The 144,179-nt window shown below is 34.6% G+C and overlaps 3 protein-coding genes and 1 non-coding gene across 4 annotated transcripts in view; 2 read left to right on the forward strand and 2 right to left on the reverse strand.

Moving 5' to 3' along the window:
• Positions 1-27,555: 27,555 nt before the first annotated feature.
• On the forward strand, positions 27,556-33,730 carry LOC138694681 (uncharacterized). The gene is made up of 7 exons (XM_069818659.1): positions 27,556-27,870; positions 29,919-30,104; positions 30,247-30,355; positions 30,725-30,858; positions 31,568-31,672; positions 31,772-31,940; positions 33,360-33,730. The coding sequence occupies exons 1-7, from the start codon at positions 27,556-27,558 to the stop codon at positions 33,482-33,484; spliced, it is 1,143 nt and encodes a 380-aa protein (XP_069674760.1). The 3' UTR covers positions 33,485-33,730.
• A 2,212-nt stretch (positions 33,731-35,942) lies between these two features.
• On the reverse strand, positions 35,943-116,108 carry LOC138695196 (uncharacterized). Its single transcript, XM_069819655.1, has 26 exons — positions 115,751-116,108; positions 115,464-115,586; positions 107,405-107,635; positions 103,138-103,244; positions 101,943-102,033; positions 99,244-99,432; positions 98,464-98,533; positions 93,038-93,164; positions 88,723-88,786; positions 85,520-85,629; positions 83,965-84,033; positions 79,736-79,904; positions 78,853-79,032; positions 76,617-76,774; positions 72,185-72,380; positions 63,898-64,004; positions 57,203-57,293; positions 54,298-54,483; positions 53,829-53,898; positions 51,249-51,375; positions 47,555-47,633; positions 41,686-41,795; positions 41,326-41,394; positions 40,415-40,583; positions 38,408-38,587; positions 35,943-36,188 (listed from the first exon to the last, which is right to left on the reverse strand). The coding sequence occupies exons 3-26, from the start codon at positions 107,592-107,594 to the stop codon at positions 36,028-36,030; spliced, it is 3,069 nt and encodes a 1,022-aa protein (XP_069675756.1). The 5' UTR covers positions 107,595-107,635; positions 115,464-115,586; positions 115,751-116,108; the 3' UTR covers positions 35,943-36,027.
• Positions 116,109-127,946: 11,838 nt separating this feature from the next.
• Positions 127,947-144,179, forward strand: part of LOC138695197 (ionotropic receptor 40a-like) — a 17,655-nt gene continuing 1,422 nt past the window's right edge. Inside the window, exons 1-5 of the mRNA XM_069819656.1 lie at positions 127,947-128,082; positions 134,198-134,287; positions 135,506-135,727; positions 139,652-139,856; positions 142,435-142,646. Coding sequence (XP_069675757.1) covers positions 127,947-128,082; positions 134,198-134,287; positions 135,506-135,727; positions 139,652-139,856; positions 142,435-142,646 — 865 coding nt within the window. The remainder of the gene's footprint in view (positions 128,083-134,197; positions 134,288-135,505; positions 135,728-139,651; positions 139,857-142,434; positions 142,647-144,179) is intronic.
• TRNAN-AUU (transfer RNA asparagine (anticodon AUU)) lies at positions 143,664-143,736 on the reverse strand. The gene has a single exon. It is a non-coding gene; the product is annotated as a tRNA-Asn (tRNA).

Here is a 144,179-nt window from a genome sequence, read left to right on the forward strand (position 1 = left end):
ATTTTTATAGTTAGACTTGAAAGCATCATTACAAACTTAATTTGTGACTAAATTCATTTGATACAAATTGAAATTCATTATGCTTAATATTCAGTGCGTTTAAAATTACTTAAACATGTAAACTTGTTCAGATATAGAAATACATGCATCCTTCTTTGGCGAAACAGGATAATTATAACCAGTGATGCATTTGACTGTTAATAGGTTGCAACCAGAATCCTATTGTAGTAAAGTTTCATTAGTTGAAAAGTTTTTCGAATTCACTTTTAAATGATCCTTTTATTTTATTGATATAACACAAATTTTATTTTTCTAGGAGGAATGTCTTTGGTGTGGAATAGCTTCAAATGTTACGCCTGCATTGGTGTCATTGCGGTCTGCTTGGACTTCGCTCAAGAACTGTTATGTTAGTCGTATGTCAACTTGATGGAGCCAATTATCTGCTTTAATAGGTAGGAACAAATATGCACAACTTTACATAGTCGTAGTAAATTTGGTTTATTCTGCCGGTAGTAATTCTTAAATTACTGTTGTGAACCATAATGCCAGACAAGCGAAGGAAATTTTACTTTCTATAATTCACTACTAGTAGTTTAGTACTATTGGTAGGATGTTTCGGCAAGATTCCATTAGCAATTAATCATGCAAAATACAGCATTTTGATGAAAAGAATGCAGAATTGTTTCAATTTACAATGGATAACAAAATGCAGTAATGCATTTACTAGTGTAAGGGAGAATTCGAAAGAACCTTGAAAAGTACTATAAACTTAGTTTATAAGTTGGGCATTTCGTTTGAAATATTAATAATTAGTCTTAAGTTTGAGTCTGGCATAAAAATTCCTAGTTGGCCGTATTTTTCACTTTCATGCTTCTTATAATCTTTTACGATTGAAATTCAACATCGGTGTAATTTCAATAGGTAAATAAGAATTGACTTTTGAGTAAAAAAAAAAATGTTGCCATTTAATTTTGAATTGATGGCACTTCTTCATATGAAGATTTGCAAACTGTTGGAGACTTGTGTAAAGTGAAATTTGTAAATTGGTCAGGATTACAAACGTTTTCTTTGACTTGAAATTTAGTTCATAATGCACTTATATTATGAGGCACTATATCTCGCTTGATATATCGGAGGAAAACCAATTTTGTATAAGTCTGAAGTCTGATTAGTGGCATATGTAGCTATGAGGGAAAGAAACTGGCCACCCTACCTCATTGGCTCCTTGTCTATTTGCCTCGTGAATGATGCCTTATTGGTATTACTTATTAATGCGTAAAGGGAAATAAGGAATAAAGTAAGGAATGTATATAATTAAACTTTCTTTCCAGAAATCTGTAACCTTCATCTTCACCAGTCCATGTTGAGTGGGCATAGCTATTCAAAGAAAATGTATCATTGCAAAAGAGGTGCAGCTTAGCCGCACGACTGGACCACTCTCCGTACGCTGCAGACTGCTTGAAACTCCTAGCCTAGATGGAATATCTTGGAAGACCGTTCGCAGTCTGATTTTCCTGGTGTACTTTACTCTTCAGTACAGTTGCGACGTGGATTCAGCTCAATGTATCGCGTGAAATATCGGAAGTTTTCTTTTTCTCTCGGGCCATTACTGACGAGACTTCCGCCGATGAACAATGAATTATAACTTGCTCTTTGAAGAAGTACGTTATTGTGAAGTTGCTAGGCTTTACAGAATTGTTGTGAACTTGTATTTCAATAAACCACTAATATCCTGAAAAAATTTTGTTATTAATACATTTCATGTCATTGTGTTGTAACCTTGCAACTAGTTTCCTTAAATTCCTGGAACAACGTAGTTATATAAGCATTAGTTTCTATAGAGTGAATCTGTTACATAGACATTTTGTGGAAGTCTACATTAATTTGTTTCAAGGATTATAAGAACCAGAATTGTACAGTAATGTTAGTGTAAATCCCCACAAATACTGTGTTGTACAATTTTCACTTTATTTTAGCTTTTACAACATTGTATTTAATATTAATACTACACGTATTTATTTTACTTGAAGTGTGAAGAAATTCGGATAGAATTTTTTTTTAAATTCATTCGGCTTCCTTAGGGATTCTTTTTAAGAGATTCGTAGCTGCGTAGACGTCAGCAATTGATGTGCCTATTTTTTTTATTAAATATTTGTTACAATGTTGTAAGTTAGTTTAGCGGGTCTACACGGGTCAACTTTTGGAGATAAATTTAATTAGTGTAAAAATTGTTGGGATAATCCTACTATAGTACAAACTCGAACATATTTATACTGTATTTAAAATTCATGATTATAGTATTGAATAAAAGTAAATGCATAATTCTAATGTTTTTTTTAGTGTTAATAGGTATGCTCCAATTAATACGCTCAAAATGCTTAAGTTCCCCGGTTACTTTAGATACTCAATTATCGAAACTCGAATAAGAGATTTGTCTATACTGATGTATGATGAAACTTGTTACCAGTTAATTACTAATATTACAATGGTTTTTTTCCTATGTGGAAACGGGTTAACATAATTTAGGCGAACAACCTATAGCGAGCAGCTTTTGTCTAAGAGACTCTGTAAGGATACATTATGGACAATTACCTAAATTTTAGGCTACACTTTTATTCTTTTATACAATTGGTAGCTTACAATATGTCTATTATGGATTAAGATGTCATAAGTTGATTCGAAAGAGGAACAGTCCTATTTTTGTATAATGCTACAAGTAACTTTTCTTTCTTGTTTTCCATTGAAAATATTCCTGAAATTTATTATTGGTCAACACGAATGCTTCTAGTATTAAATCTTAGCACTGGCGAGTTCATTAATAGTTCTCCATTTATGCACCACCTAGACCAGTAATAAAATAATTGCATATCGTATTTAAATCAGGGCGCATCGCGAGAAGTTTATAATTGTCATTATTTTATAACTATATTTTATTATTACTGGGATAAAGCCCGAAAAGACTCTCTTCAAGGAGTAGTCTGTAAACCACATACTAGGGAGACAGTAGTAGATATGTAGTCTAATTTTGACATACAATATAATTTTCTTATCGAATTACAACTTTCATGGACATGCTCCATTATGCAATAAGTTAAAAACCTTTACAGTACCGATATGTACTTGATTCTTTCGGCAAAAAAAAAAAAAAAAAAAAAAAACTCCCATAGTCGTTTTCCTGGTATGTGAACTCTCACAATGAATATTTTCAAGACGATTTAAATATGAATTTACACTGAATTCCATATTATCAGAACAAGAGCTCTCCGTATAACACGCATAATTAGAATCACAGTCACGGAGACTTCAATGCAGCATAGAAAATAAACTGATCAGCAAACATTACCAGAATTACTGTCGACGGAGGGTGTAACTCTATGTAGGCTTAAGTGCGCAGGTTAGTACTTTAGTAAAGTGGGTGATCAAATTATTAGGGACACATGGTGTGGTCTGTGATTATTGGTCATGGAACTGGTCACCTGTATTTTGTTCAAGGATTAATGAGAATATCAATACATAAAGGTTCTGAAGGAACGGCTTCTTTCACAAGTCCGAGAATGGTTTCTAGATGGCGATTTTGTGTTCATGCACGACCCTGCGCCCTGTTACAAGGCAAATAAGGTGATCAAATTCCTGCCTGACAAAACTAGGGTTCTAGATTGGCCTGGTAACTCTCCGGACTTTAATCCGTTTGAAAATATTTGGGAGCTAATGAAGAGGCAAGTTCATTCAGAAATTACTACAAATAAACAATTTTTAGTAGAAAAACTTAACAATGTGTGGCATCACGGCCAAGAAATTAAAAACAACTGTATCCAATACATTTCTAGTATGCCAAATAGAGTTAAAGCTGTAATTGCTGCAAAGGGATGTGTGACAAAATATGAGTTTTCTTGTTTATTTCATTCCATATTCATTATTACACAATTAAATTCAAATTTTTTCAAATTCAAATTTATTTACAATTTACATTTGAAATGAATGTGTAATAATATTGTTTATAAAACACTATTTAGAGTAATAGATATCACATGAAAGTTTTATTGGGGTATTTCAACGCTAAAGTAGGATAGGAGGATATTTTTAAACCAACAATTGGAAAAGAGAGCCTACACGTAAGTAGTAATGACAATGGAGTTAGGTTAGTCAACTTTGCCACATCAAAAATTTAATTGTCAAGAGTACAACATTCCCCCATAAGGATATACATAAATATACTTGGACTTCTCCAGACGGAATGACACACAACCAGATAGATCACATCTTGATAGATAAAAGAAGGCACACTAGTATAGTAGACATTCGAACTTTCAGGGGGGCAGACTGTAATTCTGACCATTATTTGATAATTGGAGAATTAAGAGAAAGACTATCAGTAGCCAAGCGAGTAGAGCAACAAGCATAATATTAGTAGATTCAATATTTTGAAATTAAAGGACGAGGAAACTAAGCAACGTTATCAGGCTGAAATTTCAAATAGGTTTGCTGCTTTAGCAACTTCCGACGAAGGTAAGAAAGAGATAGATATTAATAGCGTGTGGGACAATATCCGAGATAATATCAAAATTGCAGCTGAGCAGAGCATAGGTTATCATGAAACTAAGAAAAAGAAACCATGGTTTAATGGAGATTGTTCCATTGCAGTCGATAGAAGGAAACAGGCAAAATTGAAATTCTTACAGGATCCAATTGAGGAGAATAGAGATAATTATTTCAATGAAAGACGGGAAGCAAGTCGTACACTTAGGAATAAAAAGAGAGATTACTTGAAGGAAAAACTGAATGAGATAGAAACAAATGGTAAGAATAAAAATATTCGAGATTTATATAAGGGTATAAAGGAATTTAAAAATGGATATCAGGCAAGGGTAAACGTGATCAAGGATGAGAATGGTGACTGGCTTGCAGACTCTCATTCAATCCTTAAAAGATGGAAAAACTATTTTGGGCAACTACTAAATATACATAGGCCAAGTAGAAATGATCGGGACGAAATTCAAATACAAACTGCTGAGCCATTTATACCGGAACCCACACTTTCTGAAGTCGAAATTGCGATAGAAAATCAGAAAAAGTACAAGTCTACAGGTATCGATCAAATTCCAGCAGAATTGATACAAGAGGGTGGAAGTGCATTATATAGCGAAATTTATAAGCTTGTACTTGCAATTTGGGAAAAGGAAATTATACCAGAACAATGGAAGGAGTCCATAATCGTACCCATTTTTAAGAAGGGGGACAAGACTAACTGTAGTAACTTTCGGGGAATATCACTTTTGTTGACGTCGTACAAAATTTTGTCGAATATCCTTTTGAGAAGATTAACTCCATATGTAGATGAAATTATTGGGGATCATCAGTGTGGTTTCAGGCGTAATAGATCGACTATTGATCAGATTTTCTGTATTCGACAGATATTGGAGAAAAAATGGGAGTATAAGGGTACAGTACATACATAAGTTATTCATAGATTTCAAAAAAGGCGTATAACTCGGTTAAGAGAGAAGTTTTATATAATATTCTTATTGAATTTGGTATTCCCAAGAAACTAGTTCGATTAATTTTATTAAAATGTGTCTTAGTGAAACTTACAGCAGAGTCCGTATAGGCCAGTTTCTATCTGATGCTTTTCCAATTCACTGCGGGCTAAAGCAGGGAGATGCACTATCACCTTTACTTTTTAACTTTGCTCTGGAACATGCCATTAGGAAAGTTCAGGATAACAGAGAGGTTTTGGAATTGAACGGGTTACATCAGCTTCTTGTCTATGCGGATGACGTGAATATGTTAGGAGGAAATCCTCAAACGATTAAGGAAAACGCGGAAACTCTACTTGAAGCAAGTAGAGCGATCGGTTTGGAAGTAAATCCCGAAAAGACTGAGTATATGATTATGTCTCGTGATCAGAATATTGTACGAAATGGAAATATAAAAGTTGGAGATTTATCCTTCGAAGAGGTGGAAAAATTCATATATCTTGGAACAACAGTAACAAATGTAAATGACACTCGGGAGGAAATTAAACGCAGAATAAATATGGGAAATGCGTGTTATTATTCGGTTGAGAAGCTTTTATCATCCAGTCTGCTGTCAAAAAATCTGAAAGTTAGAATTTATAAAATAGTTATATTACCAGTTGTTCTGTATGGCTGTGAAACTTGGACTCTCACTTTGAGAGAGGAACAGAGATTGAGGGTTTTTGAGAATAAGGTTCTTGGGAAAATATTTGGGGCTAAAAGGGATGAAGTTACAGGAGATGGAGAAAGTTACACAACGCAGAGCTGAACGCATTATATACTTCACCTGACATAATTAGGAACATTAAATCCAGACGTTTGAGATGGGCAGGGCATGTAGCACGTATGGGCGAATCCAGAAATGCATATAGAGTGTTAGTTGGGAGGCCAGAGGGGAAAAGACCTTTGGGGAGGCCGAGACGTAGATGGGAAGATAATATTAAAATGGATTCGAGGGAGGTGGGATATGATGATAGAGAGTGGATTAATCTTGCTCAGGATAGGGACCAATGGCGGGCTTATGTGAGGTCGGCAATGAACCTCCGGGTTCCTTAAAAGCCAGTAAGTAAGTAAGTAAGTAAGTAAGTAAGCAAGTAAGTAAGTAAGTAAGTATTTAGAGTAATAAAGCTTTTCCAATTAAGTAAGTAAGTATTTAGAGTAATAAAGGTTTTCCAATTAAGAAAATCCAAATTACTTGTGTTTTATGTGAATTTGAATATGAAATTCCTACTTTTACTAAGTGTCCCTAATAATTTGATCACCCACTGTATCATTACTAGTAATAGGCCTACTCCTATTTACTACTGAAACCCACACATAGAACACACGGTTTAGTAAGAAGGAAATAAGACAGTTATTACTTTAAAAAGTAAAAATTGTTAAGCAGGGCATTCCCAGGTTGCAGAAAATAGTACCGGGGCAGCGCTCCTGCCGATCATGCACAACTACATCCCTGATTTAACTAGGCTATAGTTAAGTAAATTAAAATTTAAGATATGGTTATATGTACAGCGATCCGAAAAGCTGTGAAATCATTGCTAAGTGAAAGGAAGATAATCTGTGCTAATTTAAATAATGTTCATCGCCTCGGCAATATGGATAGAGTAAATACCCGGTGTTCATTTCAAAGTGTGTCATGACGTCACTGTTGTGAGTCACCGATTTGAAGCGAGTTTCAGCTTATATGTCAGAGAAACTGCCTATTAATCAAGGCGTTCAATCTGAACTTGAGAACGTGTACGGTATAACTTGAATGTCGTACAACAGATGGCGGTCTGTAAAGTCTGTGTGCTACCATAACCTCTTTCGAACTGTGTTTTGCGCGGGCAAGTCGTACGCAGGGTATTTATCATCGACTGCGTACGGCAACATTCCACAACACAAATCAAAATGCTCCGTGTCCATGTTGACCGTCGAAGTTAATGTCAACAAATACGTAAGTAATCGTCTTAACCCTCTCCCCATATCCCGACAGTAAGAAAAAAAACTCACTTCAGTACGTGTTTCCAAACAGTTCACATTCTTGCCACTACTGGCGTTACCGTACGTATCGGTAAGTAATCTTCAGAATGAACGCCGTACTTGCTAGGCAACTTCTCTCGCATTTAGGTAATACGCCTTTGCGGAAGTGTAGGAAGATTGAATTCTCTAGGCTCATCGGATAGCCACATGACGACATACAGCGAGCCATGACACATTTTGAACTGAACACCCAATATATGCCACACAGGTGGTCGGTCCTTTGTACTCGTAAGATTTCTGGCGTAGCAAATGGAAGAGATTTATCTTCCGTCCATGGAATTGGATGCTTGTCCCTTTTCATTTTCTGTATTGCCTCAAGAGACCACACGACCAGGGAAGCCTGGAATGTGTGCCTGTAAGTGTTGGTCAAAATATGTACCTTTCTCTACACCGCAATGGATTGTGGGAGGTGGAGCTGAAAGGAAGGAAGAAATGAAGAAAAACACATGAGAAGAAAAAACTAGCAGTGTAAATATTAATTCAATTAACTAGTAAAGATATTACTTGTCCGAAGTAAATTAGGGTGAAGACGCGTTGTAATAAATCTCAACAGCATTTTCTGTGCTTGTGCCGAAGGGAGTCGAACAAGAGTTTAAGCTATGGTTCCGCTACGACGATCATCGCCGAGCGATCAACGCCATTCTTCTGGGTGTTCAGTTCAAAGTGTGTCATGGCTCGCTGTATGTCGTCATGTGACTAGCCGATGAGCCTAGAGAGTTCAATCTTCCTACACTTCCGCAGAGGCATATTACCTATGTGCTAGAGAAGTTGCCTAGCAAGTACGGCGTTCATTCAGAAGAGAACTTACCGATACGTACGGTAACGCCGGTGGTGGCAGGAATGTGAACTGTTTGGAAACACGTACTGAGGTGAGTTTTTTTCTTACTGTCGATATGGGAAGAGGGTTAAGACGATTACTTACGTATTTGTTGACATTAATTTGGACGGTCAACATGGACACGGGGCATTTGATTTGTGTTGTAGAATGTTGCGGTACGCAACCGATGATAACAAATAGCCTGCGTACGACTTGCTCGCGCAAAACACAGTTCGAAAGAGATTATGGTAGCATACAGACCGTAGAGACCGTCATCTGTTGCTACGACGTTCAAGTTATACCGTACACGTTCTAAGTTCAGATTGAACGCCTTGATTAATAGGCAACTTCTCTGACATAAAAGCTGAAACTCGCTTCAAATCGCTGACTCACAACAGTGACGTCATGACACACTTTGAAATGAACACCCAGTATTATCTCTACGTGTAAACATACGGAGCTGGTTTCTTTATGACGTTCTTCGCTCTATTACAGTCTAGTACAGCGTTTCTCAAACTATGGTCCGCGGACTACCTGTGGTCCTCGAGGTCTGTCCTTGTGGTCCTTCAAAAAAGGCAGAAGAAAAAATAAAATTCAAACTAATTGCGTATTACTATACAGCTGAAAATCTCACAGTTTGGAAATGATACTTGGCAATCGCCTTTCAATTTTTCTCTCAGTACTGACATTTTATGAAATTTATTAACCTATCCATCCACTGATTTCCCACTTTACTTTCAACAACAAAAGTGGAATTTAAAGCACTATGAACGTGTTGTTTCTCGCCATCTTTTCCCTGCTTATCTGGGCTGCCCCTGTAACCCAGCTAGGGACCACACATAACAGAGGACCAAACGTTTTCATGTATTTATGACTTTCTTAATAGTTTTGCAGACACCCAGTCTACACATTGAAATGGTCACATACTGTACGTCGTACTCCAATAACACAACTCTGAGGTCACAATTTGAAATTTATTTTCCGAGTAAATATGACCAATTTTTATGGGTTCGTGGTCACTTTCATTACGATATTGAAACTAGCAAACTTTCATTGAGTGAAAGAGAACAGTTAATTGAACTCTCGAATAACACCGCACTTAAAATGAAATGCCAAGCAGAAGATATGGTTAATTTCTGGACTGCATCACAAGTGAAAAGAGAATACAGTGAACTGTACAATGGTGCTTTAGGGATTATAATTCAGTTTGTTTCTAAGTATCTGTGTGAGAAAGGGTTTTCATCACTAACTCTGATAAAAACAAGGTTAGGCTACCAAGATCGACTCAATGTATTGATGATCTCCGACTTAAGCTTGCCTGCATACGTCCAAATATATAACTGTGCAAGAATCGGCAGACTCATCCATCTCATTAATGTGAGTACCTACCAACATTTATTCATTTTTTTTAGTTAATAAGTTAAAAATTATCCAAACTCTAATAGCCTTGAATTATTAAAGAAACAAAAATGAATTTTATTCTATTAACATTAGCTTAATTAATTAATACTAATATAAGATTAATGTAATTAAATTAATTTTAATCAATTAATTTTATTTTAAAATATAATTATATTGATATGAAAATATATTACAAAAATTATAAATTTGCATTCGAAGGGAACAAGAGTAAGATGGTCCGCGGAACTGTTCTGACTTAAAAAAGTGGTCCCCACTTCAAAAAAGTTTGAGAAACGCTGGTCTAGTATATACAGTCACGAAGCTCAATAAGTAGTAAATATGCATCCATAGATCGTTGCTAACCACTAGGATCGCTAATATCGCCTAATTGCAGACAATGCGAAATAGTACCGGCACAGTCTATTGTTCCTAGCACCCTCACAACTCAAACTTCGAGACTGTATATACTAGATTGTGGTTTTACATTGATTTGGCTTGAAATTGAGAGCGATGATCGTCGTTCATTTAGAAAACAAACGAATGTCAATAAAGCAATATGGCTTCAAAACGTGTATTTAGCAACTTCTTAACAATAAATGATGATATTTTAATTGATTTTATTTCCAATCATCCTGCCCTGTATGATATGGGTTCGAAAGAATATAGAGATGCCCATAAAAAAGAAATGTTGTGGAAGGAAGTTGGTGATAGTATAGGGAAGAGTGGTAAGGTATCTTGTTTTCAAGATAGGCTAATATGCGAATACATTAGAAAAACAATATTACAAATAAACTTTTTAATGACGGTGTTTATAAAAATGCTGAACTGAGTGTTGTTAAAGCAGGGACGTATAAATATGGTGTCAAGAGAATCTTTTCCATGAAATTTCAATCTTTAATAACGACGATTACAGTAATGTAGGTCTAATTAATTAACCTACTTGAGACTATTTTAAAATTCAAATGAAGTATGTCTTATCACTAGATTTCAGTTGAGTAGCTTGGCCATAGCTTGAATATTGAAATCACTAAATTTATAGCGAACAATGTAATTTATTTTGTTGACATGGTTTGCTCTCTCGGGAAATAAAGGTATTTTTCCAGAAAAGCTACAACAAAGAGGGCACAATATTCTTTTCCTTCACTGACTTCTGTGAGATGTAGCTATGGATACAGTTTGTCCGCAGAAACATTCAGGAGTTATAAAGTGCTATAGCGTCGTTGTCAGTTGTCGAATTTATACGAAACTGGTATTATTAGAAAGATAAACTCAACAATTTTTGTACCTACCTCAAAGACACTCGATGTGTGCTCCACGTGTCACGCTGCAGACATCAAGGCGATATTCCCACTCATGCCACACACGTTCCAACATATCTATAGGGATGGACTCGATGGCGACAGTGATACGAAGTTGAAGCTCTTGCATATTTGAGGTAGTGGAGGTATATAGACAAGATTCTTTACGTGACCCCATAAAATGGAGTCACAGACGGTCAAGTCAGGGGACTTCGGAGGCCGGCTGTAGAAGACATTATCTTGGTTCCCAGTGCGTCCAATCCATTTTCCTGCAAGTTGTTGATTTAGAACATTCCGTACATCAAGATGCCAGTGAGGAGGTGCTACATCTTGTTGGAAAAGAAATTCGTTGCCTTCTTCTTCCAATTGTGGAAACAGCCACTCAGTAAAATGGGCCATACACTTTCCGTTTCGAAACGACACAAAACACATTTACCTTAGGGGAGGCACGTTCAACCACCAAAATGAAATGTGGATTCTCGCTCCCCTAAATCTTAACATTGTGCTTGATTACTTTTCCATTGACTTGGAACGTTGCCTCGTCACTAAAAATGAATTTGGCTGAAAGGTCTTCATCATCCTAAATAACCCTCTAAATGCTGCAGAATTGACACAGACTTTAAAATTTAACGTTCAGATCATTTAACAAAATTTGCTTAATGTCTTAATGACAAGCGAAATAGCGGAAACGGCGTTTTTTTTCTTCTTCTTGTGTTGCCATCTGTTGTTTCGGTCAACAATCAATTACGCATTTCGTGAAATTCTTTGAGCTGTTCTTTCTAATGACACCGGTATGAATTTCGTAAAACATATAGTGACAGAATTATAGCAGTTTATAACTCCGGAATGTTTCTGCGGACACACTGTATATTGATAAACACGTACTTTTAGTTTGCAGTCACAAATATTTACAATACCTTATGAAAATCGTTTAATACCTACGTACATATTCTAATGCACTTTTGTAGCCCCATCCCACTTGTTAATAATTACTAACATAACATGCGAGAGATCCAGGACGAATTACTGTACAAGGGAAGTGGTCAGTTCCTTAGTATTGCTCCTGCACCTCTAGAAGGAGGCTACATATTTTTAAAAAATGTTGTTTAGTCAACTGTCCGAAGACTGATCTGAAACTCACAAATGATACCAAGAAGGCATTACTTATGAGACAACTAGGCCAGGAGATAATGGGGTAGGGTGGCCAGTTCCTTTCCCCCTCCATTGCATACATCACAGACTAGCTACATAATACCCTAGATCAGGGGTCGTCAACACAGAGCACGCTGGGGCTAGTCTCTCTTACCCGCGGAAAACGCAGTGCACTATAGTGCTCTCGTAGCTGCTAGCGGGTATGCTTTCTATCTCTCCCTGTTGCACGACAGTGCACATGGGACGGCACCGCGTACCCATCGCCATTTCAGCGAGTGCTGACGACCACTGGCCTACATCGTAGTATAGATCTTATTTATAGACCTACTATGATCTAGGATAATACACTAGTCAGACTTCAGATGCATACAAACAATTGTTCTTCCTCTGACACATATCGTCAAAAGTGAGATGTACTGCCTGATAATAGATGTCGCTACATATCAGCCAGAACCTCAATCAGAGGAGTTCTAAAAATTATGGAATTCAATAAACATGAATAATTATTGCATCATTATTTACGGTAACAGTACCTTAAAGTAATAGACAATTTCTCGCTGGACTTATTGGTTTTTCAACAAATGAGGTAGGATTTCTCTTCACATCACTTTCAATTACAGACAAAATAAAATAAAATTGCTCTATGGTAAGTCTAAAATATTCTTTGAATTTAATTTTATCAGTGATTAGATGTCTAAAAATTAGCGCATTGAAACATCCTTCTGTACGTCTGGTTTTAAACATGGCATCGGTTTGGAACCTTACTTACTTTTCATTCTTTTAATTAATTAAATACTTGCCTTAAAATTTTGTGAAATGTCCCTGAGCACGAATATATACTCTTTCTGGGTGTACTAGAGTGATTTTTATATAAAAAACAAAATCTATGTATCTTTGTACTAGAAATAAATTATTATTATTATTATTATTATTATTATTATTATTATTATTATTACTATTTAATATTATATGAATTAACTTTCTCATGCAAAGACGACGAATGTGGTTCCCAATTTAAAAATTAAGATGATTCTTGTGGGAATTAGTATTAAACAATATTCTTAAAAACCATACATTGATATTTTCAAAGAAATGAACTAAGGTTCGTCTGAGTCTCGATCTCGAACCACTTTCTGACATGATTTCGCTACATGTTTGAAATAAGTATTCTTTATTCAGATTAGTCATACAGTACATAGATACATTCCTTCATTAATAACAGAGAACACAGACATCTATATAAATAAATGTCTCGAAATTTATATTTTGAATTGTTAAAAATCTTCTGTGTAATTTATATAACACAAGGGAAAGCATTGGTTACTTCTTATTAATTTCAAATATAAATATCTACAACATTGTTCTGAGGACGAGATTAAAAGAAGTGTGCATGCTATATAGGCCTACATACGAGAAGAAAAATAATTCCAAAATACGCATTTATTTTAAATTAATTTTTACTATGTTTAACCAACTTCATTAATTGTAACGACGTGTTCTGTCAAACATTATCATTCTTACTACACATGTGATTTAATTAATGGAACGATTATTTTTTTAATAAGTTTTACGATTTTATTAAGTATTCCTACGCCTTAAAGAGTGCGCTATTTAAGGCTGAGTGCTGCACCTCATTGCCTCTTTTTCGGTTGGAATTGTCAGTTGTAAACTGTTGTTCGTGCTTTTCGGCTGCTCGATTGGTTTTAGAACATCTTTAGGTGAGGGTATAGGACTATTTATCTACTTTTGTGTGAAACTAGTATAATGTTCGGGATTCAAAATTTTTAGTTGAAGGACATTGTAACAATTTTCTTAAATGTGCTTTGAAGATTAAAATTTCTGGGGAACTTGACATTGCGTATAAACTTGTGGAATTGATCAATGAAAGTCGTGTTGTAACATTTTATTTTGTAATAGCATAATTTACTAGTTTTCGATTAATGTTTTCCAATGTAACTTATTCTTTAAAAGTGGTTGCAACTAAAAACTGGAGGAAGGGGGGGGGGAGTTATTACTATTGTGGATATGTTCAAGTAATTTAATACTGAGGTTTGTAATATTTTAATTTTATAAAAAAACAATATGAATTGTGTCAAAACAGCAAAAAAATTTAAGGTACTGAAGTAAAACTTGGAACTATGGAAAGTACTGTAACTACGCGGAATTTGGGAAGATTAGTCACTGGGAGGGTGGCTTTGATTAAACTATATGTTTTTCGCTAAGGAAGTGTGCTACCTTACATGTACTGTACCTGTATTTCAATGAAACTAGGGAGAAATCTGTTACACAGGATTTCTAAGTTACTAGAAATTTGTAGGAGGATTCGGGTATCATTTATAAAAATTGATTGTCTTTACAAAAATTAGCTTTTTTGAGAGTTTTCTATTAAAAGAAGAATATAGGTGTATTTAAATTCCTGTTAGAGTAAATATATTTTACATAATAAAAAGTAATTCTTGCTTGCGTAGTTTGTTTCAACGTTCAGTGGAAGTACTGTTTTGTTGGCATACTTTTCTTGAATATCTTGCTAATGTTGGTTGGGGAAATTTATTAGCATTGAGATGTTCCAGTATGTTCATATTAAAATCTTCCGATGTATGTTAATGTTAGGAAAATATTTAAAGGTATCGACATTTTATAAGGAGTCTCGCTTCAAAAGTATGTAATAGCTAATAGTAAATGTCTTTTTTTTTAGTAGGTTATTTTACGACGCTTTATCAACAGCTTAGGTTATTTAGCGTCTGAATGCGGTGAAAGTGATAATGCCGGTGGAATGAGTCCGGGTCCAGCACCGAAAGTTACCCAGCAAGTAAATATCTAAACTATTTAAATAGGCCTACACTAACAATTTTTTAGACTTTCCGTATTAAAATTATTGGTATAGGAAGTCTCCTAAATTTATTCTGGTGAAAATCTTTGTTAGTATGACTGTTGCAGCAGTAGTTCGATGGAAGACATTAGCTTATCCTCTGTGAATGAATGTCGGCATGTATAAATTATAATAAAATGGTCAATTTATAGGGTATTGTGTGGAAATGAGGTATGAAGTAGAAAATGGTGATATGTAGTATAAATTAGAGCCCTTGGAAATAGTAATTTCCAGAATAGCCTTAGATTGAGGTTATCCTAACGCACTCTTAATATTAATGTATTATATTACTCTGTAATTACATGTAATGGAGAATCTTTTCCCGTATTTAGAAGAATTGCGTATACAGAGTGTAAAGAGGAAAAGTGCCGTTCTTTTCAGTTTTCGAGGACGGTCTATAGGATCAAAAAATGTCCATACAACACAGGGTCAAAACTTGGTAGTTTTCCCAGAAAAAAATATTATTTATTCGCGTTATTTGCTTATCGGTAGTAAAATTACGAAAACAAATCAGTAGGTGTATCTAGAAAAGAATTAATATTAGTTTAAATACATATTTGTGTGTTCTATTACGTTTTCGTGAAATTAAATAAAATTGCATGCTTAAATTTGTAAATATTCTGACGTGAGAGACGTGGCAACGTGTTCAGCAGGCAGTACTTTGCACAGACGTACTGTGTCTATGCCAGCTGATTTCAAGCTCCCTGTCCATAGCTCTACTGCCGAGCGGATGATAGTTCGGTACCAGGTATTCAATAAGCAACTTACAATGTCATTCACAGTATAGGAATATGTTATTAATTTGTGGAGAAAGTGGTAGTAAATTAAGTGAGGCAAGAAGATATACCGTCAATGATTTTCGCAATGGTTACCTAATCGGCAAACTTTTGTAGCGGTTTCTCAACGATTATTACAAACTAGGAGCGTCTTACCTCGTTTCGAAAATCACACATACAGAAATTTCTTCAAAAATGGTACTGGTTTATGGAAACGGGAGAGATAAAAATTAAAAAAAAAAAAAGTTCGTACGACTTTGTGCAGTAAACCATCGTTTTTTTTAGACTTAGGCCTACAATAAAAAATGGACCAATATTGCCAATATTGTTTAATAAAATGGAAATTTACCCTAAAGTTCTATTAATGAGATTGAAAGTTTGTATTTGCTGTTCGTTTTATGTAAACGGTCCGCCCCTGCATTAGAACAGAACATCTGTTTTGTACCGGTATGTCTGTATCTGCTTGAGCTGTACCGTGTACTTGTAAACTCCCTCCTCCCATCGAGTAAAGTTGTCAAACGCCTAATATTGTAAACTTTAATAATTAGTTAAATATTGCAATCAGAAAAAAATTGGAAATTTTTTCTTCCTCATAACATGAACAATTAGTTAAAATAATGGCACTTATACCCCTTAAACTTTGTATAATTGTTTTTATTATACATGGATAAACCGGTCAGTTTATTGAAACTAATGCGATGGAATCTTGGAGAAGATGTACCATTTTTGTTTCAGGACTGTAAATGTAGTTACAATTCATGAGATTTTTTTTAAGTTTTCTTAATTGTAACTAAACTGAAATAATTTAACTGCTCTAGAATAATCTTCACGTCTTCGAGGTTTAGATTACGTAGGGGTGATTGGCAACTGTCAATGAATGGACTTAAAATCTGTAGTAATAATTCGTGGCTTGATTTGTGATTAATAATGTGTGAAATGAGTAATATCTGTATGCACTGAAGACATTCTGTGTGTGTGACAGATTGAAACTCTTATCCTGTGACGTATGCGATGTCATGAGTAATGAAGCCCTCATATCAAGAAAGACTACCTAGATCCTCTGGATGCAGTCCAACGTAGTGGTCATCGAAACTTCGCATCAGAACGGCCAGTGCTATCTTTTTTATCATATATTTAGGATTAAAAATATTTTAGCTCCTCAATGATTTGACATTAAGTGATGCTTTGTTTTTGTGTTTGAGAGTTTTCTTTTTTCAGCACAGCAACTATAGGAGATTAGTTGGTATTATAAATTTCAGCGGCTTTCATTAAATGAAAATTATTTTTGTTTATTATAGATTCGGCAAGTTCGCGGTTCTTTCCGCATGGGGAATAGTTAAATAAGATATTTAATAAATTTAATGTATTTAATATATTTTTGGCCCAAGTATTAGTGTAATTTTTTCAGCGAAATGGTATTGGCGATAATTATCCCATTTTTGGAGTAGCAATATTTAAATTCTGTAGCGCATTTAGTATGTGTGATCTCGCCATAATTATTAGTGCGTAATTATTTTACCAGTATTAACTTGTTAGATCTCGTCTCTTGCGGAGAAATATTTAAAATAAATTCCGAAAATTTAGTATTAGTGTACTTGGAGTATAACTTCAGCCTTGCCAAATTTGTGATTTTCACGGAAAAAAGGACTTAAAAATTTCAGGACGAATATTTAATACGAGTAAATGAACATTTTGTATAATTATTAGATTACATTTCTTTTCAACACTGAAGGCAATAACTTTGCGATTCGTCTAAGGGGACAATATTTAAATCCGGGAATGTTATTTAGTTCAAAGTGAACCTTAGAACAGAGTTGGTAAATAGAGTACATACTTGCATGTTAATCCGGAAATCCCATTTAGTGCACACTTTCTTTCAGCAAGCAACAGTGGTTAGGATAAAGTATTCTTATAGGAGATTAGCTTCTTAAAATGATCTCTGGATAACATTGTGTTGTCTGTTTTCAGCACATACATGGAGTTAATAACTTATGTATTTTATAGCACATTTACTATTCCATTTAATTTAGGAAATATCTTAGAATTATATTTGTGAATTCTTTCTTCAGCATAGTGAAACTTGTTTCAGAACAGAGTGAATATTAGAATAAGTTTAGTTTGATATCTATTTTTAGCGGAGTAAAAATTCGATAATTCGAATGTAATTTAGCACTTCGTGAATAATTAAAATGAGATATTGCGATAGGAGGGTTTTTGTAATTTTTCTCTTCAGCATAGAACAAATATGAATGTCTTGCTAGTTCTAGTACGGAGTTTTTATGTAGATGATTTTAGTGTAATTTTTAGTTTTAGAACACTGCGGGTTTCATTACTTGAAGATTCCCCCCTCCCCCCATTTTTTTAAGAGGAGTGAATACTTAAAGTATTCCCGTAATTTTTTATTATATATTTTAAGTTTATAATATTCAATGTAGTTGTAATATAAGAATTATAATCACGTATGTTTTTCATTTGTAATGAGTCGGTGATATTTTTCACTGGACTTGATTTATGTATGCATATCTTTAGGTATAGGATAACTCGACAGCTTCGAACAACTTAATTATATCTTCAAGAGAATTCAACTGGTGATCTTTTTTTCGTCATTACCACAATTACATAAATTGTATTATATTCCAGTGTATTGTAATTATTAGTAAATAAAAGCTTATTTCGTCTCTTTGTTTTATTCGTCCCATTTCCATTTTGAATTAGTATTTCTTGCACTAGATGTAATGGGGAATTTTCTTGTTGCCACAAAAAATAGCCTATCTGTCTCCCCCAATTGATAATCATTTGTTATTTTGATGTAGAATTTACAGGCCGTCAGGCTGAGGATCTTAATCTATGGAGGGAGCGTAAGTATAAGTGACGGGGAAATATGGTGAGTGCTCAAATGAAAATGGAATTGAGATCACACAACTTTCGTGTATTCAGTGATGTAATTAGTGTTTTTTCTCTTTTCTTTTTCAGGTCCCGCTCATGTCCTGTGCCTCAACGTGGCGAGCGGGTGGAACAAAGAATGATGCATGCATGTCCATTTTTATAGTTTGTACTTGAAAGCCTCATTACAAACTTAATTTGCTGTGACTAAATTAATTTGACACGAATTGAAATTCATTGTGATTAATATTCATATTGCGTTTAAAATCACTTACACATGTAAATTTATTTTGTTCAGATAGTCCTAATTCAAGAAATAGAAATACATGCATCCTTCTTTGGCGAAACAGGATACTTAATTATAACCAATTATGCATTTGACTGTTAATGGGTTGTAACCAGAATCCTATTGCAGTAAAGTTTAATCAGCTGATGAGTTTTTCAAATTCATATGTAAATGATTCTTTTATTTTATTGATACAATACTATTTTTTTTTCTAGGCGGAATGTCTTTATTGGTATGGAATAGCTTCAAACGTGTTACGTCTGCATTGGTGTCATTGCGGTCTGCTTGGACTTCGCTCAAGAACTACACCGTCTAATAACAGTGGACTGTAATGTCAGTCGTATATAGACTTGGTGGAGCCATTCGTCTGCTTTAATAGGTAGGTACTGTACAAATATTCACAACTTTACATACTGGTATTAAACTTGATTTATTGTAATTCTTAAATTACTGTTCTAAACCATGCCAGACAAGGGAAGGAAAATTTGCTGTGTATAATTCACTACTGTAGTTCAGTACTATTGATGCGATATTTCGGCACGATTTCATTAGCAATTAATCATGCAAAATGCAGGATTTTGATGAAACGAATGCAGAATTCATTTTCAAATTCCAATGAATAACAAAATACATTAACTCAGTTACTAGCGTAAGGGAGAATTCGAAAGAACTTTGAAAATTACTGGACCATTGAACTTGTAGTCCTTCATCCACGTGCTTACCAATTAACACTACTAAATCACCTGAAAGTTTTAGATCCGTTAGGCTGGTCCGACTTCTGTTACAGGTTGAGAATTTCGTTTGAAATATTAACAAGTCTTAAGTTTGAGTCTGGTAGAAGAATTCCTAGTTGGCCATATTTTTCACTTTCATGCTTCTAATAGTATCTTTTACGATTAAAATTCAACAAAGGTGTAATTTTAATTGGTAAATAAGAATGAACTTTTGAGTTAAAAAAAAATGCTGCCATTTAATTTTGAATTGATGGCGCTTTTTCATAGGAAGATGTGCACATGTGGAAACTATTGTGTAAAGTGAAATTTGTGAATTGGTCAGGATTGAAAAGGTTTTCTTAGACTTGAAATTTAGTTCATAATGTATTTTATCAGGCAGTACATCTCGTTTGACGATATGTCGGAGGAAAAATTGTATGCATCTGAAGTCTGATTAGTGGAATATGTAGCTATGGGGGGGAAAGGAACTGACCACCTTACCCCATTATCTCCTGGTCTAGTTGCCTCATGAATGATGCATTATTGGTGTTACTTAAGAGGTTCAAACCTGTCTTTGGACAGTTGAAAAAACAATGTATTTATAACCACTCGCTGTGCCCAAGTGGGATTTTGACAATGCGTCAAGGGAAATTAACAAATTAATGAATGTTTTTAATTAAATTTTATTTCCAGAGATCTGCAACCTTCATGTCCACCAGTCCATGTTGAATGGGTATAGCTATTCAAAGAAAATGTATCATTGCAAAAGAGATGCATCTTAGCCGCAAGACTGGAACACACTCCGTACGCTGCAGACTGCCTAAATGGAATATCTTGGAAGACTGTTCGCAGTCTGATTTTGCTGGTGTCCTCTAATCTTCAGTATAGTTCACCATTGCTTCAACTGTAACGTGGATTCAGCTCAATGTATCGCGTGGGTTATTGGAAGTTTTCTTTTTCTTCAGCCCGTCACTCTGACGAGATTTTTGTCAGTGGACAACGAATGATAACTTACTCTTCGAAGAAGTACATTATTGTAAAGTTGCTAGGCTTTAAACAATTGTTGTAAATTTACTTTTCAATAAACCATTCATATCCTGTAAAAATTGTTTCATTGGTACATTTCATGTCAGTGTTGTAACCTTGTAACTCTATTTCCTTAAATTCCTGGAACATCGTCGTTATATAAGCATTAGTTTTGATGGAGTGAATGTTACATACATTTTGTGGAAGTCTACATTAATTTGCTTTAAGGATTCTACAGGAAACCAGAATTGTACAGCAAAGTTAGAGTACATCCCCACAAATACTTTGTATAATTCTGTCCAACTCGATTTTAGTTTCTGTAAAATTGTATTTTAATACTAGTATTTAAAGTATTTATTTTACTTGAAGTGTGAAGAAAATCTGATGGAATAAAAACTTTTTTTCTTTAATTCATTTGGCTTCCCTAGAGATTATTTTAAGATATTCACAGCCACGTAAAGTCGGCGATTGATATCTTTATTTGTATTCAATACTTGTTACAATGTAAGTTATAGTTTAGCGGGGGCTACACGAGTAAACTTTTGGAGATACAATTAGTAGTACATAACTTTTATACAAATTTAACTTTAAAATTGTTAGGCTAATCTTACTGCAGTGCCAACTCGAATATACAGGATGAAAGTGAAATAGCCTTGCAGATTTCCACTGCGAATAGCTCATGTATATAATAAAAAAACTAATATATTAGTGGAAAGTTGAGTTTTTTTTTCAGGAAAATTTTACTTTCTCAGATGTTTGTCTCTTATTCAGTACTATTGCGAATAGGACCGTGATTTTTGCCCATATCGATAGCAAATCTAATAAAGAATAATTTATTCCTCTGGCGTATTTCAATAGCGTGAATGATTTTCGTGTAGGCCTAAATTTAATTTAAAAAATATTAAATTCAAACTAGTACACGAAGCGAACGCGTGGCAACGTCTTGGCAGCTTATGTACGTAGACTCGCAGAGTTAACCTCCCACATTTGTATACGAGTAGTGTTTTAGCGACCATGTTGCCGGACTGCTGGAACTTCAAACTTAATTTTCTAGTTAACTATCAATCACAAAATGTAATATAGGTTTTATATTCATTTACGCTATCGTCTCTTTCAATCTGCAAGATTATTTCACTTGTACTCTGTATACTGTATTAATTTACAATTATTCTTCGTTCAAGAATTGAATAAAATTCAATGTATAATTCTAATGTATTTTGTTAGTGTTAATAGGTATGCTCCAATTAATACGCTCAAAATATTGGAATTCACCAGTTACTTTCGATACTTAATTTTCGGAACTGGAATCGGAGATTTGTCTACATTGATTTATTATGAAAGTTATTACTACTTAGTAATTACTAATATCACAATGTTTTTTTTTTCTATCTGGAAACGGGTTAACATAATTCAGGCGAGCAACTTTTGTCTAAGAGAGTCGTTGTAAGGGTATATATATATATATATATATATATATATATATATATATATATATATATAGCTAAATTTTAGGCTACACTTTTATTCTTTCATATAACTGGTAACCTACAAAATAGATGTCTAGTTGTCTACATTATTATTGATTAAGATGCCATAAATTAAAGGCGCACGAAGAGCACTGGTAGTATAACGGCATATATTTCTCAGGCCTAGTAATAATAATAATAATAATAATAATAATAATCAGTTATTCATAGATTTCAAAAAGGTATATGACTCAGTTAAGAGAGAAGTTTTATATGATATTCTTATTGAATTTGGTATTCCCAAGAAACTAGTTCGATTAATTAAAATGTGTCTCGGTGAAACGTACAGCAGAGTTCGTATAGGTCAGTTTCTGTCAGATGCGTTTCCAATTCACTGTGGGCTGAAGCAAGGGGATGCACTATCTCCTTTACTTTTTTGACTTTGCTCTAGAGTATGCCATTAGGACAGTCGAAGATAACAGAGGGGGTTTGGAATTGAACGGGTTACATCAGCTGCTTGTCTATGCGGATGACGTAAATATGTTAGGAGAAAATCCACAAACGATTAGGGAAAACACGGAAATGTTACTTGAAGCAAGTAAAGCGATAGGTTTGGAAGTAAATCCCGAAAAGACAAAGTATATGATTATGTCTCGTGACGAGAATATTGTACGAAATGGAAATATAAAAATTGGAAATTTATGTTTTGAAGAAGTGGAGAAATTCAAATATCTGGGAGCAACAGTAACAAATGTAAATGATACACGGGAAGAAATTAAGCACAGAATAAATATGGGAAATGCCTGTTATTATTCGGTTGAGAAGCTTTTATCATCCAGTCTGCTGTCAAAAAATCTGAAAGTTAGAATTTATAAAACAGTTATATTACCGGTTGTTCTGTATGGTTGTAAAACTTGGACTCTTACTTTGAGAGAGGAACATAGGTTAAGGGTGTTTGAGAATAAGATGCTTAGGAAAATATTTGGGGCTAAGAGGGATGAAGTTACAGGAGAATGGAGAAAGTTACACAACGCAGAACTGCACGCATTGTATTCTTCACCTGACATAATTAGGAACATTAAATCCAGACGTTTGAGATTGGCAGGGCATGTAGCTCGTATGGGCGAATCCAGAAATGCATATAGAGTGTTAGTTGGGAGGCCGGAGGGAAAAAGACCTTTAGGGAGGCCGAGACGTAGATGGGAAGATAATATTAAAGTGGATTTGAGGGAGGTGGGATATGATGGTGGAGACTGGATTGGTCTTGCTCAGGATAGGGACCAATGGCGGGCTTGTGTGGAGGCGGCGATGAGCCTCCGGGTTCCTCGAGAGCCGGTAAGTATATATATATATATATATATATATATATATATATATATATTGGAGATGAAGTTTATATTGCAAACTTCAGTGAGCGAGTATGGCATATTAATAAAAGGAAAAAAACAATTTTCTGGACTAAAAATACGATTAGAAATTGAATAAAATCACTTGAGCTTCTCATTCGCTAGTTCTGAAGAGTAATAAAACTGTTATATAGGTTATTTTAATTACAATTTACGTATAATTTTGGCTTAGATTCGATCCAACTTCAGATTTATGTTGTACCTAACAAAATAATAGTCTATATTAGCCATATCTCAACCTAATTTGGAATGTAATTTTGTTTGTTATGTAGGGGGCTACCGCCCCCTACACCCCTACTTGTGCCCTGTCACTCCTGAAGCCAAAATAAAAACCAAAATTTAAACCAATTAAATACACAAAGACTAGTACTTCCAGTTAGATTTTAATTAAGTTATTAGTAAAATTTGCAAAATAATTTAATGTGGCTTTTTATATTATTTAGCATAGTCCGTAGCATCTTAAGCACGATGCCTTTAATATGTGCTTCGTGATTTGCCTTTGTACCTAGTACACAGCTTGGTAGAATCCAAGGAAGAGTAGTTGATTTCCCGATCAATAAGTTTGATGACGTAATATACGCCTACATGACGTTACGTATGTCAGCACATTACATTGTAAGTACGAAAAACTGTTTTAATAATACTATGGCAATTTAACTTATCTGAATAAGATTAATATAATACTAAAGTGTGTAGTGTAGCGAATCGATTTAATATACGTCCTGTATAGTAACACAATTGATAATGGGTAAGTGTAATAACGCCATCATTCGGATATTTATTATATTAGTTTCTTGTACAATATAAGATTAGAGAATGCTGGGTTTGCGGTCTGCTATCCCCCACTTTTCTTCCTCCCACTCTACACATCATTCCACTGCACTTCATTCCTCACATATTTTCCTTTACTTCGCTCTTTCTTCCACTACTTACTTTATTCTACTAACTACTTTATATTAATATGGCAAATAGATCATTCATTCATTCTTTCATTGATCCATCCATTCATCCATCCATCCATCCATCCATCTCCATTCATTCATTCATTCATTCATTTATTCATTCATTCATTCATTCATTCATTCTGAAGTAGGATTGCCGCGGGAATTTACGTAGATATTTCTGAGCACTACATCCAGAGTCAGAAAAAAAGACAACTCTGTGTTTTTGGTTAATAGATTAAAGTCTTTAATAAATTCGTTCTTATGAATTTTTTTGTACTTATTCTACAAAATTTCTCTATATTCATTTCATTTGATTTATTTTTACCGAATAATTTTAACAATAAATTACTATGTTACTTGTCACACTGTAAGATATTGTGTTTAATGTCACGTCTTTTGTGTCACCCTGTGACTGAACGTATGTTTTCTCGATGAAATTAATAGCTTTAAAAATGTCATGATTTTGAAATAACCTGTAGAATGTCATTGGTTATCTTGTTTGAAAGTAAAAATATGTACGTAATATTATTGGCCGGACTTAATCCCTTAAAAGTCGTTCAGAAGAAATATGATTGGTTATTCAATTGTATCATCCCATTCTGCTTCATCCATCCCCACCTCCAAGCCTAAGAGGTTCGTCGACGACGGACAGAAAGTCATTCTAGGAGGAGTAATATTCCAGCAGCAGCTGCGTTTCCGATCGTAGTTGAGGTGAGCCTGTTCAGCGTTTTTAGAGTTAGGTGATCTCTGAACTTCAGTTCGTGAGTTTGTGTGTATGCTATAAGTAGTATATATTTTCTTGCACTGAAAGCTATATCAGACTTCATTGAGATTAAGATCATAAGAGTTGTTTGTGAAGTAGTAGTAGTTCTTTATTAATAATCTTTAAAACTTCGAATTATTTGTGAGGTATCAATTATTGTATTATAAAGATACTTCGTGAAAGACAGTAAGGTTTACATTTTACGGTGCTAATTTTTAATGCTGAATACAAAAGTATGGTAAATGTTTTGCTAATGTTTCATTAACACAAAGTTAATCTGATCTTTCGTCTGTGGTTCTTTCGTATTTATAGAGCAGAGTATATTTTCCATAAACATTGGTTTCTTGTACTGTAAATTCATGTACTATTTTGACATACGAATATATGAGAACATTGAATTAACTCTAGCACACAGAACATTACAATTCTTAAATTCAGCAGAAATTAATCGGTTATCTATCGGAACAGTCTATTTTACGGTGAATTTCTTCGATGCTTATCTGATGTCGGTTTTAATGCTGAAAAATCGTGGGTTTAAGAGAAAAGCTTTTATTTTCTTAACTGCTAATAAATTTTGAGATTAAAATAATTTATACTTGTTAGACTTCGCTTATAGAAATCTGAAATAATTTTCCAACGCGAAGACTAAGTACTTTCGTTAATGTAGATCAAACTAGGAAAAGTTCATACTGAAAGCTGAATTTTATTATAGGCCTAATAATGCCGAAGTTGCAATATAAAAATTTCATTTTGGACCATCAAGGACTTTGATTTGAAATTAGTAGTAATATTAATAGACCTTACTAAATGACCGTAATGTTCCAGCGCACAAATCTTGTCTGGTACGACATAATGCTAATGTGGGCATTGTTACGCTAACAAAGTTTGTTCTAAAGTCTTTCTTAAATTCAGTATTTTTGGTAACTCATCAGAACAATCCGACATCACGAGCAATCCTGGATGAAAACTTAAATGAATTCGGTCTAGCCATAAATTAGCATAGGTATGTTGGCAGCTGCATTGTCAAATACGGCTCAAGCAACGCATGGAAGGTTGTTGAACTGTAACCCCGTAGAATTGATGTAAACACATGATCGCATTAGGCTAATCTGGAACTATTTAAAATTAATATCCTTCGTGATGTTTTTTTTTATAAATGTAGAATACTCCTTGGTATTTTCTTCTCTTGATAATAAAGTTGTGCCAATTTCGTTATGAATCGCTAACTTGATTTTCTCACGTCTTCCACCAGAGTTCTGTTCAGTGGCTTCCGTGGTTTTCAAACTTATTTTAACAAATGTTTAATTCAGACATAGAATTAAACTGTTTAATTTCGTAATTGCGACATTTTCATCATGCACTTCATACTACTCTTTGGGATAAATGCCTTTATTTATCATCCGTCTAAATTACACAGAATACTTAGCAGTATAATATCTCTTTGTTTGGTTTAAATTGCGATAACTTCTCGAGAGGAAAGTACGTCAACGAGAATATACAACTGTAAAATTTTAAGCTTCAATATTCGGCAATTTTCGTACTAACTTAGAGATGAAGAGTTCAGGAGAAAAATGATCTTTTGTTTTCGATGTTATTCGAAAACTGTTAGCGTAGTTCTTTGGGTTAAATGCCGCAAAGAACGTTAAACAATAGACAATGGAATATAATGGGTCTTGATATTTAATTTTTGAAGTGACCTACCACGTTTTTCTCCTGGACACGCTAATTGGCGATCGGCGTAATTTCCGCTGCAAGACACTGATTAGGTTATTTTCTGCGATAATTGGGTTACTATAAGCTTAGTAACGTAGGCTAAGTTCGGGTAATCATTTTGAGAAATTACTTATTTTCGCTTTAGTTTCTAGTAGCTCGACTTCGAAGAGGAAATGCTACAAGAATGACATTCTTAATCCACAAAACATTCTTATCAATATCGATAATTGAATGCATGACGCATTGGCTAGGCAGCCATATTTCTCACTCCCGTATATACCGGTAGTACAAGCACTTGTTGCTGCATATTGGTATTTCACATGCTTGTGTAGGCCTACATACGTGACTGCTCCCCGCAATATTTCCTGGACACATACTTTTCCTAAATAATTTACAACATGAGGCTGCCTGGTCGACACTTCCTGCCTAATTACCAGAATTCCGTTCAGTGTTGAGAAATGAATGTTCTTTCTTTGTTTCAGGCGTATAATATAGTGGAAACAGACTATGGACGTTTTGAATAAAATTCTGAATACAGATGTGGGAGCTCAACATGAACCAGTAGTTCAAAGCGCAGCCCAGGCTGGAAGCGTAGTTCAGGAAGCTGTAAACAATGCAGTTGCAGGTGTCCAAAACAATGGAGCCTCTCAACCTAACCAGGAGCCTGTGGTTGACGCTGAACAAGAGCAAGATAACGCCGCCCAAGTTGCTGCCCAGCCAGAGCAAGTGCCAGTCCCAAATAAGTTCGTGAAGGGCATTTCGAAGTTGCCTTCTGTTGAGATGGCTCTGGATGCTGGAAGTCGTGTTCATTCACACATTATGGTAATTTTACGTCAAACTTGTTGACTTTTTGAGATTCAAAGTCAAGTTTTCAGTATCTTGACTTGGCTTATTTTTAGCATTTTGTAAAACATTCCTCGGTATACACATTTCTTGTGTGTTATTGTATATTTAAGATGTTTCAGCCAGTAATATAATCTACACCTTTCCGAAATTAATTCGGACTAGTGCAGGAAAAGAGGTCATGACATATTTATTTTCTAATAGGACGGTTGGAAGTGACTAGAACTAGGAGGGTAAAATTGATATTTACAAAACTGTACAGATAGTATCGGTCCGGTATATTATTTTGTGATTAGCCAATAGAAGATTAGCCTATATTAATCAGTTAAATGAAGTACGGAGGAAAGTCTTTTATATTCATAAATATTCTCGGAAGAAGACTTAAATTAGTGAATTTTCTTTGACAAACAATTGGAAGTTTTTCCAACAGTGAAGAACTTAAATTGACACTAACAATGCCCGGTGCACAAGATAAACCGCAAATTTGAGAGATTGTGATAAAATTGTTCGTAAACTTGATAATTTTATTCGAAATGTCTCGATGAAACAAAAATCTTAAATTTTCTTGATAAGCTGTCATAAACTTCGAATTACTTTCGTAATTTAAGTTGTTTTAAATTAGTCACCTCACGAATTAATTTAGAAGAAATGTTTTTTCTGCGATCTCGTGTTGTACTTCAACTATATGCAAATGAATTTAACGTTTTCAACTGAAAATGAACCTACGCAAATGAAATAAATTTAGAATGGTGTTGCGGCTATAATTTCATACTTTTGACACAAGTTTTCACTAAACTTGAACCACGAGGCTAAAGAAATAGGATATCGTTAATTATGAATGAGAACTGTTTGTGTGAAATCTTATTAGTGAAATCAAATTTCATGAGATTAATTTCAATGTATCGTATTATCCCGAAAATAAGCCGCCCCTGGACATAAGCCGCACCAAGTCTTATTAAAGGGGGCAAAGAGAAAAAAAAAAAAGGTTTATGCACGAATATAAACCGCATTCTGATTAAGGGAAGAAATGTTTTTTTTCTTTTCTTAATACATGTATTACATATTTCCCTAACGTATGGTACAGCACACTGGCATCTAACACGTTACCATTATTGTCTTATTTACCGTAATCACTGCTAGTATTCGCTTCATCACTCTATTTTTTTCAGTTGGATTATTTCTCGTGAAATAGGCATCCCATCTTTCCTTTTATATTGCACGTAGTAATCCTAGCTTCAAATTCCGGATATGTCACATTTTGTGCCCTTGAACGATTTTCCCGTTAAAACTGCCTTTTTTTCTGAAAAAAATCCAACGTTGCAAATTAATTCGTCTAATCCATAATTTCTTCCGGCCTCTGTTAGTTGTGGTTTTGGCATAACGCAACAACTGCAAGTTTGAAGTATGCATCTAACTACACCGAATTCCTTAGCGTGAGGATGCTTTTCGCTCTAAATGATCATTCATATCAGCGTGAAATAGACTTTCTTACCAGTATCCAATTTTTTTTTACTGAAAACGAGCTCAAATATACAAGCTTACGAAACAATAATTGAACAAAATTTTTACGCCAGGTAATAGTTCGCATTGTTGCGTCATGAAATGCTGTAAATTTCGGTTACAAACGCTAGCTGTATTGTTGCAAAGGAGCATACCGTAATTTTTTTAACACGTATGTAAAAGCATGGGTAGCGAATAAGCCGCACCCTGATTTTTTGTAGTTGAAAATTGAATAAAAAGTGCGGCTTATATTCGGGTCAATACGGTAGTCCGTTGGAATATTATTGCGTATTGGCCATTTTATATTAATGGGTCTTGTGTTAAATTAGAAATCAGTTCAGATTTCATTCCTAGATAAAACATAGCAATTTGTAGAATTGTTAGAAGCTTTGAACTGCAAAAATTAATTTTTGTGTAAGTTGAACTGCTCTATAGATTTTTCGTTACAGGGATAGATTTTATGTACAGTTGTTAGACGTATTGTTTTAGTGTATGGTATATGAATTAACGAAATATTTTCTGTCCAGGAATCAAATAGGTTTTTCTTAAAGCGTCCTTTAACAACGATGGAAAAATGTTGCCGAGTAATGGTGCAAATGTTTGCCCCAGTCCTTAAAGCTTTCAGAAAACCAATTCAAGGAGTGGACAATCTTCTACTTTTTGGACTATCTTTCGTGTTAAGGATATATGGGAAGATGCTGGCAATACCAGAGGTAACTTGTATACGTATTTAATTGAAGTGAGTCTGCAGAATGTTCTGAAATTTTGAGCGAACAAATTTGAAAATGCATAATTAGTAAATTTGTAGTTAAATATGAAAACGTGAAAAATAAAAATGCGTAACTGTGTTTACAGGTGTTCCTGAATAAGGCTGTAATATTTGTGGAAACCTTGAAAGCTGGTGTAAGAGGATTAGTGAAAATGTTGGGTTACATCGAAAAACGTATTGCAGAACAAGAAGTTGGTAAGTTTCTTTCCAGTGAAGATTAAGTTTGGTATGTTAGTTAAAATGTGCAGAAATATTCGGGAGCTATTTCGGATTTGAATAGAACGTGTGATACTACAATCATCCAATCTTAATTGTATCAAAATATTTCGTATCGGAGTTCTATGGAATCTTGTAAAGTAAATTCATACTTGGGTGTTACAAGATTTTAGACTTTATTTTTGACAAAGATGTTAATGTGTTCCCAGTTAAACTTGCTGAAAGAATTTGTCCTGAAAATAACACAACTCGACCTCTAAAATAGACAAAATTTTGTCATTCAATCAGTTCACCATTATTGTAAATGGACTTGAGTAAAACATTGTTATAAAATTCTTTGTCGAATAGCACTAGAACAAGAACCAGAGGACGAAATAGGTGGCATCCAACAACGCCAAGAAAACGTCACTTTCATCATCCGCGTCAAGAATATATATGTAGAGATGTGGCACGTGATGGAATATATTAATTCAAACATCAAGGTAAGAAAATTGTTTGAACTGAACTTATACTAGGAAGTCTAAATTGGATAGCAGTGTAAAGAACCTTCAAAATAGGTCCATTCAATGATATTTTGTGAAAGTTATATTCGTTTTGGAACTGATTTCTACAGAAATGCGGAATGAAAAATTAAATTCAGAGTTCAAATTAAAATCTTACTATTACATAAATTTATAATGCAGGTTTGCATGGTCGCAAGTTTGAAATATTTGCGGAAAGAGATTTTAAATTCGAAGTGGTCAGAGTATCTAATAAATTTTGCTAAAATAATAAAATTATTTACCTCCTAAATTCTGACAACGAAAATAAAGAACTTACAAATTTCACTTCAGGCTTTCATTTCGTCTAGTTCCTCGAAGCTTAATTACTAAAGTAACTTAATTTTTATAATCTATTTAGATTTCGTATAATTACTTCAGTTTTATAATTGCTAAATTCACTTTCATTTGTTACATAGTGACGTTTCTGCACGAACTTAGTTCTCAAAATATCTCTCCTTTCATTGCACTGACGTTCAGCATAGATTTTGCCGAAATTCATTGCAGTTAAATAGGACTCGCTGTTACGTAACTTTTTCTGTGAAGTGTACTAGATCCATTTAGCTTACTGTGATGAATTGGGAGAAAAATGAGTGGACTTTCCTTAAAATTGTACTGTAATAACAAAATGTTGATCTATAATTTTTTTCAGGCTGTTCCCATTGTTTCAAAAACAATCCAAAAGACAGATCATTATCTTTGTTTGGGATTGGACTCCATGACACGGTCCCTACGCTATGTATTGCAAAAAGAAAAGGTAAAATAGCATATGCGTACCCATAAACTTTCATTGCTACAAGTCTTGAGTGAAACTTTCGTCCCATGAATATGAGTATGTAAAAATTGAATATTTCAGATCATTTTGGACGATAAAGTAGCTCCCAAAATGGACGTCTCATTGGACTACATTCGTAGTCTTGATGGAAAGTTCAACACATACAAGCAACGTATAGTTTCCGTTCATGAAGAGGTGCAAGGGACAGCAGCAGCAGCAGCACCTGCTATTGAACAAGACAATGGACGAGGTTCGTAAGTTTATAAATGTAGTCAAAGGAACAAACAAAAATTGATTTATTGAATCTTGCTTTGTAATACGTAAACGGTTTTGGAATTATCAAGCAAAACATTCATTACTACGAAATACTTTGAATACTGAGAAGTGTACAAAGTTGGTCAAATCCGAATGGTAATTCTAAAAAATGAAACTTGTTCTATTTGTACAAAATAATTAACAAAGTGACATTACGTATTTAGTTGAACGGATTTCCAGTAAAAAGAATTTCAAAGGAATTCAACCCTCCAGCGGTCGCGTAGATCACGATAGTGAACCAATACTTAATTCATGATTGGTGATACGAGATGGCAGCACTTACTGTGTTATGTTCTTATATCTTTCTAACTAGTAACTGACGAGTGTTAAAGGAGTGGTTTTCTTGGCGCTTAAATTGGTGCGTTCTTGAATCGCGTCTGTGCTCCGCATAGATGTTCTCAGTCTATGAATTTGGTTTTACATCATTTGTGTAATTTGACTAAATAGTTTGTGAATTTTGAAAATGTGAATACAGTGACTGTTAATGTGTAATCATTAATAATTAACCAGAAAAGTTAAAAATTGTGAAAAAAACTTGTAATATGGATCCACGCGACCACTAACGTTACATCTGAGCGCGCGACTACTGGAGGGTTGAACTACAAACAATTAAGATTAGTCTTAAATGATGAGATAAGTTAATTTCAAACAATACGCATATGGCCAGAAGTAACTTGTTCCAATATATTATTACACTTCAACAGAATGAATTTAAAATATTTTCTTGCACAAAAGTACTTCAGAAAAGCATAAACATAAAATCAAGTGAATATAAGATCTTATTCATGCCCCTGAAACAGGAAAAAAAGATTCAAATACTGGCTTCTATATTTGAACAGGTTGATTAAGTTTAGATTTATTTGGGCAGTTTCACTTGCATTGATACATAAAGAAATTACACTAACTTGGTTGAAATTGTTATCTTAAATTTGCTGAAACTGTAAAATACTGTTGCTACTGTTACTGTTTAGTTTAAGCGAGATTGAAAAAATTCCAAAATGTTTGTAATTCCAAAATTTAATACTCGTAAATGCCTTGAAGAGTGATTTACATAATGAAACTAAACTTCACGAATTTCTACATAAAACGAGTTGAGCTTTAACTTGGTCATCTTCGGAAAAAAATTGTACTCTAATATAATACATCTAAACAGTCTTGTTGGAGTAGAAATTTGACTCGAAAATTTCCGGAACCAGGCAGTTCCCAATGTAGATCGTAGGACTTGGTTCTAAATGCGGATATCTTTATTAGCGGTTATGAAAGAAAATGGTTAGGTTGATCACGTGCTACTTTGCTACTAGTATAATGCAGAAATTTGTTAATAAAATAAAATTAAAATTTTTCTTGTTTCCAGACGATTCTTCTGGAAAAGAAGCTCCCAAGTCTAACAGTTCGTCCGTCAGCGAGCATTCAATTCCAGAGCCAAGCACTTCAACACAGACGACGCACGTTGCTTCAGCAGATGGCAATCGGTTGTGATATTTGTCTTCCTAGATAAAATATTGAAGTAAATTTACGCAAATTCTTAATACAAATTTTAAATATTAAATGTGTAAAATTTACATGGTAGTGTAGTAGTGAAAAAAATCTTTAATTGTGCATGTAAGTAAAACTGTCAAGAAATGAGCTTATTTGTAATGAAGTTGTAAGAATATCGGTATACGTTACTATTTTAATACTGTTCTTTTAAACTTCTTCCTTGATTAAGAATAAATTGTTTACAATTGTACTTTCATTTTAATGTGAAAGATCCATTATCCTTGGAATATTCCAGGACACATCCTGTTCCAGCTCTCATACTGTAGGTATTCGGATTTGAGTGAATATTATAAATTGTGGAAAAATAGCTTCTTGCGAGAAAGTAAAGCAGGGGTTGCGTACGTGGTGTTAGCAATTTAAATTGTTGCAAAAGTATTAAATATTTTGAGCGGATAAGATTTGAAATATAAATTTCTAATGGTGATTGGGGTTTCATTTAAAACTAATTGCAGAGAAAACACTGGAATTTTACTTGAAGCTAATGAAGAGATGGGTTTGGAAATAAATTTCGAAAATAAAAAGTATATAGTCTCATGACTAAAACATAGAGCGAAAAAATTGGAAATAAATTCTTTAGAGGTAGAAAAAATTAAAATATCTTGGAGCAACAGTAACAAATATAAATCACATTCGGGAGGAAATTAAACGCAATGGGGAAATGACTTATTTTTCGTTTGAAAAGTTTGTCCAGTCTGATCTAAAAAAAAAAAAAAAAAAAAAAAAAAAAAATAATAATAATAATAATAATAATAATAATAATGGAAGTTAGAATTTATAAAAATGTTATGCTGAAAAGCTTCGTTCCACATCGACTGAAACAACGGGTGCATATGTGAAGCTTTTTACTTCATTAATACCTAAATCGATTTCAAGTAACGCACATTCCGGACCAGAAATTACATTAGAAAACTCACTCAGAGCACTGTGGCCATAGTTTTTGTTCAATATTTTAATTTTGTTTTGTATAAGTTCTGTTTCATCTTGCACGCTATTAAGTACGTGTAATACTTCCCATACTATTTCCCCCTTGATTCTTCTATGTATTCAATCCATAATGTGACAATGTTTTTAACTTGCTTCCTATAACTGGGTCACTCAGATCTTCTGACTCTCTTATTAAAAAGCGTTGTCACTGTTAAAGGATTTGATCACTTCCTGAAGATTAGCGAAATTGTTGCAATAACTGCACGCTGCCAACCAGAAATCCCTTCGCTTAAGTACAAGAGATGGATGCAGAGGTACACCAGCACGTTGTTTCTTGAATGCTGACATACGAGAAGGTGATTTTACAAACACTTTCTTCACATTGGATGTGTGTCGGTCAACGTTTGGAAAATGAGATCGTAATTCTTCCGCAATTCTGTGAGAGGCGTGGGAGAGGCAAATAACATGAATCATTTTTTTTTTCTATTTGGTTTTAAGGTCGTATCCTGCCTTGACCATGTAAAAGACTGGATCATTAACTGATATTGGTAATTTGTTATACATCTGAAGGCCATAGCAATTGCAAGGCACTGTTAAATAACGAAACTATTGTAGATGAATTACTTAATCCAGTTCTTGACTTATAAGAAGGTAGAGTCTTTTAGAATTTCCTACATCCATAGCCCCAACGACCACGTTTGTCATGGGACGTATCTACTAAAATCCACATTATTCTATTAATGTTTTCACTGATATTAATGCCTTTGTCGTAACCTTCCTGTACGTAATATTTTCGCAAAATTAGGGATCTGGAATTAGTCTGACTTTTGCGTATATTTATTAACAAATTCTCACAATTTTCCGTTCAGCACAGTCAAATGCCATCGATCTAGGCCGGGAGCGAACCCACAACCTCGGGCACAGAAGGCTAGTACTATACCGCCTGTGCTATCCAGGGTGACAGTACCTGAAGATAAGTAAAGTCTGAATAATTACGTAATTTATTCATTTTGTCGAACTGAGTAGGGAATAATTGAGCTTGTGTCAATAATTGATTAGGGAATAATCGAATCTGAGGCTGGTAGAATTCCGGTGTATCTCAGTCGGTAGAGCGTTGACGTGCTCCTCCAAAGGTCCCGGTTTCGATACCCGACTCCGGAACAATTTTTATCTTGAAATTATTTAAGTCAGCTTTACAGGCAAGCTATACCTGAAAGCCAGATTTGTATAATACACGTCACTGTTTAACAGAAAACCACAAATTTAAAGCACACATCTTGGTGTGTACTCAATGCTGATCTCTGAATTCTTGTCAACCCACTTGAGATATGTGGATAGAAAGGGAGTAATTGAGGCTGGGTCTGGTAGAGTTCCGGGTAGTCCGTTTGGTAGAGCGTTGGCGCGTTCAGTCAAAGGCTCTGGGTTCGACACCCGGCCTCGGAACAATTTTTCCCTTGAAATTATTCAGTGAAAGTAGCTGTTCAGAAATTTATTCAGATAAATATAGTTAGAATACAATGTTCTTCAAATTGAAACGTATTGCTTACGGTTTCATAAGCTCATGATCTTGGATATATTTTGAGTCTGAGTCCATACTTTGGTCTCAGTATCATGTCCAAAAGTATTGGAACATCTTCTCTCTTGTCAAGCGATTCTACTTTAAGTTTCCTCAACACAGAACTTAAGACCACCTTCTCTTCAAACATTGCAAATTTCTGACCTGTGAATAAAATCCACACAAGACTATATTAAATTAAATTTAATTTTATTAGGTACTGTAACAGAATACTACTAGCTAATTCTTCGTTTCAGCAATTTTAGTGAACTTTCAGCATGCTATCAACAATTTTTTTACGTGAACATAGAGGAATTCCAAGAACCGTTTACTGAGGTGTTGGAAATTTTTCTACTACATTATTAATATTAATGCCTAAAAACGCTCTGGTAATTTCTTAGAAAACTTCGTCAAATGCCATAACTGTTAATGACGTCGTTTTCTAGAATCGAACTTTTAAAGCTGTCTGTTTAGTTTTTGTCTTTTTTCTTCAGTCTTTTATGTATTTTTACTATTAGGCCTACTTATTTTTTCTTTAATTTTCATTTTTAGCTACATTAAAAGTAGACCTTTCCATTAGACCCAACCCACCGTTACAGAGTTAAATATTTTGTCGACAGTAATACAAATATGAAGTCTTGAAATCTATATGTATTCTGAAGTTTATTTTCTACTATGCTCTCTTCCCCATAGTACTGCATGTGACACGTTATGAGGATGAACTTTATCATCATTGGCAAAGTAGATGAACATACAAGACAAAAACCTGGTGAACATTTCATTAAATTATCTTTGGACAAATTATTCTATACCATATCGAACTCAATAATGGTGACTTACTTAATAATCCAACGTGCAGATTCAGTTTGTAGATTGGAATGGAATGGAATGGAATTTACAGGAGGGGGGACACTATGGCCCATCACTGAGACCTGTTACGATTTATTGCGCTAACCCTCAAACTAGGCGCATTCCCAGACCCAAAACGGCTGATACACTAAAGTTCGCTGCGTACCCAGGTTTCGAGCAGCAACCCCCCTCGTCCGTAGGCCAGCACCCTCCGTGTATCACCAATCGGCGATCGGGGAATGCTATGGAGTGATGATAAAATTGAGAAGTATTGACGAAATGATGTAGATGCTTAATATGGGGAAAATGTGGAGTAACGGTCAGCGCGTCTGGCCGCGAAACCAGGTGGCCCGGGTTCGATTCCCGGTCGGGGCAAGTTACCTGGTTGAGGTTTTTTCCGGGGTTTTCCCTCAACCCAATATGAGCAAATGCTGGGTAACTTTCGGTGCTGGACCCCGGACTCATTTCACCGGCATTATCACCTTCATATCATTCAGACGCTAAATAACCTAGATGTTGATACAGCGTCGCAAAATAACACAATAAAAAATATGAGGAAAAACAGGAGAATACCGAGAAACACACCAACTGCGACCTTGTCCGTCACAAGTGTCATTATTTTTCATTGAAAAATCAAACACCTGATCGGGTCTCGAACCCGGGCAGCCTACGTGATAGGCTGGAGGTCTGACCACTCAGTGTCACCGCAGTGGGTTAGTTTGTAGATTGAAGATGTTATCTTAAACATTTACTTCTTTCTACGAGTAGATGCATTCATATTTTTTTAGTGGGTTATTTTACGACGCTTTTTCAACTGCTGTGATTATCTAGCATCTGAATGAGATGAAGGTGATAATACCAGCGAAATGAGTCCAGCGCTGAAAGGTATCCCGCATTTGTTCTTAATGGGTTAAGGGAAGACCCCGGAAAAACCTCAACCAGGTAACTTGTCCCAACCAAGATTTGAACCCAGGCCCGCTTGTTTCACGGTCAGGCGTGCTAACCGCTATTCCACAGCGGTGGACGCATTCATATTTAAAAGTCGTTACATTAATGCCTCTTTAGTTTCAGGAGTTGACAACCTTTTATAACCAGTCTTGTTAAAATCAGTGCCGGGACCAGTAAAAATTTATTTTGTATAAATTCGTAGTACAAAAGTACACGACTACTTAATTCAGATTATTTTGTAGTGTCGTTCTCATGATGAAAGATTTATTAAAAATAATCTGCACTCTAATAAGGATAACCACGAAGATCCAGAATAATGTTGATAAAGTTTTTAAAATTATGAAGATAATTAACTTAGGGAATAGAGAGACAAATTAATTTAGCAATAACAAATATTTAAACATTAACATATTCAAAATTATTTTAAAATAGTTGTAATTATAGAATTTGCAGTGAGTCCTTTGAAATGCTGATTAAGGTTTCTCAATAATACGTTTTAAGCATGCATGTTAAATGCGTGCTTCTTCTCTCATTTTTAAATAAAAGTTGTTATATAAGAACGTATAATAAAATCGTCAAAACTTTACCTATGCAGTTCCTGGGGCCTGCGCTGAATGGGATATAAGAAAACGGATGTCTGCTGCGTACTTTCTCGGGTAGGAAATTGTCTGGGTTGAATTCTTCAGGGTTGGGGAATACTTTTGAATTTCGATGAATGAGAAATGGAAATATTGGCGTACATGTTCCAGCTGGAATAGTATAGTTCTCTGCAACAAACGAAGGTATTCATAAGTTTTACATCCGCTGAAAGCCATCTTAATACATCCATAAATACCTATAACTTATATCAGAGATTTTTGATTAATTTAATTAAATCATATGAGAACTTTAACAATCTCAATAAGTATAATTTTCGAAAATTTAAAATTTCTTGACAATAAAGTTTAAAATGAGCATAATGAACGGCTTAAAGATCCTAAAATTGTTGAATAATGTAAGAAGTATGAAGTATATGTACTCGTACATAACATTATGTAAAGACATAGTACAATGTGTAAATTGAGCAGGCTGTATGGTGAGCCTTGTTAGTACAATATGATTAATTTCAATGTTGCCTTAACTTATAAATTACTTTAAATATAAAGGAACAAAGAAATACGCAGAAGTTTCAATTTTAGTGTTAATTAATAGTCTTCTATTTAGAGAAAAATAGTTGTATACTTTTAGGACTTCTCATGTAATATATATATATATATATATATATATATATATATATATATATATATATATATATTCCATTTCCATGAACAAAGCATTAAGAAGCAATGTATTTCAGTTTCAATAGCTCTTTGAATTTAATTTCACATATGCGAAATACTTCCATTAACTATTCCATTCAGGGAGTTAAAAGTAGTAAATGAATTGGGTGGAAGAGAAATATGTAGTCGAGAGAGAAAGGGAGAGTGAGGGAGGGAGATGAGGAACGGGGGAAGGAGAAGAGAAGGGTTGGAAGAGGGAGTGAGGAAGTAAAGGGAGAGGAGGAGAGCTGAAGGAGAGAGAGAGAGAGAGAGAGAGGAATGTGTGTTTTAAAATAGGAAGATTATATTCATTTTTAATTTCATAATTTATGCATTCTTAATTTTTCCAAGTTTATTTATTTTATTTATTTGTTGTTAATATTAATGTGCTAGTCAACAGCGGGTGATCAATAAATAATAATAATAATAATAATAATAATAATAATAATAATAATAATAATAATAATAATAATAGTAAACGTAAGCAAGTATCGTTATTTGTTTCAGAGAGCGTATAATATTTCTTGAAGTAAAATATTGTATTTTGATCTGACAAATAATAAGAAATAAAATTAAAAAAAAAAAACATGCTACACGCACTATGCATAAATTGTAAAAAAAAATATTTCACATGTTTGACGACACAGTTTGATGGTACAGTTTTATAAATTTATTTTATATGGGCATACTATTTGATTGAAACATAGGTAAAGACTATTATTGAGAAGTCAACTCTGACAGTAATGAGTACAACAAAACCCTACTTAGACTCGAATGAACGAAACGGATACCGTGAACAGATATAGATGTGAACACAGTTGAAGCACTCGAAAGGTAAACGAACTATCTCAAACAGGACATAAGGGAGGGAAGACGGCTATGCCTGGGTTTGCAAACACGTCAGTTCCACAGCGTGGGTACAAGCATGAGTTTGCTGTCTGGCTGAAGCGGAGAAACGAACACAGTCCTTCAAAGTTAGTGCGAGAACAAAGCGGAGCGGTGGGGAAGGTGGACTAACGCAAAAAGCGAGTAAAAGGTAGGATTTCCATATCTCTAGCTGTAACTGTATCGATATATCGTGATCTGTTCAAAATACCAACTTGACATCTGTGGAAGATCAATATGTGATACTGTAAATATTCCGTTCATTCCATTAGGATAGCGAGCTTTAAATTCGAACTCTCCTGACCTCAAATTCGAAGACATGTTACAACTTTATCGTTAATTTCACATGTTACTGAATTTACAGTAATAACAACTTAATTTTAATACATAAGATAACTACATTTATCTTACTTATTTTCGTATCCACATCTAGAATTCTAGAAAAGCCTGGGACACTAGGGTACAGTCTAAGTGTTTCTTTAATAACTTGTTCAAGGTACGTCATCTTCTGCAAATCCTCGTAAAATGCTTCCCGATCAGAATCTCCAAAGATATTGTGTAACTCTTCCACTACTTTATCCTGAAAATGAAATAAGACATTATGTAACTAAAATTTGATTTAGCCATTATTTAATTGTTTTGAGATTAGAATCTGTATCTCGAAAAGTTGCATTATTAATGAGAACAGTGTCATGGATTTCCGTAATAAGATAACTTCGTTTTATAGTAAAATTTGTACGTCTATACTAGTTTAAAAAAATTTTGGTATTTGTTGCCCTACTTCGAAAAAGGACTGTAAATATTTGTTATGATATATTCTTTATTTTGACTTATACTTATGTCTTAGAATGTAGTTATCTTTATTTTATAGAATAGTTAGTCAAACTAGTTGTACGAAATCAGTAAAAGGTAACAAATAATAAATCTAAACACTTTTACCACGATGAACAATATTTTTTAAAATCTAAATTTAGTTGTATAGACTTAAAATTCCTTTCATAATTACAAGTAAAAAAAGCTGTTCGTAATTTATTGAACAGTATTCAATTTTATTCTCGTCTTATGGTATCATAACTTAAATTTTTTTCCGTAGACTATTATTACTTGACAATGTGCATTTCCACATTATTTTTAAACATTTAAAGGAAATCTTTAACTCTATAGAGAATTGAGTAACCATTAAATTACAATAGTAGAAGTGAATGATCTGAATAAAATTCAGTCCTTTTTAAAACAAGTCAATATGATTATGCTTTAGTTAAAGTGCATTTCTGTCTAGGATACAAGTTTGTTTCTTTATTGTAAATCTTAGAAGCCAATACCTGAATTTCTGGATGACATCCAAGCAAATACAAAGTCCAAGAAATGGCAACTGATGTTGTGTCATGTCCCTGAAAGTTAAAACAAAATTATCTAATGAAATTATTAGTAAAATGCGGTCGGAGTCCGGTGTCGACCCGATACTTCTTTATACCTTTTAAAGAGAATACCTTTATTTGAAATTATTAGTAATGCTGGACACTAAGCAATTATAGAAAGAGTATATAATTTGGAATATTTTTGTTGTCCATTGGATATTTTAATGAAGTTCTTTAGCTTTTACATAATACAGTTTCATATTAATTGAATGTAATCTCTGGCAAATAGAAGGTATATATTTGTTTTGATGATTTGAGTATCACCTCAAACATGAAAGTATCCACTTCTTCTCTGATGTCAGCATCTGTCAATAGTCCTTCTTTCTCTGACATCTCAATCAACAGGTCCAGGAAAGTTGGTCTTTTACTCCTACCTGTTAGACAAATTATACATTTTAATTTAGTTATTGATACATGATATGCCCGGCAGGGATATCGTTTGATTATAGTATTTAAAATACACAAGGGAAAAGTTTACAATACAATGAACATTAAAAAGAAGTAGATTGTTACGTCTTAGTGATGTTGTGACTAGAGTCTTGCGTTTGGTTACCTAGAGACTCCGAGCAATCCGCTACAGTGTAGGTATGTATGGAATATAGCGCGGCGTGTACACTCCAGATCTGCTGTTTAGTGAACATGCCAAAACAAAACAAATCTAGGCGCTTGGAAATTAGTGCTCTAATAGAAGGATTTGGTAGCGAGCACTTCGTTAGGAAAGAGGAAAATGTATTCTATCAGGAAGAAGGAGAAAATTTTCAGTTGAAACACTTAAAACGTTTACAGTCATTCGTAATGTGCAGAGAATCTTGAAGCAAGTGGAGAGTATAAATAATTTTTATTTTTTACTGTGATGTATTTCATTCATTCATTCATTCATTCATTCATTCATTCATTCATTCATTCATTCATTCACTTATTTATTTATTCTTTTCATTCATTTATACATACCTTTATTCATTTTTTCATTCATTTACTTACCTATTCGTTTACTTGTTCATTCATTCATTCACTTATTTATTCTTTTCATTCATTTATACATACCTTTATTCATTTTTTCATTCATTTACTTACCTATTCGTTTACTTGTTCATTCATTCATTCATTCATTCATTCATTCATTCATTCATTCATTCATTCATTCATTCATTCACTTATTTATTTATTCTCTTCATTTATACATACCTTTATTCATTTTTTCATTCATTTACTTACCTATTCGTTTACTTGTTCATTCATTCATTCATGGATGTATACGTACAGAGGCTGTGTCCAATTTCAACGTTCATGTGTAAAAGAAGTAGGCCTTTTCATAATCTGGCATTAAAGACGGTAATACGTGTATACAAAAAAAACTACAAACATTTATAAACGAAGAAAAGTTGAAACATTTGGGCCGAAATATATTTTATAGGCCTATATTTGAATATTAACTCATTTTCAACCGTGAATATTCAAACTTCAGTTGGCCTGGTTGGCACAGTTGGGATAGCGCTGGCCTTCTATAACCAGGTTACGGGTTCGATCCCGGGCCATGTTGATGGCATTTAAGTGTGCTTAAATGCGACAGGCTGAAGTCAGTAGATTTACTGGCATGTAAAAGAACTCCTGCGTGAAAAAAAACTCCGGCACAACGGCGACGCTGATATAACCTCGGCAGTTGCGAGCGTCGTTAAATAAAACATAACCTTTTTCAAACTTCAGTCCTTTCAATAACTTATATTATTTACTTCTAAACTCATTTTGAATTTTATAAAATATATCTATTAACATCTTGATTACACAACTTTTAACACTGTATCACTTCGGAAAATGTATGATAAGACTTTCTTGTGTTAAATTCTAACTAAAACAATATTAAATATACAGACACACGGAAACACACCCCAACGAAATTCTCAACACACAACTCAATTTCAGAACAAACACACTCTTTGACCCTACATTATACCACACGAACACATCCTCATAGGAAACAAAACAAGAGGCGCCAAGACCAACAACGACCAGTTCTGAGGATGACCCATAAATAGGTCGAAACATGTAAACAAAATACGTTAGAATTTAACACAAGAAAGTCTTATCATATATATTCCGAATATCTATTAATTTTAAAAGATTAATTTAAATATTAAAAACTCTGTAAATAGGAGAAAAATAATGAGCATTAGTTTTTACTTCTTGGATGAAAGATATATTGTGAAACAAAAAAGAAGGCCTATCTAGAATTTAAATGTGTTTTACTTATTGTGAGAATAATCTTCTGTTGTCCATAAGGTGGCTTTCGTTTGTTATTAAATCCACATTACAGTATATTTTGTACGTGAGTAACATTCTCATTGTTAGTGCTTATAGGACTACGCAGATGCAAACACACGAAACGGAGCGGGAGACGAGTCAGAGCTGTCCGTTCCAAGCGAAATTAATAGGCCTATAATCGAAGTACACCTAACTTGTACTCAAAGTAATCAAACGCAGGACTCTAGTTATGACTTTTAACGGCTAGACAGCGGAACTGGGTGTCATAATATTCAAAGTTACATACAGGTGGAGTACTTACTATTCTGTACCGCAGTGCGTGTATTGAACTGTGAGGTAAACAAAGCACTGAAATTGCAAGGTTGTACAGTCTGAGTCTGCCTCACTTCCGTCTATCTTAATTTCATACTTGACTAGTTAATGCGATCCTGGACTACATAGCGGTGTGGATGTAACCTTCTGCTTTACGATCAGGAAGTGCAATGTACAACGATTTTATTAATATTATGTATGTACGTAGATTGCCAAAAGAAAAACTTCTGCGTTTATCAGTTAAATACAGGCTCGTAACCAGTTTTAAATACGGGGTGAGGGGTCTGGATATTTTGATTGGAAGTCTCGTGCAAAAGTGCTATTGAATTTTAAGTAATAAGGCGTGAAATGGGAAAAGTTATGTAAAAATGCCTTAATTGGAACATTATGCATATTTTTAATATTACACTTTTGACAGATTAAATGCTAACAGAACATTAAATAATTACGGAAAATGGCGTTATATAAAACTCAAAATGCTAACAGAAGTTAGAAAATAATTACAAGGGTAGCTTACAAATTAAATGTATGTGCCTTCTATTCAGATTTACAAATGCCCACTGAATTTTGTTTCAATATACATGATCAGAAATGTTGTACTTTTGTTTCAATATATATGATCAGAAATGTACTTTTGTTTCTTTTAAATTGTTATACGAGGCTGAGTCAAAAGTAACCTTATTATATAAATAAACAATCAGACTCGCATAGTAGATCGTAGTACTACACACACACACACGCACACATGCACACACACAGATATTATATATAACATCTGTATAACAGGAACACTTGCATTGAACGTAGTGGGGACTATGTTGAAAAGTGATGAAATGTTTGTAGTTATATATTGTACATATTCAATTAATAAAACAATTATTAAGGTTACTTTTGAACTCTCCCTCGTATATTTTAAGAAAGTCTTTCAAATTCAGTGTCTGTATGATTAAAAAAAAAAACTAGAAGCATCAGGTTAGACTCTCGTTTTGAATACGTGCCTTGGCGCTGACGATTATTCTGATCGAGGTGGAAAAGCTGCTCTTGCGTGTAGATGTACTGAGATGGTTACCAGATTACATGCATAAGGAAATGCAGATTTCATTCAATGCAGTATCTTCAGATGATCAACACTCGCTTCTTGAACTGAACCTGGATGCTCTAAATTACTAATTACCTTGGAAACATAATCCTTTGCTACAACAATTTCTTCTCTTTGTTGTTTATTTATATCAAATTCTTTGAAGTAATTGTAATTATTAAGTTCAGTGCTTAACATTTCTACAGATACAATACACTGCTCCCTTCACATAAGACAAAGTCAATGTCAGCTGCTTAGATATAACAGGCGGAACAAGTCTCCTGCAATCGGCAAGTATCATGTTAGAGCATGAAAGTCGAAGAATATTATGAAAGTAAAAATTCGATCCTATGGGAATGAGTATTTAAGAATTGTTAATTCATTAAAATAAGTGAATCGGATACACGTTAATTCAAATTAATTTACATTCCTAGAATATACCTATAAAATAAAGAAATAGATAGGTAGGTAGGTAGATGGATGGATGGATGGATGGATGGATGGATGGATGGATGGATGGATAGATGGATAGATGGATAGATGGATAGATGGATAGATGGATAGATGGATAGATGGATAGATGGATAGATAGATAGATAGATAGATAGATAGATAGATAGATAGATAGATAGATAGATAGATAGATAGATAGATAGATAGATAGATAGATAGATAGATAGATAGATAGATAGATAGATAGATAGATGAGTAAGTAGGCGAATAAGTAGGTGAGTAAATAAATAAATAAAAAACAAATCACTTGAAACTACACAACTGTGTACTATAACAAGCAAGCTCACTGTGAGGTTCTAGGTTCAATGAAATTTACAATATTATGGTGAGAGAGGAGAGTTTACGTCTTAACTCTCGATCACAAAATGAATTACAGTATTAATGCACTCAATTCCGCGATCTAGTTATGATTAAAAGAATATAAGGTAGATGGTATGGATTGTAGATGGAAAACGGACCAAGCCTAAGTACACTTACGCCACTGATATGGATTCATTGTGTTAGCTCCAAATTTGTACGTAGTCGGAGAATTTTGCCTGAAGCCCTTCCATTCAGGGACAGAATAAATTTAATTAACGATAAAAACATAAAATAGCATGAGTTCTATGTCATGTCTGCTTTACACTCAATCATTCATCTTTTTCTTGACATTCTGATACTGTTTTGATGATGAGTTTTTAAGTATCTCACATTTTATTTTTATATTTCTTTAAAACAGTTGCAACTATAGAGCCTACAGTAGTATTAAAACGTGATAATTTTTTGTGTGTTATTGATTGTGCCAATAATTCCTACCAATTTGACTACGCATTACACTCTTGAAAATACCAGATCTGAAATTGTCTAAGATGTAAAGTCAATGCAGCCTCCTTCACGAATAATCTTGCTACTATGAATAATTTATTAATCTACTCGAATGTTTAAAACTATGTATTAAGTTTCTGGACTATTAGGCCTATCACAGATTTAAAGAATAGCAGCAATGTAAATCATAAGATTACAATAAGAGGTCATCAAGCATTTTCATACCGAAGTGGATTCATTCTTGTATCTTGGATTACTCGTATAAGTGAAACTGATGCATTCAAAGCTAAAACTTTCTAGATACAAAAATCATATAACTTGCCCTACTATAACGCTGGTTTTAGTATATCAGCAGCTATTAAAATACGTTTGAGATTGAACTAAAAATTAATTTTTACTACTAATTCAATTTTGAAAAATAAAGTATTTGAACTATACAGTATATGTCCAAACTCTTTCTTGTTCAAAGTTAAATTAATAGAACAAATATGATATGTTTATAGATATTACACAAGTCATTAATTTCAGGGGGTTATTATTTGAGATATTTCAAACAAAAAAGTTTAATATAATTTTGCTCGTTTTTGCTTCATTTTCGAGATAAAAATTGTTTTATATGAAACATTTCATGGCGCGATTTTGGAAAGCCATTGATTTAATTCCTGATATGGCAAGTCAATTTAGATAGCTGTGTATTATGATAATAAATTATTGAAATAATTTTAGTTTGATTCTTTAAATGTGCAGAAATTTTATCCGAAAAAAATGTAAATTGTCATTCTGCAAGGAAATTTTAAAATGTTACATTTGTTCGGATCAAATTTCTGCATAGTTAAAGGAGAAAACTAAAATATCTTACAATCATTTATTATTACAATACATTGCTCTCTTAAATTGACTGAATATATTGGGATTTAAATCAATGAAAACGCATGAAATATTTAACATAAACCAATTTTTTTTCGAAAATGAAGCAAAAACGAGCAAAATTGTATTACAATTTTTTTTTAAATATCTGAAAGAATAACCTCTTGAAATTAATTATATTACTTACGGTTCACTCTGTATATAATATAATTATGTACTGTTGAACTAGTTATTGCAGGAATATAGGAAATAATAAACAATACTGTTAGTTTTTCCTCATTCAGCAGTGTCTGTACTTACGTGTATTGCTCTCTGTTTCTATTTTACGATTGTTTCTGTACTCCGTCCTCCTTTCTTTAATAACCTGTAAACCAGAAATCTACATGTTATTAGCACAATTATGTGGACCAATTTATAAGCATATTTTTCACCAAGTAGTTGCAAAGACTTAGAAAAGTATATTGATTCTACAGGGACATCATTTTATTTTTACTAACATTTTTTATATTAACTTGACTATACCTCTGGATCAACGCTGTTTGCTATCCCCTTCCACGACTGGAGTTCGATGATACTGACATAATATACAAACAAATCACTTTACTAGGTATAGGAGGGAAGAAAAGTAGTTCATCCATTTACGTAAACTAGGAAATATTGTGCTTTTGAGTTTAATAATTTTCATTAGGTTTTTGTTTAATCAAAATACAGTACAGTATTAACAATGAGTGTTTTTACTGACGAACTGAGCTGTCCATGTGGACGTATTCATTATGCAGTGTACATTATACTGTCTACAGCACATTAGCGTACAATGTAGAGAATGAAGTTAAATTGAAAAATAATCATAATATGGATATTAAACACATTTCGATACAGGCTTCAGTTCTAATGTGCATATTATCGCACTATAGCATATTGTACTTAATTCCAATTACCAGTTCTTCGTACTAGTAACTCATGTTGAAATAATTCTGTACCTACTCAATAAAAGAGTACCTTGCGTACTGTAAATTCAATCTTCACTTCTGATCGATCCGAAAAGATAAAATTACTCAGACATACTATCTACTGTCCGTCCAAGTGGTTATGTCGTAGGGTCGTAGAAAGGAGGGAACTCACGTGACAGTTAATTACTTAACGAGGCCCTTTTATTTAAGTTATTTTAAACAGTTGTATAATATTACGTAGACGTCCAATTCCTAACAGAAATTAATGTTCTCAGAAAAGAGCTAAGACAGCCCAGCCACTAGCTGGCGAATAAAAGCTGGCTGGGGAAACCGGGATACGACGTAGGCAAATGGACAACAGTACCTATGCGAAAATGATTCAATATTGAAAGCTCTTTCGTCACTGGAAAATGCGAACATATTTTTGGAACGTACTGTGGCTACTATGACTGTATATGCGGTCTTGGATCTGTGTGGAAGACGGTTGAAGGGGTGGGAGTGAAGTACATTAAAAAACTCAGGTACAATAAAAATTGAAGTAAAAATAAAATGATGTCCCTGTATAAAACATATAGGTAGAAATGCCGCACTGTGGGAAGCGACTCTTTATGCATACTCCATCTTGAAAAACTTTCACATCTTCTTTTGAAAGGGCACAGGCACTATCCAGAATTTTTTCATATTTATGGTGGAAGGAAAAATAATACTTTCAGAAATTTTAATGATTTTTTGAATAGCAAAACTAGTACTACTCTATAAATGTTCATAGATATTTTGAAGTCTTAACAAAGACAGTACCGTTATTGAACTTTATAAACAGTAAAAAGTTAAGAATCAGAATTTTTATGTTATTTACGTATCTTAGATAAGTAATAAGTGTGTAGTATTTTCTTGGGATTACAATCCTCGTCTTAATGGTCACAAACCCAATTGAATGTGTAGTGTTGAATATTTTCAGAATGCCTGCTCCTATGTTTTTAAGTGCTTGGTTTTAGTTTAGCATGATTAATTCATTCATAGTGTTTTGTCCAAAGGCAGGTCTTTCACTGCAAACTTAGCATTCTCCAATCGTCCTATTTTCTGCCTTCCTCTTAATCTTCGCATATGATCCATGTCGTCTATCATCGATATCTTCTTATGCCCCGAACTCTTCTCCCCTTCACCATTCCTTCCAATGCATCCTTCAGAAGGCAGTTTCTTCTCAACCAGTGACCCAGCCAATTCCTTTTCCTCTTCCTGATCAGTTTCAGCATCATTCTTTCTTCATCCACTCTTTCCAACACAGCTTCTTTTCTTATTCTGTCTGTCCATTTCACACTCTACATCTTTCTCCATATCCACATTTCAAATGCTTCTATTCGCTTCTCTTCACTTCGTCGTAATGTCCATGTGTCTTCCCCATACAATGCTATACTCCATACAAAGCACTTCACTAGTCTCTCTCTTAGTTCTTTTTCCAGAGATCCGCAGAAAATGCTCATTTCTTATTAAAAGCTTCCTTCGCCATTGCTATACCTTTTTTTGACTTCCTAGCAACAGCTCATGTTACTGCTTACAGTACATCCCAAGTATCTGAAGCTGTCCACTTGCCCTACTGCCTGATTTAGAATTTTTGAATTTACCTTCATTACTTTTCTTCCTATGACCATGATTTTCGTGTTGTTGGCATTTATCTTCATTCCATACTGCTACTCGAGTAGCATATTCCTTAGTATCATCTCCTCGTCTGCTAACAACGCCATATCATCAGCAAATCTTATGCACTTTATTCTTCTTCCTCCTACTATCACTCCTCTCATGTTCAGAAAACAGTTCTTCACTAAATCCTGCAAGTAGATGTTGAACATGGTAGGTGATAAAGGGTATCCTTGTCGTACTCCTATCCCCATTTCGTTACCTTTTGACATTTCTTCTCCTGACTTCGACTCGTTGGTTCAGCAAGATAAGAGACAGTAATTAACGACACAAAAATTAAAAATATAATTGAAGACTTGTGCGTAAAACGGTCTAACCCTCAAAATGTGAAAATTCCAGATTAGCGCTGCTATCTCTTGGCTGCAAGGGATACTAATTAATGAGTGATCTAACATCAAAAGCTGGCATACCTCGACAATATTCTGATTATCCTGATGCTTATACAGCTTGAAATGTATCAGCTATTGGATATATAATTTCATTTGTCGGAGTAGTAATATTTATTTTTTGCTCTTGTCTTACAGAATTTTTGAAACTGAGACTTTTTCCTGTTTTAAAAAATGAGGTGGACAATTTTTGCTCACATGTATTCAATTATTACGCAGAGCGCTAGTAAATATCTTTGTAAACAAATTTCATCTCGTCTCGTTGCTCATATAAAATATTCATATTTGTTCATACATCATACCTACTGACTCTGGTTCGCCACCACATTGCTGTATACGGACTGCCCATAACCTTATAATTACAGTATTTATTATTTTTTCTCATCTCAAACTGTGCTGTTTTCTTAATGCTATTCATACTACTGTATTATAATCATAACCTACAAAAGATCATACACTCTTCTCCGTCTTGTTCATACAAACTAACCTATTTTTAACAAACTCGTCCCTCCACTTATTTACCTTTCTCATTCATTTTAAAATCATCCATATCACTAACAACAAGAGTCGGAAGGTCATTCTTGCGCTATTAGGCATTCCCTGTCCTTATGTACAGTTTACCTTCTGTACACTTTCATTTTAAATTTCGCTCTACACTAATTTTGTTCCTTACTCTAGTTTCACATATTTCCTTTGCTTTACTAAAATACTTCCGATTTTCACTATACTGTCCCTTTTCATTTATTTATTAAACTATTTCCACTTTATCTTTAATATTTATGATTGTTTACTTCACTATTATTTCTCACTTTATTCACTCTTCTTCATTATTATTTTTGTTGTGCCTCACTTTTAACGTTTGTGCCCTTATCTTCTGGTTCATTGTCCTTTGTCACAGAAAATATAAATACAGTACAGCATAAATGTAGAATAGCGCTCAGAGGATGTAAATCATTAACTCACCTGATTAGTGAAACCGTGCAGAGTTCGAAGAAGTCGGACTTGTTCTTTTCCTAAAGAACTCGAATAATAAATGAAATCCTTGTGTAGCCAAGGAGTGAACAGCCTCTGCATCACCACTTTTGTCATTCTGAAACAAAGAATCTTGACGCCAACCTTCATAAAATACTGTCAGGGATAGAATGCAAACACAAGATAAGGTTAATATCTCTAACTTTTGGGAAATATTTTACATAGTGTCCACGGGACTGCGACCTACCGTTCTTTCGTGATTGTTCTGTGATGTCTTTGCGTTGCCCCTATGTCATGCCGATTCCATGACTAGAGGTCCCCATTTGTGAGCTGTCGAGTGTACGATCATGATTACGCCTTCCCTCCTCGCAGTGGTAAATCAGATAAAAGAGACGTTAAGTAGTGTTAGTCCACCGCTGTGGAGTAACGGTTAACATGTCTGATCGTGAACCGAGCTTGCCCGGGTTCAAATCCTGTTGGGACAAGTTACTTGGTTAAGGTTTCTCCAAGGTTTCCCTTCAACCAATTGAAGCAGAATTGCTGGGTAATTTTCGGCGTTGGACTTCGGACTCATTTCGTCATCAGTTTTTCCAAGTATAATTATACGCTTCTCCTCTTTCATCATTACGTCCGTTTCTTTCCCATATTTTGAGTTTGCTCCAATGTAGAATCGGCTGCGGGCCGCCACCAAATTTCGACCCCGTGGTATGTGGTCATTAGTTGCTGGTGGTAGTGCTATGTACAGTGAGCTCTCCCTTGCCCTGGGTTCCTCATGGTAGCTCGTAGGATCGTGATTGAGGAACCGCTGTGATGTCTACGAGGAAAGATAAAAAAATTCTGTAGGCTATAGGAGAGTTCGGTGGAGGCCCGTAGGGGAATCTGTAACGTGGGGGGCCTTAGGGCTTAGACACCATTCCATTCCGGGTAGTTCAATGGGCTCATCCAAGAGCCTACGTGCGAGGACAGTCTCCAGCCCGTGCCCCTCCCCTCAAGGGGAACTCATAGATAGATATGCAGGGTAAGATAGGAAGGAAGAAAGAAAGAAAGAAAGAAAGAAAAAAGAAAGAAAGAAAGAAAAAAGGAAGGAAGGAAGGAAGTGTAATCATTCCCATATGGACTGACTGAAAAATAGTGAAAGAAAGAAAGAAAGAAAGAAAGAAAGAAAGAAAGGAAGGAAGGAAGTGTAATCATTCCCAAAAAGAGTAAGAGAGAGAAAGAGAAAGAAAGAAAGAAAGGAAGGAAGGAAGGAAGGAAGTGTAATCATTCCCAAAAAGAGTAAGAGAGAGAAAGAGAAAGGGAAAGAGAAAGAAAGAAAGAAAGAAAGAAAGAAAGAAAGAAAGGAAGGTAGGAAGGAAGTGTAATCATTCCCATGTGGACAGACTGAAAAAGAGTGAGAGAGAGAAAGAGAAAGAAAAAAAAAGAAAGGAAGGAAGGAAGAAAGAAAGAAAGAAAGAAAGAAAGAAAGAAAGAAAGAAGTAAGTGTAGCCTAATCATTCCCATATAGACTGACTCGTAGATATTATTGTGAATAAAGTATTCCAATAATTAGAAGAAATCTTTTATACAGACATAGCTTAATACTGGGTAAAATCCTATTTTTCGGTGTCAGTGATGATGAAAACTTCTATTAAATTGGAATTTTCTATTTTTTTTGCAGTATCACAGTAGGCCTACTTTGTCTCTACTCTTCGTATACCGGTAGTGAGAAAGTAAAACTAAAACTATACCAAGCTAAGGCAGTATAACAGTTTGCAAACAAGATGAAATATTTTGGTGTTCTTTCTCTGGCCATAAATTAAATCGAAGTTTCTGGACATCAGGAACTGCACTTTGACAATGTGGACTGATTTATGAGTAACACAGACAGATCAATATCCATAAGATTAAGAGAACACAGGTACATCACATAGTATTTCCTGGGCAAATTCAGAATAGCAAAACATCGAAGAAAGCGAAACTGATTAAATAAATCTAACCTCCAAAATAAATCTTCCTACTTTCGTGGTTCAGATAACTCTGAAACGCACTTCTTAAATTTTTCCAGGAATTTATTTACCATTTACCCAAGCTGAAGTTATAGAACCTCAAAATGAAACCTATTCTTGAATAATCTCTTCGTAATTATTTTTCTGTATTTTTTATTAAATGACAGAGAAGAAATTCTAAATATAACATTTTTCTATCCCTCATTCACCAACATGAATATGATTTTTCATACGTTTAGCTAGAAACTCTTTTGTTTCTTGTTTGGCATTTACAACTGCTGATCAGTAAAATGGATTTAAGCATTCGTAACAACTCTATTTAGTAGGCTGCTACTCTCGTATCTCTTTTACTTGTTAATGGAGGCAGATTAAACCTTTCAACCTCTTGTTTGCCTTATTTCCTCAGAAGATATAAAAGTCAAGCACAAATGACTCCAGAAACTTTAAAAGTCTCCAAAATTAGATTTCAATTTGTTTAATTTCATTGCGGATACGTACAGAATTTGGAAATTATTCTTTATCTTTTCGTTTTAATTCCTGAATGAATGCAATACATGATATGGATTGAATAGCGGTTCAAATTTACCTTTTCACAGCGTTCACATATTCGGAATCTCCACATCTTTGTGCATTGATATGTATTCCCATGGCAGTTTCTGGAAGAAATCAGCAATTGTATATCGGAGAGTTAAAATTATTTTCTTACTCCTCATCCTAGCATATTGAAATTTTGAGTTGTGGACAATTTTATTATTGTAACATTTTGATAAACGTCTTCATTTTATAAAATCATTCTTATTTTTTCTTTATATTTTCCAAAATCAATTAGCTCTTGGACTCTCTTAACTGCTATGGCTGGACTTCATGTGCATAGTGATATGCTTAGTACAATTTAATTAATAATATAATGCACTGAAAAATTCCCTAAAAATTAATTACTTTACTTCTTGATTTTAAATTTGCACGTTATAGAGACAGTTTATCTACATTTCATTCTTTGAATTATATTAGCAATAATTGAGTGTAGGCAATGTTGAGAGTTACAGAATATTTACCACAAATTATGTCCAGAGTGCACATTGCAATATACGAGGAGATTTCGACATAGGGTTCTCTGGCTAGAGATTCAAGCTTGTCCACCAAAATCCGACTGTTTGAATTGAAAACACTTATGTATTCTTCTAGAATCTTGAAATGAAATGTTGGAGTTAACATCTTCCGACGAGCATGCCATTTTTCATCTGCAAAAAAATAGTCAAGGGTGTATTTTATTGTTAAATTTAATACCATCCGGCAGTAACATCAGTTTTAGATGTAACAGTACCTATGTGAAGATTAAGACTGCAATATATTTTTGCCACTCTGTCTATTTGCGTATGTACTCGTATATGAATTGCCGGTATACATTGTCCTCCATAAGCTTATAGGCCTATGACGTTCCCCTCACTTGCAAGCTCAGCGGAATTCTTTGTTATATGCTTCGCAATGTATGCCGCCGTTTCTACAATAGCAACTTTTATTTCTTAAATTTGAGTAGAGGGAAAAATACAAGTGCATTTTACTTGTGATACATGAGCTGTTCAAAATGTCCTACTGTTTCAGTACATTTATGACATTTCCGAAGATTGTTCTGAATTAATATTCTACTTACTGTATCTCTTCTTCAGAAATATTCGAAATTATATGTCGGATATTTTCTTTCACTCTTGAATAACTTAAAATTATAGAAAGTCACTGCAATATGCTACACACCATCCTCTAACAATTAGAATTAAAACAATAGCTTGTATTACGTCAGGCACGAATGAATAATTCCTCAGTAGTTCAGAACAGACTAATGTGAATTGCACGCATGCAACGTCCGACGAACGCTCTTGAACATCGGCGCGTACGTCAGGCGGACTGTGAGAGGAAAAGTTTCTCTTCCTCTCGTGACGTCATAGACGGATGACACTCTATTACTTTCAATTTTTTCTTTAACCGTTAATTTAAAATGTAGGCCTGCCCAAATAAAATGAACTTTCATTTTCTGAATTTTAAAATAATGTATTTTTTATTAACCAAAAATTGAGACATATGATTTCAGTTTATTGTACAATTATTTAAGTAGATATATGTATTTAATTTTGCACAAAATGACATAAAATACCTCATCTTTCTACTTACAAAATGGTAATTTTAAAAAATATAAATGTTAAAATTATATTAGTGAGTTATTTTAGGAATAAAGGACAAATTCATTCTACTTTCTAAACCTTTAAATTTTCTTTATTGGTAAGTCTCTGCTTGACAAATGTTTATACATGCGAGAAATAATCCTCTTAACTGCCATAGACTGTCCACCTTTCCTTATCTGCCCTCATCCAGAAGGCTTTTAATGCTTAGAGAATTCGTCTCCCTCACGCTCGGCAGTCCAGTTTAGTCTCCCTGTAGGAGTGGTTGTGCTAATATTGGATTGCGTGCTATTCTCCTGATTGTGCTAGTGTAGTGTGGAACAGAACATTAGGGAATTTCTTGCAAATCGTCTTTTTACCTTCTGCAATCACTCTTTTCTAGATAAGTCTCTACCATGAATATCCTTTGTTCTAGTATAAATTTTTGTGGTACCATGTGAGCAAACTAATCTAAACACTTCACTAACACAATCAGAAGATTAACACGCAATCGTCCACACCTGTGGAGTAACGGTCTGGCTGCGAAACCAGGTGGCCCGGGTTCGAATCCTGGTCGGGGCAAGTTACCAGTTATCTGGTTGAGGTTTTTTCCGTGGTTTTCCCTCAACCTAATACGAGCAAATGCTGGGTAACTTTCGGTGCTGGACCCCGGACTCATTTCACCGGCATTATCACCTTCATTTTATTCAGACGCTAAATAACCTAGATGTTGATACAGCGTCGTAAAATAACCCAATAAAATAAAAAATAAACACGCAATCTGACGCCAGTACAACCACTCCTACATCTAAACACTTCACTAACTAAATCAAAATACTTCACTGACACAATCAGTGGAATAACACGCAATCTTACGTCAACACAACCACTCTTAAATCTAAACACTTCACTAACACAATAAGAAGAATAACACGCAATCTAACGTCAACACAACCACTCCTAAATCTAACCACTTTACTAAAACAATCAAAAGAATAACACGCAATCTAACGTCAACAAAACTATTCATAAATCTAAACACTTCACTAACACAATCAGAAGAATAACACGCAATCTAACGTCAACACAACTACTACTAAATCTAAACACTTCACTAATACAATCAGAAGAACAATATACAATCTAACGTCAACACAACTATTTCTGAATCTAAACAATTCACTAATACGAGTACAATCAAAAGAATAACACGCAATTTAACGTCAACACTACTCCTAAATCTAAACACTACGCTAATACAATAAAAGAATAATACGCAATCTAACGTTAACACAACCATTCCTAAATCTAAACACTTCTCTAACACAATCAGAAGAGTGACACGTAATCTTACGTAAACATAACCACTCCTAAAATGTAAACAATTCTCGAATACAAACAGAAGAATAATACACAATTTTACGTCAACACAACCACTCCTAGAGAGAAACTGAACTGGACTGCCGAGCGGTCGAAAGTAGGTTTGTCGCGTGTTGCATGTCCTTCGTGCCGGTTGCGCGCCTTCAGGTCAACCTAAATTATATAAGCGAACGTTCTGTAGTTGCTAGGTGACAGAATAGTAAGAATAGAGATGAATGCATTACCCGAAGAGAAGAGAAGAGAAATCTTGGCCGCCCTGGGAAAGGCTCGAATTATTCTGTATGAAATAAGCATTAAGCCTACTACAGGCCAGAAGAAGGAAAACTATTAATAGAATCAAAAATGGAAAGAGTGATTTAATAAACGGGAAAAAAACTATTCAAAGTTCCACTTCTTAAATTTAACAAGTATTGCTTTACAGATTTACTTGTGCTAGTCAAAAGACCTGTCCCCAACCAGGGCTGGACGGCGAGGTATTCCACACTCTTCGTAATGTTGTTACGACTGTTGAGAATCACCTATAAAACAGAGAATTAGGAAGAAATTAGTGCTTGATTTAACAAAACAGTCATCCAAAGAAATTGTTTGCTATGGAGTTTTCTGTTATGTAGCGTTGAATTCTTGCTGGATTAAAAAGTGTCAAGAAATTCGGACAGACTTTCTCAATATGCGTTTACGCGTTTCAAATACTTCAGTTCCTTTTACGAATGATATTACTGTATGTTTCGTTGTAATACTTTATTTTTTAAATTTAATTAATTTAATTTATACAATATTCGACAAGCAACATTGAAATATTAAAGAAATATTGTGCTTACAATAAAGGCAAGATAATAGTGTGCAAAACTTTTAAGTACCGGTACTTTAAATATAACTGAGCATAGGCTGGTCGGTCTAGGCCCTTCACGGGCTGTAGCGCCACGGATTGATTGATTGAGCATAGGCTATTAAATATTACAAGTAATATTTAAATTATAATAAAGACAAAATAATAGTATGCAAGAACTATTAAATATCGGTACACTAAATGTAACTGAACATATAAATATTACAAGCAATATTACAATATAATAAATATAAAATAAGTATGCAAAAACTATTAAATATCAGTTGAGGAGCTCCGAAACAAAACCCGTTAAGTCAACAAATCAGAAAAGACGAAAAATTTCTACCGCTTAAACTTGTGCATAAAAAAATTAAAAGAAACCACTGTTGTAAAAAGGACTCTTTCTTGATAACAAAATGACTAGCGCTGAAAATCGGTTGCATCTAAATAGGGAATAATCGCAACTTAAAAAATTATCGGACGGACTTAACTTGTTTTGTTCCATACGGGTGGACAAGACGGTTTTTGAAACGGAAGCTAACGAAATACAAGTATGTACTTTAGGAAATCAAGTTTACTAAAGCAAAATTAACTCGTACCAGTACATGTTACAGTGATTGTTAATGAATTAATGGTCCAAGATTTATGACTATTATGTTTTATTTATCTTCACAAGCAAACCAAAACACAAAATAAATTGCTATGTTATTCCAAAACCTTCTTCCTTATCAAGACAATCACATCTTTCATTTTCCTCTTCATTCTGTGTCATTTTTCTGATAATCAACAATGTTTGCGTAAAACTGTAGTTCTGGCATGTTCCTCCACTCATCTCCAAATCTTTGTTTCAACAAACAGTCCATAACAGCCTTCTTTGCAGTTTTTACATTACCTGAGCAAAATGGTATATTCAAGAGCTGAGTTACATCTTTCACACGACAACCTCTCTTTAACAATGATTTCGAACGTCTGGAATGATCATGTCGATATGACACATTCATTGCTACATTTACATTCGTTTTACCTGCCTTATTTTCTTCGTCAGACGTATCGTTTTCATAGTGCTGATCCCTTCCAGCTTATGAACTTTGGAGGTAAATGCCTTGAAGTCTTGAACTTTCTACTCTATCCCCAGAACGGAAACTTTGTCCACATGACGACAGAAATTGTGGTAGTCTTTAGACATAAATATTTCAGAGTGCCTTCGCAATCCTTTTTCTATTATGCCAAACGCCCTACCTGTTGGGAGGATATGAATGGCCTCGACCAGGAAAAGTTATACATATGTCTTTCATAGACTGCGGTGATTTTTGCAGAAGCCACCACTAGAGAGCATGTACAAGAATGGAATTTCGATTTTGGCCTCCACACCCGTCTGGAACTAGCCTTTTAGTGGAGACAGCTTCATCAAAATTCTGTTTGCTAAGAAACTTTGTAAGAGCTGAAACTACTTCTTTTGTTTCTCGGCTTCTCTGATTTTCAGTTCAGCAGTAAAAGTTAGGGGATTTGTTCTCAACATCTGTAATACAGAATGCGCAGAAACTAATTTATCTAACGTACTTATTGGTAGTTTCGGCCACGACTGAACCTGTTGTAAATCGAAACAAAGTGTGTCAAAATTTTGTGGAGTTTCTTTCAACATTTTGTAGAATTTCTTTGCTCTGATTTTGTGGGCGATGAGTGTAGCACGAGTTTCTTCCTTTTTCTTGCCGCTGACGGATGACTGCACTTCATGATTCATTCTTGCACAATATCTACCTATGTCGGTAGCAGGTGTACCAAACTCCAAATTGAATTCAGTGGAAAAGATGTTGTAAAAGAACCACCATTTTACTTTCAAAGAGTCTGACACACTGGAATTATAAATTTTGTGTAGTTTGCTTATACTGAGATTTGAAAGAAGGTACAATCTCATACTTTTTCCGCGAGAGTAATGGCTTTCGTATGCTTTCAAGTGTGATATAAATGTAATAACAGATCGTCTCTTTTTGAGGCCGTTTTGACCTACGATCGTCACCCGTTCTTTCCTTAGTGGGCTCTCCACCCAGTGTGTTGGATGCTATAATGTTAATATAATAATAATAATAATAATAATAATAATAATAATAATAATAATAATAATAATAATAATAATAATAATATATTTTTAATCTGGTTATAGTCGCTGTAACAACTTGGTTATATCGTGACATAACCACTTTAACATTGAATTTAGTATCGTTAGGGTAATATCCTTGATGTGCTGTAGATTTTAGAAACTTAAAATCCACAACCTGGGCCGGGTTTGACCACGTACCCTTTGAGTTCATTGGCTGGCACGCTACCAATGTGCTACCCAGGTCGGAAATAATATTTTTGAGACGCTTACAAATGCATAAATTATTATGTACGCTATCATGAACATGATTACTACATTCAAAAACCCTCTTACCATATATTTTACAACAAGACTGTTCAATTTTTCCAAATCGTGTTTTCGTTGACATCGCCTCTTCGTGGATGAAACAGACATCAATGAAGCAAGAAGCCTATCTTATTTCACTTTGTTGTAATGTCATAAACCCTTTTTCTGGACTTTATAAAACTATGTGCGAGGATCGAACAGCATTTGAAGCGCCCTTCCTTGTGACTACCGGGAGGTTAAAATTCCATGATACCATAATCCTTGTCATTATAATATCTAGAAGAAAATTGTGGAGTCGTATATCCATGACATTTTTACGAACACTTTAACTCAGGACCACATTGTTTTCATTTAATTTACAGTGGAGATTTAAGTAAATATTGTACCTGGCTTCAAATTCTTTCTTTCGCCTTGTCTCCGACATGCTTCTCCTCTTTCTGGACCCTGAAGATCCCTCTAAGACAGACACACTTCCCTCCATGGTACATACTACTAGAACACTATTGTGATTACAATTTTATTCTCCTGCTTAAATTATTAAAAATGTGTAATTTATACACCAACAATGATGCCATTGCAGTAACTTTGATATGCCTCCAGCAGCAGATGTAGCTGCAACAATGAATTAATAAAATTATTAATATTACGTGGCTGCAGAATACACAGAAGTCTGAGTCTGTTGACTTAAGGGGTTTGTTCCGACTGAAGCGGTGGACTGAATGGATTATGAAACAAACACTCGATTTCGACTGCATTTTTAACAGGGACGCAACGGAGTGAGAACCGAATAGAGACTGTAGATCGATGCAGGACATTTCGTAGAGTAAAAATCCGTTTCAAACTCATTTTTGATCGGAGGTGAACTTAACGGGTTTTGTTTCGGAACTCCTGAGTTCACTAAATATAACTGAGCATATTAAATATTGCAAACAATATTGCAATTATAATATAGACAAAACAAATCTATGCAAAAACTATTAAATGCCGGTAGACTAAATATAACAGACCATATTAAATATGATAAGCAATATTGCAATTATAACAAAGACAACATAATAGTATGCAAAAACTATTTAGTACTGGTACACTAAATATAACAGAGCATATTAAATATTACAAGCAATATTTTAATTGCAATAAAGAGAAAATAATAGTATGCAAAAACTATTAAATACCGGTACACTAAATATAGCAGAGCATATTAAATATGATAAGCAATATTACAATTATAACAAAAACAACATAATATTATGCAAAAACTATTTAATGCTTGTACAATAAATATAACAGAGCATTAATTGTAACAAAGACAAAATAGTAGTACGCAAGAACTATTAAATACCGGTAGGCCTACATTATAATTGAACATTATTAAATATTCAAACATACAATTAATTTAAATAAATTCACCCACTCATGAGCAACATTGTGTTCAGAAGTTCAATATTTTGGTACAGATAGTAGAGAGTCCGCGCTTTGGCTGTGCGAATAGCGGGTGCGCTTTCCGACCAAGCGATCCGAGGTTCGATTCCCGGCGTTAACAGCGGAAGAAATGTATCTTCCGTCTGTCCATTGTCTTGTGATTGTCCTGTTTTGTCTCTGCGGTGGCTCTGTGTCAAGGTAATCCTATGATCAGTGAGGCCTGCACTTGTGAGATATGTAGTGTGTGACTCAGTGATTCTTTCTTCCCTACTCGCAGTGGCGTGTGAAATGGGAAGGGAGGTTAAACCGGCTAAGAAAGAAAGGAAGAAAGAAAGAAAAGCAGAGAGAAAAAGAAAAGTGAACAGCAAATTTTAGTAATTAAAACAAAATAGTATAGGTTACAAACAATGTAAGATAAAAGTAAGTAATTATAATTGAAAGAATTTATAACTAATATTCTTAAGTAAATAAATTAACAATTAGCAACTAATTATCTATCGTTATGCAAATTTGTTAAATAATTTCATTAATTATAAGTTTAAATATCAACGTTCCTGAAAAATTATTATACCAGGTGTTCCAAAAGTAAAGTATGATTATTAACTCAGTCATAGTCTTCTGCCCAAGGCAGGTCTCTCACTGCAAACCCAGCATCCCCCATTTTTCCATATTTTCTACCTTCCTCTTAGTCTCCGCATTTGATACATATATCTTAATGTTGTCTATTATCTGTTATCTTCTTCTGCCCCGAACTCTTCTCCCGTTCACCATTCTCTCCTTCAGCAGACGTTTATTCTCAGTTAATGAGCCAACCAATTGCTTTTTCTCTTCCTGATCAGTTTCGGCATCATTCTTTCTTCATCCACTCTTTCCAACACAGTTGATTTCTTATCCTATCTGTCCACTTCACACGTTCCATTCTTCTCTATATCCACATTTCAAATTTTCTAGTCTCTTTTCTTCACCTCATCATAGTATCCATCTTCGGCCCCATAAAATGGCACACTTCACACAAAGCACTTCACTAGTCTCTTTCTTCCTTCTCTCTGTTGTAACTCTTGTTTGTGTTGATAAAAGCAGTTATGTAACAATCTGTTTCAAATATACATTATTATTATTATTATTATTATTATTATTATTATTATTATTATTATTGTTGTTGTTGTTGTTGTTATATCTTTCGAAGATAGTAACTAAAAAAATCGAACTGGAGCAGGGTTTTATTTGTAATGTAATAAGAACTGAGCTTTTTTTCGAACCGAATTAAGAGTATGAAAAATCGTGTCAGCTTCTTCACACGAAATTATTATTTGTTGCAATAATTTCATTCTCAGTTGCGTGAAGCTTATTTGATATTCTCTTCTCTGGTGTTAGACTTCTTTATTCATATGGGTATTATATTTATTATTATTATTATTATTATTATTATTATTATTATTATTATTATTATTATTACTACTACTACTACTACTACTACTACTGCTGCTGTTGCTGCAGCTACTACTACTACTACTACTGCTACTGCTACTACTACTACTACTACTACTACTACTACTACTATTGCTAGGTACTACTACTACTACTACTACTACTACTACTCTACTACTTCTGTTCAAAATTCAGACTCATATTTCAGAATTTTCTCTCGCACCGCAGCGTCGGGCTTAAGGATTCTTGACTCGCACTACGAAATGCACGCTGGTCCGAGTCTTCATAGGGGAAGATATTTTCACATTAAATTTTGGCCAGTGTATGGGACTGGTGTCCACTCAGCATTATGATGAATTAGGGAAGCTATAGTAGGTAGTGAAGTCCAGTTTCGTAAACCTGCTATAACGACCGGGAGATCATCATGCTAACCACACTTAATCTCCGTATTGATTGAGTGATCGTTCATCTCTGCTGAGGCATGTGGACGTGAGGCCAGCTGTCGGCTGGTTGACCTTGGTCCTCTATGGACTGTCTGGCGTAGGAGTCAATTAAAAAAATGGAGAAAGAAGGAAGCGTAAACTGAAAGGTATGAGTTCACTTTTATGTAAAGGCTCTTGAAATTAATTTTAATATCTATGTGAGCGCTAAAGGCAACCTGTCTCACTTCGATCACCCTGCTCCACTTAAGGGACTTAAGTAAATTTACGCAAGATTAGGATTCCCAATTTTATGTTTAGCTTTCTAACAAAGTATTACACAGCTTTCTTTATAAGTAGTTCAGTGTAAGCATTTCTATTACATAGTGCTTAAATGTACTCAACATTACAACCTTTACATTAAATAATTTAATTTCACGACTTTCCATCAGCTCCACAGAAGTACATTATTGTCGAATCATGTCTGGATCTGTAAGCGGGAAAGATAAAAATAAATCGCACTTTGTTTGTCGACACTTTGACTTGTATTAAGTGTTTGAAATGCGAGGTACTACATTGAAGCACGAGGCTAAAATGCTTGTCACGAAACGTATTGCACTCACCTCAACATCTTCAGGATCAGTGATGAACACTTCAGGAAATCCCTGTATCCAAAGTCGAAATGTTGGGCCATATTCCTTATGAAGACGAAGAAACACCTTCGAAAGTTCTGAAGGATAAATAAAAGCCATTATCAGAAACAAAACGTAAGTTATTCTGGAGAAATATTAAAATAAAATTTTATGTAAATATTAGAAGCAGTTAACTTGATGACGTTAACCAGCTCTTAAGGATTCAACCCTTTGATCCGTTTCGTTCTATCTAGGTTTATGCATCAACAACAAACGTCCATACATTTCGAAATTCCTTAACACGTAAGTTAATATATACTAAGCTGTCAATTGAGACAAGGTCTTTAAAAATCGATAAACCAGAATTTTCTGGAGCAGTAGTAGTAGTAGCAGCAGCAGTAGTAGGTCTATTTTATTTAACGTCAACTTTAGGGGTTGTTGAGCATCATAATTCAACATGGGCGATAAATTTGGTAATTGAAATTATAAATAATAGTAATTATTATTATTATTATTATTATTATTATTATTATTATTATTATTATTATTATTATTATTATTATGGCGCCGTGCTGGAAGATTCTGGTTGCCTCGGGAGTATGCGCGCGCATCCAGCGAGAAGGAAGGCGCGGGGAAACGGAAACTCGAGCTTCGGTAGGCGCTGTAACGCGGTACGGAGCGAGGGGAAAGAAAACTACGGGATGGCGCGGAGCGGAGAGAGCAGGGGAAACATCTAGAATCGTATTCCTATCGAAGATTCCGTAAGCCACGCGAATCGAAGATGTAATAAATAAGAGCGCGAGCAGTCTTTGGGAGTGAGTGAGTCAGTTAGTCTTCAGTCAGCCTTCAAGTCTTGTCTCGGACAGCAGCGAGCAAGGTGGACCTGAGTTTCGACGTGCAGTGCAGTGAACTTGAGTAACTGTGGCAGCGCCCAGGCGAGTGCGACGCGTCCGGAAGAGCTGAGTTCGATGTGCAGTGAATTTAAACAGTGAGCTAGAAGAACTAGCCAAGGCAGGCGAACTGTGAATTGAAAACTGACAATTTTGTTCTGCACATAGTGCTTTGTGAACATTAATTGAAATTAGGAGTACATTGTTGTTCTTCTCAATAATAAACGTGTATTATCATTGTCATCGTGTGGAGTGCAATAACTATGCTGTTGCTGTGTTGAGTGGAATATCCATTGTTGTAGGGTGAATTATTAAGAATAAAAGTCACATTGTTGACGGGTGTATGGTGGTGAAAGAACAAAACGTTACATTATTATTATTATTATTATTATTATTATTATTATTATTATTATTATTATTATTATTATTATTATTATTAATATTATTATTATTAATGTCTTCTTCGTCTGAGACATAGCCTGTGTCCCATAGTAAACACGCATAGATACACTAGATATTTAAAATACCCTATCTACCAAAAAGTAATTGGGCACCCAGGATTTTACGTGCTAGATGCCATGTTTCGGTGGCTACTATGCAATGGTATGCAAACAATAATGTTCACCGGTTGGACTGTCCTGCACAGAGTCCTGATCTCAATCCCATTGAGTACCTTTGAGACAAATTGGACCGGCGATTGAGGTTTCGGGAAATTCGACCAACTTCCATTGTCCAACTGAGTGCCATGTTGCAAGAGGAATGGCGACGCATTCCAGTGGATATCCTACACAAACTAGTGGAGAACATGCCTGACGGGGTGGCTGCTGTTATAGCAACAAGAGGTGGTACAACGAGGTTCTAAAGGGGCAAAAAAACAGTGCCCAATTACTTTTTGGTAGATAGTGTATCATTTGCTGATCTGGTACATTTAGAAAATGTAGGGTTTTTTTTTTTTTTTTTTTTTTTATACATTATGGACCTTGTCATTCAACTGGCAATTGATAATGACTAGGATAAAATGTAGATCTAATAAGTTGACCTCGGTTGTGACTATGACCTGAGAATCACATAGGCCTATTGTGTAATATTAGACATAACCAAATAAACATAATAGCATTTTTAAAGCTGGGCAGGGCATGTAGCACGTAGGGGTGAATCCAGAAATGCATAGATAGAGTGAACTTTAAGTAATATCATTAATGTATCAGCAGTTCATATTATTTCATTTAATATATAACAAATCGGCAATTATATTTGCTTTTCTCAGCCATGCTGCTGACTAGACGGAATGATAAATTCAATCAACTGGAGGCATCTAGTGACAAGAAAATAGGAGAAACTGAATGATAACAAAAAGCGTAGATGGTATAGGATAAGATACCTCAGGCCACGGACCTACATAAGCGTATAACGAAAGACGTGATTAAATTTCTAAGGTATCATATATGACACCGAAGGACAGACGAGATTATAATCTTCGTACTCGATCATAATGAAAAATTAATCAAAGAATTTTCGCGATACACAATGCTTAGTAATAGAACTGTGAGACGAACCTAGCGGCAGAAATTATAATGACACTCCAATCCCAGTTTCGTTCTCTCTATGTGCCAGCTTGTATATATAATATTACGTAAGCAACGTGTGCTACGTACTATAGGAAAAACAGTGAATGGGCTAGTATGGCGTAAACATCTTAATCAAGCAGACATTTAAAGACATGTGAACAGTTAGACCTTTACAGTGAACTTGTACCAATGTTTATGCAAGATATTTGACACAACACTGCTAATAGACGCAGTTTATTTTCGCTTATACGAGGTATGAGGAAGAGGCGATATTATTGAGATGCAAATGTTTCACATTAAAATTCTGCGTATTCAAAATAGTCTTGACACACGTTTCATGAAAATTCAACACACTTACGTCAGAATAAAGTGTATTTGGAATTTCCTTTTAAGCTGTTGTGAATCATGAATTACTTGTTATTAGCTTAAAATTTCGGAAAACGTAAATTGCACCGATAGAACGCATAAAGATCAGCTATCTTGGAATGTGGCTCCGTGAGGATTGATAATCAAACATAGAAGTAAAACGCCATTTAGTAATTCCAAGAAAGTCCTTATCAACACAGAGTTTGACCTCAATCTTAGATTAAGACTTTACCAAATGCTATGTCTAGTCAGTATATTTGTATGGTATGAAGAGGTGGACATTACAACTGTCTACAATAAGTAGGATAGAAGATTTTGAGTTACGGATTATCGCTGAATTCTCAAAATGCCATTGACAGCTAGAGTGACCAACAAAGAGATTCTGAAACGAATTATAGAGACCTGGAAGTACACTATTGCATTTTGTTGTGTTATAATTTTGGAGGGGGACACTACGACCCAGCACTGCATTTACCCTCGAGCTAGGGATATTCCCAAGCCACACCGTTTGACTACATTAGGCCCTCGCAACCTCAAGAGTTGGTGAAGCTCTTTTATTAAGGGACATGATGTACGACTTACCTATTTTTTGTAGATTAAGTTGATTCGTCTGTCTCTACGGAAGGAGAATTGTCACTGATGTCATGAATTGGCTGCTTCTCAATCAGATCATGTAGCAATGATGTTAATCTCCCTTGTGCCATTGAATTGCGAAGATTTGTCTTTATGCGGTAGAATGCAGACGGTTGTTGACGGTAATGTCACAATAAGGGAAAAGACCTATAGGTTTATTCATTACGTCTTTGTTTTCTCTTACAAGTTTTAGTGCTTGTATCAGAGGAAATGTTCTGGTACTCATGATCTGCATAGAGAAGCTCTAGTTCTGTTTTCAAACGACTTACTTTGAACAAATTTGGGAAAGTCTTTTGTAGAGTGGCAAGAGCATTAGAAGGAAAAATATTTGAATACTGAAGAAATTTTGAAGTATTGGCAAAGGAGTAAAGCTGAAGCTGTTCAATGTCTTGATATCTAGTGTTAACTTGCATAAAAATTACGTCAAGTATTTAAAAAATAATTGTTTGTACTTCTGAAAAAGTTCACCTTCTGACAACTTAACATATTTCCGCCCTGAAAATTCACCCCTTTCTTTAGCCTTTTCAAAAAAACTGACAAAAACTTCATCTGTTTTCACAAAATCCATCCGAGTTCCATGCCGATTTTTTATTCCAACTAACAAACAGGGCCAACAAAACAATTTTTCCAAATAAGAACTACCGCACAGCCACTACACAAAGCACTTTTAAAATGTTTGGTGTAAGATTTTGAACCTTTCCTTTTCAACTTTTTGCCGATATATTAATAACAAGTGTTGGTTTCCCCGCTAACAATTTTTTTTTAAATATTAGTCGGTTATTTAACGACGCTGTATCAACTATGAAGTTTTTTTTAGCGTCGATGAGAATGGTGATAGCGAGATGGTATTTGACGAGATGAGGCCGAGGATTCGCCACAGATTATCTGACATTCACCTTACAGTTGGGGAAACCCTCGAAAAAACCCACCAGGTAATCAGCCCAAGCGGGGATCGAACCCTCGCCCGAGCGTAACTTCAGACCGGCAGGCAAGCGCCTTAGCCGACTGAGCCACGCTAACAATACATCTCTTTCGTCACCTTCAGTCCATCGCGAAAATGGTGTCTGTAACATGTTACACACTATATCGTTTATAGGATACGGTACATTCCTTGCTGTTAATAAAAATATTTGAGTCGCCACTTTTAAAAATAATTATAAAATTATCACTAAAAATAAATAACTGCTTAGTTAACTTAATCTTATAATATATCGTTTTAGCAAGAAGACGTAACACAGTCACTCTATTCACACCTTTCACAAACTGAAATTAACAGGTACAAAGAAGTGTGAACACTGTGAAAGACAAGGAATTTTATCTCATTGTATTCGCGTGCCATTATTTTCCTTTCAAAAGAGCCAAGTCAGGAGGCTATAAGGTGTTTGCAGCTACAAGAGAAATGTTTAGTCAGCGATTCAAGTACCCTCGCAGACAGGGTCTATAGAAATCTTACAAGGGTTCGTTGGCATGGTTACCCGTTAGCAAACCTGCAAATTGAGAAGCTCTACCTCTGAAAGAGGGATATAGCTGCAATTGTCGCCCTTCCCCACTCTGCGCCAACCAGTAGTGACAATAGGACTAGTGTTCCATAATGCAGAATACCTAAGTGCAGAACATATCACAACGCTGAACGTAAAAGACAAAAATGAAGTGAAATAAAATAAAATATTAAAATACTTGTAAATAAGTGAAGTTGCGCTTAGTAAACAGGTGAAGGGCCGCTTCACGAGCTTCACCCGAAAAACCGCCCCTGCATTAGGGTTCGCTGCGTATCCAAGTCTCCTGGACCGGCCTCCTCAGTGCGTCGGGTTAGCACTCTGGGAAAGCTTTGGAATTATGGCGGAATGGAGATCGGACGAAATGATGTAGGTAGAGGCCTAATATGGGGGAAGGGGAGAACCACGAGAAAAACCCCAACTGCGACTTTGTCCATAAAAAATGTGACTATGAATTTTTCAAATGAAAAATTTTAGGCTTTATTGGGATTCGAAACCAGACTGCCTGCGTGTTATACCGAAAGTAAAAACAAAATATGTTGCATACTTAGAAAGCATTATACCCAACAGAATATACGAATTATTTCGATTGATAATGGAGGGTTTAATGTTTATATTAATGAAATTACGAAACAATGGAATGCTAACGTTAACTATGGAATACAAATAGAAGTACCTCTGATTGAGGTTCTGCTTGATATGTATAGTGTATATGTTATCAGGCAGTACATCTCACTTGACGATATGTGTCGGAGGAAGAACAATTGTTTGTATGCATCTGAAGTCTGATTAGCGTGATATATAGCTAGTCGGAGATGTATGCAATGGAGGGGGAAAAGAACTAATCACTCTACCCTATTATTTCCTGGCTTAGTTGCCTCATAAGTGGTGCCTTGTTGGTATATTTGAGAGATTCAGATCTGTCTTCGGACAGTTGACTAAACGACAAATAGAATAAATAAATTAAACACATAATTTTTAGCATATGATCAATTTTAATAGCAGAATCTGAATATGATTTACAGAAATCCGTTAAAATGTTGAATGATGTAGTCATAAAATTTGAAATGAAAATATCTGCTGATAAGATCAAAATCATGGAATTTCATGGTGACTACTTAGTACGAAGAAATATTGTAATTAATAATACAATTTTAGAAAAAGTGAATACTTTTAAATATTTGGGATGTAGGCCTACTTTATCTCATATGGATGAAATGGATGCTTTGAAAAAAATAAAAACTTATAAAAAAAATATAAAATTCACAGGATTTATGAACAGTACTTTCAGCCACCGGCGTAGCTCTATCGACTAAGGCGCTTGCCTGCCGATCCGGAGTTGCGTTTGGGCACGGGTTCGATTCCCGCTTGGGCTGATTACCTGGTTGGACTTTTTCCGAGGTTTTCTCCAAACGTAAGGCAAATGTCAGGTAATCTATGGTGAATTCTCGGCCTCATCTCGGCAAATACCATCTCGCTATCACCAATCCTATCGACGCTAAATAACCTCGTAGTTGATACAGCGTCATTAGGCCTAAATAACCAAGTAAAATAAAAAAACAGTACTTTCAAATCCACACTGTTGGAACAAGTTCGGCATTAGAGGCAACTTCGTCGTAGCATTTGTTTCGAAGACCTTAGCAAATATGACAGTGTGTTTTATTGCACCGATAAATCAAATCTGAACCTTGAAATACGTTTTTTTTTGTTGTGGATACAAATACTAAGTCGCCCCAGAATATGAGGCAACTTCAGCAAATCTAGCATCTTTTATTCATTTTTGTGTTTAATTCATTCCTTCACTTTTTGTAAATTCTAATATATATATATATATATATATATATATATATATATACATATATATACCACACGGATTTATCGTTAAAATTTTAAAACATAAATTGCATTTTTGTTGGATATATACAATGATTGTTTAGCTTAACGTGCCGCACTTGCCCCGACCTCCGCAAAGACCTGTGAATGCTTTCGAGTAATTCTGGATCGTTCCTCATTTGCTGGAAGACATCTAAAATCCGATGCTGCAATTCTTTACGTGTGGTGATGTCCGTTGTGTAAACTAGGCTTTTTGCATGACTCCATAGACAAAAATGCAAAGGATTTAAATCCGGTGATCTAGGTACAGGTCCTCCTCTACCTATCCACCGTTCAACATATCATCTGTTTACATATCGTCTCATACTTAGAAGGAAATGGGATGGGGGAAAATGCTGCGTACGTACGAAGCATGAATGTTGCCGCTTTTACTGTATTCAGGCATAATGAACCAGCAAAAAATGTCATTATCTCGTAAACGGTTAATTTTCGGATTCATGTTTACTGGAACTTTTTTGCTTCTCTTCGTTTTTACTTCTCACCACTAAATTTTCGACCATCACTTTTGAAACACACTGTGTTTGTTCAGATTTTAAAAATGGGTTTCATCCTGGTAATGTAGAAGGTTCCTTTAGCAGCAATAAGATTATTAGCGGCAGATATGAAATTTATCTTCCTCTTAGGGTGCGTACACGTTGGAGCGACGATAAACGATAAAAGAAGCAGCGATGCTACATCAGAGAGAATTGAAGCATGCATTGTCATTGAGGTGTGCATATTGGAGTAACGATAAAAGCGAAGATACACGATAAAAGCGACGAAAAAGAAAAGTTCCATTTTCTTCGCTCTTGTCGTTTATATGATCTCTGATTAAGATAATATTAATGTGTATAATTATCGGTTGTTATCAATATATCCGAATATTAATCGATTTATTATTATTTCGGCATATTAAATTAATTATTGTAGATATTGGCAAATTGATCAGTTGTGTATTTATTCGTCATATGTTATGTGATCACAAGAACCAATCACAACACAACGAATTTATACTATCTTTGGGATGAGAAACGGGTTTAATTTTGTATAATTTAAGTTATATTAAACTTGAACGTAGCAGCTGATATTTCCTATATATCTTCTTTCATTAAGTAGATGCATAGAATATCTTCTACTGATAAATCAAAATGTTCACTTCTCGCGTCCTCGTTGCTCCGATATGAACACTTGATTCTTTGATTATACCAAAGCGTCGCTAGATCGTCTCTTTTGTCGTTTATCGTTGCTCCAACGTGTACTTACCCTTAGAGTAACACTTGTGTAAATTTTTGTGTGCTGTCTTAAGTACAAGCTTTGCTAATTACAAAATGACCTTCAATGGAGGATTTAACGTTGGTGTACAACCTCAGGAATGCAGTATTAATACAAGTACAGTATTTGTGTTCCAAAAACTAGTTTTATGATAAATTAATGAGTAATTTTGTGTACTTACGTGTGTCTGGAACCATGAACATGAAGATGTTGCCGAATATCGGCAATGGTCTTGGTCCTGGTATCCTGTTTATTTTCTTGACATCGGACTTCCTTAACAACCACTTGAAGTCATAGTAAAATACAAGAAAGAATAAAGCGATTGACAAGCAAAAGATGCTACCCAATAAGGCTAACACGTAGTTCAGCATGTTGAATTATTACTTTCGAAGGTTTATTCACACCTGAAAGGAAGATAAAGAATAATTAGGCCTATTATGGGCGAAATAAAGGAAATTTATTCAGGCTGACCTGTTCGTTGTGCAATTCTAACACATAGTTTTTAATCACAAGTAAATTATACGATCTGATGAGATATAATATACGTGTAATGGAAATATACTGGAATCAGAACGAGCTATTTATATCCGAACGCACACTTTCTGAAGACGAAATTACAATAGAAAATCTCATTCCACGTGGGGTTAGAACGCTTCAGACCGCCCAACTTCAAGATAAGCGTGGAATGAGATCTCTGCCATTGGTTGAATAGAAATTATATTTCTCTGCTCTTCGGTCGACAATGTTTACGTCGCCTGTCAGACATTATGGAACGGAGTATAGTTAAGAAATTTCACTTCTACAGTATCTCTCCATCATAAGAAATGGACAAAGAGAAAACCCGACAGGAGTATGAAAAAAAAAAAAAAATATATATATATATTTTTTTTTCAGTGGAATTAAGAGTTTTTGACTACCTAACTAGTATAGGATGTTCGAGAATTCATTACAGTTTCTGTTACAGTTTTATTTCGCCTACTGTCATTACCGCGTTGCAACCTGTAAGTAACTGCCAATATTTCATTTCATAGGTCTTTATTGTATTCTTTAGACCTTCCGCCGGCATTTTAATCTCTATTCTGGATCTTACAAGCCAATTCCCATATGGGAGGGATAACTCTTTTGGATCGCACACAGACATGGACAATGGAGGGACTTCCCTGGTGAGGGATCAACTCGAAGCAAGGACTACCTCCTGAAGACAACACGAACACATAGGCTATATAGACAACGTACAGAACGTTCGGGGTAGGTGGAAAGTAAATTCCGATCCGACATTCGCCTTGGCGAGTGAGGAAAAGCTGGAACAAACCTACCCTCTTAGCGCGAAATTTATGAAATCCTTAACTTTTTTTATGCAAAAGATGTACAAAAAATAGAAACAGAGAAAAATGGGGTTAAATTTTGTATATTATGCAATACAATATCAGAAACACCCTATGTTTCGCCATATTTGGTTATATGGTTAGACCATTTAAATAAGTCTAATTTGGAAGATAAATATATAAACTAGGTAATCGTATAAAAATATACTGTATAGACTATATAATAAAACTTTTCAACACTTGTATAATTTTTATCGCTTGTGTATAATACGCGTAGCCTAACACTAACTATATACACAGTCTGCGAATAATGAAGTTAGGGGAAAAACCGAGGTATGGCCAGACCTCTAGGGCCGTATTCATAGACATTCTTAGCGTGGGCTTCGGGTGAATGATCAGCGAACTAACGTTTTTCGTATTCATAAACCAATGTGAGCGGTATAACATGATATGAATCCTGTACAAGTAATCAGTCGATAGCCGGGGCTAGTTTAGCACGCTCGTAGCGCGGGCTAGCGAAATGTCTATGAATAGCACCCCTGTTGCCTACTTGAGGCTTATGGGCGGCCAAAGGGGTGACTAGTTCGCTCTTAGAATCTAAGCAGTGATGTGGAGCGAGTTTCAAGCCTCCCATTAAACGGTAAGCATGATTAGCCGCGCCTGGAGCGAACTAAGGTCGAGATGAGATGGTAGCTTAGAACAGTGAAGGCTTTGGATTAGAATAGTGTCCGTCTGTATAGACACAGGAAGCATTTTCCCATGTTTTACTTTATTTCTATTTTTTTTTCCCGTATTACATTATAAGTGTCGGCCTGGTTGGCACAGTTAGTATAGCGCTGGCCTTCTATGCCCGAGGTTGCTGGTTCGATCCCGGACCAGGTCGATGGCATTTAAGTGTGCTTAAATGCGACAGGCTCATGTCAGTAGATTTACTGGCATGTAAAAAACTCCTGCGGGAAAAAATTCTGGCACACCGACGACGCTGATATAACCTCGGCAGTTGCGAGCGTCGTTAAATAAAACATAACCTTTTTATATATGTCACGTAACATATTTTAAGGGCTGTCAAATAGGAAATGAGACCGTATTATGAAACTAGAAGGTTCAAATATAATTACGAACATGAAAACAATAAAACTGAATTTTCTTAATTTTTCACGATTATTTCACTAGAATCTCCCCTTGAAAAGGGGAATAAATAAACTCTTCATAACATTAACGACTTCAGAATCTGGATACATGGCCCTAATGAGTTCACTGATTATATAATTTTATTAACCTGGAGACATGAGATAATTACTCTGTCTGCCATTATAATTCACTCTGGCTCCAGTCCTAGCTGTTTGGTTTGGTTTTGGTCCAGGAATGCCATATTGTTCTTAGACTCTGTAAAGATGTTTGACCTTCTTTACTTAATATAAATAAATGATATCCCTAGATGTTTATCTTTGTGGCGTTTGTGTGTTAAAGGTATAGATTTGGAAACAATGATTTAATAATCAAAATAGAGTACCTAATACAATAAAATCTTGAAGTTAAATTCTACAATAAATTGAATTACTTTCTTCGTAAACATTTTGTGTCTTTTATAGGAAATCAGTGGTTTACATGAACAAATTATTTCAAATTACAAATACCTGGTTACTGTGTGCTAGACTTCTGCTTCAGTCTTCCTTGTAGACTGACAACTCGCTAGTGTGTAGATTCATGTCGTCAGCTCACTCAGAAAAACATATAAATCGCAACGTCACTTAACCAATCCAATATTTGTAAAACAAACCTTTAAAGTTGAGTGTTTACTCATGAAATACTACGAGACCACATCAGCTGCACCTTGCATAATTTAATAGAAAACTAGTAATTGATTTTTGTTTGTTGTACACTAGTCATACCTATAGGTGAGTAATGTGGTATTGTGGTACCAATTGTTAAAAAATACACATACACCTATATGTAAAAAAAAATGTTTTGGTGTATCCAGTTATGAGAAAGGAGAAAAAGAAAATGCATTGCACAATTTTCCTCAGGAATTGAGAGATGTGATGAAAAATAAATCACGAAATCGATGTCCCAGTGATCTGACGAGAATCGCAGTGCGAAATTCCATGTCGCTCTTCTACGTAGAAAATCCGGAGTTACGCTCGGGTGTGGGTTCGATTCCCGCTTGGGCTGGTTACCTAGTTGTGATTTTCCGAGGTTTTCCCTAACCGTGAGGCGAATGTTAAGTAATCTATGGCAAATCCTCGGCTTCATCTAGTCAAATACCATCTCACTACCTCCTATTTCATCGACACCAAATAATCTAGTAGTTGATATAGCGTTGTTAAGAACCAACAAAAATATAAACGATATGTTTGGTTGAAATGCATAATGATAAAAGAGCTATTTTCGTGAGATAGATTATACGTCATTGTAAATTATATTAACAAAAAAGTACAGCGTTGTCAAAAAACCAATAAAAATAAAAACTGTACGTTTGCTTGAAATGTCTATAGCAATATAAGAGCTTTTAGGGATTATTTTCATGAGATAGACCACACATACAAGCTAAGCTACATAATTCTGCACGTACAGCTACCCACATATGTGTAGGCTACATCTTGTATTTGAAGGGTTCAGAGCCATAGTGGGCCAAGTGCCATTAAAGTTCAGTGAGTACCATAGTTTGATGAACATTGACATATCATTTAGTTTTAATGTATATGCTTTATTTTACTTGCTATATGTTTCCATTGAATTATGGTAATAACTTCATTTTAATCCTTGTTTTCTACGGTTTTAATAAATGGCGCTTGGCTCACTATGGTTCTGAACCCTTGATTTATCCGTTACTGTAATAAGGCTAGTTCTTGTTATTGGAAAGGAAAAATCTAAGCAATATGAATAAAACTTCAGGAATATGAAAATATATTTCATTTATTCTCTTATACCAGTAAATAACATACATACAGATTGTTCTTTAAATATAGTCTCCGATTATTAAGGAGCTGATACGGGTAACAGAGACAAGGACATGGGAGTGCTTGAAGAAAATCTGTTAATTATCTCTGTCTATTGTAAATTCCAGATGGTACAATATCATCTATTTTAACTTATTTCAATTACTCTTTTGTTTGAAATTGCCATTGCAGTGACTTTTAAATTCTTAACATAACACTTAGTATTATTTAGACAAATTTCTATGCTTTGCTTTTTAAATTGTCCTGCAAATTAAACACTTGAATGTAGAATTGCTGTTACTAGAGGTATTTACAAGGCCCTCATGTATTCTGCTTATTAGACAAGTTATGCTCGTGGAATTACTTTAATCCTGAGACTGTGTTTCGGTCTAAGAATCAGTTCAAACATTAGGTTGATGTCTTCTCTCTTATCCAGTGACATGAGTTGGTATTTCCTTAAAATGGAAGATATTACAGTCTTTTCTTCCATGATTGCAAAGCGTTGTCCTGTTAAGAGTAAAAAACAACATAAGTGCAGAATAAATAGACAATGATTTATCTTAGATATTTAAAATAATGAATTAATGATTAAATTATGTATTCAGTATTTATTTATTTAACCGGTAGAGATAAGACCATCAGGCCTTTTCTACCCCTCTACCAGGGGATTACAGCTACAATATTAAGAATACAATTAAAATTATAATTTCATTTATTTATTTTATTGCTAGAAGTTTGAAATGAATACAAGTAAATAAATACAATGAAAGATAAACCAGCCCACTCCTGAATGAGTAAGACTCGTGTTCAAGAGGGGATTCCAATAGAGACAAAAATAAAATTAAAATTGAGAGTGAATACAGATTAAAAAGTGTTTAATATGTTTAAACCCAAACTATAAATCCAATACAATTTTTTTTATTAATTTGGAGAGGATTTGTTTAATAATCTGGGACCTTACATTTAATATTAAATTTACAATTACAATAAAAATCAAAATACCATGACGTTATCTGATTAATAAAAGCTAGACAATTTGTTGTAGAAGTTACGAACAAAGAAAGAATATCTTTTACTGAAGTACAAATTGAACCTGGGATAATTATACAGAGTGATTCACGAGGATTTACCGTCCTTTACGGAGCTTATTCCCGAAGACATTCTGAGCAAAAAAGTCATATAAACATGGGTCCTATTCTCAATATTTATAGAGTTACGTTTCGTTATTGGAACGCATTGCTGTGAACGCGTGATCTTGGTCAGCGTGCAGTCAGCAGCCAGCGCGAGCGCTAAGGAAATCAAAGATAGCCGTATGCAGTTACGTACAGCGACGAGTGCCGTTCACAAGCGTGAGGCCAAGTGTACTCAAGCGGACGGCGACATTTTTCAAAATGTGATGTAAACTCTCCAAGACTGCAAATTAGAATGCAAAATTGAACTGCAAATAATTAAGTCGGTGGAAGTGGTGTGATTTGTAATAATTGTTGTGATAAGTGCGTAAGAATAATGTAATTTTCTAGTTAAGAATAGAAAAAGATGTGTGTACGAAGCAACTAAGGAGTTCACAGCACATTTTTAACTTCATAATACTTGCCAATTAAAGAAATGGTACTTCCGAATGGTTCATTCTCTATTTGTATTATTCTTTTACCTTCAAACTAAAGAAAAAACTTATTTTGCAAACAAATTTAAATTAGTGTAACTCTGAAAATATTGAGAACAGGAACTATGTTTATATGACATTTTTTGCTCAAAATGTCTTCAGAAATAAGCTCCGTAAAGGACGGTAAATTCTCGTGAATCACCCTGTATAGTGATGAAGTTATCGGAGATTGAAATATTTTATGCTGGAATAAGAAAACTATTTACAAGGAGACATGTCTGAACGAGTTTAAATTACTGACCAGTGGCAGTGCATAGGTGGTTTTATGAGACAACCAATGTGATAATTGAAATTGACTTCAAAGTTAGCAAGGGCAAGAGTTAAAGAAAATAATAATCAAAAATCGTAAGAGAATTTAGTGTGTTAAGGAAATTATCGGCGTTATTAATGGAATCGAGGTATAGGAACTATTACTGTCATTAATATGATTTTAATTAACATTCTTACATTATTTATTCGTCTAGTGAGATGTGCCTGAAAACCATTTTTATTTTGATTTCGTCCTCAAGGTTACTTTTGGTCGTTTTGTTCTGGTTTCTTATTCCTTGATTTAATGGTAGGTTCTATGTGCACTCGTTGCGCACCATGAATTTAATTTAGAGGTCCTACCGATGTATTAAAAAAGATAAATATGATTATTTTATTTCCAATGCCAAGCACTTGAGAACTAAATAATTTTTTCCCTCTCAAGCTATCTCTACTTAATTCATGCTCATTTTTAATTTGTATATCTTACAGTAACACAACGACGGATGTAGATGTTCTATGACCCGTGAAATAAACGTTGAAATATTCGCACTATTCTCCACCGAAAATGTACCATTTATTACAGAGGCGACATCAGACTCACTAAAGACAAACATTTACATAGTATGAAACCTGATTGTTAAATATTGCAAATAGCATTGGTTGCTACACTTACCAATGCAATTTCTGGGACCAGCGCTGAAAGGGATGTAGGCAAATGGATGCCTTCCATGTGTGTTTTCTGCTAGAAAACGATCTGGATTGAATTCCTCCGGGTTAGGAAAAACTTTCGGGTCTCTGTGCAAAACATATGGACCAATTGGCACGTATGCTCCAGCAGGTATTGTGTAATTTTCTGAAAAAAAAAAAGATTGTAAATTGGATAATGTGTTTAAAAATTAATGTAAACTTTAAGATGGTAACCTGTTATCACTTATGAAGCAGATAAAAAAATTTTTAAAATCTTAAATGAAGAAATACATTCTAAGTACATAAAAAATATCAGTCTCTAGACTGATTTTTATAAAAGGAGCAGCCTTTTAAAATGCCCACTTTGTAAAACAATTCCAGATCAGGGTGAAGCTAACAATTTATTTATTTATTTATTTATTTATTTATTTATTTATTTATTTATTTTTCATTAAAATGTTACTTCGTGTGTGAAAACTTGTATTTGACCCGACTTTGAGCAAACTAGTTTGAGACAATATAAAACTCGTAGCTTCATTGTGTTTATTTTTAAATTTCGCTTCTAAAAGCAGTCTGTTGTACTTGCAAACTTGTTTATCTTATTTTTTCTTCAAGTTAGACTATTTTCAATCTTTGAATGAAATGCAATTTTGGAATGAAGTAAAGTATTTAATTAATTTCTGGGACAGAATTGAATTTGATTTTACAAATAATTGGAGATGATACATTTTGGAGTTGATATTAGGTAAACATCACCTAGGTTTGTTTCGAACAAGATAAAGTGTTTAATCTTATTGTTAAGTAATTTATTACAATTAGCAGAATTTAGGTCAAAGAGTGTTTGAAGAATGTAAAAAATTGCAACTTACTCAATTTCACATCTACGTCTAGCTTCCTATTAAAGAAAGGAACACTAGGGAATAACCTTAGAGTTTCTTTAATGACTTGTTCAAGGTATTTCATCTTCTGAAGGTCTTCAAACGTTGCTTCACGATCCGAATCTCCGAAAATGTCTTTCAACTCATCTACTACTTTGTCCTGCAATCAAATCAATAATTATATTGGTTATAATAATACATACAATAAAACTGTAATAATTAAACATAACCATTTTTGCCAGAAGAATAGCCATATTGAATGTTTTCATATATCCAGTTAGTGAGTGAGTCATTCAATCAGTGTATTCATTTATATAATTGTCAGCTTATCCATCGAAAGCATTTATAGCTATGTTAGAATTTACCCTTCGCGCATTTCAAGATATTTTGATCTGATTTTAGGCAAACATATGAAAGAGGCTCCTGACATTAGGTTGGCACGAGGCAAAGTAAGTTATCTGCCTAGGCAACACCAGAATTCATATACAATGATAACTAGACAGCAGAAAAAAAGTCAAATAAAAGTCATGTTTACGGTTTGCAAGTACTGTACGCTTAGACTATGGCATGAGGTGTGCACGCATCCCAAGTAGGCAGCTACAACACGGTACCGTCCGCAGAGAGCACCACGCGAACACCGAAAACAACTACCACTCTGCGTTCTCAGTCAGTCCTCGTCCGTACGTGAACAGAGAAAATTGAGATATGTAAACATATTCTTCATTTGAGTTCGGTGAAGTGATCATAATGCCGAAGACAGATGTTAAAAAACATAGGGTGTATTCTTTAATACAAGAATATGGTGTCCACATTTTTAGTAGTGATACTGGTGAAACAATTAAATGTGCGTTATGTATGTGTGCATCAAAAAAGATAGAGAAAACAATCGATAGAACATCAATTTAATACACAGAAAAACATGAAAAGTGTTGCTCTATAGTAGAAGAAAATAAGGGTTCAAGTTCAAATTCCACCTCAAATATGAAATATGACTTTTGCCAGAATTTGTGTCGAATGATGATAAGTTGTAATATTCCATTCAAAACGTTAGACAATCCTCACTTTAAAGGGTTTATAGAAAAGTACAAAAAATATCAGACACCTTCTGAATCATCGATTCGAAAACAGTTCTTACCTGCAACGCGCCTCTAGTATGCCTACTGTGCTTACGTAAATAACAAACAATCCTCTGACGAGACAAAGTACTCGCGTTGTAGTTACCTTCACATCCGAATGACTTTTTTTTTCCGCTGTCTGATGATAACACTGCAACGCTAAGATTAGATCAGGTATGCTCATTCTCTGACTCCCGATTACGTTCTGTAATCACAACCTTCGAATGTAGAGCGTGCTGTTCCCCGTTCGAAGCTCGACGGATGGCTGCAGAAGGCAGTTCAAGTACTTAGTAAACGCACGAACAGTGCGGGACAATGACACAGTCAAAACCTTCTGTAAGCAAACGATCATTCCGTACAGTGTGGGAGGAAGCCTATTTTTGTTGTACGTTCGGTGAAAACGGAAAGTGATTACTATATTGTAAGGTACTGTCAGAATACTACTGAGCAACATAAAACTACATTATAGGCTCTGCTACCCAGAACATGCCGAAGTGACAGAAAAGCTGTTTTCTGTAATATAGCCTATTTTCATATACCAACGTTATTATTATTATTATTATTATTATTATTATTATTATTATTATTATTATTATTGGGCCTATTATTATTATCATTATTATTATTATTATTATCATTATTATTATTATTATTATTATTATTATTATTATTGTTATTGTGGTGATTTTATTCCAGCAGAAATAGCTATTTTGATAAAATAATTTTTCAGGGGTGCAACGTGCACTACAGCTTCAAGAATTGAAATCACTTCATGAAAGGCCAAACATTGAAGAGAGTCGAACAATTCAGAGTCTATGTTTTGGAGGAAGTTAACTTATGTAGTATGTTGGGAATTAGCTAAGGCAGTAAAACCGTTCACGGATGGTGAACTTGTAAAGAGATGTATGGTGCGTGAACAAAATATAGTTAATTATGTCTCTGTACTGCAACAGTTCAAATGTAAATTCACGGAACATAGATTTAGTGATTTTAGACGTATGGAAAGTGATATTAATCTTTTTGTTAATCTTTTCATAGTAAACTTAGTACAATCCGCGAGAGTGCAGTTCCAGGACCAGTTAATTGATCTACAAAGTAACGTAGAATTCAGAACTAAATGCAGAGAATATGACTTGACAAGCATAGAATTATTTAAAAAATGAACCAAACTAAATATTACAAGATGAGCTTATTCGTTGCCACTATGCTAGCTACCTTCGCCTCGACATATGTGTGCGAACAATTATTTTCGAGAATGAAGGTTACTAAATCCAGAGGTCCCGATTAACAGATGAGCATCTTTAGCGCATTGCAGTAAATTCGTGGGAAATAGATTCCCAATTACTTGCAGAAAAGAATGCAGATGCTGAATAGACCGCAAAGTAGACTATATGGTGGAATATGAAAATGATATTATCTATGATATTATTATATCATAACTAAGGGATATTAAATATAATAAATAATGTAATAACTGAATATTGCAGTGTATACTCTTTCCTTTTTCAAATTCAGTTTATTATCCGTATTTGTAAGAGTGTAAGAACTATGCTACGGGCGGTGGTCCAAAGTAGTTGCGGAGCCCAGTCCGTACACAGTGTGTGTTATGCAGTGCAGCATCATCCGTGTAATCGGGGCTTTTAAAATTTTGAGCATACCTGGATTAGATGAATCTGAGTTGTTAAGTATTACTAAACGGACGAGTCTCTTCTTCTTCCTTCACGGTTTGGGTTTCTACCCGTACAGATTTCAGATTTTCAGATTTCTGAGGCTATTTTTCTTCCTAGATGTCCTTATTTTTTTTCTCTCCGTAAATATTGTAAATGAATGAAGTTTTGAGAATTCTACTATATGATATTAGGCCTATATCTGGATGTTCTCCCTGTAACTTATTAAACTCTTCGACGTTCACTTTTCCGTATTTATTTTTCTTCATATTCAATGTAGCATGCTATGTGTCTGAGATATTTCATCTCTGTTGCTTCATTCTGCTGAAATGTCGCTTATTCATAGTTCATATTTATGGTTCATAAGTGATAGTAGAGACTGCCATGGTCTTACACTATTTAATGATTTAATTTCTACTTGCTTTATTTTTCAGTATTTGCCTTACTGTTCCAGTTATATAATTAAACATATTTACTTTACCATATTTATATTTATGTATTTAATTTTAATAGAGTATGAAATTTTACATTCTAAGACAATACATTCTGACACTTGTTCTAAAATTGTTTTATTAAGTTATTTTTATACTTATTGGATAGAAATACGGGGTAGCGACGCATTTAGGGGTTGTGCTACAAGCCGAAAAATCACGAGTTCTTTTCTAGATGGCATCATGAATTTTCTCAATTATCTAATCCTTCCGACAGCATGATGTCCCTAGAGTTTAGTAAGCTTCTAATATAAATATGAGTATAATGGGTATTTACTTAATAAAGGCGGCAAACACGTGGGACTGGCATCCTTACTGCTACTAATATCGATTGTGTAGAAAATGTAGGAACCTTAATCTCCCGCGACCCTATGTGTCTGCATGACTGAAATTGGAGTATCTTTGCCTTAAAATATTGAGTAGACCTATAGACTTGTAAATGCCATTTTTTAAAAACAGAATAGTTAAAATATGTATAAAGTATTCTACGAGAGCAGTGCAACAGTATTTAAAATATAAGACGACATTTTGAACTTACGGTTTATCCAAGTGGAAGCGTTTTACTTCTTTAGACTATTGATAGACTACCATAACCTTTGCAAAACGGCTACTAATTCTGATTCCAAATCTCAGGAAAATTCTCTACTTCAAGCAAATAGATGTCCGATCGCTTGGCTATGAGCTATAGCCTACTTTATAGATTACTGTGATTGGCGGTAATTTTTTTCCCATGTGAGTCTTAATAAGTTCCTTTTTGTTTTCAGCATTTCCTATTCAAAACTATTAATTTTCCTTGAATAGAACAGAGCATCCCGGCATGTGGCAAGCTACAAACTCTGATATCTCCTGCAAAGACGCGAATTCCATTACACTTCCTTCTTCTCCTTTTAGCGTCAACTCTGTGTTTGGAAATGAAGAGTTGAAGTATTATGTTTAGCATTAGTTACCTGTATGTGTGGGTGAGATCCCAGAAGATACAGAGCCCAGGAGATGGCAACTGACGTCGTGTCATGACCCTGGAAGTAAAAATGGTACAGATAAAATATCCTATCTATCAATGGATCTTTCATTCTTACAATTTACAGTTAAACTATGACAGATTTTCTGTTATAGTATTGTGAAGAAAAAAAAAGTGGAAAAACAGAGACACGGATAATATACTAAATTATATAAAAATATTTACGAATTTGTTGAGGGACATTTCATCAACTTGAATTAGAAGTTGTGTAAATTAAGAAATTAACGAACAAATATAAATAAGTAAATCAATGAATGAACAAACAGAAATTCAGGGAAAGAAAGAAATGAACAGAGAAAAAAGGGACAAAGAAAGAGACAGATAGAGAGAGAAAGAAAGAAAGAAAGAAAGAAAGGAAGAAAGAAAAACGGCAAAGAAAAAGACAGACAGAGAAGAAAGAAGGAAAAACGGCAAATAAAAATACAGACAGAGAAAGAAAGAAAGAAAAACGGCAAAGAAAAAGACAGACGAAGAAAGAAAGAAAGAGACGACAAAGAAAGAAAAATACGAAGAAAGAAAGAGACAGATAAAGGAGGAAAGAAAGGAACAAAGAAAGTGAGACAGAAAGAGAGAGACAGACGACGAAAGAAAATACGAAGATAGAAAGAGACAGATAAAAGAGGAGGAAAGAAAGAGACAAAGAAAGAGAGAAAGAGATAAGCAAAGATATAAGGAGATAGACAAAGAAAGAAATAAGCAAACAGACAGCGAAAGAAAGAGACAGACAGAGAAAGAAAAAATTACAGATAGACAGACAAAAAAGATAGACAAAGAAATGAAGAAAAGGCAGACTAAGTAAGAAAGAGATAAAGAGAGAAAAAAGGAAAGAGATGGACAAAGAAGGAAGGAAGAGAGACGTAAGAAAGAGACAATGAAAGAAAAGAAGAATGAAAAAGATATACAAAGAAGGAAAGAAAGAAGAAAGAGACAGACAAAGAAAGAAAAAAACGGAGAAAGAAAGGATGTAATGAAAAGTTAGCGGATGAAAGACAATGGTGGTATTTTATTTTACGACGCTTTAATAACAGAAGTTATTCAGCCACATGCTGTAAATCTACGACACAAGATCCATAGTTTTACTTGCCTCCCAGAAGAAAGCATGTTCAGGATTTCATAGCCAGGTTTGAATCGGCGAATCTCGGATCTAGTAGAGTGAACGTGAGAATGAAAGAACGAGCGAGGGAGGGAGAGGCTGGGTGAACAGGCGAATACACACAGGAACATAAAGAAAGTATGTACCCTGGTATACGTTATAACTTAGCGTGTTAGTTGTTGCGTATACAATGATCAATACCGAACTTCGCCTAACTGCAAAGTGGATATTACTTCTATCGGCGAGCACATCAACATGAGAAGTGGATCGAACACAGTAATGCTAAGATACGGAGACATGAAGTTTATAGATCTGTTTACACTCACATTCCGGTGTTAGATTGGTATTACATAAAAATTGGAGGGGAAACGTGTGGTAAGTGGTAGTTTACCTCAAACATAAATGTGTCCACCTCTTCTCTGATGTCCGCATCTGTTAGCAGTCCCTCCTTTTCTGATATTTCGATGAGCAGATCTAGGAAGGCTAGGCGCCTCTTTATTCCTGAACAAGATAATGTTAATAATTAGCTAAATAAAACATTCTTGAATCATCATTACATAGAGAAGGAAGAGGTATGAACAAGAAACACGTAAAGAAGAAAGATATATGGAAAGGAGAAAGCGTAAAGAAAAGGGCATGAAAAATAAATATGTACAGAAGAAAGAGATATGAAAAGGAGACAGCAAAGAGGCCGTAAAGAAAGAAAGGGGCATGTATATTTAAAGAAGAAGAATATATGGAAAGGAGAGAGCATAAAGAAAGAAAGAGATAAAGTAAGAGGCATTAAAAGTAAATACGTAGAGAAGAAATAGGTATGAAAAGAAAGTATGTGAAGAAAGGAAAGAAAGGAAGAAAGAAAGTAAAAACAAAGCGTAAGAGAGAGGAATAAATATGAAAAAAGACAATTTGAAAGTAATAGAATTTACACTTTTTAAAATCTTATGTTTTTCAGTGAGTATTGTTTTCATTCTTTCTATAAGAGGAGAATTAGTAGCTTATGATAACAGGAAATTTTAGTAATCGCTCGTCGTAAGAGTAAGTCAATATGATAATCGTTCATAAGTAGACATAGGATGTTTAGGAAAATGCCTATTTTATTTGAATGTTCATATTTAAAGGCTTTTAGTAAATGTGCACGAATCATGAGAAATGAAGCATTCTGATGAAGTTTGATCTTGCCTTTTTTGCCGTTTACGCCTTTTTTACTTTAATATGTACTTTTTTGCTCTTTTCTTACTTTTATATGTACCTATTTTGCCTTTTTCTTTAGATGACTACTCACTCAACAATAATGCTTCTATTTCTGCGTTCTTATAGTAGCTATAGATATGGGACACCCTGTTGCAATGCAGTGTTGTTTCGCTACTCCGGAATCGACCTTGTCCTTACCCAGCACTGCTACCTGACTCCAGCACTGATCCTACCCTATTAATTCCTGGCTTAGTTGCCTCATGAGTGATACCTTATTGGTGTCACTTGTGAGATTCAAATCTGTATTCGAACGGTTGACTAAACAACAACAAACATAAGTTATTAATTGAATACATGAAACGTTGGATTTTCACGCTGACAACCCGGTTTCGAATCCCGGTGAGCCAAACTATAATTTGTGGTGGACAAAGACGGTGCTTGAAGGTAGGACTTCGCGGCTCTGTCGACGTCTCATTATTGTTACATTAATCATTGTCACACTGATTTTGTCCAATAAACGAGACAGAAGTTTGTGTGTTAATCTTGAAAAGTTGCTTGTTGTTTATTGTAACTCAAATTATGGACGTGGAGTTGTGGATGAGTAAGTACAATGGAAGCAAGTCTATAGAACAGAAAAACTACTTTTCCAGTGTACTTTGTTAAGTTACTTATGGTCTCATGGATGTTTACTTCATGAATTATGGGTGATTCAATATAATTTCAGTGCCTTCTATTGCCCAATTTTTGTTGTTTTATAGCCTTTTTAGGCGCATAAAATACCATTTTTAATGCCTTAACTTCCGACGTCTATTCGTAAGCCACAATTTCTTTGCATTTCCCCACACTAGAACAGTACAGTACTCATCCAAATACATTTTGCTTTGATAGCTTCATTCACGGAGAATTACTACTAGCTAAACTCAGATTTCTACACAAAATTTATGTTTGGCAGAGAAAATTTCCATTCGGTGGTCCCATTTATCTTGTGCACCTATTATAACTTTTTGTTTGGATAGATATTGGATTTTTTTTTTTTTTTTTTTTAGTTTTATGTTAGAACGAGGGGCTAACATGAGTGTGAAGATTTGGTGCATGTAACTGCATTATGATACAAGATACACGTGACGTCATCAATTTTTCAAATAACAGTGCATACTTTAATCATGTCACATTGATTACACACATCAAGACGAGTTCAAAAATGTATCACAATGTCATCTTCCTAATCAATAACAACAAAACGAAACGAAAACGTACTTCCAATGTGATAATGTTATGCTTTGAGAGTCACAGAAGATGTTCCAAATGGTGACCATTCACACGAAAGCACATTCGAAGGCGTTCCCCGAAAGACCGTATGACTGCCCGGAATGTTGCTGGCTGAATGGACACAAAAGCCTGTCGAATGCGTTGCTGTATGTCGTCTGGTGTTGTCAGAATGTTCTGGTATACATTGTCCTTTACAGTTCCCCACAGGAAGAAGTCCGACAGATCCGGAGAACGTACAGGCCACTGTACGTGGATTGTGGCGTGGACTGTTGTGGTTTGTTTACATGTTAAGACAGCAAACACACAACACACGACGTGTACGGACGTCAGACGTCTTTCGTTTTGTATAAATTAATGCACAAGAAGAATGGGGCGCCACAACAAACGGCACATTCTGATGGCATTCATTTTGCATTTTGCTGTTGTTATTGACTGGGAAATTGACATTGTGATACATTTTTGAACTCGTCTTAATGTGTGTAATCAATGTAACATGATTAAAGTATGTAGTGTTATTTGAAAAATTGATGACGTCACGTATATCATGTACCATAATGTAGTTACGTGCACCAAATCTCTACACCCATATTAGCCCCTCGTTCTAACATAACTCTCAAAAACAAAAATTCCAATACCTATCGAAACAAAAAAGTTATAATAGGTGCACAAGATAAATGGAACACTCTGTATAATTATAGCATATATTGCAAAAACGTTGAATAAATTAAATTCCTTCTCACGATATATTTCATTATGCGTATTTTAATTGCACGCTTGTGCATATTTTAGTGAATACAGTTGCACAAAAGACTTTTGCGCGCCTTATGTGCCGTAATAATAAACAAATTCAAATGTAAACAAAAATTAGGCCTATTACGCCTATTTTCGACGTTGGCCTCAGTCACTGATACATGTGTCATCAGTACTGATAAATAATTACAGTATAAAGGATAACTTCTAAAACTTGCCATTCATTTCGAATGACTAATCGTGCACTTGTGGTGTTTATTGGTTGTGTCAGCATGGGTGTGTTGTTTGATTACGAGAAACGGGAAGCGTGTCGTGTATGAATAAGTTTACGAAGCTCTTGACACGTAGGCTTATGGTTGGTGGCGGTATCATTTCAATACTTACCCGGTACGTCACTCTCTGGCTCATGGATTTTTTCCTTATATTCCGCTCTCCTGTCTCGGATCACCTGCGGTGAGAAAGAAGCTATGTCAATTTGAACATTATAATGCAAATTTGATATTTTTAGATGAGGTTGTGAAGAACCGTACATAAACTTGGTTGTGTATTATAAATCTACATGAGGAGGAGGGGCGCAAGACTAAATCCCGGAAAGCCTACAAGAACTTGTAATGGAAACAGATCGTTTTTAAGGCATTTTTTTCTTCGGGATCTTTCCTACTCCGCTATTATCGTTTCCCAAATTCTTCATTAACTTATTGTCATAGTCTTATGACTTTGAAACTAACACTCGTATGTCCTTGGTGTAACTCGCGCGGTAGTGCATTTTTCTATTGATCTGAAGTTGCATTCGGGCGTGGGTTCGATTCCCGCTTGAACTGAGTGCCCAGTTGGGATTTTTCTGAGGTTTTCCAAACTTTAAGCTGAATGTCGGGTAATCACATGGCGAATCTTCCCGCTATCGCAAATTTCATCGACGATAAATAATCTGTTAATTAACTGATACAGCGTCGTTAAATAACCGACCAAAAACATATCCTTCCAAACTTCGTGGGAATTTTATATCTGATCAGCCACGTGAGAAAGAAAACATTAAAATAGGGAAAGACTAAAAGTGCGTTCTTGTATACAATTTAGTTTGATGTAAATAAATCTGTTCTCCGTCTTGAGTTAGTGAATAGTGTACGTGTTTCCCATCCAATCGTTCTTTGGTTCTATTCCCGTCATAAGTCTGCGTTTGTCCCTTGTCATATATGCTACTGTCTTATATTGTCTCGATGGTGGCTCTGTGCCGTGCTGATCACACAAAAAGGGAGGCAGCAGTGTGTGGTCCGAAGAGAATAAAACCTCGACACGAGAAAGGTAAAAGAAAAAAATACGAAGAAGAAAAGAATTAAAGAAAGGAAGGAAGGACGAAATAATGGCAGTGAGAAAGGGAGGGAGGAAGAAAGGAAGGAAGAAAGAGAGGGAGAAAGAAAGGAGGGGAGGAAGGAAGAAAGGAAGGAAAAAAGAGAGGGAGAAAGAAAGAAGAGGAGGAAGGAAGAAAGGAAGTGAGGAAGGAAGGAAGAAAGGAAGGAAGAAAGAGAGAGGAAGGAGGGGAGGAAGGAAGAAAGGAAGTGAGAAAGGGAGGAAGGAAGGAAGAGAGGGAGAAAGAAAGAAGAGGAGGAAGGAAGAAAGGAAGTGAGGAAGGAAGAAAGGAAGGAAGGAAGAAAGAAAGGAAGGAAGAGAGAGAGGAAGAAAGGAGGGGAGGAAGGAAGAAAGGAAGTGAGAAAGGGAGGAAGGAAGGAAGTGAGAAAGGGAGGAAGGAAGGAAGGATGAAAGTGAGAAATGGAGGAAGGAAGGAAGAAAGGGAGGAAGGAAGGAAGGAAGGAAGAAAGGATGGAAGTGAGAAAGGGAGGAAGAAAGGATGGAAGTGAGAAAAGGAGGAAGGAAGAAAGAGTGAAAGCGAGAAATGAGAAAGAAAGGGAGAAAAGAAGAAAGAAAGGAAGAAAGAAAGAAAGGGAGGAAAGAAAAAGAATGAAAGTGAGAAATGAGAAAGAAAGGCAGAAAAGAAGAAAGAAAGGAAGAAAGGATGGAAGTGAGAAATAGAGAGAGAGAAAGAGAGACAGAGAGGAAGAGAGAGTGAAAGAAAATAAAAGTTCTATTAATTTTTCTTTTCTAATTTTTTATCACAGAATGATTGTGAAATGGAAGAGAAGACCTGATGGCCTTAACTTGACCATAATAAATAATTCTGATTCTAGTTTTAATGCCCATACACAATATTATAATTTTTATTTATCGTAGTCACCACCAGTACTATCATTATCGGTTTTTTACTTGGTTATTTAACGACGCTGTATCAACTACGAGGTTATTTAGCGTCGATGGGATTAATGATAGCGAGATGATATTTGGTGAGATGGGGCCGAGGATTCGCCACAGATTGTCTGACATTTGCCACATGGTTGGGGAAAACCTCGGAAAAAACCCAACCAGGTAATCAGCCCAAGCGGGAATCGAACTCGCGCCCGTACGCAACTCCGGATCGACAGCCAAGCGCCTTAGCCGACTGAGCTACGCCGGTGGCTATTCATATTCATCTTCATCATCATCATCATTATCATCATTATCATAGTGCATTATGGGCACAACTTCCCAGTATTCTGATCGATAGACTCGCACTTAATGAAGGAGTTCTGAAAAGTCACAAGGATGTCCATCGGACTCATGGGAACCGTTCTCAAAATTGTTGATGAAAGCTACTACTGTTCTCCAACCAGGAGATCAACCGTGAAAGGAATGTGCTTACTATTGCGTCATCTATTGGAACGAAGTAGATAGACGATATTATCGTTATAACGTCAGTTTAAAAACCATGCGCTCTCCTCTATATGTTATTTCCTGTATGGAGAGATTAAAAGACCGGGAGATTAACCGTGATCTAATTTTGTAACTAGGGTAGTATCAATATGTGTGATCAATGTTATGGTTTGTGCTGTGAGAGCTAGCCAATAGAGATCAGATAGAGATGAGTACCCACGTGTGTGACCTTATGACATCTTATGACATCAACATTCATTCACAGCATTACCCCGCTTCGTCTCAGTCCCCGAAGACTTTCTCGTGGTTGGAGTACAGAAAACCTAACGAGCTCTTCTCAGTGTGATAGTCTATTGATGGATTACAGCACAGATGTGATCTTTGTGCTTGGTTGTCGCATGTTGATAAGAAAGTGCCCTATGACTAATACCCCAATAGGGTTATGAGGACAAGTGATTATTTTGTTTTTGTTTTGGAAAATAAAAACAGGCCTAAGCTACGAAATATATATTAACAATATAATATTTTCAAATTAGGCTTTTGGGCAATCCATTGTGTCCTGGAACGTCATCTTCCATCTTCAGGGTAAGACCAAAGAGGTCGCCTGTTACGCCAGGCTAACCCGAACGACGTAACAAGCCACCAACAGTAGGCGACCTCTCTGGTCTTACGCTGATGACGGAACCTGTATGTAGTTCCGAAACGCTGGAAATGTCAAGTTTCAGGACACGGTGGATTACCCAAAAGCCCAATTCCAATCACAGTCACCTATTCATGTAATATAATGTTCTGTTAAGAAAAATGAGAATTCAAGATAGCAAATAAGTTCAAATACACCACAACGCTTAAGTCTGTGAATGTTACAATAATTCAGAATTATTATTGGCCTGGGTAGCGCAGTCGGTATAGCACTAGTCTTCTGTGCTCGAGGTTGAGAGTTCGATCCCGGTCGAGGTCGATGGCATTTAAGTGTGCTTAAATGCGACAGGCTCATGTCAGTAGATTTACATGCATGTAAAAGAACTCTTGCGGGACAAAATTCCGGCACACCGGCGACGCTCATATAACCTCGGCAATTGTGAGCGTCGTTAAATAAACCATATTTTTTAGAATAATTTATTTAACGTCCTTTTTCAAATGAAGATGTTATTCTGAGATGAATAGATGTTGATGCCGCAGTGATTAAGAAATGATTGACAATAAGTAGGAAATCTAAATACCCGGAGAAAATCTACCTCTGAGTCGTTTCGTCTATTACACATTTTATCAGATCTGCCGGGGATAGAATACCGAAGTCCTTTTCTCACAAGCAAACATTCTGAGGGGGGCAGATAAAAAAGTTAAATTTTTTTCTTCCACCATGTTAATAATGTCAGAAGAAATGCTTATACAAATTTTGGCCACTCGACCGCAATTACGAGGCCGTCAAGAAAGTGATTTTCTCGGGGGCCGTTTACAAAAATTGCAAGCAAAGATTTATTGAAACAGATACAGCAATTGTTGCACTATTTGTCACCATACACTCCACTGGAGCTGAGACATTTGTCATACCATGGAATCAATTTTTGTATACTTGTGTCATAGAAGTTAGCCGTCTGCACCTCTTTGTCGATCGCACAATATGACAAATGTCTTAATTCCGGTGGGGAATATGTTGAAAAATAGCTCAACAATTATTGCTTTGTCTGTTCCAATAAATTTTTCCAATGAAATCGTGTTTTCTTTCTGTTAACTGTCCCTGACGAATTCTTTTTTTACGGCTCTCATAATTGCAGTCGAGTGGCCAAAATTTGTATAAGCACTTCTCTTGACATTATTAAGATGGTGAAATAAAAAAAATAACTTTTTTATTTGACCCTATCAGAATGTTTCTTGTGAGTGGCCACTAGCTGGCTTGCAAATAATATATGTTCTTATTATTATCTGATCAATAACCATGCATTCGTATTATACGCACCTTGTCAGTGAAATTGTGCAATGTCTGCAGAAGCTTTGCTTGTTCTTGACCCAAAGGAGACAGTTCGAAGATAAATTGTCTGTATAGCCAAGGACTTAGCTGTCTTCTTACGATGACTTGGGTCATTCTGTAAATATAATAGAGAAATTAATTCATAACTGTGAATTACTTTTGTAAAGAACAATTCTACGGTGAACGGTAAAAGGGCGTAAGTCTCTAGAAATTAATGGTTTTGAGTTATGAGCTCCATGTGAATTCAAAACGTGTACTTCTTCAGATTGTACAAAGACATGTCTATCCCCTTCCATAATGATGTAGAGAGTCAGTTTCCCAGGCTATCATAATGCTATTGATCCTCATTTCAGACTTCGCTTTTGCTCTAATTAGAACTTGCAATTTGTGACTTATGTCCTTTTTGTCGTGTAGTATAGAATTAAAATAATCCACTGAATATCTGCTTCATTTCATTATGTATGTTAAATGCTTTACTGACTTACTGATTCATTGAACTACAAGACTTAATCAATTCATATTTATTTTTCTTTGGCTTTAGGTTTAGGCTATAATACTTCACAAGATACTTTGAAGATATAAAGGGTTCAGAGCCATATTGGGCCAAGCGCCATTTATTAAAACCGGAGAAAGCAAGGGTTAAAGTTAAGTGAATGCCATAGTTTAATGAAGATTGACATATCATTTAGTTTGAATGTGTATACTTTATATTACTTGCTATATGTTTCCATTGAATTATGGTGATAACTTCATTTTAACCCTTGTTTTCTACGGTTTTAGTAAATGGCGCTTGGCCCACTATGGTTCTGAACCCTTCATATATGCTCCTTTAGATCTTCTCTTTTACTACCACCAAGTATCACTACCACCATTACTACTAACACTACTATTAGCCTTTGTGTATATTTTCAGATAAATCTTATGTAACTTTGATCACAAATACCGGTATGTCTCTCAGAAGGAGATCTCCCAAAATCATGAAGCAGAAGCTTTTCAAAAGTCTTGAGCGAATGGATACTGTAAAGATATGACAAATAGGACATTTTACGGTTTATGTGTTGATCAACTCTGATATTTTTAATGCCATAAGTTATCTCGTTTCGTATAGTCCAGGTAATTAAATGAATTAACCTGAACCGTTATTATATCTTCAATGCATATTTTATTTCTAATGAGCTCTTGACTTCTAATGCCTTAATTTTTGTTTTACATACGTAAAGAGATAATTTCATATTAAAGTCGGCAGCTTTTCTATTTATAGCTCATCTTAAGCTCTGTTAATTAAAACTAAGTCATCTGAATGCAGTAAAGAATGTAGACATTTATCGTTACTATATTTACTTTTGCTTGAGATCCTTGTCTCCACTGTTTAAAAGGGCATTTTTGTCACTTATGACTAGGATGGGACACAGCCTCATCCAGGCCTAAATCCTCTGTTTATTGATACCTATTCAGATAGATCATTATTTTGTTTCAATTGCAATTCCGTTATTATTATTATTATTATTATTATTATTATTATTATTATTATTATTATTATTATTATTAATATTATAAATTGCAGAACTTATATTGTCTGAGTTCTGATTACTTACTAAGTCACAAACTATTTATTTCCGTTTACCAAGTCGAAAGCTGTATCATTAAAAATAAAAATAACTTGGGATCTCATGCTAAATTCTCTATCTTCCATCAAGATTTTAAGTGCAAAATAACTTCCGCAGCAGGTTCGGCCTTTCGAAAACCATTCTGTTCTCCTATAATGTTTATACGTTAATCAAATTTACATTTATATTAAAATTACCTGAGGTGAGTAGAGTAATTCCTATGTAAATATTGGAATTGTTCCTACTTCCATTCTGCTGTATATAAGTACGACTTGTTTTCTGATAGATTATTGTGGTGGATATTTTCTTGTAAAATACAGTTGAAAACATAAATATGTGAGTTTAGTGCCTGTATACCTAAAAATGGAAAAATAACATGCTTCTTACTTACTTACTTACTTACAAATGGCTTTTAAGGAACCCGAAGGTTCATTGCCGCCCTCACATAAGCCCGCCATCGGTCCCTATCCTGTGCAAGATTAATCCAGTCTCTATCATCATATCCCACCTCCCTCAAATCCATTTTAATATTATCCTCCCATCTACGTCTCGGCCTCCCCAAAGGTCTTTTTCCCTCCGGTCTCCCAACTAACACTCTATATGCATTTCTGGATTCGCCCATACGTGCTACATGCCCTGCCCATCGCAAACGTCTGGATTTAATGTTCCTAATTATGTCAGGTGAAGGATACAATGCGTGCAGTTCTGCGTTGTGTAACTTTCTCCATTCTCCTGTAACTTCATCCCGCTTAGCCCCAAATATTTTCCTAAGCACCTTATTCTCAAACACCCTTAACCTATGTTCCTCTCTCCGAGTGAGAGTCCAAGTTTCACAACCATACAGAACAACCGGTAATATAACTGTTTTATAAATTCTAACTTTCAGATTTTTTGACAGCAGACTGGATGATAAGAGCTTCTCAACCGAATAATAACACGCATTTCCCATATTTATTCTGCGTTTAATTTCCTCCCGAGTGTCATTTATATTTGTTACTGTTGCTCAAAGATATTTGAATTTTTCCACCCTTTCGAAGGATAAATCTCCAATTTTTATATTTCCATTTCGTACAATATTCTGGTCACGAGACATAATCATATACTTTGTCTTTTCGGGATTTACTTCCAAACCGATCGCTGTACTTGCTTCCAGTAAAATTCCCGTGTTTTCCCTAATCGTTTGTGGATTTTCTCCTAACATATTCACGTCATCCGCATAGACAAGCAGCTGATGTAACCCGTTCAATTCCAAACCCTCTTTGTTATTCTGAGCTTTCCTAATGGCATATTCTAGAGCGAAGTTAAAAAGTAAAGGTGATAGTGCATCTCCCTGCTTTAGCCCGCAGTGAATTGGAAAAGCATCAGATAGAAACTGACCTATACGGACTCTGCTGTATGTTTCACTGAGACACATTTTAATTAATCGAACTAGTTTCTTGAGAATACCAAATTCAATAAGAATATCATATAATACTTCCCTCTTAACCGAGTCATATGCCTTTTTGAAATCTATGAATAACTGATGTACTGTACCCTTATACTCCCATTTTTTCTCCATTATCTGTCGAATACAAAAAATCTAAAACCGCACTGATGATCCCCAATAATTTCATCTACGTACGGAGCTAATCTTCTCAAAAGAATATTGGACAAAATTTTGTACGACGTCAACAAAAGTGATATTCCTCGAAAGTTACTACAGTTGGTTTTGTCCCCCTTCTTAAAAGTAGGTACAATTATGGACTCCTTCCATTGTTCTGGTACAATTTCCCTTTCCCAAATAGCAAGTACAAGTTTATAAATTTCGCTATATAATGCACTTCCACCCTCTTGTATTAATTCTGCTGGAATTTGATCGATACCTGGAGACTTGTACTTTTTCAGATTTTCTATCGCAATTTCGACTTCTGAAAGCGTGGGTTCGGGTATAAATGGCTCAGCAGTTTGTATTTCAATTTCGTCCCGATCATTTCTATCTGGCCTATGTACATTTAGTAGTTGCGCAAAATAGTTTTTCCATCTATTTAGGACTGATGGAGAGTCTGCAAGCAAGTCACCATTCTCATCCTTGATCACGTTTACCCTTGGCTGATATCCGTTTTTAAATTCCTTTATACCCTTATATAAATCTCTAATGTTTTTATTCTTACTATTTGTTTCTACCTCATTCAGTTTTTCCTTCAAGTTACTTCTCTTTTTATTCCTAAGTGTACGACTTGCTTCCCGTCTTTCATTGAAATAATTATCTCTCTTCTCCTCAACTGGATCCTGTAAGAATTTCAATTTTGCCTGTTTCCTTCTTTCTACTGCAATGCAACAATCTTCATCAAACCACGGTTTCTTTTTCTTAGTTTCATAATAACCTATGCTCTGCTCAGCTGCAATTTTGATACTATCTCTGATATTTTCCCACACGCTGTTAACATCTAATTCTTTTTCAACTTCGGCGGAACTTTCTAAAGTGGCAAATCTATTCGAAATTTCGACCTGATAATTTTGCTTAGTTTCCTCTTCCTTTAATTTCAAAATATTGAATTTAGTAATATTAACTTGTTGTTCTACTCGCTTGGCTACTGATAGTCTTTCTCTTAATTCTCCAATTACCAAATAATGGAAAAATGGATTAACATTAAAAATGTGCTATATTTAAATTTTAACATACATACGATACGTTTAAAATAACATGCTTCACAAAATAAAAATCGAATAATGTAATTTATATAAAGGGTAAAGATTGGCAATACTGTGATACTAATATTATAATAGTACTTCTTGAGAACTTTTTTTATAATTTTACTGAGCGAGAGAAGGACCGGTTTTGTGCAGAAACTTGTCCACGAACATTCCTTTAATACGTTGACGCAAAGAACCGATCTTCCTCTCGCTCAATAAAATTGTAAAAAATTCTCAGAAAGAACTATCATAATATTATTAGTATCACAATTTTACCAACCTTTACCCTGTATATATATGTAATTTATTATGTAGGCCTGCCTACCTTGGAATTTTTTATTCTATTGAACATAAGTTTTGGTTCCAGAATGCAGTTTTCTAGAATATGATTGCAATTTCGTAAATGTTGAAAAGCGGAAGAAAGTCTGTAAAACTTATATTTCAGAAGTTTTCATTGAATAGGTAGAGTGTCAGAATATGTGGGTAGAAATATAGCACGACAACATTTATATTATTTCTTCGTAATATACGTATTATCAATAAATATTCACTGTTCTAAAATGTACACTGGCTTTCAAAATTACTTGACCCCTACTAATCGACAGTATTACCGGTAGCTAATTTGTTCGTGTAAGTCTGGCTTCTATAGTTATTACTTCTACGAATAGATGGGGAATGTAACAGCCATTGTTTCCAATAGTAGATAAATATACGCGCATCATAGAATTCAAAAAGTCATCCCCCTCTATTGATTGTACTATTTCCTCGGAAATCGCGTCGATCTACAACAGTAGAAGATCGGCAGGAATTGGTTGAGAGGAACCTGGTTCTTGACGAACGATCTTTTTATTATTATTATTATTATTATTATTATTATTATTATTATTATTATTATATTCGAACTCGACTGAATTTTGTACTAAAACATGTTGGACGTAATCTGTTTCTTTTCTTTTCATGATAGAAATATCATACATTCTTGTAAAACTGAGGTGTTAATAAAAATCTATCTTCAATTAATTCTTAAGAAATGCATCCGCATGTTAAAGTAGTTTTAGAAATTTATCTGAAAAGGTTATAAGTGGCACTTGGTTTGTCTTTGAGTTCATCTTTTCAATTTATTTTAAAACTTACCTTTTAACGGCATAAATATACTCGTTATAATCATTTTCTTTGTCATGCATTTTTATACCCATTGCCGCTTCTGAAACAAAATAAACGGATATTATACTACATTAAAAACGTGTTTTTCAAGTTCTTTAGATTGAAATCCTGAAGGTGCAAGATATGTAGGACAACCTCGTGGAACATGAAGAAGAACTGTCTGTAATGAGACGAAGAGTGTTGGGAAGTACTGGAATGAAGTGAAAACAATAGCAGAGAATCGTGTCCTGTAGAAGGCTCTCACAGAGGGTCCTATGCTCCTGAATGGAACTACAGGCTGGTGATGATCCTTAATTCATACAATACTGAACAAACCGTTACAATAAAGAAACGTTGCAAAAGATTCTGTATTTCAGATTGACTTTATCTATTACATAACAATATATTTTCTCTTATTTCATCTCTAATTACTTCTTGTGAACTTCTCAACATAAAGTTAAGTTGAGAGTATAGGGAAATATAGTAATTATATTCTTTGTATTTTAGCAATAATGTGTACTGAAGAACTGTATTAAAAACTTTAACATTACTAGAATCTGAAATATTTGTAGATTTAAAAGTATTATCACTCTAAAACAATTAAAAATAAATATCTAAGAAGTTTCTCATACACTGCCTTTAAAATACTAATTTATTTTCATTTCAAATAAATTCTAACAACATACGCTCATGGCAGAGCTGCCATATAGTTTTCAGGTTACTCTGTCTTAGAATAAATGATATTACATAGCCTACATATACATTACTTACCGCAAATTATATCCAATGTGCACTTGGTTATTTCATTGTTTATATGCACGAAAGGACCTTTGTTTTGTGCCGCTGCAAGTCTGTCGATTAGGATTTTACTGTTTGTATTGAACACATGAATGAATTCTTCCAGAATTTTAAAATGAAATGTTGGTGTTAGGATTTTGCGCCGTGAATGCCATTTTGCACCTTAAAGAGAAATAATGTTATTATTAGATTGACATGTTATTAAGAATTTCACATTTTTTATTATTTTAAGCAAGCTTTCCATCTTCAAAGTTTTCAAATATATCCGTAGTGTTAATTATATATTTCAAGCTCTAATGTGTCAAAGATTCCGATACTTAAATGCGATTTTTTAAAATTGAAAATGAGCAAGATTTCACCCGTCTTCTCCACTTTTGAAACCTTCGATGGCAGAAAGCTTGCTCAAAATCATAAACGAATCTGAAAATTTGAACCAAATCTGGAAACATTAAAGATACATTTATAGACTGTTACAGATGCAAACCATTATTTTTTATTTTTAATGAAAATTTGAATTGTCAAGCTGGGCTATTGATAATATTTATGCAGCAAGAACGTTATATTTCGAATTTTGACACGAGTGAATGCTTAGCGCAAATAAGAGATTAGCTCGTGTGTCAATTTCGACGAGTGTTATAATAAAAATTATACACGAGTTTGATAAATTTGATATAATCCTACCTTTATAAATTTGGAATAAATTATAAAATGACTTGACATTTTCGAGTATGCTATTTTTCTGTTTGATGTTATGATGTCATGCTTGTTTTGGAGCTATGGTTTGTTTTCATCTCTAAGGCAACCGTAATCTATCCATACTTACTTACAAATGGCTTTTAAGGAACCCGGAGGTTCATTGCCGCCCTCGCATAAGCCCGCCATCGGTCTCTATCCTGAGCAAGATTAATCCAGTATCTACCATCACATTCCACCTCCCTCAAATCCATTTTAATATTATCCTCCCATCTACATCTCGGCCTCCCCAAAGGTCTTTTTTCCTCAGGTCTTCCAACTAATACTCTATATGCATTTCTGGATTCGCCCATACGTGCTACATGTCCTGCCCATCTCAAACGTCTGGATTTAATATTCCCAGTTATGTCAGGTGACTTGCGGAGCTACGATAGGTAGCGAAATTCGTTGCGAATATCAGCTATAACGGCTGGGGGGATCATCGTGCTAACCACACGATACCTTCGTTCTGGTTGGATGATCGTCCACCTCTGCTTCGGCATGTGGGCGTGAGGCCAGCAGCCGGCTGGTCGGGCTAGCTCTTCACGGCTGTAGCGCCACGGATTATTATTATTATTATTATTATTATTATTATTATTATTATTATTATTATTATTATTATGTCAGGTTAAGAATATAATGCGTGCAGTTCTACGTTGTGTAACTTTCTCCAGTCTCCTGTAACCTCAACCCTCTTAGCCCCAAATATTTTCCTAAGCACCTTATTCTCGAACACTCTTGACCTCTGTTCCTCTCGAAAAGTGAGCCAAGTTTCACAACTATACGGAACAACCGGTAATATAACTGTTTTATAAATGATAACTTTCAGATTTTTTTAAGAGCAGACTGGATGACAAACTCTTCTCAACCGAATAATAACAGGCATTTCCCATATTTACTTTGCATTTAATTTCCTCCTTAGTGTCATTTATATTTGTTACTGTTGCTCCAAGATGTTTGAAGTTTTCCATCTTTTCAAAGGATACATTTCCAATTTATACAGAGTGATTACATGGAACATATTGTTTTTGGTTTCAAAAGCAGAGTTACAATTTTTAGATTTATAGATTATTTCAGATTTATTTTGAAGCGTATTTATGTAAATAAGATTTCATGTAATATACAATTTCTCTACCGTGAGTAATCGTTATTCATATGGGAATCTTTGGGACCTGATACAATAGTCTACTAAATAATAGACTGGAAGTGGCTAAATTACTTATTGTTAAGTATATAAATATAACATTAATCATGCAGGGAAAAGGCTGATTGGGATTTCGCGGTCTCTGATCGGTACAAAAGCCGTGATAGAACTAATATTTAACTTCTGTGGTGAATTTCGGTCAAGTCCGGAGGATGTAATTAGTTAAATTTACTCTTATAACATCCAGGCTGGGGCCCCCTGAGAATCATGTAAGATGCGAAACAGAGAGTGGTGTATCGAAAGTAACGTGAACGTGAAGTTATTGAATTTATCTTTCCCAAGGCAAACTGCGAATCGTATGCTGAGACTAAGAGGAATGCGGAAAAGAAGGAAGATTGGAGAACGCTGGATTTGCAGTGAAAAACTTGTGAGACATTAACAATCATTCATTATAAAATGAACATTACCAAAGTAATGTTTAATTAACTATGCATTGATCTGATTTGATTCCCTAAGAGCCTTGGCCAAAGTCCTTGAAAACTTATCAATGAACGAACGCTTGGCTGAATTTTCAAGTCGTAATGTTTTTTCCTATTTATGGCAACAAACACAAAATCAATGACGTACGTCCGTGATGGAACGGAATTTTATTTTACGGCCATAATTTTCATTCAATGTTAAACTTGCGTGCATTGACGTTTGCTTACGCTACTGCTGGCATATTTCACCATGCTCTTACCAATTAGCATTCACGAAATTAAATACATTGGCACAGAAATATATTGCCTTCTCTTACCTGTACTCGTTAGTAGTCCTGTGTTTAGCCAAGGTTCAAGCAACTGATAATCTACGGTCTTTGTTATGTGAGCTCGACTGTTAAGAATCGTCTGCAAAGAAACATGTTTCAAATTTGCAACTTCGTAGGTATAATTATGGCAGACTTATAAAAAACGTAAATAAGAAACTTTAAACGATATTATGCAAAATGACAAACATGCACTGTTGTGTTTAGATAGCTTGGCCGGTGTTGTGCACGAACATTTGAGTACGGTGATGTGAAGTTTGTCAACTTCTCAGCAAATTCAGTGGGGCAGGAGGACGAAGAAGAAGAACTGCATGCATCCTGACGTGCGTTATAGCTATGTTAAAAACATTGGTCAAGTACCTGTATGTCAAGGGTAACCACAGTTTTTCCACTCACTGCTACGAAACACTCGTACTTAACACAATGCAGTCTTTTTTTTACTCTTCTACTACAATGTATTTATTAGTTTCATTACGGCACTAATGTTTCGCAATAATATACTACGCACTTGCACAAGGAAAAGAAGTGAGCTCTACAAGATGCACAGCAACTAACTCGTACACCCCTTTTTCCGTTATTAATATAAATGGACTTGCCTGGTTTACTGCCAGAATGCTACGACCGCCCAAGCTATCTAAACACAACAGTAACTATAAGATTCATTCATACAGATATTATAATATATTTTTTTAGAAAAAAATAAAATTTCACGTTATTAGAATTACTGCAGTATTCATTGTAATTTAAAGTTAACATCTTTAATCTGTTTTGACTGAGGAAAATTTTCATTGAGTTTAAGTTATTCTAACTTCTTTTAAAATTATCTATTGAGATCAAATTTCATGAACATCAGCGATGTTTGAATATGTAATTCATTAGTATAAAATTATGCTACTTCGAAGTATGTCAAGGGTAGAAACAGTGTGGATTTGTATATTTATTTTAATACTATAGCTATAACAAAGTGGACCAAAAGATAACATGCTGTTCAGAATTATAGATACCTACACACAATTAATACTAATATGCACAGGTTAAAATAAGAAGACATTTCTTTATTAGGTAATACTGTATCTATGAATAACATTAGGAATCATAAAGGCCTAGTATGGAAAACCAGTCTTAGCTTTCCGTAAGTTCTGAACCACTGTGTTAAATATTGTTCTGGTGCTAGAGAATAACTTACCTCAATGTCATCGGGATCGTTGATGAGGATATACAAAAATCCTATAATCCAAAATTTAACAGTGTTACCATAGTCTTCGCGTAATTTTAAAAAGATGTTAAGGATATCTAAAACAGAAAAAAGAGAACATCCTCTCAGTCTTCGATTTTAGTTCTTCAAGAACAGAAATTACAGATGTGTGTTTTTTGTTGTCAAAAATAGTTTGTTAAAGTTGAAGTAATTTCAATATGCTGCATCATTTTCATGTTAAGAAAACTGTTGAACTTAAACATTTTTATTTATTTGAGAAATGATACGATTATGAAAGCATAATAGCTTGTAGTTTGCCCATATGTGAGCAACAAAAATGATTTGTTTTAATTAGTCTATATAGAGTGCCCTACAATTCAACAGAAAAAAATTAGAGAGATTATGGAGGGGACTCAGACGAACATTTTGACAGAGGAACTTACGGTCGACGTGGCCTAATTACTGAACTGTAATGCATTTTTTGATACAGGATATTTTTACAGATGTCATTATTAAAGGAATATGTATCTTCACAAGTTTTATTCCTTCTCGCTTAATCGGGAAATATGTATATACTGAAAAAATACTGAACAGTATTTTGAAAATAATGGTCATTTTTGTTTTGATAAAATTGGCCCTCGATTGTTTACTGTAAGACCCAAGTTACTTATGAATAGTAAACAATTAAAAACCTCAAGAGACAATATCTTCGATACATTGTAAATGCGTACCGGTATTATTAAATATTGCTGAAACTGTTTCTTATAAGGTAAGACTAGCTGTTATTTTATTATTCTTCGCACTTATTTAAATTATAACTACGAATGAGATTTATTTTTAAGCGTTTATTTCATTTCTAAGCAAGACTTATTCTACGTTATAGCATGTCACCGTTGCACCCTAAATACTATATTTTTCTTTTTCGTCTTGGGTTCATGCCCATTTGGCGAAACTCTTCGTAACAGCAGGCATCACAAGATCAGATCTGTAATCACAACATGCCTTAAGTCCAATGGCTACACTACCTATGAAGAAGTCCATGGAAAAGCAGATACCGGAAGTCTTCGGCGTATTGATATTATCACAGTCTACTATGTACAGTCACGAAGCTTGAGTTTTGAGGGTGCTAGAAACAATAGACTGTGACGGTACTATTTTGTATTGCCTGTAATGAGACGATATTAGCGATCCTAGTGATGAGCAACTATCTAATGTTTGCATATTTACTACGTATTGATCTTCGCGACTATATACTAGACTGTGATATTATAACATTTAAACCTGGAGATACAAAAGGTTATATTCTGGATTCGACCATCAGATTCGAGACTTATCAGAATCAACCCGAGGAGGTTAATCTAGAGAAAAGGACAATTTATGAACCAACTATCCCTTATTACAAAACATCATTATAAACTCAGGGATATAGAAGTAATCGGATTAATGGTGGGCGCTAGAGGGACCCTAACAAAGCAATTCGTCTCATTCTGTCATAAATTTGGAGTCCCAACAACAACAACAATTAAGGAAATTTCTATGATAGCTTTGAAGAATTCTCTGCAGATTTTACGGCGACACTTATACTTCAATTCAAATTACAGTTGAATTTTCTCATTCTATTTTTTATCTGTTTTTTATTTTACTGCAACTTTTAATTATTGTAAAACATTATCTACTGTAAATTTCAGTTTATTGTACACAAACTTCTTGTAAGACATTTTAAATGTTACATCTTAAATGTTACTGTTTAACATTCTTTGTCTTTGGCAACCTCACCAAGTTGAAGATTAAAAATTAAAAATATGCTAATTAGTTCCCTCAATTATTTCTTAGAGAATCTGCGTATTTTTTACTTCATACATTGCGATTGGAGTAGCTTACACAGGTAATTTTCAACAACAAATGCAAATAATATGCTAGCCGTGTGCAAAGACTTTGTAGTTATGTCGTGTGTAAGCCTATACGTGTTTACGTTTACGTATCCACAAGGCGGTGATTTGAATCTCCGACCTGAATGATAATATGAAGCTCCTGACAATCAGGGTGGAAGTGATCTTATTTGCAACAAATGATCATCTGTTTTCACCACGTCAGATGGAAATTTATTCAGTGGCGTGCTAGTCCTTAAGACGTTTTATTTTACTGCGTGGAATTTTGAACCCGTAGACTATAAGTTCCTTATCTCAATTTTCTGACTCCCCCTCTACAATCCTTTCAACTTTTTCGGCTGAATTGTACGACGCTCTGTATGTTTATGTTAAATGGGAGTTATAACAATGTTATAATCCTTAGAACATATAATTATTATTAGTGATGGGTAATACTTGTGGTGATTATGACTGGATTACTGGTGCTGATGGTAGAATTAATGATACTGACTATAGCAGCTTGTGAAACTTAGTTTTAAATGTAGCATATGTGGAAAGACGACAAAGTAAATATTTTCCGAGTATTAATTTCAATTACAGAGTCTTAGAGGAAGTTTACGTACTCCTACGTTGGGCGACAAGCTGTAAGACTTCCCTTCCACGCGATTCTCGTTGTTTGCCTCCGCGAACTCTCGATGCAATTCCGTACGTTAGCAGTGTGAGCTGTAGTGTTATCCTGATAAATCTGGGATCAATTTTCCGTAATTAACGTTTTCTAACATCCAATGTTACAAAACTAGTCTATGTTCGTGTGATGAACTGATAAATTAACATGTTCGGAACTTATATCATGTTCATAATTTCTTTTTTTTTCTTGTATTAGCTCGATGAGAGCTCTATAGTGTTCTTTTGACCCTGTTGACCCTCTATAGGGCTTTAATTTAATTTGTATTATTTTCATCAGCATCTGTATTTTTTTTTTGTATTTATATGTGCAATCTGGTGGGATGGAAGAGAAGACCTTATGGCCTTAATCCTGTCAGATTAAATAAATAAATAAATAAATAAATTCGATTTTTTATTGTATTATATTGATGCATTAGTTCGTACAGTTGTTTTTCATCAACACAAAACAGCGTTGTTAGGGGATTGTTTATCGTTTACCATTTGTCATTTGTTATTTGGAGTGTTATGCTTGCAAATACGCCTTTAATTTTGCAAATTTGAGAAAGTTTATGCTATTTGTGGATTAAAGAAGATAGAATGTAAAGTGAAGAAAAACCAACATTTTCGACATAGCTATTCTTCTCTTTACGTTTAATAGAGGAGCAGTGGCAGAGGAGACGACTCGAAACATTTCTGTCGTATATGGGGAGAATTCCACCGGAGAAAGCAGCGCAAGAAAATGATTCTGTCGTTACAGTACACAATACCCAGTATAAAAATTAGTATCCATCCACAGAATATGACGTAATGCGTCTGGTGAAATAAAGATGGCGTCGCATACTCCGAATTACTTTCCAGGAATATAACCATAACTGCTGGCACTTATTGCCAACAACTCAGACGCTTTTCGGCCGCAATTGAAGAAAAATGACTGGGGATACTGCATCAAGTGCTGCTGCAACACGATAATGCATGCCCACACTTTGCTAACATGACGAAAACAACTATCCAGGAGCTTACTTGGGAGGTTATTCCACATCCCCTATACTCACCCAATTTTGCGCCCTCAGATTTCACAACCAGTTTACCACCTTTTTCGTTCTCCAACAATCTTCAAGGAAAGTCCTGTGATAACGAAGATTCTTTACAAACTTGGCTTGACGACTTCTACAACTCCTAACCAGCGGATTTCTTCACACGCGGAATGAAAAAAGTAATATAGCAATGACAAAGTGTCATAAGTAATGTAAAAGAATATATTACTGAATAAAAAATTTTGTAACAGCAAAAAAAAAATAAATAAATAAATAAATAAATAAATAAATAAATAAATAAAAATTACGAACTTTTGTAGCAACCCAATATTTAGGTATGGTATAACAGGGTACTGAATGAGAGCGGAATAGTATAGACCCTATCATAAAAAGATTATAAGCTAATTAATAAAATGGAATGTACGAAAACAATCAGGTTGTTACCTGTAAGTGGGAAAAATAATCCTGAATTTGTTATTTTAATTAAAGTTTTTTTTTTTTTATTTTTGTATGTTTTGTCATATTGTCTATTTCATGAGTCTTATGTAATGATGTCATTAAATTACAAGTCTTACTTGAGGTTGTATTTCTGTTACACCAAAAATAATGAATGGCATTCATGTTGATGAAATCAAGCTGGTATACTTAAATACTTGACTTTGAGATAACTTTTAATGATAAAAGACTCACCTTCACGGTGACCAGCAAACATAAAAGCACAGCCTAAGTATGGTATACCCTTTGGCCCAGGGATCTTTTGTATCAGCTTCTTATCAGCCCACCAAAGAGTAGTATCGAGATTGTAAGGAAACAGTACAAGAAATATGAAGATTGACAGCAGAAAGCACAGAGCGAGTGATCCCAGGATTATATCCAACATTGTGGATGCTGCAGTCACTGATAAGATAAAATTTCACAGACCTGTAACGTAAAGGAGATATGATTACAACAGGTTTCCAAGCAACATGTATGAGAGTCGAAGGTATATTATTTTCTGTGAACATGAATGGTGTTCTCTAAATAAAAGTGTAGATGTGTTATTCTAATTTATTGGTTTCTAAACTTAATGAGAGCGATGTAGATCACACGTAATTAAATAAATAACTACATAAATGTAGGTTAGTGCACAGTATCACGTAATAGTAATAATAATAATAATAATGATAGTAATAATTTATTATTACTACTATGATGATCATTATTGTAATTACGATTATAATGTATGCTGCTTGGGATCTGTGGATGCGTATGAGCTTTCCATCCAAGTGATTTCTAGTTCGATTCTCATCTTCCATCCACAGGACTTTGTGATTATCCCTTGTCATGTGTTGTCCTGTGTTATCTCAGCGTTGGCCATGTATCATGTTGACCACATGACCAAGAAAGTCCGTAAGGTTTGCCTGTCAAGTATTGTTCCAAAGAAATATTCTCTTCCCTACATCGCATTCAATTAATTGTGAGTCGGTGTGAAATGATAAGGGGACAAAAAGACTAAGAAATGAATAAAAATATAATAATAATAATAATAATAATAATAATAATAATAATAATAATAATAATAACGTTACAGAAAACAGATTCCCTATCATTTCGGCATGTTCTGGGTGGAAAAGCCTATAATGTCATTTATGTTGCTCAGTAGTATTCCTGATAGTATCTTACAACATAGTAAACACTTTACGTTTTCACCGAACGCACAGCAAAAATAATCTTCCTCCCACACTGTACGGAATGATCGTTTGCTTACAGAAGGTTATGACTGTCATTGTCCCGCACTGTTCGTACTTGAACTGCCTTCCGCAATCATCCGTCGAGCTTCGAACGATGAACAGCACGCTCTACATTGGAAGGTTGTGATTACAGAAAGTAATCGGGAGTCAGAGAATGAGAATACATGCAGTAGAGCAAATGAACAGCTTCAAATATTTGGGATGTAGGCCTACTACTCGTATAAGCAGTAGCATGAGCTGCTGCCAGGAAGTCAAAAGGAGGATAACAGTGGCAAAGAAAGCTTTTTAATAGAAAAAAGAGTATCTTCAGCATCTTCTGCGACCCTCTGAAAAAATAGCTAACGAAGAGACTAGTGATGTGCTTTGTGTGGAGTGTGACATTGTATGGGCCAGAAACAATGGACATTACGACAAAGTGAAGAGGAAGGAATAGAAGCATTTGGAATGTAGATATGGAGAAGAATGGAGCGTAGGTGAAGTTGACAGACAGAATAAGAAGTGAAGTTGTGTTGGAAAGAGTGGATGAAGAAAGAATGATGCTTAAACTGATAAGAAAGAGAAAAAGAATAAGAATTGGCTGGGTCACTGGCTGAAAAGAAAAAGCCTACTGAAGGATGCACTGGAAGGAATGGTGAAAACTAGGGAAGATTTCGGGGCAGAAGAAGATATCAGATGATAGACGACATTAAGATATTGGATCATATGCGGAGACTAAGATGAGGGCAGAAAATGAGAAAGATTGGAGAATGCTGGGTTTGCGGTGTAATGAAAGACCTGCCCATGGGCAGAACACTTATGTATGTATGTAACAGTGTTTAGTTCGAGATAAATCATAACGAGCCACTGACGTAGTTCAGTCGGCTTTGCTTGCCGACCCGGAAAACGTTGCGTACGGGCGTGGGTTCGATTCCCGCTTGAGCTGATTACCTGATTCGGGTGTTTTTCCTAGGTTTTCCCCAACCGTGAGACGAATGTTAGGTAATCTGGTAATCTATGACGAATCCTCGGCCTCATCTCGCCAAATACTACTCGCTATCACCAATTTCATCGACGCTAAATAACCCCGCAGTTGATGCAGCGTCGTTAAATAACGAAGTAAAGAAATAAAATAAATCATAACGTCCCATTCCACCTCACTTTCCCAGTGATTTTTAAAGTAGGTGTGAGAGAAGGGTTGTCGTTTGTTCACTGATATTTACAGTGTTACGACTCATGGCACCATTTTATTTGTATAGTTGGGAAAAGTATCCGATAATTTAATATTATTAGGAGAAGTTACTAATGGTTTATCAAATTGTTATACATTTTGGGCTTTAAAATTTCTGAAATCACATAATAATGATATCTCTTAGGCTTACTTAAGCGATAGTTGGGTGTTTTAAATTATGATTTTGCCTTGTATACCTATTATAATTATGTGTATTAACGCTAAACTTGATATTAAATAAATTAACTTCAGCTTATAGCAGGGATTAAAAATAAGCTATGAAGAAACTGTCATTACTTTATCTTAAATAAAGGTGCATATAGGCCTATAACTAGTTCTTGAAGATAAGTTAATTTGTAATAAAAATACTTCGTGCACACACTATTGCACCAAATTAATTAGTCATGCTTTATAGCAATCTGAAAGTAAGCATGATATGCTGTTTTAACATACGTTTTGGTACCTACTTATTTAAATTTATGAGTAAATATCTGAAGTGCTTGGGAAAAGTGACACAAGTCAGTTTCCACAAACCTTTTTTGATAATTTATTGACAACTTACGGAACATCTGCTCGCTTGAAAAAAAATACATAGGTATTCCTCTCATTACAATAATTCATACAGAAAAAAATCAAATCGACATAAACCAGTGTAAGTTGTCAATAAATTATCAAAAAGGGTTTGTGGAAACTGACTTATGTCACTTTTCCCGAGCACTGCAGATATATAACTTAACCTACTATAAGTCTATAAAACTTTTACATATATAGCTAGGTCCTAGTCTGGTAAAATTATATAACATCACAATATACCATATTATATGACGTATCCTATTGTTATTTGACATACTATTGGACCCACGAAAATACGAACGCAGTTTTTGAGATTTACCTTCTATACTCAAGTAAAAAAATAAAGCGTTATAAAGCAGTGATAAATACCAGGTGCATGCAGTTATTTCCCTATTTCATCCCAGAACTGATCTTCCTTCCTTACATTCCTATAATCTTCATTGCTCATGTCTTATAGGATGGAAAGTCTCCTAACACAAACTATTAACTGTTCAGTCGCCATTGCCAAAATTCAGGCGGGACGCGGGAAAACGCTGCTTGCGGTAGTCCCGCCACCTAGATTCATATCCCGCTCTACGCGTTTCGCGTTGGTGTGAGCAGACCTTTAACTAAAATTTATGTAAGTACAGACATAGCTTCATAAATCACCTCGTATATAGTTATAAAAAGAAATTAAGTTTGTCCTAAAGAATTAAACTTGCAGATGATTTCTTTCTCGGAGAAAATTAGAAAGAAATTAGCATATTATTATTTTGTCCTACTATTAAGACAAATATGGAGGATAAATGCGAATATATGGAATAAGCAGTCGCGGACAACCGACAACGGGTGGTCCTCCAGCTTGGAGGTTGGGCCAAGGGGAACAACCCATCACCGTAAAAAAAAAGAGCTCGTTACGAAACCCAAAAATAAGATGGATTTGACAGAGATGAGATATGATGCTAGGAACTGGATTAATCTTGTTCAGGATAAAGACCAATGTCGGGCTTATGTGAGGGAGGCAATGAACCTCCGGGTTTTTTAAAAGCCATTCGTAAGTAAGTATTACTACTAAGGATTTCTTTGAAATACTAATGCCTTTCGAGCAAAATTATTTCATTGGTGACTGTATACTTTTCGGATGAATCAAATTGTAAATATTGAACATTTCTCAAGTAATTTAACAGCCAAGGCCAGCGACATGGTTTATTTTGAATTATCATTAGTTACGAGGTTGCTTCCTGGACACAAGAACTATAGAGTGGAAGTGATACAACTGTCCAGATTTTGACAGCTCATTCTTTGAATAAAGTACAATAGAATTTTCTAATACCATATTAGTCCCAAATGAATACTTTTCTCAGGAAAGAATAATTTCCCCATAAATGTCAATACTGTTTTACTCGGCAAGTGCTGTCCATAGGATTCAGATTTTTACTCATATCAATAGAGAAACTGATAAGGAAATTGATCCATTTGCAGTTTTTCAATAAAAGGGACGGTTTTCTTGTAAATTAAATAGAAAGAAGTCTGGAAATCCTACTGGAGCGAAAGGGACGAAAGCTAAATGCGCATGTGCTTCCGTACGTGAGCCGGCAACGCGCTGTTGCCAAACTGCGCAGACTTTCATTCTAATTTTCTAATTACAAAACGCATAATAAGTATTTAATTTATTTTAATGCATTCTACTGCCTCCTTCAATCTGTACGTCCAACCTGTTTATAATAAAAAATCACATATTTTCTTAGTACACATTAAAAATAATATTTATAAACTGTTATTCTAAATGCTTCCAGATTAAATTGTCCAGTTCAAAATGACCAGAGGAAAAATGGTCACAAACAAAAATATCCAGAGCAAAATGTCCAAGGGAAAAAGTTCAGTAAAAAAATGTCCATATACAAAAACGTCCACAACAAAATGTCCAGTATAAAAATGTCCAATACCAAAATGTACACATACAAAAACGTCCACAACAAAATGTCTAGCATAAAAAAGGCCGAATTCAATTTAAAACATGTATATGCTGACTCTTCAAGGACACCAACGAGCAAACAATGCAGTGGAAGCATTTCATGGTAAATTTCAGAAGGCGGTCGCTACTCATCATGCGAGTGTTTGGGGGTTAATTCAAAATATCTAAGATGGACAAAACTCTCATACATCAAATTCGAGTAGATTTTATCGAAATATTAGGCCTCTAGTTAATAAAATAAACATAGGCTACCAAAGAAACCAACAACTGATAGAGGCAATCGTCAGGAGATATCATGAATACAAAGATAGGAATGATATAAAACGCTACCTTCGTGCAATATCTTATCACTTAAAAATTCATGGACAGCCAGAAGAGGAAGGTCAAGATCAAGAGATGGAATAAAAAATGGATTGTAAATTGGAGATTTCTATGTGTTTATACATTAAAAATTATGATCTCATGTATAGAACATTAAAACAAGTGGAAATTTAATTCTATGGACATTTATATAAGTGAACATTTAATTTTATGGACATTTATGTAAGAGGACATTGTATTTGTGAACATTTTATTTATGGACATTTATGTAGTGGACATTTCTGTCTGCGGACGTATTGAAATGAACATTTTAACCTGCAACCTTCTAAGTATACTTGAGGCTAATTAAATGCTTAGGAGGTGACTAGAAGAGATATATATGAAGAATTTCTGTCACTAAGCCATTTCAATTGTCACGGATGTTACATTTTTACTATTTTCAAAGTCTATACTGAAAGTTAAATGACTTTTGTCAACTTTTATTATTAGAATCAATTTAGAAGATCAGTACCATTTTACAGAAAAACGTTGTTTGAATAACATTTATTATTATTGCAAAAAATAAAGAAAAGATTCCGTCACATTTGTGAACTCACTTTACACCTTATTAACAAAAAGTGTAAACACAGATCTCTGTCTCAAGCAAAGAGAGATTCATTCTTACAGTTTCCACGTGAAAGCTATGCAAATCTCATGGCATCCAATTAGTTCACAAAAACATAACCGGTAAATATTTTATAGCCGTTTCTTCCATGTCACGGATGTTATACACATTTTGTCACGGATGTTACAGACGAGTTAATGTTCTTCATTTTTCCAGTTTCAAAACAACTGTGACATTTCTGAGTCAAAATATTCACTTGAATTGTAAGATTGCTAATTGTTATTAACCCGATCTACTTGAAATAAATGGCAGAAAGAATATAGTACAGAGTAAAATGTCCTTTGATCCTGGCGCTCTGGAATTAACAGTGCAGGCACTCAAAATATTTCATCAACAATAGCTCCCTGAAAAACATATATTAACAGCTGATCTCTCTATGAGTAAGTGCTGCGAACTTCAGGGAAACAAAAAGTATCCATTACCTAGCCAAGACCAGTTAGATTCAATGCCCATAAAACTTGTAAAATATTTTCCTTTTGAAAATAAAACATTAGAATATTTAAATTTAGAGTCTCATCTCTGCCTTACAACAGTGGTTCTCAACCTTTTTTGACCGACGACACGCTTTACTGAACGCCCACGATGTCGCGACACACAGGTTGGGAACCGCTGCCTTACACTAATAAACAACTACGTCTGAAAAAAACTTTTTCATTGGAATTCCCAATTTTCCTTAATTGGATCACTGTAAACATACTTTGATTGGAAATATTTTACATACACATAAGCTTAATAAGTTATTACAAGCAAAATTGTAATCTTTTGTCACTTTTTACTTATTTCTCATATAGATAATTTTATATTGAAGCCTATATTATTTTTATATTAGGCCTACTATTTGAGATAAATATCTTATCATAAATAAGTATAATTATCGATATATAGTTAGCTGAACAATTAGAACGGTGGTTTTGAGTTTTCGAGTTCAAAACGAAACAAACAAAGTCTGTGAGAGTATACATTTTCCCTCTCATCACTCCATCAGTCCTCCACGATCGCATCATTTTCTTTGTTACATAGTGGACACTTCATGTACAGGATTAGAAGGAGAACTATTAGGCCTACATTAATTTCACTAGTTATAGATCAGGAGATTATGAACAAATTTTTTCGAATAAAGTTTTCGATCCAACTAATAATCTGTTGAGAATTTTCAGTTTTCAGAGAAAATTAAATGCAATATGTAGCAACGCAACAGTTCATAAATAGTAATATGTAATTATTCACTTTACAGACTTACAGAGGGGTAGTTGTAATTCTATCCGAGTTACCCTGGCTGCAGAATTGCCAATCTACAGCTACATTACTCTAGTTGAGGAGTAATTTGCAATTTCTTTTCAGGTAGTTAATCGAAATTTTTATTTTTTAAGAATAAATTTATAATAAAACATAGCCATAAACATCACTTTACACTACAGTATAAAAAACTCGTACTTTTAAACAATTTCATGGAATCCACAATCAAAATTTTAACACAAAAATTATTTTTAAGGTACGCCTTGAGTAAAATACGGACAAAAATTGGTCGAAAATTCAGTTTTTTATTTTATGTCTTAAAAATATTCCATATTTCAGAACATGCCTAAAGAAGAAAATAAGAGTTCTGAAGGAACAATGGTACGAAATCTTTATTTGCTTACCTATTAAAAAAAACAAACAAACAAAAATCCGCGTCTGCATCACGTAACAAGTTACAAGTGTTGTTCTATTGAAACAAAATTTTGCATATAAGTTAAGGAAATTATGAAGAACAAGAATAGGTATTGTGTTTTGGCGCAAAGATTAACGAAGTGCACATTTCAGACGTTTAATTATGTATTATGATTATTTTCATTCAATTTTTAAAAATCAGAAAAGAAAAATTTCTACACACAAAACTAACCAAGATACATAAAAATTTGGTACTAAATTTGAAAATTGTATTCACGGGAAATATCTTCACAGAAAGTTGTAAGACGGGAGATACTTTCTGTTAAGTAATTAGAAAAAAATATATACATTCTTTTGTAACTCGGAAACTATTTAGCCTAAGGAATTCAATTTTTGTCAGTTTTTTAGAATGTGTAGTAAATATTTCAAAAGGATTGGGTGAGTAGTTTCAGATTTCCAAATGCCACTCATGGTTTATCTTAAATCGTCCGCACAGAAACAAAATGTTACAATCTTTATTGGTCATATTTAAAGGAATAATATATGATAGGGAAAGTAATACGTTTCCTTCCACTCTATAGTATATATCTGAGTTGAAAATACCAAGAAATATTTGGAAATATTTGATCTTAAAATGCAAATTTACTTACGTATAAATTCAATTCGCCTGCACAATTTTCAGTTCCTCTGCATCGGTCACTTACTACACACGATAAAGTTATAATCTCCGTGCACGAAGTTCCAGTGCATTAACGTTCACTTCAGGAGTGCAACTGCAAGTGTAAAGTGCGTGAGCCTAACAGTGTTGCCAAAACATAACTTTTATTCCCATCAGTCTAACACCAGGAAATCCGTCAAAATCCGTCAAAATTAAAAATAATAAGACTCACTCAATATATCTATATAAAATTAAAAAGCAAATTTTAACACAACTTACTAATTTTGATTAAAATAATTATTCATCCAAATCATTTGCAGTTGATGTGCTGGGTTGGTCTACGCTCCCCCAAAAATTAAATAATTAAAATGTAAAGTAAAAAAATGATGTAAATCCGTCATCCGTCAAAGGCGTTTTTCTTTCCGTCGCGCTACGTTGAAATTCCGTCAGTTTTAACGGACTTTCCGTCCAGTTGGCAACACTACCGCCTAAACACATGCAGAACTCTAAGATGAGACAAGATCTGTAATCAAGGAAAATTGGAGTGAAGAGAGACGCCTCCTACACTTAAACGCAACTAATTCTACCAAGGTCGAATCAATGTGTTGACAACTGCCTTTGTGTCAGCCATGACTAACACATTTAATTGAACATGTGTATCTGCAGACGAATCAGCGAATGAAAACAGTCCTGCATGTGATACCGTGGAGGAAGTGTCTGAATAGTGAGCTTGCATCACGCTGACCGCACTACCAGGACATCCTGTCAGCTGATAGATAAAAACTCCCTACTGTACAGGAGGAAATGTCAGAGTATTTAACCCGTGAAATAATAATAATAATAATAATAATAATAATAATAATAATAATAATAATAATAATAATAATAATATCTCGCAAGCAGGGAATACCGACGAAAGGATTGCGAATAAAACAATGCGATAAGGAAGAGAGGACGACAGGAAAGGTCACGAGATAGCTTGAATTATATTCAAGAGTACAGTCGGAAGAGAAATGACATCGGTAGAATCAATCTTGCTTTGTGATAGTTACATTACGACTTTAGTTTGTTCCATTGCATGTGAATACGTGTCTTGTATCACACGGTATTAATATTTCATTCGTAAACAAATGTTGCGCGTTTAATTAGCTTCGAATTTTTCTCTTGTTACGTTCTTCATTTCCACAGCGATAGCCACCGGCGTGGCTCAGTCGGTTAAGGCACTTGCCTGCCGGTCTGAAGTTGCGTTCTGGCGCGGGTTCGCTCCCCGCTTGGGGTGATTACCTGGTTGGGTTTTTTCCGAGGTTTTCCACATCATTAATGTGAATGCAAGGTAATCTATGGGGAATCCTCGGCCTCATCTCGCCAAATACCATTTCGCTATCACCAATCTCATCGACGCTAAAAAACCTAGCAGTTGATATAGCGTCGTTAAATAACCGACTAAAATAAAAAATAAAAATCCACAGCGATCAGCGATGTCCTCATTCGCTCATCTTCTTGGAAGAGACAGTACTTTCATCGGCTCGCACCTCTCTCTCCCTCGACGTGTATACATAGCTACACACGTCAAAACAGACAGCAGCGCCACCATTGCTTTTCGGTAATCGTTTTTTGCGCGAGCTGTAGTAGTAGTAGTAGTAGTAGTAGTAGTAGTAGTACAGTAGTTATAAAACAGTTATATTACCGGTTGTTCTGTATGGTTGTGAAAATTGAATTCTCACTTTGAGAGAGGAAGAGAGGTTAAGGGTGTTCGAGAATAAGGTGCTTAGGAAAATATTTGGGTCTAAGAAGGATGAAGTTACAGGAGAATGGAGGAAGTTGCATAACGCAGAACTGCACGCATTGTATTCTTAACCTAACATAATTGGGAACATTAAATTCAGGGCATGTAGCACGTATGGGTGAATCCAGAAATGCATATAGAGTGTTAGCTGGGAGACCTGAGGAAAAAATACCTTTGGAGAGGCCGAGACGTAAATGAGAGAATAATATGAAAATGAATTTGAGGGCTGGGTGAGATATGCTGCTAGAGACTGGATTAGTCTTACTCAGGATAGGGACCGATGACGGGCTTATGTGAGGGCAGCAATGAACCTCCGGGTTCTTTAAAAGCCGTTTAAGTAATAATAATAATAATAATAATAATAATAATAATAATAATAATAATAATAATAGGCCTATACGTTTTTAAGTATTTTGTCGGTTCCAACTCCAATCAATCGACAACTCAAAAATCCTTAAGAACATTCCTTTTGCAAGAAGAATCTTAAGACTCACGGAAAGAAATAGTATGGGGCAGGAGCAGGCTATTTACTCTAAACTATTGATTGTATGATGATAATGACGATTTTAGCTTTTTATTCTTGTGTAAACAAAGAGTAGGCCTAAAGGCGTAATATTAATTCCATATTACTTCAGGATTTCCTTTCATGTAAACTATAAACACTGTATAAGTATGGAAAGAAAATACAAGCTAACAGATTAAAGTTTCAGAAAAGCACGGGTCGCACTTTCGATCATTTCGTCACACTTTAACTTTTTTTCATTTCACTGCATAGATATTTTTCGTTTCTTTGCATGGTAACGCTGTATGATTCATACCGATACAAGGTCAATAGTTCCTTGCGTGTCAGTCCATTCCGCTTTTTAACTGTCCCTTTTATGTTATTTCTCGTATTTTTAGTACCGTTATCACACATGTATTTTTTGTTTTAATGCATCTGTGATCATGAAAATAAATATATTTATGAAATAAATAGTTTAACTCAAAGTTAAGTTTTTAGGAACTCTAAAGGTTCTGAATAATACAATGTTTGTACTTTCATATTTTTACCTGTCTTGATTTTGAGAGGATTTATGCCAGGCTGTATGGATTTAACAGAGAGTTCGAATTCTGGTGTATCGAGTTTAATTATTAATTTCAATTTCCATATCGCATCTTTTATTCATCGCAATTGTAAAATTCATTATTTTCAGCGTCTTCAGAAACAAAGTTCTTTATGAACTACGTAGTACCCTCAATTAGTTGGTATAATTTTGTATCTTAATTTCTTTTCTTTCTTTTTTAGTCGGTTTAACCACCCTCTTTTTCCGACTTACACGAACTGCGGGTAGGGAGAGAGAATCCTTAGTCAACAGTGTGACTATTAAACGTAATAAAATATTAATATAGGCTTCAGTTATTATAGTTGAGTGACGATTTTCACACGCCGTTACTTTATTTATACATTACAGGGCTTAACAAGATGGTTTATTTCCACAAATAATGCGAACCGTGTCTAATTAATTTGAAATAAATCAAGTACCTTACCTTTCTTAATGCCCAATTTCGTGATATAGTCATATCCTGGAGTATTGCATTTGTTCATACAGAATGTTTCTGTCACGGACGGCTTTAGCCCATCCATGGCTTTAGTCTTCCCATTCAGTCGGTCGTGTGTTCGAATCCGCTGTTATGCACTCATTTTTTTCTATACTTGTTAAATTAATGTACTTCTTTATATTTTGTTAACAGTCTTTACCGTGCTACTTATTTATGCTGAATTCTCTTCCCTGGGACTTGTTCTAACTACAACAAAACAAAACAAATTTTATTACCTCAACTAGACGTTCTCTTGTAACCAGGTCGATCGTCCTCTGATCAAGCGCACTGCCACCTTTCTGGGACTATAAAGTATCTGTGCGGCAAATTTTTTTCTAAGATGTACAAAAATAAACGTTATGGAACCAGATCTCGAAGTCAAATATCATATCAGGAGTTGGAATTAAAGACTTTCCACAAAATAAATGTGTTTTTAAGATTATATTTGTCATCTTAATCACTGAACTTGAAACTCGAGATAAGAAAAAATTGCAATATTTGTAAAGTTCAAGGAGCTGATCTATATGATAATTCTGTGCGATAACTATATGAAATTAGGAATGACTGTGAACGCCGAGAATGAATCGCATCTTGGTAAGGTAAATGTGGGAAAACTGCTGAATTTTACAAAGTTGGAAAGTAAAATTACATGAAATGAAATAAACTAATTTCGAAAAACAATAAGTGCTTTAACATACAAATTTTTCAATAGGCTATTTAAAGCATCGAATGAAGAAATTACCTTTGAAATGTTGGTAAATTTGAAGAAAATCTAGGTTAGTACAATTTATCTCAAATATACTTTTTATACTTCGTTAAGAAATATATTAATTGTAATATAATTATGTATGTAACATTTTGTAAAACAGTCTCTTAAGAGTCGTTGAGATGTTAATATTGTTTTTGACGTACATGGATACTGCTGTTTTTCGTAACATATTGTTGATTAGAAAGTTCTTCTTTGGTACAGCAAAAACATTGTTGCGATTCACTTTTCCGTACGAATACCGCAACGTTGTAAAAGTAATATAAACAGCTATGACTAACTAGAAGTACCAAGGCAATGCATTATTAGTAAGCCGCGACCCCTAGCCTTAAAAAAAACAATAGTCTGTGATTTACTTAATAAAGTAATTAATTCACGCATAATTTCCACGTAGTTGTTCCAAAAATATTGTACGTAACTAGTACGAAAGTGTCTTTCGCGCACTCGTTACGAAATTCGTGACTCGGTCAACGTCAGTGGCGTAGCCGGCGGGTGGGCCAGTTGGGCCCAGGCCCACCCAAAAAATATGCGAATTTTTGCGTTTTTTATGGAAGATACTCAACATTACAACTAAACCATGGATCCAGAGCAATAGTTACAGTCGATAGCATTAAGGTAAGGAGTAAAAAATGCGTTCATTTCTTCAAGAGCCAATTTAACTGTGTAGGATTAGGCCTAAAAAAGGCGATAAAAAGAAGGAAGCAGTGAAGGCTACTGAATTGTTACATCAGCTAGAAAAATTTGACACCTTATTTTATATGGTATGTTTAGACGATATTCTTGCGCTTGCAAATTCATTATCGGAAGCACCTCAGTCTCCAAAAATGGATAGGCCTATTAGTAAATGTTGGTCCTTCATTAAGGCAATGATATAAAACTTTTCAAAGCTCTGAAACGAAGAAAACTCCAACAATCATGTCAAGCACAAGGCTTTGTAATCTAGTAATTCTGTCCATTGAGAGGGAAAAAGTTGGGATTTGTTGAAGGACCCATCAACAGAGATCGACAGATTCGTTGCTAGGAAATCTCGACAGCTCCAGTTCACCTTATGAAGCGTTTGTATAGGTTTGCCTTGCATTGATTGTTTATCATAATTTTGCATGTCATTAAATAAGACTTCCGAGAATGAGTTTCAAGAGAGTTGACGACAGCGGCATTGTCAGGAGATGGGTCAGGTACTTTCTAAACCCAAAATAATTAGTCTACGGGTAGCTACGCCACTGTCTGAAACTGTATTCAACGTCTATTTGATAAGTGAATGGTAGTACTGTATTTAAAGTATAGGAGACTGTGGTCTTTAGCTTGTGGTGGCCATTGTTACCAATTTAGTGACTGTGTCATCAGATCTTATTCTTAATATTCGTCAGTGACAAATATTGTTACTTATGCATTATTTTAAGTAGAGTTACATACTATTTTAAGTACTCGTTAGCGATAGAAATAAAGTTTTAATCATTAACACTATAAGAAGTAAATTAATTTTGCACCGCTGTTTAGCGATTTTCCGTAAAGCATTATTGACAATATTTTGCAATTCATTTTTAATTTTCAGAGAAGTCTATATTGTATCTTAAAAGTATTTATTTCAGTCACTGACTTCACAGCATAAGTTTAAGGTGCTACATCTTTACATTACATATTTAAAAGACGTACGAACGTTTTCGTTGGTCTACGCCAACATCATCAGATACGAAGTACATTTCAGCAATATCAGTGCTCTCTACATAATATCTACAAATACAAAACATATTTAGTGGCATACAAAATGAGACATATTAAAAACCAACATTGCTGTGATACACATTGACATTCTATATGACTGCCTTGATTGTCACTTACTTAAAATACACGTGTAGATTACAAAAATATTGATTTACATATATATATATATATATATTTATTTATTTATTTATTTATTTAATAATAACATATACATAAAAACGTTACATTAAAATACCCCGAAAGAGCAAAGCTCGTGTTCGGGGACAGTTCCGTTACATAGATACACATACTTTGTAGACAAAATACTTAAGAAAAAAGCTCACATAAAGATTGTAATAAAATTAGTAAATAATAATACTAATAATAACTGAGTGAAAAAAGAGACGATGTTTAGATTGATGGATTAATATTAAATTATTATTAGTAGTATAATTAGTGCAGGTCATGTTGACATAGTAACCAAGATAAAATAGAAAAATACACTTAGGATAGAAATAAACTTGTTTTACAATACATGGTACATAATATATATACAGGGAAGTCTGTCATATAAATTTTTTAATTCTGGATCTGAAAATTTCATTGCTTAAAGTAGTCAATTCTGGATGAAATTTTATTATCGAATTATATAGCCGTGGACCATAATTTGTACTGTGTAGTAAAGCAGCAGATGTGAAATATTTAGGTTCAACTAATTTAAGAATTTCATTTCGTCTCGTATTATGAGCATGTGGCTGAGCTACAAATTTCGTTCTATTTTTATGATAGAATTTCATTAAAGAGTATTCATAAATTTGGTCAATTCTAAAAACATTCAATTCAGAATGGATCAAATTTGTTGGATAATCCAGTCGCCTTTTCAAACAAATTTTGATTATACGTTTTTGCAACATAATTAGAGGAAAAAGAGCAGTTTTTGTAATGCCTCCCCATCCAATTATACCATATTGGATAACAGATTCAACTAGAGCCAAATAAACCAAACGTAATACGTGAGTAGGCAAGTAATGGCGAAGAAAAAAATAAATGCAAGTCTTCACATATGAGATAATAAAATGACATGATTTAAAAGTGATAAAAATAATAAAATATAAAACTAAGATAAAAAGTATTATGAATGTGAAGAGTTGCAAAATTACAGTAATTACATTTATTATATTCCTATTTCTGTTTCACAATAATACATAATTTTATTATCTCATATGTGAAGACTTGCATTTATATATATATATATATATATATATATATATGTGTGTGTGTGTGTGTGTGTGTGTGTGTGTGTGTGTGTGTGTGTGTGTGTGTGTGTGTGTGTGTGTGTGTGTGTGTGTGTGTGTGTGTGTGTGTGTAAATCAATATTTTTGTAATCTACACGTGTATTTTAAGTAAGTGACAATCAAGGCAGTCATATAGAATGTCAATGTGTATCCCAGCAATGTTGGTTTTTAATACAGTATGTCTCATTTTGTATGCCACTAAATATGTTTTGTATTTGTAGATATTATGTAGAAAGCACTGATATTGCTGAAATGTACTTCGTATCTGATGATGTTGGCGTAGACCAACGAAAACGTTAATACGCATTTTAAATATGTAATGTAAAGGTGTAGCACCTTAAACTTATGCTGTGAAGTCAGTGACTGAAATAAATACTTTTAAGATATATTATTGACAATGTTTGGTTCGGGTTTGAATCTTGAGCTTTACTGCTTCAGTACGCGCCACGCGGCGTCATTAAGTAACGGTTAACATAGATGTTTAAAATTTATTAGTTACTTCTTCGTTATTACGTTATTACTGGTGCGGTGTGTTTGTAATATAATAATGGATACGTATTTGTCATGCGAGGAGTAAAGAGAAACTTCAGTGACCCAAAGTGATCGTGTTCGTGATGATCGGACTAGGCCCAGTGATTCCAGCCTACAAGAAATTTAATGTTTTGCGTAAAGTTCAAAGATTCGCGTTACTGACTGCACGAAACAATTTATTGTATATATCATGTACATGTATGTTGTAAGGGAGGACGGTATAAGCCTTTTTTAAATCGAGATATCCCAGGGGAAAATCTTGGGATAGCATACCGCCTCTGGTTTTTTCCCCACTTCCCTCACTGATTGAAATTTTAATGATACATTTTTATGTTTGACTATGTACGCAACTTCTACTCTTGATTGAGCGTAAAAGTTGGCGTTATGGCCTTAACACTGCCAGGTTAAAGTAAACATTTCCCCTTCTTCTTCTTCTTCTTCTTCTTCTTCTTTTTTTTTTAGCTGCTGTCACTTTTGGGGTAGCATAGACCAACCCAGCACATCAATTGCTATTTGTTATTCAGCTATATAAAATTTAACTTTCAAGACTCACCAAATCTATATGTCATCTATACTAATAATAAATCTGTAGCCAAAATTTTTCTGGTAATTTTCGATTTTCCAAAAATAATTGGTGTTAACATGTATAATTAACCATCCTGAAACCGAAAATAGTTTTTTTGAAATTTTTGTTTGTATGTCTGTCTGTCTGTCTGGATGTTTGTTACCTTTTCACGCGATAATGGCTGAACGGATTTCAATGAAAATTGGAATATAAATTAAGTTCGTTGTAACTTAGATTTTAGGCTGTATGGCATTCAAAATACGTTATTTAAAAGGGGGGTTATAAGAGGGCCTGAATTAAATAAATCGAAATATCTGGCTTATTATTTATTTTTGTGAAAAATATTACATAACAAAAGTTTCTTTAAAACTGATTTCTGATAAGTTTTAGTGTTTGAAAAATTTTGATAGGACTGATATTTAATGAGATAAATGAGTTTTAAAATTAAAATAACTGCCATCTAAGGCGGTGTATTGAAATAAAAAACAAATGACTTCGTCTATAAGGGGCCTTGGACACAACAATCGAAAGCTATGAAACAGCCTACAGACAATGTTTCTGTGTTTGTATGAAGTAATATGGGAAGCTAAATTAACCGATTTGTATAATTAATTATTATTTCATCATTGGAAAGTGTAGTTTTTCTGGATGGACATAATGCTATAATGTTATTACAGTAACTTGTGAGTGAATTGAGGACAGGTAAGATTAAAATAGCTTCTTATGCAGAGAAAACTTGATAGGTTATTCTGTATATTTATTTCCTGTATTTCTTAAAATAATGTTTATGAACATATTCATTTTTATCTCAGAGAATTAACGAACAACGAGAGTGTATTGATTTAGTATGCAGTAATAGTACGTTAGCTTAGCAATCCGTTATAGTATAATTCAAATTTTAACTATGCTCAATTGAATCGTGTTAAAATACATAAAATATATATGCAATAAATGCAATGCAAAAAAATTGGGTAATGAGCCAAGCAGATTATGTTGCGCTGTTGTAAAAGCTATTCCTCCTGAGATTCAAGAGCTCCCACAACAAATTAAAAACTTTCTAATTCGAGTACATTCGTTATCAACACACTTTTTACATAATATAATATAATATAATATAATATAATATAATATAATATAATATAATATAATATAATATAATATAATATAATATAATATAATATAAACATATTAATAAATCTGTAGCCAAAATTTTTCTGTTAATTTTCGCGTTTCCAAAAATAATAGGTAATAACAATTAAGAAACATGTTAAAGGAATTGTCATTGCACCAAATGAGTGGTCTCTGGATAAAAATGATCGCATTTTAATATTTTAAATACAATTTAAATTAAGTAACATATTAAACGATTTATCCTTCTATCACACACGAATGTTCCCTGGATCAAATGTCCTATTTTAATTATGTAATTACTTTATATTTATTTCTATCGGGTGCAGCGGAGCGCACGGGTACGGCTAGTAATCTGTAAGATTATGAAGATTATTTAAACATTGTTTTGATGACTTACACTTAACTTAGAATTGTGATAATAATAAAAATTAAATCGGAGAACACTCAGAATCTGGAGCTATCTTCACCATGGCCCACTCTATATAAAACAATTATTATTCTTCGGTGAACGAGGCATTAATCTGTTGAATGACACTGCGGCTTTTAACTACAGGCTCGATGATTCCAGAGATCAAGTGAGATCAATAAGTGCGACGTTAATGTTTATTGAACACATAAGGTATGTGACTGACGAGACATACCAAGGCCGAGATAATAAATTATGCTAACGTAATATAGGAAAGGAAGAGGACATTTGTACTATATGTGTAAATATTGTCTATGAAGCTGGATCAGATATATGGTGGATTCTGCGATTTTGTTACAAATTTTTTTGTATGATAGAGAAGGTAATTTCGAACCTCTTTCATATAGGAACCCATGTCCGCAAATTTTTCGTTTGGTAATCAATCACGTGTGCTAACCGGTCTAAGTAACATTGTAGAATATTAACCCAAAACATTCGCATTTCATTACAATTTTTTAATTTGAGCGTCACTTGAAGGATATTACACAAATACCAATACTCATGACAGAATCATTCAAATTGAAGGGCTCAGAGCCAAAGGCAACTAAACTACAATTACAAAATGAGTAAATAAGGGTTGAAATTCATAGGATCCTGACAAAAAATAATTGGTTTTACAAGTTATTTTAATTGCTCTACATTGAATAAATACAAAAATATAGAATGAATCTATGAGAACAATGTATAGTTTTGAAAAAAGGCTTAATAGAGAACAATACAAATTGTGGGTTGGTCGCCTTTGGCTCTGAGCCCTTCAATTGTCTTTATTTAAACATTAGCCTATGAGCTGGTTGGCGTCGTAAAGGAAATTCTAACCGATAAGTCCTTCCAAATTTTCGTCTATTTTCATTCATTTTTCCACAAATCAAATGTATGTCGTAATGCATGCTGTAAACACGGTTCTGCATTCACATAAACTTTATATCGTTTATAAACATCATATCAAAGTAAAAGATTACTTAAGCAGTTACCATGACCCCATTGTTCAAGTGTACTCTGTATATGTTACACAGTATTATATTGTTTGGTATCGCATGTCATAAAATCAAAAGGAATTGCTCCTTTGGACATTGAAAAAAATGACTGTAGATAGAGATAGTATCCTGACAACATACATTCCATTAGCAATTACCAAACGAAACGTTTCCGAACACGGGTTACTGTATGAAAGTAGTTCATAATGATCTCCTCTATCATACCTAAAGGCCCATTCACAATGAAAATTAAACATAACCGTAACATAAACACAGAAGTTTGCGCCCAGGCTACCAAATGGGATCATTCACAATGATTCACATAAGCATTGACATAAACATTACCGTAAGACGTTAACATGAAAGTTTGCAAACTCCAAACTTTCATGCTTATGCTTACGTGATTTGCAAACAGAACACGCTGAAGTATACGACAGAATATGAGGAAATGGCGTCGTTGTTATGTTTCCATGATTACCAAGTATGTTTGCTGTTACGTTTATGTTCCCATCGTGAATGATGATATGACTTCTTGATTTTACTGTAACGTTAAGTTAACGGTTACGTTATGTTTAATTTTCATTGTGAATGAGTCTTAACAAAGATACAGAATCACCCGGTGTAAATATCGCTATTCTTGAAACCTACTCTTCTTTATCCAGTCATAGATCTACAGAGTGATTTACATAGAACTGACACATTTCTTTCTTTAATTATTCCGTTGGAAATTCATTCAATGACCCAATTTTAGCACCAAATTAAGCAGAATGTTCTGGAGTTTCGATTCCTTGTCACTAGATGCGCAGATGTTTATGTTTTATTCCTATTGTTGGCAGCTGTTTTCGACATTTTGTGTCAACGTGAAAATGCAGTACACATTAAATCAACGACTCTTCCTTGTGAAGTAATACTGGATTACGAATTCAATTACAGCTGCAAAGGGTATACCAGAGAGAATTTGGTGTTCGCAATCCTCCCAAAAGAAACACAATACTGGGACTGGTAAACAAATTGGAAACAACTGGATCTCTGGTGAGTGAAAAGGGCAAGATCGTTCATCTAGTTTTCCCACGGTTGTTGTTGGCATAAGAGCACGACTGGAGCAGTCACCCAAAAAATCATTAAGACGTTTGTCGCAGGAGACAGGGTACACCTACTCAATGTGTCAGAGAGCTGCGAAAAGTACAGGCCTAAAGCCATATAGGGTTACGGTTGTTCATCAGCTACAGGAACCAGATAAGGATAAAAGATTGAATTATTGTCGTTGGTTTCAGACGTTCATTGTGCAAAATCCTGCCATATTGTCCATCACATGGTTCACAGATGAAGCATGGTTCCATTTATCCGGTTATGTGAACTCACAGAACTCACGCCATTGGGCCATCGAAAATCCACATGTCATCCATGAAGCACCTATGCACCCGGTTAAAATCGGAGTTTGGTGCGCAATATCCGCACAGAGAATAGTGGGACCAATTTTTTTTAACCAGACTGCAGAGTACCGACTGATTTTCATGGAGTTTGTTGAGCAACTGGACGATGTAGAGCTGAGTCAAGGATATTTTCAGCAAGATGGCGCTACATGCCATACATCAAATGAATCCATGGAACTAATTGCAAGTTTCTTTGACGACCGAATAATTTCCAGGAACCTGTGGCCACCGAGATCTCCGGATTTGACAATGCCGGACTTCTTTCTATGGGGTTACTTAAAAGACAGGGTTTACGCCACACGTCTCCAGACACTGGACGATCTGAAGCACAACATCACACAGGAGATTCAAGCTGTTGACAACAGAGTGTTCCAACGAATGGCCAGTAACATGGAACGACGTGTTGAGTTGTGCCTTATGCAGGATGGAGGACATTTTCAACATTTGCTATAGAGGTAAATAATCTCCCAAAATTCCTCTACATTTTAGGTATAATAAGTTGTCGCCAGCAGAATTCGTTTTGAAACAATTAATGAAAGAAATGTGTCAGTTCTATATAAATCACTCTGTATTACCCGCTTGGATTCGAACTCTGGCTACTAGCGAGGAAAGCTCATGCTCTAGCCGTTCGTTTAACGAAGCGCCATAAAATAATAGTAAAACTTCTTGTACAAGATCGAATCTTCGCCAAATTAAGCGCTTCGCAAGACTTTACAAGACTTGCCGACACTTTACAAGTTTTATTGGCAAATCATTTAGGCTATACTTTAAAAGTTTTTGATTGTCTCGAAAGAAAGTAAGAGCATGCTCTAATTGATAAGACTTGACAATTCTTTGAAGGTATTGATCAATGGCATTCGAAAATATTATGGCTTCAAGAACCGAAACAAACATGGCTTCCTGCCCAGGAGAAGTTGTTTGTTTAGAAGTTAATTCAATTATGTGAATTTTTTAAGGTGTCAGTGATAATGTCATTTATTACTGTAATTAACATCAATTTTATTTTGTAATGCAAGCAGATATAATGCTAGAGATACATAAAGACAAGATGATATAAGTCAAGGTATTGAAATAAATAGTAATTTATTTTTGAGTATAAACAGCAAAGGATATATAATAAATCAGAGAAAATAAGTCAGAAATTAAATTAAATTAAATTAAATTTCTGACTTATTTTCTCTGATTTATTATATATGCTTTGCTGTTTATACTCAAAAATAAATTTCCATTTATTTCAATACCTTGGATTATATCATCTTGTCTTAATCTATGAAATCCATGTCTGTACACCGAGCGTTGTGAAATACCGCAATAAAATGAAGAAAAATAATGTGTGTGAGAAAATCGCAAGGCAGATATCTCTTGTAAGTGGCGTGGAAGAGAAGGCCTGATGGCCTTGGCACCATCAGTATAAATGAATTTATTATTATTATTATTATTATTATTATTATTATTATTATTATTATTATTATTATTATTATTATTAATGCATGTTATTATTAATGTAATTTTGAAGAATGAATATTCTAACCTATAACCTAGGCTAGTAATAATAATAATAATAATAATAATAATAATAATAATAATAATAATAATAATAATAACTAATAGTAAAAGCCGTAGATCCCCAGTGGGGCAAGACCTCCTGTTTGGGCAGGGATGATCTAAATATTTCGTTTTAAAACAATTTGCAATCGTAATATTCTTCATTTTAAGATATTGTACAATTAAGTAATAAAATTATTGTTTTGTATAGTGCAGTATTTACATATTTATATTGTAATATTTTGTAGATAGGCCTACATAGGTTTCAGTGAAGTTGAAGCACATGTTTCAAAATCTTGTCAAATCTTTAGCATTTTTTCAAAATATTGATCATTGTCCAATCTTAGACAATATTTGACAAGTTTCCTTGTAAATTATTAAATTAGAACAAAAATTTGATCTTGTACAATCAGCTTAAATTTTCCATTATAAATATAAAATGAATTTGATCAAGGACAAGCATTCTGTATCGGGCAACAATGGAAAGTTTTATAACTGAAGAATATTTTCTACTGCATAATTATGTATTCAATTAATGTTCCCTAAATTTGACATCAATTCTTCATCAGGCAGACCACTAGGTAGTCCTTTTGACATAAACACATCTTTAAAATCAGACCGACACTTGGGGTACTAGGACAGAAACGGCGATGTAACGTTCCAGGATGATCCATTCCGACATTATAACTTCGTGACTAATAAAACGTGGTCTCTTTCGATCAGATATACGAGTACGATGCGAGCATGACCTTCACGAGGTGCGGGTGGAGGCACGCGGCGACTGACGGCCATGTTGGGCTTGGGTGAAAATTTCCGGGCAGCATATCTCGCGACTTCGGTGTGCTAGAGCGTTGATTTTGGTGCCAAACGAAATATCTCGTCTAGATCTGCGATTTAAGCCTTACGTATTCACGTAAAAACGACGATAGTATTCCCGACACAGCCACACTCCGATTAATTTTCTTTCTTCGTAATGTTATCAGTTTTGGTGACTAGTGGTTAGTAGATCTAAGGTTAAGTGGGCCGAGGGCGATAAGTTTTAAAGGGAAACAAAATTCTTATCATGGCTTTCTCCGGGAAGGAAGTAGAGCTATGTGCCCATTTACGGCATATAACACATTTTTTACTCTACGCAAAACTTGTCGGTGATTTCTCGATCACGTTTAGTTTCAACAGTGTGTAATCTATTTAGTCGAAAATGTCATTAAATAAAATGAATGAGGTGGTGTGGTTGGCACCACGCTCCAACTGCCTTTTACCACCAGGGAAGGCCCGATACTCAATTTTACAGGGTGAGGTGGACGCCGGGACAGTTTTGAAACTTCTGCAACCGAAAAACCCCTCCACCACCCGAAATTAAATCTGGAACTTTTTAGTTCAAGCCCATCTAAGTGACTCAAATAGTAGAGGCACGGAATGTCTCTTTCGCTTACTCCAAAGGATTGTGGGTTCGAGCCCATATGTTTGTTGTGTTATTATTAGTTTCAGAAAAGAAAAAAGAATGAAGGAAACCAAAAAACTTTAGAAAAATGTTAAGTAAATAAATAATGATAAAATCAAGCATCTCTCGTCTCAATTAAATTGCTTTCCTCAGTACTCTAATTAAAAGAAAGAAAAAAATAAAAAAAATTCTTAGCCATTTCCTCTACCAATTGTGCTACCCGGCCGGGAAACACTACTACTACTACTACTACTACTACTACTACTACTACTACTACTACTACTACTACTACTACTACTACTACTACTACTACTACTACTACTACTACTACTTACTATTACTACTTACTACTATTACTTACTACTACTACTTACTACTACTTCTACTACTACTTACTACTACTTCTACTACTACTTACTACTACTACTACTACTACTTCTACTACTACTTACTACTTACTACTACTACTACTTACTACTATTACTTACTACTACTATTACTTACTACTACTACTACTTACTACTACTACTACTACTACTACTACTACTACTACTACTGCTGCTGCTACTACTACTACTACTACAAGGGTTTTAGTTGCTTGTCAGGGCATGCTAAAGATCCATATTTAGACTTAGAACAATGGAACTCCATGACGTGGATTGGCACAACATCGAGCTAACACATTGACAGTTTTTTCATTGAGACGAATATTGAATTGCCCCACATTTACTGTCTCAATGAATAATTAATATTGCCATACATTTTAAAATCAATATGCCAGTCCTTTCGCGTGTTATGGAAGTATTACAAGCTCTTAATTTATGGATCTATCATTAAGAAAATTAAAAATATCAAACGTACACACAATAGTTTAATCGTAATGGACGTATGGCAACTAGATGTTAGAGACTGAACACAATGTAATATTGAAGATGAATACACTTTCTATAGATTTTATTGTTTGAAAGTAGCAGGTTTTATTATTTTCCAGTCATGAAATGAGTTAGAATAGAGTCCATTAAGCTGTGACTAATGCATGTCCATTACTTTCTGATTTTACTTGTGATGATTAAAAATTCGTAAATTAAATTTATTTTGAAGAATGTACTTCACATAGCTGGAATGCTTTTATCTATTTATGGCAGCAATCACCTTTGAAGTCTGGAAAGAAATGAAGAAAACAGTTTAACTGGCAGTAATGTAAACGTTTTATCTATTAATTCTTCATAATTTGAAACTTCTTTGTGTTCTTTGAATTACCAGATAAGTAATTACTGATTAATTTGATTGATATGTACTTTTAGCAACTTCAAACGTACTGTACGTCAGATAATGACCAAAATCCATTACGTTTGAAGTGCATAATTTTAGAACGAACTATTTAATGATCTCATATGAACTAAGTGGTAGAGGTTCGGAGGTTTATCAAAGTCTTGTGCATTTATTTAGATCATTAGCTATGTAGTTTTTCCGAATGTACAACGCAGTGACCTTGAAATGGCGAGGAAAATAGTTTCAAATAAGACATAAATTTGTTGCACTGAAATGCATACAAGCGGATAATTTGTTTTTAGAAATAGGTACCTACAGCTTAAATGTGTGTACTTGATTCTTATTAGAATTATATAAGAAGTGTGTTATGAAACGTATTCATATTAGCATTTGAAGCACAGAATTAGTATCTAACTGTCACGTCTGCAGGGTAAAGTCTCTACAGGATTCCGTACTACGTCTTTACTAACAATTTGTGAAAAAATATGAACATTGAAGTTAGAGTAAGGCTCGAAAATAAAGGTCTATATGGATAGTCGTTAGCCAAACGTAATTAATAATGTTTACACTACTTTAATATTTCAAAATCTTACATTTAAAACAAAAGTAATAAACTCATTAACATTTTAATTTTGAAACTAGATTAAGATTTTGCTATAAAATTGGAACTAAGTGAAAACACAATTTTAAGCCTGTTTTTATTTTATCGCTTAATAAATATTCATTGTTTTTATTTAGAAATTCCGAAATTTATTATATTATTAAAATTAAAAAATATTTTTAAATGCTTATCAAACTGAAGAGAAGGTAGCAATATTAAGAAAGAATTGAAAATACATTGTTAGCAATGAATTTGTATAAAATATAGCATATTTCCGAATAATTTATTCGTAACGTGTTAAATGACTAAACAATCAATTTAATTGGATTTGGTTGCAACTGAATTAAAATAATTATAAAAAAACTGTCACAGAGCAAACAGAATTTTATTAATGCAACTTTTAAATTCATTTTAAGCACTTTAAAATAGAACTAAAATTGTTTCTCAAAAATAGGCTATATAGCTGTGAAAATATATTACGCAATAGAAGTTACTTCATAAATACGTATAAATGAAAGAATTTATGTTAAATAAAAAATTAAAATACACTACTTATTTTTGTAATTTTTACACTTTAAATTGACTTACGTTAAAAAGCAATGGATGTTACTCAAATTCTCTCTGTGTTATGGTGCGTACTTCAAACAATATCATGCGGCTTGAAGTTGCGTGTTGAGCATTCTTCAGGCCTGCGAGAGGAAATAAATAAGATGGTTATTGACATTGTACATAAACATTTTGAAAACCCTCACTGCGTTGGCCTCCTTTCTGAAGATAACAAAAGGAACGATTTAAACTACATTTCGTCCATTATTCCGGTGTTTCACATTGTAAGCCCTATAACAGAGCGTTTCAGTATACTGCTATTGCAATCTATGGACGCTAGTTGTTTGGGCTATGTAATACAAGCTTCTGAACCGGCGATTATGGTGAAGAAATTTGGCATGGCTTCTCGTAAATCATGCCAAAGACACAATAGACGATATTTATATCTACCTGTGGTCAGAGAAAAAGTGACAAATCTCAATTATTATAATCATGCCATTCAGACTATGTTTGAGATGAAGGAAATGACATTTATGCCTGACCTCGTTGTTGCAAGAATACTGACACTTAGTTCAAATACAGAATGTATGAACTTATTAAGTATTTCAAAAACAAATAATAAAATAAACAGTCTCAAACAGAATTCCAATAAGGGATTCCGAGACATTCGGAATGAAAGTTGCAATGCTGAGGAAAATAGCACATGGTTATCCAATTGGAATGCCGTAACGGGAAGTAAACAAATATACTTAGGAAATATTGAGAAGAATACAAATTTGGTGAAAGAAATTTGTACTAATACGTCAAATAAAACAAGATATCTTATTGAGTTTTTGACACACAAGTTTATTGGGTGCATTCCATCAACAGAAGTGAGACTGGGTGTTATAGGCGCAGAAAATTGGTCACTTACCTTCGATCTATTTCCGAGTAAAGTTAAAAATTTGTGGGGTAAGGAAATAGTTGTGGGGACTTTCGAATATGTGCCATACACTATTGTGGATCTGAAATCGAATTTACTTGACGGAATAGAATTCAGAATTGCAGCAGAAATAGCGAGGACACTTAATTTTACTTGGAAAATTGTTTTGGTAGAAGATGCTTTGTGGGGTGACGTGTGGGAAAACGGAAGTGGAAACGGACTGTCTGGATTGTTATCAGAGGGCACTGCAGATGTTGGAATCGGTAAGTGTGTGAGGCGTTCAGTATTAAATTTTAATTGAATTGGACACAGACGACGTTGTCAGTTCATAACTTCTTGCCAAATTAATCAGATCCAAAGAGACAGTTGCATGTGGAACAGATTTTATCTAAGTACAGTGGGTCTGATTCCGTTTCCATTCTGGTTGTTATTTTAGCATTTTTATATTTTTATGTAGGCCAGATATTTAATCATCCCTTATTAGTTTAAGTTTACCGTTGCATGTTATTTCCAATACCTGAAAGAATGTGGATATTCCATGTCACTTCCGATACCAAACATAATATCCGTTCTCAATTAATTAATTCCGTGTTATTTCCAATACCACTTGCTAGCATGACGTCACATAGCTACCTCCTGTAAACTCATGCTTCTGCTCTTCACGAATATTGTTGTTGCCTAGAATCGTTGCCTAGAGGGAAATGTTTACAAATACTCACAGAGAATGTTGAAGTGTTAAGTTTGTTAGTCGTTGTTCGTCTTCAAACATGAAAGTCGTTGACAAGTTAGTAACAAAAAAAAAAAAAAAAAAAAAAAAAAACCAAGCCATCTTATGTACATTAAGGTTATAAGTACAACGTAAGTAAACTAAATAAATCTACGACGAATGATTGTGTGAAAAATATTATAGTGTAAAATACAGAGAAAGAATTACAACAAACGAAAATCACCAAGTAGTATCTGTTGGTATTGAACACAGCTGTATTGCAGATGTAGCAAGATGTGATATAGAACAACGTAAATCCATATGTAAGAAAAGGGCACGAGAAGAAGTGACGTCCATGCCAGCTGTGTATAGGAAAGTATTTAATGAAATTTCGAGTTTAGGTTACGAGTTTGTGGCGAAAATTTCCCAATCCAATTCTCTAGTAGTCTACATTTCTGACTTTGTTCTAGATTAGCTGTGTTGTAGAATTATTTACTGTTTATGACATGTGTGTCAAAATATACGGTCATTGTGTTAAGCAATATTTGAAATGACAGTAATGGCAGGATCATAATCAGACAGTATTGGAAATTACTAGTTTTTAAGTAGAGTTGGAAATGTAAGTATTGGAACAAACATATATTCAAGTTTACATAGATTTTAGGAAAGAATGGATTTTGCGATTAATTTCATGTAACAGATTAAATCACTTTCATTTTCCCCCTTAAATGATTCCATATACATTGTGACATTCTGGTGAAAAAATATGTTGCAGGATCAATGTACTTGTGGTACCACAAGTATTTATACTTCGACTATACTTTCCCCTATTCGAGGAGCATTGTAACGTGCCTGCTGCCGAAACCTCACTTACTGCCAGGTTGGAAGATACCTACACTGCCTTTCAACGTGAACATATGGAAGTCTATCTTTGCTTCACTGTGCCTTTCTGCTGCGGCAATCTACTTTGTGAGCAAGGTTTCCCGTAAATATTTAGGTCAGTGACTGCACTTTATGTGTATACTGTGCCGTTGGTTTTTAGTGCTATTTTCTGTAAGCACATTTGATAGAATTTTCTCCTTAATTTCTTACATTGCTTCTCACTATCTGTTTTCCTCTTCTTGTTCTTCTCCATTTTTCTAAGATTCAAAGATACGTCTTCCACAGACAAAACTTCCAAACATTATTTTGGCCATTGTATTTAATGTACAGTTTTTTTAAGCCTTGGTTTTTCTGAAACGACGCATGCGAAGTACGAGGTGCGAGGCTCGCCTCGCACAAATCCGGACCACAGGACAGATGGTGAGTGGTTTCTATAGCTGTGAGGTGCGCAGACCTCGCATCTCGCAGTTATAGAAACCACTCACTGATTTTTTTCGTGAATAAGGATGTTGTATTAAACATATTTCAAAGTCTTGTAGGTATCATGAACGTGATGTAGTTTGAATTAGCATTATACGAGGCGCATCCAGAAAGTAAGTTTCCCTATTTAAAAAAAAAAAGAACACACACTTTCAGGAAAACATTTATTGGCAACAGGTACAGCAATGTTTCAGCTATTTTTCAACATAGCCACCATCAGAATTGAGACACTTGTCGTATCGTGAACTCAACGTTTGTATCCCTCTGTCGTAGATCTCTGCCGCCTGTGAATGGAACCAGCGTGTGACAGACGTCTTCAGCTCTTCGTCGTTGCCAAAACGCTCACCGGAGGACAGGAATTTCTTGAGAGAGAGAGAGAGAGAGAGAGAGAGAGAGAGAGAGAGGGAGATGGAGAGGGGGAGGCGATGGGAGGGGGAGGGGAGGGAGGGGAGAGGGGGAGGGGGAGAGAGAGATGAATTTCAATTGGGGCAATGCTTTGTGCATTAAAGAACTTTATCACCGACCGAACCTCGCAGGCGGCGGGAGAAGGAATAAGAGCCTCCATTTCGGACCACTGCTGCCACGCTACTGGCAACAGGCGGGACCTGTCCGGCTGGCATATGATTGATACGTCATAGATCTGTTACGCATGCGCAATTGACACGGCTAACTACGTTTACTTTCAAGGGGAAAAAATCGGGAAACTTACTTTCTGGATGCGCCTCGTATATGTAAAGAACCTATGTAAGGGGAACACAAACCAGGAGAAGAAGAAGAGTGAGGCCATTTACATTTCGTTCTGAAATAAGTAATGTTTATGATGAAGTTTTGACAGGTCAACAACGCATTGCAAATGTCGTTGAAGATTGGAACAATAGATTTCAACGTAAAATTGTCGCACACCACTCGTAAATTTGGAAATTCATGGAGTTCAGTAGGAAAGCCAAAAATAAATAACGAAATTGCCATTATGTAGTTGGTTAGTGGCCTTCGAAATATGAGTTATCTTATTGAAAAGTCATATATTCTGATTTTACAACAAGTAGAGCAAACAGTTTAGAATTACTATGCATATACAAGGATGAAGATGACAGAAAATTATCTGCGGAATATTAGCTATCGTCTCAAGTTTTATAAAGTTAAGGAAATAGAAGATACGGAGATGCAACGAAATTAGTAAAATTATGTGGCTCTAATAGCCTATACGGAAGAATACAATGAGGTGAAACGTGAATTTTCTTAAGCTTTTGAGTTGATCTTTGAAGATTTGTACTGATATCATACTGAATAAATGAGTTGCCTAAGTAGCCCTTGTATGAAGTTTCATCTAAAATTATATTAATTATTACAATTTTTTGTAAATTGAAATTGTATTTTGAAGAATCACTACTCCTCCTAGAAATTACAAAATGATTGCCTGAAATTAGCTTCACTTACCTTTCAAACACTTCGTAACATAACTTGCTATTAGGCTATTTATTATTTTCAGATTATTCCTTAGTAGCTAAGAAAAGTTATTTGATATAGTCAAATATAAAAAAGGGGAAAAAAATTATTATATCTAACAAAAAAAAAAATCCAAAAATCTTGTGAGTTAAAGAAAAACTTGATAACAAGCTTTATTAAGCATACTTTTAAAAATACCCGCAAAAAGTCATGTACATAGTACAAAATTTAGGGAAGGAAATAGAAGAAAATAAGACAGAAAAAAATAAAAAACCAAAGAGAATGAAGGGAAAAGAGAGGATAATGAAACAGGACTAAAGGGAAGGTCTCAGATAACGAAAGGAAGATGATATGTACAAGGAGGAAAAGACAGAGAAGGAACAGGTAGCATAAGAAAGGAAGGAAAAGGTGAAATAAAAACAAAATTGAGAGAGAAAGAGAGAGAAATAGATAATGGAAAAGGGAGTAAAAGAAAAGAAGCAGAGGAAGAATCAGAAAAAAGGTAAAATAAAAGAAATTAGGTTACTATTAGAACGGGAGGAAATGAAGAAAGAAAGTTGTTCTAACTTCAGCGAAAAAGTAAATAGAAATAAAAGAATGGAGTAAAAGAAAACTAACATAAGAAGAGAAAAGTTGACATAGAATAGAATAGAATGTTTTATTTTCGCTGGCAGAGTTAAGGCTATAAGGCTTTCTCTTCAACTCAACTAGCCTTAATCAATACAATAGTGGGATACATATTTAAATTATGAATATTTACAATACACTAAAGATTCTCCAGCAATATTCTTCCGTTAAATTTTAGCGACAAGTGCATGTTTATTTAATTTGAGATAAAGCCTATACGAAAAAGTAATAACTTAACTAATGTAATTCAATTCACTCTACATGCAATATATTAGACGTTGGAAAAAGTATGAGAAACACTGTTACATAAGGCATTCATTTATTCCGCTTTCAATGTTATTTTGAATCCTCTCACCTCGTAGAATCTCTTTGTTTTGATAGTTTAGTGATATTTTATCTGTATTTTAAGCAGAATGCAATTCTATTATACACATACACAAACATACGTACATACGAGTATATACAGAGTGAACCGTAAGTAATGTTATTTATTTCAGGAGCTTATTATTTGAGATATTTCAAACAAAAAAGTTTACTATAATTTTGCTCGTTTTTGCTTCCTTTTTGAGATAAAGATTGTTTTATATGAAATATTTCATGGCGTATTTTTGGGAAGCCATTGATTTAATTCCAAATATGGTCAGGAAATTTAAGATAATAAATGATTTAGTTTTGTCTTTAATGTACAGAAATCTGATCCGACAATAAATGTAACTTTCTAAAATTCCTTTGCAGAATGAAAGTTACATTCATTCGGATCAAATTTCTGCACATCTAAAGGATAAAACTAAATTATTTCAATCACTTATTATCACAATACACTGATCTCTGAATTTTACTGAGCATATTGGGAATTAAATCAATGGCTTTCCGAAAACATGCCATGAAATGGTTCATATGTAACAATTTTCTCGCAAACGGTTTGTTTGTGGACCCATGTTTACTGAGATTTTTTTGCTTCTATTATGGTGTACTTTCAACCGTGTAAGTTTGCGCCATCCTTTTTTATACACCTTGTATCGAAAAGTCCCTCCGCAGCTCTATTAGTTCTAGTAACACTAGAATGCAACACTGTAGAAAGTTGGCACTGCTCCATTCATTCCGGTTTGATAACGTCACACCCCCAGTCCATCATATGCTTAGAGGTCAGTGCTGTCACTTGAATTCTGTACCAAATACATTTGAATTCTCTGCCTAGTGGATTCTCGGCTACACAAGCACTGCGGAGAGACTTCTTGATCGCAGTATATATTAATTGCATGCTATTCTAATGTTTTGTGTGATTATAATATCTAAAATTTAATTCTCATCGATTATTGTTTTCGTATTTTTATAAATCTTATTACATTTGAAATTTTGCACACGTTGTTTTGTTTTCTGTCAGTAACTGATCAGGTTCTCAAACTACGTAGAGAAAACAATTATGTTCATATTATTTATGAAATGAAAGTACCTTTCAAAACTCTATTCTCACTTCGCCTTACAGGTGATCAACATTGCAGAAACGAGCTTTCAATTCTGGATGTGTTTTTCCAAACATGGAGGTTGCTGGTTCTGCAAGTCCCGAATTTGAAAAGAGAGGACTCGATTCATGCTCCCCTGCGACTTTTAATTTCGTGGCTCGTAGTCCTGTTCAGTTTACTTACCGCCATGTACAGCGGGGGACTAGCTTCTGTCCTCACAGTGCCGAGGTAACCAGTGCAGTAGGGTTTGTCACGTACTGTCAATGTATAAAACATACAAATAGCCCTACAGTAGAATTTCTCGTATTCGGCAACTATTGGATAAAACCAATGCCGGATAACCAATCTCTTCGGTTAATTTGAAAATCATTTTACAGATTATTAAAACATATTGGTACACTCGTGAAGAGGTGCCGCCATCTTGCAACTCTATTTTCAAACCTTCGTGGATCAATAACTTGTTATCTCATAAGTTTTAGAAACTAAGGTCATGAATTAGCTGTTCTAAAAAAATATGGTTTATTTAACGACACTCGCAACTCCAAAGGTTATATCAACGTCGCCGGTGTGCCGGAATTTTGTCCCGTAAGAGTTCTTTTACATGCTATTAAATCTACTGACATGAGCCTGTCGCACTTAAACACACTTAAATTCTATCGACCGGGAACAGCTTTCTTCCTCTATGCATCCACTACAACTGATTACATGAGAGTGATTGATATGCCTTAACATTTAGCAGAGTATGCGGATGAAAAAGATGCTGCCCTTTATCACCAATATTTGACGGTTCTTCGTAAAACAGCAATTGGCCTTATTGGTCTACATGGCCTTATTTGTCTCACTTACCTTACAACAAGAATTATTGTAATGATGTCCTCACGACATCATTGTTATGATCATGGAAATCGTAATTGTCATCATTGTCATCATAATCGTAAAAACAATATTGTGTCTGTCTTTTCTAATTTACAATTTACAATTTACAATTTATTTACAATTTACATTTGAATTTACATTTGGATAGATACCTGAAATGAGCATATGCTCGTGCTCGGGTACAGTCCAGTAGTCTATATAAATTTTACAGGGTTCAAATAATAATGCTGATGATATAAAATAATAGTAACAATAATAATAATAATAATAATAATAATAATAATAATAATAATAATAATAATAGTTATAAAACAAAAATATTTACAATAATAAAATAAATACTAAGACTGATAAAATAAAATATAAAACCACTAGCGAGAGTTAACACAACTTAAATAAGCATATAATAACCGGAAAAAATGACAAACTCGAAAATCAACAGAAAAGTTCGTTGTATCGCAGACGACAGCAACCGCCGTATTGACATTGTGTTGTGCATCAATGGTAGTAGTGGGGAGCTGAAAGTCTACGTTACTGCCGTTCTCTTCGAATCTTCTCGTACAATCATGGGAAGTTAATGCTGTAAAAACAAAATGTCTACGAGTCAAACTGTTCATTATTACCAGGATAAATACAAATAATACTGAAATATATTAATCGAGTTTCAGTTATAGATCTCTCCTTTTGTGCAAGAGGTATCATATCAAAATATTTTATGAATGGCGGGGAAAATATAAATTTCAATAACTTTCTAGTGACAAGTACAATCAAGTGTATCTGTGGCTATGCTAAGGAATCATTTATTGGAGATATACACTGTTATTAATTAAGAAAATGATCTATTTATATTTATTACAATGTTTTATCTTATAGGTTACATGCATCAGATAAATACAATAAAAATTAGTACCATATAATGCTAGTAACACTTTAAAAAATTATAATAAAAATTATCAAATATCATACAAACATTTTCACTTTAAAAACATTTTCATGGTACGATATAAAAGACACGTGTCCACAAGTCAGGCTGATTCGGCCTTGTTTTGTGGTCAGCAAGACGCTGCGGCACTCGGATGCTAGTTATTGTTTTAATAACTTATTTTACTGATGTACTTACTTTAAATACCTAATAGCAATAATAAAATTGTACTCACCATTACAACAGATGATCGAAGTGTTCGCCCTCTGCTGTTTTGAACATGCGTCAGTTCTGTTGAAAAAATTGCGAGAAACTGAGTGAACCGGAAATCAAGATAGCGGCCGCCGACTTTGGTTACGCCGGGGACTTTGTTCGGTCTGATTGGCTGGTTGTTTTTCCCGAGGTTTCCCCCAGCCGTGAGGCGGATGGCGAGTGGTCCTCGGCCTCACCTCACTTCATCTCGCCAAGAAATTGTAATATTGTAAAATTTTGACTTGTTCCACATCTTAAAGCTTCAATGCTAATATAAGATCTATGGATTAAAATAAATGAAATGAAAATGAAATGTTACCGATCAATCTAACTGCCTGACACCCGATATTTCATTAACTTTGTTAGATCTTCCTGTGTCGATTTAGCCTATATTTCCATCGGCATACTAATTTAAAATTCAGCTATTTTCGACAACCTGTCAATTAGTAAATCATTTAGTATACATTTTTTTAAACATATTTATATGTTTATTAATATTTGGTAGCATTAAAGTCTTCTATATAACTCTTGTACATTTTTGCAGAGCTCAAAGACATTTCCACTTTTATATTATCAGAATTCGTTTGAAACTTTTCATAAGAAAAGAAAGATGCAGAACATTAATATTAGGTGCTTAACTCTCCTTAAGTGAGGATAATTACATTTTTATAAACCAGACTCTTATATTTTACAATGAATTAGGTAATAAATCCAAATTTTGAAAGGATACTAAAATACATGCCATCTGATTGACAGATTCGAAGAGCCAATAGACACCATGTACGAATTGGCACGTAGCGGTATCATTTGGGCAGCACCACACGAAGCGTATATATATTCTATCAAGGACTCAGAGGACTATTATCTGCAAGAAGTCACTCGTAACTTCAGAGTTCTGACTAGAGAAGCGTTGGTGAAGACATCTCTCAGTGGCGATAAAGGAATTGCTGTGGAGCGACTTACCGCTGGTGAGGACTGGGCTTCATTTTTAATTAGTGTAGGAGAGAAAGTATTGCGATGTTTAAAAATATGTAAGTCTTTCAGAATCCCTGCAATCTAAAAATGGTTTTGAGCATTCTTTCCTATAATATTTTAATAATGATTTGTTTTTTGAAATTAATACGAAATTGCGTGGTCTCTAGTCAATGAGGTAAGTGACTCGTCGCAGTTGATAAAGCGTCGTAAAATAACCAATTACAAGAAGTTACTCGTCGACTGCAATACAAAACAAGTAAACGCGAACAACTAATGTACAGTATATACTGGGTGTTCATTTCAAAGTGTGTGATGACGTCACTGTTGTGAGTCACCGATTTGAAGCGAGTTTCAGAGAAGTTGCCTATTATTAAAGGCGTTCAATCTGAACTTGAGAACGTGTGCGGTATAACTTGAACGTCGTAGCAACAGATGGCGGTCTGTACGGTCTGTGTGCTACCATAACCTCTTTCGAACTGTGTTTTGCGCGGGCAAGTCGTACGCAGGGTATTTATTATCATCGGTTGCGTACGGCAACAATCCACAATACAAATCAAATGCTCCGTGTTCATGTTGACCGTCGAAGTTAATGTCAACAAAATATACTGTACGTAAGTAATCGTCTTAACCCTCTCCACATATCCCGACAGTACGAAAAAACTCGCCTCAGTACGTGTTTTCAAACAGTTCACATTCCTGCCACTACCGGCGTTACCGTACGTATCGGTAAGTACTCTTCTGAATGAACGCCGTACTTGCTAGACAACTTCTCTGGCACATAGGTAATACGCCTCTGCGGAAATGTAGGAAGATTGAATTCTCTAGGCTCATCGGCTAGCCACATGACGACATACAGCGAGCCATAACACACTTTGAACTGAGCACGCAGTATACTTCAAATTATTGATGAAAATATATATAGCAATTGACTTATCTGAACATCAAAAGAATTGTAAAATAATGTACAATAATATTCACTATTTTAATTAATATTTGAGGAGAAAAATTCGCTTCGTCGCCGAGGATCGAACTCGGGACCTTGGTTCAATGTACCAAGCGCTCTGACCACTGAGCTACGCCGAATTCAATCCACAGCACCGGACCGAACCTTCCTCCTTGAATGTTTTCCTTTTGGCCTGACTCCAAGTTAGGCATATATGTTGACGTATATGTCCAATGTCAACTGCTATTATATTACGCTTGGTACGTAGAACCAAGGACCCGGGTTCGATCCCCGGCGCCGGAGCGAATTTTTCTCCTCAAATATTAATTGTCAATATTACAGATATTATTCTGTAGGACAAATTAATAATATCTTTAATAATGTACAGTAGTTCAAAGGAACACTACCCACGCCGACTTATATTGTACACAGTAGAGGGATTCTAGAACACATTTAACCTGAAACCACTTGCCTCTCTTCCATCGGACACTAAATTTCGCTCTCTGATTATTAGTAATGGATTTCACTAGTTTCCTGTATTATGTTTTGAATTAATCAGAGTTTATTCTAACATCCTGTTAGT

Source organism: Periplaneta americana, chromosome 2, assembly GCF_040183065.1.
Source record: "Periplaneta americana isolate PAMFEO1 chromosome 2, P.americana_PAMFEO1_priV1, whole genome shotgun sequence".
NCBI classification, from domain to species: domain Eukaryota; kingdom Metazoa; phylum Arthropoda; class Insecta; order Blattodea; family Blattidae; genus Periplaneta; species Periplaneta americana.

Excerpts from the sequence above, each read along its gene's own strand:
- LOC138694681 (XM_069818659.1), top strand. The coding sequence starts at position 27,556 with ATGGACGTTTTGAATAAAATTCTGAATACAGATGTGGGAGCTCAACAT. Across the intron at positions 31,673-31,771 it reads ATGTATTGCAAAAAGAAAAG|ATCATTTTGGACGATAAAGT; the intron begins GTAAAATAGCAT and ends TGAATATTTCAG. Across the intron at positions 31,941-33,359 it reads TGAACAAGACAATGGACGAG|ACGATTCTTCTGGAAAAGAA; the intron begins GTTCGTAAGTTT and ends TCTTGTTTCCAG.
- LOC138695196 (XM_069819655.1), bottom strand. The coding sequence starts at position 107,594 with ATGTTGGATATAATCCTGGGATCACTCGCTCTGTGCTTTCTGCTGTCA. Across the intron at positions 98,534-99,243 it reads CACATTGGATATAATTTGCG|AAGCGGCAATGGGTATAAAA; the intron begins GTAAGTAATGTA and ends ATTTTGTTTCAG. Across the intron at positions 40,584-41,325 it reads GATGTCATCCAGAAATTCAG|GATAAAGTAGTGGAAGAGTT; the intron begins GTATTGGCTTCT and ends TTTCATTTTCAG.